Raw genomic sequence first — 144,179 nt, forward strand, 5'->3', positions numbered from 1 at the left:
TGAATCCCTTTTTTCAGCAAAATTTCACCCGTGACAGCCACCTGTTCTTGAAAGTCCTTGAAAAACTTCTCCTCATGCATTGCCTTTTTGTAGAATTCACAATTTTAAGAGCAACATTGTCTGGAACCATAACTGTGTCAAGCAGGTAAGTGATACTCCATGACTCTAAGAATCCCCATAAGGAACAACATGGGGATTGGTCTTAAGGCCCATCCCTGACCAGGAACTCGTTTTGTCTTTTCCCTTCTCTAACATGACTGTGATCTGCCAGTCCAGGGAAACTATCTCTAGTCTGTCATTTATCTTGGTTCCTCAACTCATCTAAACAGATGTCAAGAAAGCAAGCTGTGCAAAGAATTGGGATCCAGACCCTCTGGGCCAAACAGTTCATGGCAGCTGTAAGCAACAAAGTTGCGCCTAATATTTTCCCACTTTTCGAAGTGCAATTTTGAAACACGCTCATTACTGAGACATGGTGTCGATTGTCTTATTTTTAAATATATCTCTTTCTCTCCCTGTTTGATGTTGCAAAACAAATAATCTCTAATGTTACCATGGAAAGTTCCAGGTGCTGTAACAGACTAAAAAGAAAAAGGAGAGGAGAGCCCAATATTTAATTTACAGTTTAACAGAGTTGAAAGGGACCTTGTAGGTCATCTAGTCCAACCCCCTGCCCAAGCAGGAGACCCTACATCATTTCTGACAAATGGCAGTCCTATCTCTTCTTGAAAGCTTCCAGTGATGAAGCTCCCACAACTTCTGAAGGCAAGCTGTTCCATTGGTTGATTGTTCTCAGTCAGAACATTTCTTCTTACTTCTACGTTGAATCTCACCTTGATCAGCTTCCATCCATTATTCCTTGTCTGGGCTTTGGGTGCCTTGGAAAATAGCTTGTGGCAGCCCTTCAACTGCTGGAACACTGCTATCATGTGTCCATTGGTTATATTAGATATTATAATATCACATATTAGTGGCGTGTCTTCTAAAAATTGGGTGGTAACCCAAGCTGCAAAATTGTGTAAGAAATAGCCATTTTTTTCAGCGTTTGCATTTTTATATATAGTCATGAAGATGGGAGAGAAGAGATAAATACTGCAGTACAGATACTTAATCTCTATCTGAAGCATTTTAATAATTTGGAACTTAGAAAAAAATCAGAGCACATCAATTGGTTCTAACCAACTCTTGTTTATCTTCACCTCTGTCGGTGTTTGATGGATGTTGTTCATGCTCTTTGGTTTACAGTAACAAACAGGTTTTTAATTTTTCTAAACCCCATCTCTCTAGTGCCATTCTGTGATGGATGATGTGACAAAAGGTTCCTCCATAAAGTCTGAATACTAAATAAATTAGCAGTTTTAAAATAGCACATCATTCATCCCTGGCTGCCTTACTGCTACTTTCTTCCATCTTTACTTGTTTAATCTCCAGTGGTACAACTCTTTACTCAGCACAGGACTGAAGCTCTGTAACAGATGGCATGTACAGCGAGTAGTGCATTACAGCGGGCATCCAAAGAGCAAGGAAGAACTAATCCGACTGATTTTCCATATGCTCACATTCTCACCAAAATTTTGATGAACTAAACACAAAACATAAGGGCGTGGAACCACCCCTAACTTGACCAAGTCTTATTGAAAATTACTTCATCCAATGATGGAAAAAAAAAAGGTGTTTGGACTCCAAAATATATTAGGTTTAATGGCTCTTGAAATCAGTTGGGAAACTATCAATTTCAGCAGGAGCAAAGTTCAACTAAATGAGTCCGGATCCAAATCGTTACATGTGACTCTGGGGTTACCTTCAAGTTGACAGAGATTTGGCAGTATATACCTAACTCTGGAGACAGAAACAGTACGGTTTTTTTCCCCCCAAATATTCTTCACTAAATTGGACATAGGATCTGATGCTGCACTGGTGATTATGGGTAAGCAGACAAAATCTTATGCAGCTATCATTACAAAACATTGGTTATAAACTTGCTGAAAGCAAGGGTGAAAAGGGGTAAAAATATTCTACTGCTATTATCAGATAAAAAAACCCAACGCATTTGGACCATGGACAGTCTGTTTTTCATGTTGCAAATACAGTAATCGTGGCAGGTGGCATCTCTCTGGTCTTTGAATAATAGCCTTTGCAGCACATGGAAGAAATGATAAGATAAAAAAAAAAAACCTGAAGTGTGACCCTTTAAAGTACAATATACACAGGACATAGAAAAAACTGATTTGTGAAAGGTAATCGTAAACTTTTACAAAACAGAAATCTTTACTAAAGGATATTGGTTCAAAAACAGGCTGCTTTTTAAATCTGTCAGCTGCCACCTCACACTTGCACTTCACAATCATTCAGTATCAGCTGCCATAAAATCTAGGGAGGCTAGGTGGGAAGTGGGGGATGCTTCGAGGGAAATAGAAGATTCACTGTATGTCTCTGAGATGGGCTTCAAGATCAACCGGCTGGGAACGGAACACAGCTGGATACCAAACATCTGAACTGACTGTTCTGAAAACATCTTGTTTGAATTTGATTGGATGGGGGTGGGTGGGGGGAGGTCAGTGATGGCAGGTAACTAAGGGAGGGAAAAGTTAGACTTGGGAATTTTGGTACATGGTTTTCAGTTCTGGCTTTGCACTATTGTAATTCATTTGACTTCTAGTAAACTATACCTTTCTCAACAAATGGAGCTAAGGATGGTTCTTAATTAGAGATTCAAGTTGAGGCAGGCCTGACATTTTTCCTTCTTGATGTAATGGCAGATTTCAGGAGTTTCTAAAGCACTGAACAAGTAGTCATGTCAAGTTGTAATATGAATTAGGCTCAGCCCAAACCCATCCACAGAAATATTTATATGATAATAAACTGGGCCAACTACAAAAGATAAAGAGAGTTCAAAGGTTCAAACTGCCAAATTGGCCATTATGTGCTAGAAAATAGAATAGTTTGCAGCTCTTTGCTGTCATCTAGTTCTATTTAGTTCATAGCTCCAATCAAACCTTTTGCGGTCATTTTTTTCCCCATGCTATATTGTTTAGAGCTACAAATTAACTAAAACTAGATGACAGAAAAGAGGCCCAAAATGTTCTGTTCGCTGGCATAAAATGGCTAACTCAATGTTTGCAACTCAAAATGGTAGTCCTATTTTGGTTACATTACAGAATGGACACTTTATTCCTACTTACGCCCACAGATTTCCTAATATACTATTTGTTGCAAATTCTATAGGTGCCTTATTCAAGTCTGCTGGGTTCTCCTTGTGGTGTGAATACAAGAATAATATTGTGCTAATTTTTCCCATATTATTTTCTCAACCTTCTCATTTAAATTTTGTAGAAAACAAATTGCTGTTGAATTATTATTTTTCCAAAGAAAAAAGGTATTTTAATCTAATTTCAAGAGGTGAGGAGCTTTACAGTTCTACATAATTTTGTTGAACAAGTAATCAACAGATATGACCCTTTCCAGTCATATCCAACTCTAGGGGGCAGTGCTCATCTTTATTTCTTAGTGTTGTCAAAAGACACTTCTATAGTTGTATGGCCAGCATGACTATATGCTGAGGTGCATGGAATGCTGTTGCCTTACCACTGAAATGGTACCTATTTATCTACTCGCATTCTATATGCTTTCAAACTGCTAGGTTGGTAGGAGCTGAGGCCAGTAACAGGGACTCACCTCGTCACATGGCACTTGGGTCTTGAACCTGGGCTGTTAGCTTTCCAGATGATATGTTCAGCATCTTTAACTGCTAAACCATCACTTTGTTGTAACTTTGTTGTAAAGTATGCAAAGAATGTGGGTGATTGTCCTAGCTTTCACTATACAATCCTCTTTCCATGTATGTTTGTGTCTTTGCATATCCATGAGTCTGTGTATACCAAACAAAAACAAATTCAGGGAAATTTTTAGGTAGATTACAGTACAAATGCAATGTTGTGTATTTATTAAAATACATAAACTTATCTTTTCCATAAAGCTTGAACCTTTCTATTGTACCAAGGGACTCAATTATTCTTGATGTATAGATTCTTAAGTTGCCTAATTTTTACTTACTTTCTTATATCACAGGGCTGAGCACAAGTTAAAAAAAAAATTCTCGTATTTCAATTCTTCCCTGTATTTTTAATCAGTCTTCCAGTCCAAAATGTGGCCAATAAATAATAAAGAAGTCATTAGATATGTGAGTGGGTGTGTGTAAAAATAGAATTCCCTTCAATAGCATTAATCCTTTAATTTTTAGAGATCATAATGATGAGAAATGGCAGATGACGAGTACATACAATAGAATTTTCTATAGACGCTAACTAGTAGAAATACATTTGAACTATTTAAGTGTTCAGGCTATCAGAACTAAGCTTATTTGTGATAAATCCACAATCAAGCTGTTCTTGCAAAATACTATAAAACATTGGCTTTTGAAGCTGAATTTCTGATCTCTTAATAACCCTGTTGTATTAGTTGTGTGATCTAGCCATGTTAATCTGCACTTTTAAAGCAAATTTGAGGATACTTTGGGGGTTAATCTTGTTTTGTTTTTTTAAAGGAAATAGATGTTCTTCTATTTTTAAAGAAATCAATGCTGTCAAGGAAAATAAAATGGAAAACCCTGGACAGTATGTTGTCTTTCTCTTATCTATTGAAAACATAATTTCACAGAAAATTTGAAAGCTATGGGAGAAGAGGAAGAAGGATGATCCTGAGAGTGACAATGTCACTCAATTAAATCTGAATCAACCTTACTCAGCTTTAAAATGGCAGATTGTTGGCACTAGAAGCAGTAAAAACATGGCAGGAAAATTGCAGGCAAGTTTCACATTACGCATCCTTTTAGTTCCATTTCCATCTCTACAATGGAGAAAGACGGGAATAAATTCAGAAGGGAATGATTGTAAATGGAACCCTTTGAGATACAGGAATGAAAAATCTACTTTAAAGAAATGAGTATTTCCAAATGTCCTCTTTCACAAATGTATGATTTGTTCCCTATATATTTGGCTTTGCATTATTCATATTCCATTTGCAGTCAAATACACGAAAATTCTGAGATATGTACCACTAAATTTGATTCCAAGTCACTTCACTTTTTCCTCACTTCCATTTTGCCTTGGGGAGGAGATAGCAATAGCAATAGCACTTAGACTTATGTACCGCTTCATAGTGCTTTTACAGCCTTCTCTAAGCGGTTTACAGAGTCAGCATCTTGCCCCAACAATCTGAGTCCTCATTTTACCAACCTTGGAAGGATGGAAGGCTAAATCAACCTTGAGCCGGTGAGATTTGAACTGCCAAATTGCAGCTAGCAGTCAGCTCAAGTAGCCTGCAGTACTGCACTCTAACCACTGCACAACCTCAGCTCTGTATCATGTGAAATTTAGGGAAAATCAGGCTCTCTTGAAGCAGGAAGCAACAGATTGGATCTAGTGCATTTGGTCAGCAGACTTGGATCCGTAAAGTCAGTTTCAGAGTCTGTTTTATTTAATTGACCAAGTTCTGAGTTCTATAAATTTGTTTTACTATATACATTTGTGAGATATATGAGAGCATTTCCAACCCAAGGGTTAATGATATTTGAATTCAAGCATGTTTCGAGCATGTTTTCCTACTATTCTGACATGGGAAATACTATATAATCTCCTCCTCCCCTTATTTTATACCTCTCCTTCCCTTTTCACTTTACAAACGTATCTTCCCTTTTTCCTGAAATCTAAAAGAATTCTCCCCTCCAGAAAACCTAATATATATGGTATGCAGTGGTGAAATTCTTTTTTTTTTTTTTTACTACCGGTTCTGTAGGGCAAGGTGTGGCTTGGTGGGCATGGAAGGATACTGCAAAATCTCCATTTCTATCCCACTCCAGGGAAAGGATACTGCAAAATCCCCATTCCCTCCCCACTCCTGGGGGAAGGATACTGCAAAATCTCCATTCTCACCCCACTCTGAGACCAGCCAGAGGAGGTATTTGTCAGTTCTTCGAACTATTCAAAATTTCTGCTACCAGTTCTCCAGGACCTTCAGAACCTGCTAGATTTCACTCCTAATGGTATGTGAACCTAATACTAATCTCATCGTTTGTGCTCTTCCCAATATACTAACTGTTGGTATTGACAGTCATAAAGTTAACTGCCCAACACAGCAACCATAAAATTCAATTTAGCAATAGAAAAGTACTCTAGCTACATAGTGCTCCTGTAAAATCACATGCTGTTTGCCTTGAGCAACTAGTTACTATGTGGGTTTTAATTTGCATAGCAGAAAAATCTATTTCAAGCTTTCTACATAACACAATCTATTCTGTCTACTGTACTATTTTATCTGCTAGTTAGTATCACAAAATTAAATATTTCAATTTTTAGACTAGTTTTGAGATAGAATTTTGACATATAATTTATAACTACTAGCTGCTTTTCTATCTTGATCACTTTTTACTTGTTGAAATCATTATTATGGATTCCTTAAAGAAGTACATATTCAGCAGAATGTTTTCTTCTCTTTTTCAATTTCCTGTTCAGTTGATACAGATCCAACACCAAATCTTTGATTGGTGCTACAAGAAAGGAGAAGTTGCTCCTTAATTCCAGTATCTCATAAAACCACAGTTTGCTGGACTGTAACTCTGCACAACTATGACACCTTATTTCATTTCTAAGGAATATTAAAATAGTCCCCATTTAAACTAATATTTAACATTATCTTCCTTAATACATTCCTCTAGGATTCCGATACATGTTCCATGAAGTGGATGAATTGATTCTTTAGAATATATTGATATTTCTCACTGAACAAAATCTATCTACCATAGATTTTTGCAGCAAACATGTTGATAAGAAATTAACTTGAAATAGTTGCAGTGGGACACAAAGATATATAAAGCTTTCTTCTGAGGATGGAGAAATGCACGATCATCTTGGAAATATATATGAATAGTTCCTCAAATCAATTTTTTTCTTGATTGCCTTTAAGTATTTTCAATCTAAAATTTTCAGAATTTCCAGCTACCATGTCTATGGCCATACAGAAAGGAATTCTGGGAGTTGTAGTATTCAGGTTTCCATGGCTGCAAGTTGGGAAATACTTGTTGGATGTAACATCAGGTCATATCACATCATTTTCTCCCTGTCCTTTTATATCCTAAAGTCATTTTCCTTTTCCCCTATTTTGACATCTCTCTCTGTCTCTGTCTCCAACAAACTAGAATTTAATACATGCCTTGATGGAAATCAGTTTAGATCACCATCATAAACTCTTGTTTTTAATCTAAATGAGCAGTTTTCTCACTACTGGTCACAAAGAAACATTTGAACAGATTATAGGAAGGAAAATATGTTTCTTTTAAAAAATGAAAGACACCATTTATTTAATAAGTTTTTTTATATTGCCATATACAAGATTCAGAATGGTGATAACAATAGCACTCGTAGATAAATGCATAGCGAGATGGAAAATGATGTTCCACTGATTCATTCTTTTCAGTGTCAGGAAATGCCTCTTTATTTTCAGGTTGGATCTCCCTCTCACAAGCTATCCTGTCCTCAGTTGCTATGGAGAATAAATAGAAACCCCCTTCCCCCTGAGAGCCCTTCAAATATTGGAAGACTACTTAATATGTCTCCCCTAAGTCTTATCTTCATTAGACTAAACTTACCTAGTTCCCTTTGCAATTCATTGTGCAATTTAACCTCCAGACCAGTGGTGAAATTAAAAAATTTCTCCTACCGGTTCTGCTTGTTTGGGGGGGGGAGGTCATGTGACTGGGTGGGTGTGGCCAATTTGACATCACTCACATCGAGGGGCTCCTCACTGGCCCCTCCCCTCCCAGCCACTCCTTGTCGTGAATGGCAGGAAAATGGGGAGGGGAATATTCCTGCCTACCATCCTTCCCTCAGTCTGTGCTGAGTTTGAGGAATGGATGACAGGTAGGAAAATCCCCTTCCCCATTTTCTGCCTTTCACGAAAACGGCTCCATTCCAGCTGCTCCCCCCCCCATCCCACTCCCTTCTGGGGACTACCTTAAAGGGACAGGCTGCAGCAGCTCCATTCTGAATGGAGGGAGAAAAGTTAGCATTCTCTCTGCTGCATTTAACATTGAATTCTGTGGAATATCGAGCGGCCAGAAGACGTGACTGGCCAGGCGTGGGTGGGGCCAATGAGGGGTGATTATTACCGGTTCAGCGAACTGATGCCAATAATCCCTAGCGGTTCACCTGAACTGGTCCAAACTGGTAGGATTTCACCCCTGTTCCAGACCCTTTATCATCTCTGTTGCACTTCTCTGCACTCTTTCTAGGGCCTCAGCATTTTTTGAGTTTTGTAGTGATCAGAATTGGATGCAGTATTCCAAGTGTGATCTTACTAGTGAAGCATAGAGCAGTACTGTCATTTCCTGCGATCTTGATAATATCCTTCTGTTGATGCAACCTAGAACTGTGTTGGCCTTTTGACAGCTGCAGTATAGTGCTAACTTATTCTTAAGTAATGATTCACCAGGACACCTAGATCCCTCTCACAGGCACTACTGTTTAATCAGCTGCTGCCTATCTTGTTCCTGTGCATTTGATTTTTCCTGCTTAAGTGCAGAACCTTACTTTTCTTACTACTGAATTGCATCTTTCTGGATAGGGCCCAATGCTCAAGTATGTCAAGATTCTTCTGAATCTTGAGTCTATCTTCCAAAGTCTTAGCAATTCCCCCCAACTTTATGTCATCTATAAATCTGATAGGTGCCCCTTCAGTCTCCTCATCTAAGTCATTTATGAGAATGTTGAAGAGCACTAGATCTAAAACAGAATGTTGGGGTCCCCACAGCTTCCCTCCATGTAGATATAATTCCATTAAGGACATACACTGAGTGCAGCTGTTCAGCCAACTACAAATACAATTGGTGGTGATACTATCATCCCCTCATTGTTTTACCCTACTAAGAAGTAAGCTGTGGTCTACTTCATCAAATGCCTTACTGAATTTTAAGGATATTATATCAACATCATTTCCTTGATTCACTAATTTAGTTACTTTATCAAAGAAGGCAATAAGGTTTGTTTGGCATTATCTGTTTTTAACAAACCCATGCTGACTTCTAGTAATCACCTTGTTCATTTGTAGGCACTCACAAATCCGCTGCTTGATTATCTTTTCAAGAATTTTCTCAAGTATTGATGTTAAGCTAGTCTGTGGTTTCTAGTTTTGTACCACATCATTGCTATAATTGAGTCAATCTAACTTGTTGCTGGTCATTCTCACCTTCTTTCATCTTTCCCAGCATTATAGACTTATTAAGGCAGCTGAGTCTTCACAATATAATAATTTGAGATTAGTCATCTGTATCTCCAGTCACAACTCTGGACTGATTTGTTCTGCACCTATTTATTTGTTTTCTTGGCTATTTATAGCATTCTGTTCTGATGCAAGTTGTTACATTTAGCTATTACTCTGATAAAAAAAAAGATGCTTTGATTATTGCATCAAGTGGAGAAGAAGACTGATAGGTAGGACTTAATATCTGTATGAGAGTGTGTGGATACAAGCCTTTTTAGTCACCTTATTTTTTTCAATCATAACAGTAGTTTTGAAGCTGCTGGAAAAAATCTAGAGAGTTAATGGAGTCTAGCATTTGGCACTTGAGTTGTTGCTTGGAAAATATGTGGGACTATATTATGTGGAATATAATTGGCTTCAACAAAAATAGAATTCGGTAAAGAATGGTTGTTCTGTGTGAACTCAGAGGAGGCAGTGGGGGAAAGGAAAGAAACTAGTAATGGGAAATGATGGGGTAAATGAGTCAAAGGTTCTGGAAGAATTCAAGGGGAGGTTCAGCTCAGGAAATTATTCATAGCTGTTAGCTTAGTTAATATACTCCATTAACATTCAATGTTGGGTTCTGTTTTGTTTTGGGTCTTTTGAGCAGATGGCACCAGCCAAACAAGGGATTTTATATTCTGATATATTTTAGGGAAATTGAATATTAAATATTATTATATTATAGGACTGCAATAAGGATATTAATGAAACACATTAATACTAATTTCTCTATCTAATCAACTTGCAAGTAAGGATGTGGAACTAAGAAGAGATATGTAAGGCAAAAAAACCCCTATTTCTTTTTTTTTTAATTAGGCAATGTATTTCAGCAGCCAGATTCTTTTTTCTTCATAATAAAGGAAAACTTTATTAAGAGAAGTTTTCTTCTTTGTGTATATCCCATCCCTATCTACATTGCTAATGATTGGTTAGTATTAGGAAAGGAGTATCAGAATTCATGTAGTTCTTTGAATTAGGATTATTGGAAGCCTTTGTGCTATTGTACAGTAATCTTCCATCATGGTTAACTTTCAAGACTCTCTCCTCTGCAGGTACTTCTTCCATTGAAAGTCTTCCATTGAAAGTTTGCCATACAAGTTTAGTTCTCGATTTTCAAGAATTCATTCTGTGACAGTTTGAAGTTACAATGGCACTGAGAAAAGTAATTTATAACTTGACTCATGATAATTGCAGCTTCCCCATGGTCACATGATCAGAATTTGAGCACTTGACAACCCACGTATAGTTACAATGCATGCAGCATCCTGCGATCACATGATCACCATTCACAACCTCCCCAGATGACTTCCAACAAGCAAACTCAACGGGGAAAGCTGGATTCATTTAACGACCCTATGATTTACTTAACAACTGCTTAACAACTGCTATGATTCACTTAATAATGATAGCAAAAGAAGGTTGTAAAAGTGGGCATGACTCACTTAACAAATCCCTTGCTTAATAAGAGAAATTCTAGTTCCAAATCTGGTCATAGGTCAGGACTATCTGTATCATTATAAGCAGTGGTGGGATTCAGCTGGTTCTGTCTGGTTCAGGCGAATCCATAGTGCCAATTGAGGTCAGTCCTGCCCATCTGCCTGGATGTAATGACGTCCTATTTAGCCATGTTTTGGAGGCTGTGCGCCTGTGAGGAAGGCACGCATGCAAGAAAACAGAATGCACGGAAGGATGACCATGCGTGTAAGGTGGCATGTGTGAGCGAAGCGTGCTCTCGCTCATGCTCACATTTGTGAACCGGTAGGGAAGGTAAGTGAATTTCACCTCTGATTATAAGGCTTCTCTGGGAAAACATTGATCAACCAGAAGACTTATGATACACATACTTTCTTCGACACTGTCCATTACATTGAGTGCTGTTTTCTACTTCTTTTAACAAAGAAATCTCTGAAAAGCTATCCCAGTGAAGGCAGTCAATAAAGGTAATGCAGGCGTCTCCAATTTGAGTCCAGCTTGATTATGTCATTTGCTTTTCTAAAGAGATGATAAGTGATTTTGAAATGAAACCTCACAGCTCTGAGGCAAAGATTACAAGGCCTATCACTTTCTAGAATGATGTTGGGATTTTGCAGAGGGTGATAATGAAAACTGAACAGGTCTTAAATTAGGTAGCAGCTAGAGTTTTGAAAAATGCTTTAATGTTATAGGGAGATTAACATAATTGGAATGAGGTGGCTAGAACTTTGCCCTGTGTGTTTTTATAGTTACAAAACATTGCTGTCATTTATACCAATATTGGAAGTTCTTTGCCTCTTTCATTTGACTTTTTCATCAAATGTCCATAGGAAAAATGCTCTAAAGGAGGCACAGGGGTGGGGTGGGAGGAAGGGAGGATATATAAGAAAAATAGTGAATGAATGAGCTTGGGGAAGAAAAACGGAAGAAAGAAAGAATATCTTTGTTAAATTACTGTATTTTTTGCTCCATAAGACACCCTTTTTTTGCCAGTCCTTTGGTAAAGGTCCTTTGGTGAATAGCAGCCATGCCGTGACGGTGGGGTCCTTTTACAGTGCTGAACCCCTCCTCTTCTGTCTTTGTCATTGCCCGCCTCATCTGTCTCTTTTCCACAGTGCAGGAGTCAATAGTCAGAACTGGCACATGAGAGGACACCTATCTATGGTCCTCTCAGGCTACACCTGATTTTTTTTTCTTGTTTTCCTCCTCTAAACCTAGGTGCGTCTTATGGTCAGGTATGTCTTATAGTGCAAAAAATACGGTATATAAATGAAGATATAAACTGATTCCCATATAATGTGGCTTCATTAAAAGCAAAAATAATTTTCTTCCTTTTTTCAAGATAAAGGTTCCCCCAAAAGACACAGCTATTTTGACTCCTTTATTAAACTAACACTTTAGGATAAATCAGGTGTCACACAGGCAATCCATAATCAGGAATATATTTTTTTTTAAAAAAAAATCAAAGTGCTTTCATACAGGGATATTTTTGTCTTCATTAAATTAACAGCAACTTTCAAAGAAGGAAGATTAGATCAAAGAACTGTGCTGAAGAGTTAAAAACTTCCTCTACTACTACTGTATTTTCAATTAAATTAGCAACTGGCTGCAGTTGCTTTGAAATGAATGGTGGGGGAGAGAGAGCTGGAATGCTAGAACTTCTGAAGGTAAGGGGAATATATGCAAAAATATTCCTTGCATGTTCAAATAATGGGTGTTTATAACAGAATGTTCAAAGTATTATAAACTATAAATATCAGCAAGTAGTGGTGAAGGCTCCAGAACATAAAAATATCTGTCAGCCAAAAATGCAAAGGAGCTAATTGTATTCCTTTAAAAAAAAAAAAAGATGATAGTTTGATGTCTCTGTAGGAGTATATCAGTCATGTAATAGTCAGTGGCAATAGATTGGCTCGGCTTGCTTCATTCCCTTGGGTAAAATGTACCTGATTCAATTTATAACAAAGGACTCTTTAAAAAGTGTCTAATTCTCTTTCTACCCTTCTTTCTTCCCTTCCCCCTTTTAAAACTAAACTTTGTTACTGGAATAAAGAGTTACTAGTAGAGGTTATTCATATGAATGAGCTGCCTGGCTTGAAAAGTGAAACTCCATCCAAGTTATGGCATAAGTTTTTCAGCGGAAAAAGTCTAAATATAAAAATTATTGCTTCCCTTGTGGAAGGCAATCTTTCTGAACATAATATCGCTATTTCTCTAAAGAAAATCTGACTTTGACGTATAGATTATATACTCATTGTTGCCTGTAGCAGGTAGCAACTAGGTAGGTTTGTTAACTGTGCACATGTGATCCTTCAAATGAAAGGCTTCTCGGTTTAGTGAATTGATGCCAGCAAAGAAAAAGAATGCCGAACATCAATATAAGACGAAACTCTACAAAGCTGTCGAATGGCTGCACGTTGGTATATATTTTCCAGGGAGAGACTATATTTTTTTTCCTTGTAATGACAACGAACCTATGTGATGCCTTGGATCACAGTGCAAAATGCATTTTCATGAGCAATATACATCAAACTGTTGGACTGCTGATTGACAAAGACAATATGTTATATGTGTCTTAGGCTGAGCTTGTGCTGTAACAGGCTGAAAATTCAGGGCATCAAGTTTGTTATGGCTTTTTATTATTATTATTATGGAACGGGTGAATGACAAAGGGCAATCTTATAGTCCTGGCATTTGCAACTGGTCTGGTTTAGAGAAGGAGAGAAATTCTTCTCCTTCACCCTTCATCCCTGCTAATGATTTGAATTGCTCCAATTTGTCCTAGTAATGGGCGCCAGATGTCAGAGCACAAAAGGAAATGGGGCCTGGTGAAAAGATTGCCATTTTGACCTTCTATTGAATTCCAGAGCTTTGCCCTTTTTTGTTTTTGTTTTGTTTTTCCATTCTCTCCAACCAAATCAAGCATTCACAAGCACATTGCACATTGAATGGCATGGAGGGTGGGGGGAGAGAACAGCTTGACTCTGGAGAAAGAACCCACAAACAGACGTAGATGGCCATTTGCCACTTTTCCTATCCAGGGTGACATCTGCCATTGTTTGCTGAGATGCCTTTGGTAGGGGAGGAGGAAAATAAATAAAAAGATTTCCCGCAGCAGGGCTGTTTTTCTCTTTATAATTATTTCTTTCTATTCCGAAAGGTTTTCATTTTGGCCTAAGTTTATCCTCCAGGAATGAGGGAGGGAGTTTATATGTGCAGAAGTTTTTTTTTCTTTTTTTCTGTTCCTCCCAGTTTCCTTCTGCTGGGGCTAGAGCCTTAACCTAATTCCTCTTGGATACAATGAGCGCTTAGTTTATTACATTTACCACTCCATTCGTCTTGCCAAAGCATGTTTACATCTGTAAAAATGTTCAGCAGAGGAAATAAAAGAGAATACCGGTAGATACTTGCTAGCCTTGATAACAACTTTGTTTTACGATAATGTCAATCAACTTGTACACAATTTACATCTTCTAGACTTTGTCTATCTTTTGGATAATGGATCTCTCATGAGGACAGAAAAAGATCTATGGAGCATTTTTTTTTCCTGTTAGCAGAATGAGATAAGGATAAGAGCTAAATGAATTATTATGAATTGCTTTTTACTATTGTTTTATTACACTTGAGCACAAACTAGTCTCCCTCTCCCCCTTCTCTCCATCTCCCCTTCTCTCTCCCCCCACTCTCTCTCTATGTGTGTGTGTGTGTGTCTGTCTCTGTGTGTGTGTGTGTGTGTGTGTGTATTTCACTGCTCTCTCTCTCTCTCTCTCTCTCTCTCTCTCTCTAGAGAGAGAGAGAGAGAGAGAGAGAGAGAGAGAGAGAGAGAGAGAGAGAGAGAAACTGTTCAACCTTATACCAGACTAATTTTATCCCTAGCCAATAGCCTTCTTCAGCAGTTCATACTCAAAATAGGCTAAGTTGATATTTGGATAAGGATCTCTAGCATCTCAGAGGCCTTTAGAAGAGAGTAGTGGATCAATATTGCTGTTGTTTAGCTAAAGAATAGGATGATATGAGATATGCCATTATAAATATAGATGAAAGACAACATCTTATCCAAGGAGAGAGCATAGTTTATAGACAGTCATTTTATGCACCTTTTAATGTTAATCTTCTAATAGTCTTATACTTGCATGCTTTACAAACTAATTTATGTAATGCTATTATTAAAACTATGTTCTGTTTCATTCTTTTAAATTATATCTGTCCTTTTTTTCTTGCTGTGCACATACTGGCTATCTGTCAGCTAATTCTCAATACTTCTCCACAATATTGAATATTCAGATAGCCACCTAGAGGCTTTATTTAAGGTCTACATGCTTTTTAGATCCATGCGCCGCCAAAATCTCTTCCAATCCTATGATTCTATCATTTCTAATCACTTGCGTTAAGAAACCAGCAATGGTTATTATTATTATTTTTTTTAAAAAAAGAGGCATTGACCTCAAAATATTCTTATGATTTGAATTCTCCAGTAAATTGTTATGAAACTTACTTAGGAATTATGAGACTCAATGCAGGTAGTCCTCACTTAATGTCCATTCGTTCAACAACCATTCAAAGTTATGACAGTGCTGAAGGAAGGCGCTTATGACCAGTGGTGAAATCCAATTTTTTTTACTACTGGTTCTGTGGGCGTGGCTTGGTGGGCATGGTGTGACTTGGTGAGCATGGCTTGGTGGGCGTGGCAGGAGAAGTATATTACAAAATCTCCATTTTCATCCCACTCCTGGGGGAAGGATATTCCAAAATCTCCATTCCCACCCCACTCTGGGGCCAGCCAAGGTGGTATTTGCCGATTCTCCAAACTACCCAAAATTTCCACTACCGGTTCTCTGAATTTCCACTACCAGTTTCCAGAACCTGTCAGAACCTGCTGGATTTCACCCCTGCTTATGACTAATCCTCAACAGTTAGGCCATTGCAGTGCCACCATGGGCATGTAAAGAAAATTAGGGCTCAGTCAACCTACCCTTGAGACTACCCACTTACCTGTGCCTTCAGCTGTCTCTGGCACCCAGCCCAGCCTCTTATGGCTATATCTACTGCACTATGCATGACTGTTGTACCGGCTGAGGCCTTCTTTTGTGCCATCTCTGTTTTCATCACCCAGGGCTTCTCTTTTGCACCAGGAAGGCCCTCCATTTGTGCATTGTTGGAAGAAAAATCCAGGTCCAGTTCCAATCCGAGAATAAAATGGAGGCTGATTGGAAAGAAAATTGGTTTCTTGGTGAACAGAACCAACACACACACAGTGTGTAGTTCTGGGACAGCTGACAAAATGGAGTTGAGAATAGGGTGGGTTTTTATACCTTTTTTTTTATTTGTATGGGGTCATGTAGGGGTCATGGCTGGCTCTAGGGCAAAAGGGGAAATGTAAATCCTAGCTGTTTGTCTGAACTAATCTTGTTTTATCTAATTGCTTATCTGGAGTTTCTGTCTGACCCAGTCTTTCTGAATAGATTAACAAATCTGCATTTCTAAAAGCTGGCCTCCTTAGTTTCTGCTTGGGGCAGAGAGACTGGTGCTGGTTTCTGCCACCCTTAAGATTTTTTCCCATCCTGCCTTTTTAAGATTCCCCAAAATATTTCATTCTCTAGAAGGGTGGGTGGGTGCTGACTTTCACTCTTAGGCAGGGCCTTTCTTTATACCCTGCTGGTATGCAAAAGGTGGCCTCTGCTAGCACCAGTCTGAAAGAATAATCAGTCTAGAAGGGCCCTTATTTCACGTGGGTGCACCTGGGGCTTTCTTTCATGTGCTGGGATTTTTTCATGAAAAAATGAGCAGGACATTCATGGGCAGGACATGATTGGAAACCCTGACTGGCATGTGAATGGAAGAATTGGCTAGTGTGTGAAAAGAGGCCTTGGGAGCAGCATCAAATCAAATGGCATGAAAGAAGGCACTAGTGGATATATTGGTCAGCAGTGTGGTCAGCAGAGTAGAGGTAAGCAGGACTGGTAGTCAGGAATAGTTGGTGGCAGTGGGTAGACACAGTGGTGGGATGCTGCCAGTTTAACAATGGTTCGGTGAGTGCGCGCTTCACAGTTTTACAAATACTAACCTTCTGTGTTACCACTTGGGAATAACACAGCTGAGGCATGGCAATCCACTTTGCAGCATCAATCAAATGAGAAGATAAAGGTAAATAAAGTGCAGGGGCAGGTGGGCGGGCTGTCCTGATTGTTGGAGTGAACCGATTCGCTCCCAGCTGATTGTCGGAGCTACCGTTTCGCCCAGACCTGACCGAACCGGTAGAATCCACCACTGGGTAGGCAGGTGGCCAAAAGGGCAAAGACAGAGGGCAGAGATAACTGGTGAAGAGAGTTCAAGAGAAGGCAGAGGAGACAGTCTGGTATCTTATCAAATGCATGTTTGAGAATCTTATTTGTGTGGATGTGAGGGCAGATGTGCTGTCAAGTTAATATTGACTCCTGACAACCACCTGGATTACTCCTTGCAGTTTTCTTGGCAAGATTTCAGAAATGGTTTGTCATTGAGTACTGTATGGTATTTTTAAAAAAGCAATGAAATCCCACTCTCAAGGAGAGGAAGAGAAAGAAATTTATCAACTTTACTTCACAACAATTAACCTGACAGAAAAATACAGCAGGAAGAGGTAAAAAAAGCTTACTCATTAAAAATAACCTATTAAATCTTCATGAAGATGTGTTGGAGGAAGAGTCATATATCTTGGGATTTGACATAAAAAATAATCAAATGTGATGCACAAATTTGCTCAGATGGTAATTTTTTCCCTGGATGTAGTACTTTAGAATAGTCAATAAATGGCACTGAGATATTAATCTAACTCAAATATGTAAAAGATGGGGGAAGTTGGCAAGGTTTCTCATTCAGAACCAATGAATCCACACTTTACATTTCATTTAGGTGCTGAATATTCTTTTTTTAAAAAATAAAATAAAAAAAACCCAGATATTTTATGCAAGTGCTCTCATGTTTACACCTTTAAGGGAATTCTTAATTGTAAATAAATCTTTTCTTTTGCTGTTTTCCTCCCAATCATCATGTTCTACAGTAAAATCTATGCAGATGCAATGATGTATCGTTACCATCTGACACATCATGTAGATCTTCAACACATTCTGAATATATCTGCATTTAGGCAGAAAGAAATTGGAGTCTGATGAAGTTATTAGGGGTCAGTGTTTGGTTGCGGAGCAAACTAAAAGTGTAATGATGCAAGAATTGGCATGCTGAATCAGATCAAAGAACTCCTGACACTCTTTCCTCTAGCAGCAATCAGCTAGATACCCAGGCAATGATTGCCATTAATAGCAAGAATGACACAATCATGGATATAATAAATGGCAACAGGAGATGTCCCACATTTGATCAGAGCTTTGCTGTTTCTTGCTAGTGGTTGTCCATCAAAAACTTTTCTCAAATTTATTTTAAAAAGTAGAACTGTGTGTGTGTGTGTGTAAAAGAAAAAAAAAAGAAAACTCTTATTTTCTTTAAAAAAGAAAATAGCAATAGAGAACTTTCTAAACATATATAAAGAAAGTTCCTTTTTCAGCACATTTTTGCTGCTGCTCTGAATATGAGGAAACATTTGAGTGATGAAAAATCAGTTCTAACTTCATATGAAAGCCTTTGGAAGAAATACTTTAATCTAACATGGACAATAATATCTGGCTTATGAAATTGTTCTTTAATCTTGTGCTTTATTTATATGCTTGTTTTTATATTTTATAATTTTTGAGATAATGGCTGGAGATTTTTATGATGTTCCTTACTTTAGGTAATGACATTAGTAACAATTCTTGTTGAGCCTGCCTTCCCTCCTTCCTTCCTTCCTTCCTTCCTTCCTTCCTTCCTTCCTTCCTTCCTTCCTTTCTTCCTTCCACAATTATTCCAAACCTTCTTCCACTGGGAAAAATAGTATTTTCCTCCCAGTGGAAAAGGAATCATGCTCTTCAAATTCTCTGTTGATCATTCCTTAGAAAATATTACTTGTGGCCAGCCTCAGTTCCAGTTTATGTCATAGATGTTGTTGTTAAAGGGAAAAGGAGGAGGAGGGAGTGTTCCTAAATTTCTGTACCAAAGGTGTAAGAAATCCTATAAATATTGTGTTTATAATCATTAAGGTATATATTCTTGTTTGAGGCTGTCAATAAATACCCAATAAAAATTTCATTTTGAACCTACATAGGGCAGGAACCAAAACAATTGTTTATTCTGAGAATAACCCAGAGAGAAATTCATGCACGGAATTTAAACAAAAACAAAACATTTCACCATCATAGGAAATATGCAATTGGCAATGATATAAACTGACAAGGTAAATTTCACTATGGAAAAGTTAACGATTATAGCTTGTTACACTAATGTTTGAAAGCAAAGATAATAATTGAGAGAATGTAGCGCTTTTAAATGATAGGAAGTTACAGCAACTGATGGGCACAGAGCTTAAGATCATTAAAACAAAATCTAATTAAAGAAGTAATTATGGAATACAGTATCTTGTGAACTGTTCCTACTCATGGGAAGAAAGGGAGAACAATATTTGTCAGATTGTCATTATTTAGCTTTGAAAGGAGCCAAGATTCTTATTTATCATCATTGCTTTCACCTTTCTACAATTCTGCTGTACTTTTGGCAATTGTTGGATTCTGGCAAGAGCCTTTCAGGAGCATTACATTGATCCAACTTTGCATCAGGAAGTGGCAGAAGCTTGTTCTCTGAGCAGTATTGATTCTGCTGAATGTCTACCTGCTATTTTGGGGAAAGAAAAGGTGCAGAGGGACTCGGAGTTATATCATAAATACAGGCCCCACTAGTTCAGTGCCATTAGTTTGAATCAACCAGGCAAATTTCTGGCATTTGAACCAGCTTATGAACATGATGAATCAGATCAGCAGTGTGATATGTCTGGTTCCACATTACTGCAGCACCCAAAATGGCACCTGGATCATTGCCAATTAAGAAGGACCAAGAAACAAGTAGGAAGTCAGATTTGTGTGCATTTTGGGGATATTATTACAAAAATGTTAAGATGGTAGTTACAAAGTCTCAAAGTCCCATTCATTGTTTCTTTTTTAAACATGGGTACATTTGTGCCTGTACTTTTCCTATTCTTGCTAATAAGCAAATATGGAGAGTCTTCTAAAGCTAGTTTTGTACCTATGCAAAATAAGATATCTTACAATGGCTCTGTTTATGTAACTCCACATTCTTCTACAATCTGTTTTAGGCAGGGGTGAAATGCTCCCGGTTCGGACTGGATCGCCTGATCCGGTAGCGATGCAGCAGGTGGTTCAGAGAACTGGTAGCAAAAATCCCTGCCACCCCCCTATGCCCAGCTGAGCCATGCGAGGGTTTTTTTTTTTTTACTTTTAAAAGCATGTTTTCTTCGGCTGAAAAAAATGCTTTTAAAAGTAAAGGAAAAAAGCCTCTGATGATCACGTGGCTCAGCTGGAATCGTCAGAGCGTTTTAAAAGCATTTTTTTACAACCTCTTCGGCCGAAGATGTTGAAGAAAAAATGCTTTTAAAAGTTAAACAAACAAAAAAAAAAGTTGGCCATACCTACCCAGTCACATTACCCCCCACCAAGCCATGCCCACAGAACAAATTTTAGTAACAAATTTTACATTTTAGGTCAAAATCACCTCTTAAATGAATTCCAAATGGTTAGTAAAATATAGCCTGTGTTTAAAACTCTCTTTCTCTCTCTCCTTTTCCTGTTGCTATGAATGTGGTGGCTGAATTTTCTCTTGCTTAAATTAGGCCGCATTGTACCTATTATTTATAAATATATTTTATTTCCTATAATGAAGTTTGTGAAATAGCTCATTAGCAGCACAGACATTTTAAAGTGTTCACAGCTAATCAGTCTTAATTATCTGTATATCATAATAATGTGTGGGTATTTTAAAAGGGTTCTTTCATTCTACAGAAAAATAATGCCACTGTATACTGGATCACAAAATTATGTTCACCTAAATAATTGCACAGGGAGAAAAAATCGGCTTTATTGTTCACTTCAATCATATTGATAAAATAATTCCAATAATTTATTCTGTCATTCTCATAATCTTTCATTCTGAACTCCACGTCCTCTCGGTATTTCATATTTTCCACTTAACTCTCATTAAAGGTGATAATATTACAGGGAAGGCTGTTACTCCTCCATGCATTTTTTAAACTAATGAAATTATAATGAAACCAAAGTACTTCCTCTCTTATTTAATTCAGGTTGCAATATTTATCTTTTCTTTCATTGTGTAGAGTGATAAAATCATATTCATTTCTTCTCATATAGGCTTTAAAATTGAACTAGAATCCACCTTTTTGTTTTCCTTCATTCCTATTTATTGTTCAACACTTTGGTGCCATTTGTGTAACTCTTCATTGTTAAATTTAACACTTTAATTATGGTACATAGCTTTAACTTAATTGAAATTCTGATCCACAGTTTCATGGAATTATGCTCCACTGGTTTCACTGGCAGTAAAAATGCTACACTCAATTTGCCAGCAAATTTGGAAAACTCAACAGTGGCCACCGGATTGGAAAAGGTCAGTTTACATTCCAATTCCAAAGAAGGGCAATGCCAAAGAATGTTCGAACTACTGCACCATTGCACTCATTTCACATGCTAGCAAAGTTATGCTCAAAATCCTACAAGCTAGGTTCCAGCAGTTTGTGGGCTGAGAATTACCAGAAGTACAGGCAGGATTTTGAAGAGGCAGAGGAACTAGAGATCAAATTGCCAACATATGCTAGATCATGGAGAAAGCTAGGGAGTTCCAGAAAAACATCTATTTCTGCTTCACTGAATATGCTAAAGCCTTTGATTGTGTGGATCACAAAAAATTGTGGCAAGTTCTTAAAGAGATGGGAGTACCAGACCAACTTATTTGTCTCTTGAGAAACCTATATGCGGGTCAAGAAGCAACAGTGAGAACTGGACATGGAATCACTGATTGGTTCAAAATTGGGAAAGGAGTTCAGCAAGGCTGTATACCATTGCCTGCCTATTTAACTTATATGCAGAGCACATCATGAGAAAGGCAGGGCTAAATGAATCACAAGTTGGAATTAAGATTAAATTAAAATATCAACAACCTCAGATATGCAGATGATACCACTCTAATGGCAGAAAGTGAAGAGGAACTAAAGAGCCTCTTGATGTGGGTGAAGGAGGTGAGTGCAAAAGTTGGCTTAAAATGCAACATTAAGAAAACTCATGGCATCTGGCCCTCTCAATTCCTGGCAAATAAATGGGGAAGAAATGGAAGGAGTGACAGATTTTATTTTCCTGGGCTCCAAGAGCACCGCAGATGGGGACTACAGCCAAGAAATTAAAAGATGTTTGCTCTTGGGGAGGAAAGCAATGGCAAATCTAGACCACATACTAAAAAACAGAGACATCACCCTGCCAACAAAAGTACATATAGTCAAGGCTATGGTTTTCCCTGTTGCAATATATGGTTGTGAAAGTTGGACCATAGGGAAGGCTGAGAGCCAAAGAATTGAGGCCTTTGAACTATGGTGCTGGAGAAGACTCCTGCGAGTCCCTTGGGCTGCAAGGCGATCAAACTGGTCAGTCCTAGAGAAGATCACTGCTCCTTAGAAAGCCAGATCCTGAAGATGAAACTCAAATACTTTGACCACTTAATGAGGAGGAAGAACTCATGGAGAAGAGCCTAATGATGGGAAAGATTGAGGGCAAAAGAAGAAGGGGATGACAGAGAACGAGGTGGCTGGATGGAGTCACTGAAGCAGTAGGCATGAGATTAAATGGACTCTGGGGATGGTAGAGGAGAGGAAGGCCTGGAGGAAAATTGTTCATGGGGTCGCAATGGATCAGACATGACTTCACGACTAACAACAACAATACAATAAATAAATTTAAGAATATCAACATTTTTAAATACATACTAAGTGAATTTACTGTCTAAGTAAATTCTAAGTTTTCTAATATATTCTTCCTGTCTGCTAATATCAATGAACTAATATATCATTATTCATTATGCCTTTCTTTCATAATATCAGCCTTCATAAAGGAAGAAATGCCTTTGTCACAGAGGAAATAGACTGCGTTTATTTATTAGTTTGAATTAAATCTTCTTTTATAAGTTTTGAGAGAGAAGATAGAATTGAATAACATGGAACTCTCTATATATTACTGCTCTTGTGTCTGTCTGTAACTTCAGTTGGTGAAATGATCCATCATCAGGCAATAATTTTTGAACCAAGATAATTTACATAATGCCGGGATCCATTACCATTATGGAAATGAAATCTGGGAAAGATGTGACCACTTCAGATACTGCTGCTGGGTCAGCACTGCCGTGCTGCTACAATCATGTGATCTTAATTTCTAATGTTTCATGCCAGCTTCCCACAAGCAAAGTGACACCTCTCATGCACCCTTTCTGACCACTGTGTGCCCACTCCAACCTCATCACCTCTCTCATGAACCCCCATGGACACTTACTGACCCATGCTGCACCCACACACACCCTCCCTGACCTACATGACACCTCTCATGAAACTCTATGCACACCTCCCAACCTGTGAAACATGCCCTCCCTTCCCGATCCATACCATACCATACCATACTTCTCATGCAACTCCATGCACTACTATGCACCCTTCCCAACACATGCTGTACCCCCCCCCATTAGGAAAGGTATACAGGGGTGCATGGATGGGTGCAAAAGATATCAGGTTGCTTGGGAAGGGGTGCAGAGGGGTGGGAAGGAATAAATAAGATGTGTTATGCAGGTTGGGACGGTGCACAAAGATGCACAAAATATGCCTTGTGACTCACGGATATTGCATGGGGGTATGACGCAGATTGGGGAGGGTGTCTGGGGATGTGAGGGATCTCAAACATATTTCAAAAGCATAACAAGTGTTGGCGAGGATGCATAGGAGTGTGAGTGTTAAATAAGGGAAAATCTCTGAAACAATGACCAACAGATCACAGTTGTCTAATTATTTCCTATCATTATAAAAGTTGACTTCTTTTAACACAGCCTAAAACCGCCCTTGACTTTCTTGTTAAGAAGATACTTAGGGATGATTCACACCCTGGCCGGTGTCTCTTTTCACTTTTACCATCTGGCAGAAGATACCGAAGTATAGCTAGCCAGACAAACAGGTTTAAAAACAGCTTCTACCTGTGGGCTGTCAGAGTCGTAAACACAATCACAATCACTCCACATACATGTTGAAATGTATGACTAGTTTTTTTTCTTCCCAAATACTTGTATAAGGATTATTCTCTATACTATTCATGTTGTCTCGTATTTTTTTGTTATGGATTGAACCAGTGGGGGCTAAACCAATTTTATTGTATACATTATGTACAATGACAATAAAGGCTATTGAACTATTGTGTCCACATTGTACTGTCAATTTATATTTGGTTTTTAATCTACTAGGATTCTAAGATACTTTTTTCAAGCCAGGTATTTTCCATTCTATAATGTATTTTTATTCCCTATGGGAAAGAGAGAGGGGGAGAAAAGGGAGAGAGGGAGGGGGAGAGAGAGAGAGAGAGAGAGAGAGAGAGAGAGAGAGAGAGAGAGAGAGAGAGAGAGAGAGAGAGAGAGAGAGAGAGAATGGGTATAAAGATAAAGATTCAGGGTATCCCAATAATTGCTTTGGAGAAGGAATAAATGGGAGACCAAGGCTGACTGGAATGTCTTAGCCTCAGACAAGACAGAATTGAGCATACCAAACTGAAACATTTTGTTCCTTTTTTGTTGAAAATTTCTTCCCAAATAAAACAAGTTGGCATGTGCTTTGAACTGCTTCAAGGAATCTGATTCCTATGAACTGCTTCACAGGAATCTCTGTGCTATGTGTACCTAATTACAATGATCATCTTCCAAACCTTAGGCTGATTAAATTATAATGATAATCTTTCTTACCTTACCATTTTAAAGCTTTCCTTCCCTTTAAAAACAGGTTTTGTTTTTTTTCCTGAACTTTTTGCTCAATTATCAAGCTGATCTAGAGATTGCCCAGCTAGGCTCATAAATGAATGCTATTTTCCATCTGGCTAGTAGAGAGCTGTCTCCAGAGAAACTGGACCTTACCATTTATCTTGCCAGCCCTTGAACTAACTGGGATGCTTTGCACCTAGGATTATTCTTGTTTTCTGTATTTGCTCGATAAACTAGTTTGATAATTTGGCTGCCTGCAAATGTGTAATCCTTTGTAGCTTTTCCATCTGGTTTACTTTTAGAAGTATTGACTGCTGTTGATGGTTCATTACAACTTTATCCCTCTCACCTCTGATTCCATATATCTTCCATCAACCGTGCATCTCCATACTCCTTTCCTAACTTCTGATATAGCTTTCTGTGTTTCGCACCAGTACCTTTCAGTGTTGTTTTAATCTTTACGGCCATTCCTTCCTGATTCATTCAGTTTGTATTCCTTTATTTCCATTAAAGACCTACTTAGTGTACAGAGGAAGTGCATCTATATTATAAGGTGCTTAAGAAACCTTTTCAACCTGGCAGGCATTATTATTATTATTATTATTATTATTATTATTATTATTATTATTATTACTATTATTACTATTATTACTATTATTATTATTATTATTATTATTATTATTATTATTATTATTATTATTATTATCTCACACTCAACACCACAAAAACTAAAGAACTTATAATTGACTTCAGGAGGAAGAGAAATGTACATCTACCATTGTACATAAATGGTGAGGAGGTGGAGAGGGTGGGTAGTTTTAAATTTCTGGGCATTTATATTTCGAAGGACCTCTCATGGACTATGAATGCTAACATGCTTGTGAAGAAGGCACAGAAGAAGCTGTACTTTCTGAGAATGCTCAGGAAGATAAATCTATCTCAGCATCTACTTCTGTCCGACTATCGCAGCACCATTGAGAGTGTCCTGACATACAGCATGCTTGCATGGTATGGGAGCAGCTCTGTAGCAGATAAAAAAGCTCTACAGAGAATCATTAAAACTGCCGAGAATATCATTGGGCTCCAGCTACCAGCCCTGGATGACATCTTCAAAACTTTGAGAAAGTTGCATAACATTCTCAGAGACTCTTCCCATCCTGCTTACAATCTTTTTAGACTGTTGCCTTCTGGCAGAAGATACAGAACAATTAAAACTCGGACTACAACTTTTCTGAATAGTTTTTATCCCAGAGCTATAATTACACTCAACAATGAACTAAAGGGCCACCATCAGTGAGCTGTTGCACAGTATTACTTGGTCTATTGTGCTGGGTGGGAGTGTGTTTGGGGATAGTTATGTGTGTTGGACCTGGTCTTTGGGTCTTTGGGTGTTAAGTGAATTTCATTGTATGGGTATACTGTGTATACACGTACAATGACAATAAAAGTTGTTGTTGTTGTTGTTGTTGTTGTTGTTGTTGTTATTGTTATTGTTGTTGTTGTTGTTGTTGTTATTATTATTATTATTATTATTATTATTATTATTATTATTTAATCTTTAGTGAGATTCACAGCCTTTGAGGCTGGTTAATAGCTCAGCAGCTCGAGTCCTAACCAAGGACCTAGGAACTGTTAAAGTATCGTCGGAGGATGTAAGCTGTTCCAAGTAAGGTGGTTTTTTGTAGAATCAAAATGTTCAAGTCCGGCAAATTTAGAATTTCTAAATAGCGGGGTAGCCCTTTGGGTATTGCTCCAAGGACTCCAATTACAATTGGGGCAACACATGATTTCTTTTTCCACAGTCGCTCATCTTCAATTTGCAAGTCCCAGTACTTTGTGATTTTTTCTTGCTGCTTATCTTCAATCCGTGCATCACCAGATATTGCAATGTCAATGAACAATACTTTTTTCTTTTCAGCTATTGTTATGTCAGGTGTGTTGTGGACCAAGTGCCTGTCAGTCTGAATCCTAAAGTCCCACAAGATCTTGAGTTTCTCATTCTCTAAAACTTTCTCAACCTGATGTTCCAAACTTCTGGCACAATTTCCAGTGAATGATCTTAGCAACACGGTCATGGCATTGTAGGTAGTCAGTTTGTGAAATTTTGCTGCACCCACTGATCAGGTGGTCGACTGTCTCATCTTTCTCATTGCAGAGGCGGCATTTGCTGTTGGTGGTAACATGTTGAATATTATTATTATTATTATTATTATTATTATTATTATTATTACTGTTGCTACATCTATATTAATTGTACCAATATATTTCATATTGTGTATGCTGACCTAAGTATTTTTAGTTTTTTTTCCCCCTTTCAAAATACCTAGGGCAAATACAGTATAATCATAATCTTATGCATCTAATGACCAAGAGTAATAGCGAAGAAGACTGTTCAGTTAAAGTTTTATCAATGAAACAGAAGCATTTATAATAGTGATGACAGTAAAAGATACAATAATTTCACAATTTTTTTAAAAAAATTGCACATTGAAAACTATTAAAATAAAGGTGGGGAAACAGGAAAGAGATAACAAGGAGTTATCCTTAAGTTAAAAACTCCATCTGGCACAAGTTGAACCATTTTTTTTTCTCCTGGTAATCTTATCTGCTGAACTGAGAATTACTGCCATTGATTTTCAAAGCTTCACCGGGAAGTCTTTTCATTAGTTATTAAATACAAATGAGAGGAATGTCTTTGGTTCAGAACTACAGAGCTTGAAAAGAGATGAACAAAGTAAAACTTGTACTGTGCACAGTTACATAGCAAGAACTGGATCTTGGAGCAGGCTCAAGATGCTGGAATGGAGGGATTCTACAAATGAGCACCAAGTTAGTGGCAGAAAAGACAGGTTTAATTATTGGCTCAATAGTCCAAATAGGCTTGTTAAGATCTTCCAGATTTGAAGCTTCTTACCACAATATTTTTTTCTCCTTATTTTGTATGCATCCTACAGCAAAGGTTTTCAACCTTTTTCATGACAAACATTTCCTAGGTGAGTCTTTCAGGTTCTGAAACCAGAAGTCATGTGACATCACAGGTTGCTGGCACCAGGAAGGAGAAATGGAGGCTGTTCAAATCAGGTGAAGTCACGGAAGTGAGGTTCTGCTTGATGTAGCATGCCTTCAAACCATTTGTGGCACATCACAAGAGATTGGTGGAGGGAGATTTGTGCTGCTCCAGATACACATCTGAACTAAGATTAAGTTAGCAGAGATATAGAGGAGATAACATTATTTTTTGACACATTGTTTTCTAGGAAAGCAATAAAAACTAGGAAATTTAAGAGTGAAAAAAGTTTTCACCTTAGGTGAGACATGAATGAATCACAGTATTTATATTTAATTCATTATAAGTGATGTAAGGTAATTTCACAAAACGTTTACACTTTGTCTTTTAAAACACTCAGTTTGTAAGTAATTACATTATGCTGTGATACAGGTAATAGTTCCTCTCTCTAAATGTATTGGAAAACTCTTCAACTCATCCCCAAAGAAATGAAGTGTTACAGCTTTACTAACTGATAGACAACACTAATCAAAGTCTATCAAGTATGATACATCTGCTGTTTCCAATTTTCTATATGTGGTAGAACAGACTCTCAAATAAAGTGAAAATTATTATATTTCCAAGAAACACTTTTTATTGTTCTTTGTTGCTTGTCCTACATTAGCAGGGTGGAACTACAAGAAAAAGGTAAGTATGTTTTATGAATTCTACTTCTTGGCTGCAATGACTTAATAAGGGGAAGGGATACCTTTGCAAATCAATAAATGACAGGCCCAGCTTCAAGTCAGAAGGAACCTTTTTAAGGGTTGGTTTACCTGGATTATTCGTTTCAATAACGTTTGAAGGACTGGGAGATGGTCTTTGGGGGGATTTAGAGGATTGGTTTTCTTTTTTGGAGAATGTTTTCATAGTTACATTTTATTTATTTTATTTGTCAAACACGTGTAAGATAACAGATATATGTATAAATATGATTATGAATACGGGATAAGGATATGGCTAAATGGGGACAGTAGGACAGGGATGGTACGTTGGTGTGCTTATGCACTGCCCTTACAGACCTCTTAGGAAAGGGGTGGGGTCAACAGTAGACAGTCTAAGGTTAAAGTTATGGGGGTTTGGGAAAGTTATACATCTTGTATAACAGCTGCAAGCATTCCTGAAACATGAGTTCCTTCTCTATTATTCACACTGGTGGTCAACTTTCACTTGGATTATTGTAATGAACTCTTCATGGGCTATTTTTGAAGAACATTCAGAAGGTACAGTTGAAATAGGATGTGCTGCCAGGTAGTGATAAGTGCATCCTAGTATACTATGGAGATCCCACTGTTTCAAGACCCACACAGATTGCCATCAGTTTATGGGTGAAATTAATGGTGTTGGTTGTCATCTATAAAATACAGTTTAAGACCTTGGTTATGAGAGGGATTAACTTTCTTCATGTTTAACTCCCTGTCCTATTAAAAAGGCTCAACTTCTTAATGGTAGACATCTGATGCAGCCTTAAAAGTAGTATTTTTCAATAGAAATTCTCACATTTTGGAAATTCATTTGAGTTGATAACAAGCCAGCTATATTCCTGAAAATGCTTGTTCTATCCAGTGCAGAATAGGAAGATATGGTTGTGATCCAACTGAAAGATTGCTGAATTTTGCTGGTTTTTTAATTTTATTATTTTAGTTATACCTTTATGTATTTTGTGTCTTTTTCTTCTTATTTATCAATGTTTTATTTTACATGAAGATAGTCATTGTGAGCCTTCTGGGATTTGAAGTAGAATACAATAAAATAATAAAAACCCCAAAGAAATCCATCTGCTTGAAATTTTACCATAGTTATTTCTCAGTGTTTAGATCAATCCACTTTTCCTGTGAACTTCACCTCATGCTTGTTAAAAGTAAAATAGTTGTTGATACTTAAAAGAAAATCAGATTTTAAAGACGTATATATCAATATCTGTCTCTTCTCTAATTTTGTTTATTCTACATACAATATTTGATCTAGATTCTTTACTTCTAGCTGCAGAATAACTCAGTTTATTTGCGAGCTAAGGATGAAATTAAATTTGGGGGCTGAGATTTTTGCAGTGAAATAATGAATAATATAAAAATAATGAATTGATGCACTGCTGGAGTTATGTAAAAAAAACCCTACAATGTAAAGAAGGACATAGGGGAAAGAAAAAAGAAGAGTAATGAAAATATTTCTGTTGGGTTTGAATTGGGTTTGAATTACTAACCGTCTATTTAAAAGGTCAGAGTTGTAGCCACTATGCTATTACAGCATTCATGGAAAAGATAGCTCTAAGAGACAGATTCATGTCTTCCTTCCTTCCTTCCTTCCTTCCTTCCTTCCTTCCTTCCTTCCTTCCTTCCTTCCTTTCTTTCTTTCAAATAGTGACCCATTTCAAACAAATGTTCATGAGTGATGAACAATTCATGGTGATGAATAATCATAAAATCAATTAAACCAGTTAAAACAGAATACACATAGAAGCCATGATACATTATAACCTTTAGATATGAACAGTGCCAGGAAATGAGACCCTTTGCATTCTTAGGACCCAAATCTAGGCACATAAGTAGATCTTTAAGGCCTTCCCAAAACAGAATGTGACAATTTGTCTCAGCCATCTTGCCATGCCATCTTAAGGTCAAGAACTGCAGCCATCTTACCGTGGCCATTTTGCCATGGCCAACTTGCCATGGGACAACTAGCCATGGGACAACTCCATGCAGGATCTTAGTGTGATAAAGCTTATCTGCCACTTTTTCTTCTACATTATTCCCATTGACAAAAATGGAAATAATATCAAAGAAACAATGGAGGATAACATTTATTGTGTTGACAGCTAAATGAATTAATTTCATATCTTCTTATGTTCAAATAGATATATTTAGCTTGAGAATGTGCTGGTCTTTGGCTATAATAAAGGTTTGATTTGATTTGATAGCCTCTCACCGACCAGTACGCTCCCATATAGAGGGGCTTCTCAGGGTGCCGTCGGCCAAACAGTGTTGACTGGCAGCCCCCAGGGGGAGAGCCTTCTCTGTGGGGGCACCTGCCATCTGGAACGAGCTCCCCCCGGAGATACGGAGGATCCTGGATCTGTGCACGTTTCGTCGTGCTCTCAAAACTTTTTTTATTTCAGCAGGTTGGCCTGGCCTAACTCTCCTCTTTTAAATTTTTAACTTGTTTGATTTTATAAATTGGGTGTTTTAATCTGTGTTTCGGCCAAAATATTTAATAATTTTAAGGGACTTTTAATATTTGAATTATCTGTATTTTATCTTGGCTGTTCACTGCCCTGAGTCCTCCGGGAGTAGGGCGGTATAGAAATTTGATTAATAATAAATAAATTGCATTAATGTAAGAAGAGTCATTCCTGTATTTCATTTCATTGATCCAACTTGATAATTTGTTTTCGTCACTAATTTATAAATGATGTCTGTGTCCCAATCATATATAAACAGTCGTATGAAAAATGTATTACATTTTTACCACTCATGTACTTGAAATTAAATCCTTTCCATATTGAAAGAGAGAGGGGGGGGAGAGGGAGAGAGAAGGAGAATTCTTGTGTTTTGTTCACAAACACTATCTTGCTGTATTTTAACTATGGGTTCAACCTCAACATCAGAGAAGCATTATGATGCTTTACACAAAAGAGCCAGTGTTTTATGAGGAACACCCAAAATAGAAAGCAGTAACCAGTGACATACTGTGAGTTTTCAAACCCAAAAACATAAGTGCCTTTTACTGGCAGGAAATTGTTGCTTCTCAAAGCTCTCAAAAGCCCCAAACTCAAAAGGACTTCTATTTCCCTTTATCAGATATTTATTAACAATTTTTGTATTCATTTTTTTTCCTAAAGCTAGAAGGTTTGGTGCCACAGGTAAGTTTTATTTATTTATTTTTCCACAGGGGAAAAAATAATGTTCATGCCTTTAATTAAAAAGAAAATCAAAATTCAGCCAGCTTTAAATGAAATTTCAAGACCAATTCCTTGTTTCTAAAAACATGCTTGTTTACAAGTAATATGTAATTATTTAGAATGTGACTTTAAAATCCAAAAAATGTATTTGGGCTTAGAATATAAATGGGTTGTGTTTTCCAATGCCATTTTCAAGGTATAAAATATTGTACTTTACCTTCCTTGTAAGAAACTCAGAAAATAAGTCTGTTTTCCACAAGTACTATGTTATCTATTTATGTATATAACTCCGTGGTTGATGATGGGATGATGAATACATAATTCTGCTAGAAAGAGGTTTAAATGTACAGATGTAATTTGGTTATGTAAATTCTGAATATCAATTCCACAGCTCTGATTGCAGACCTTTACACCTTAATTGTGAAATTACAATGCTAATTTACTAGATAAGGAATTCCACCTTTATTTCTATCATAGATTTTTTTCAAGTATAAGAGAACAAACATTAATTAAGAGTATCAGAATTAAAGTAGCAATAGTTTTGAATGTATTCATAAAATCATATTTTGGCTAGGAGGAGGTTGAATAACAACAATAATTCTCAATATGTATGCAGTATGGCTGAAAACGTATAACAGGTATAAATATAAACTAGACCAGTTGCCTTTGTTTTCACTGCATATACATTTTGAATAAAAATCCAGTTTCAGTTACATTCAAAACACAATTCTGTAAGTTACCTAGCCTGTAATATTATGCAGTAAACTCTTTTGAGTGGAAATATCTTCAAAGTAGATGTCCATAGAATTTTGCTTTACAAACAAACAAACTGTAATATATTCTCAGCGCAACTGCCTCTGAAAGTTGTAAACCGTTCATTGACAACAAAGCTATAATTGGGAAAAAACGGTTACACAGATTCATTGTTTTCATGGCAGGTATAGAAATTCTGATCATTGTGTGCAATAAACAAACAAACAGAAGTATGTTTCACTGTATATGTGACAAACAGAACAAGAAATCTACAGAAGAGTCAATCTGTTTTCTTTAAATATTTTTTTCTCTCCTAATCTAATACACCATACATTTCAAGCACATACTTTAATGATAAAACAGTGTTATAACACATCTGGAACAACCTCATTGTTCTTTTGTTTGGTGGTTTTTTGGTTGAATTGCAATGGCAAAACTTAACTTCAGTGTTTCATATTTTCCAAAATTCATCCAATGCCCAATCCTAAATAATTTAGCTGGAAAATATTTTACTGTTTTTCATTGAGAAGATGTCTGGAGTCTATCATTTTTGTTTTTATCCAGTTTATATGAGTATAAAACTAAACCAGGGGGGAGAGCAACAGTATGTTTTGTGATTTCCTTCTTATGTTTTATGTTTTATGTTTTATTTGATTTGTATACCGCCCTACTCCCGAAGGACTCAGGGCGGTGAACAGCCAAACAATAAAATAACATAGATACAAAAAATTTAAAAAACCAGATAAAATCAGATTAAATCATTTTGGCCCAGACAAATTTAAAACACCCCAATAATTTAAAAACAGATTAAAATTTACATGTTTAAAAAGGGAAGAGATTAGGCCAAGCCCGCCTGATGGAATAAAAAGGTCTTCACAGCGTGGCGGAAGGTGCGCAGATCCGGGATCCTCCGTATCTCTGGGGGGAGCTCATTCCAGATGGTAGGTGCCCCCACAGAGAAGGCTCTCCCCCTAGGGGTCACCAGCCGACATTGTTTGGCTGACGGCACCCGGAGGAGTCCCTCTCTATGAGAGCGTACTGGCCGGTGGGAGGCTATTGGTGGTAGTAGGCGGTCCCGTAGATAACCAGGTCCTAAGCCATGGAGCGCTTTAAAGGTGGTAACCAAAACCTTGAAGCGCACCCGGAAGACCACCGGGAGCCAGTGCAGCTCGCGCAGGAGAGGTGTCACATGGGAGCGCCATGTCGCTCCCATTACCACCCGCGCGGCCGCACTCTGCGCCAGTTGGAGCCTCCGGGTGCTCCTCAAGGGGAGCCCCATGTAGAGAGCATTATAATAGTCCAGGCGGGAGGTGACGAGGGCATGAGTGACCGTGCGTAACGAGTCCCGATCCAGAAAGGGACGCAACTGGCGAATCAGGCGAACCTGATGAAAAATCCTCCTGGTCATGGCCGTCAAGTGCTCTTCTAAAGACAGCCGTGAATCCAGGAGGACACCCAAGTTGCGAGCCCTCTCCGTGGGGGCCAATGATTCGCCCCCAATAGTCAGTGATGGCATCAACTGACTATATCGGGATGTCGGAAACCACAGCCACTCGGTCTTCTTCTTACATCTTCTTACAGGATATTTGTCTGTTGTTGTTTTTGTTGTTGTTGTTTGATTTTTGAGATGGAGGAAATAGATGGGAAATAGAAATTTGTTTCTGAAGTAGTATAAAGTGTTAGAATCAGACCTTGAGCAGTTAGAAATAAATTGTTTTTCCTGTCACACAACACACAACACACATACACACACACGTACACAAATGCACACAGAGAGATAGACTGCTATTATTTATTATCATTTATTATGTCTTATTTATTGTAAGAAAGTATTATATGCATTTAGTTGAAGTATCATGTACAATACTTGATAAATGGCTTTATAAATTCCAAGACCGAGCAAGGAAAGATCTCTCCTGATAATGAGTCTGTTGTGCTCTTTGTTGAAAGATATTTCACACATGAATGAACAATTTGCTTTTTCCTCATTTGATGACACATATCTAACCTCCCAAATGCTTATTTACCACTTGGTTATTACACATTAAGTGATGATTTACCCAATTACCCATATGAGGAATAAAATGGTCACCAATTTAGACAATAAATATATTCATGAAGGATGAGGTTGTTTGACTGTAAATCTTCCTGGTTTAAATAACACCAGAATCAATGACAGCATCCTATAGCTGCTTGTTACTTTGATCTTTTGCTTTACTACAAATTTCTAGGATGCATCTGCTTTGATATATCATGAAACAAAACCCTGGATTAGATAGGCATTAATTTGATCCAGGAGGACTCTTTCTTTCAATGTAGATCCCAGAAAATTGAGGGCAGTAATTTGGGTTACAATACGAAGAAGTGCCAGGGAAATGTGTAGTGTAGGTATGTGTCAACCTTCAAGGTAATTGAGACCATGAAACCAAAACCATGAATGCAAATATACTTTTGCTGTAAGGTTACAATAACACAGTGGTGGGATTCAACCAGTTCAGGCTGGTTTGGGAGAACCAATAGTTAAATTTCTTGGTGGCCCCTCCCCTCCCTGCCCCTTCCAGAAGTCCCCACATGCCTCAGTTTGGCTCCCAGGTAAGTGCAGGGAGGCCTACTAGGCACAAAATGGGGCATGGGGAGCCCCCCCCCCACGCAGCCCGTTTTCACTTTCAGGAGGCTTCAGAAGGCCTACTAGGCCTACAACGGGGCACAGGAGGCATGTCCCCCCCACAGCCCATTTTTGCTCTCAGGGGGGTACAGGAGGCCAAGTACTGCCTGTCACACCCCTGACCACACCCACCATGACCACACCCACCCATCTGGTCATTAGGGCAGAGAACCAGTTGTTAAATTATTTGAATCCCACCACTACAATAACACAATTTTGCAAGTCTGAAAGCTCTTCACTCTTCCTCTGCCTTTGATTTCCAGAAAAGTAGGGAGGTTCTTCTCAAATGCTTTCTCCCCTCCCTTTTCTTTTGGACTCAGATTTCATGTGTCTAGGATGCGGATCTTCTTCCTGTCTCCCAAGGTTATACTCACAGTTTATTACAGTATGATCTTACATCACAATAAGCAAGAATCACTTGAACTTTGTGATATTTTTGTGATATTACCCCAAATAAATCCAAAGTATGCTTACAATAAAGGAAATTCCACTCTAAGTAGCAAGTTTAATTTATTAATTTTTTATGCCACCCATCTCCTCTACAAGATGACTCTGGGTGGCTTACAAATATTATTGAATTATAATTTATTCATGATTCCTAATATACTAGGATTGCAGTTTTGGCCATCACCAGCAAAACATTGTGGCATTTTTAATTTGGCTAATCTTTAAAGAGTTTTACTTCACAATCTTTGTCTAATCTGACTTAATCTTTACATGGGATGTGTTGTTTATCTGTACTATCACTTTCCTCACTCCAAAGGCATCTATTTTCTTTACAAATAGGAAATGGAGCAATCAGCAGAGTTTATTTCTGCATGACATTTTACGAAATGATCAGGTATGCCAGCTGTTAATGATAATCTGGCATTTGAATGCAAATCTATTGTTACATTAAATGTGATGGGAGGAAGTAGAATAGCTTGCTATACTATTACCTGGATCTAAATTTGATTGGATGTGTCTTTCTTTCTTTCTTTCTTTCTTTCTTTCTTTCTTTCTTTCTTTCTTTCTTTCTTTCTTTCTTTCTTTCTTTCCTTCCTTCCTTCCTTCCTTCCTTCCTTCCTTCCTTCTTTCTTTCTTTCTTTCTTTCTTTCTTTCTTTCTTTCTTTCTTTCTTTCTCTATAGCATATCAGTCATTTAAGACTTTGTTCCATATCCCATTTGATCAAAGCAACAGAAAACTCAAAAATATGAAGGGAGGGAATGAAATCTTTTTTCTCCTCTTATTGGACATCATGGAAAGAGATGCTATGTTGGGCCTGCCATTGTGAGGAACTCCTAGAGATGTAAATACTTTGACAGTTGTTTGAAAACAGATGATTATATTTGACAGAAGAAATAGACAGGGACAAACAGAAAGGAGCAGGATTTTTAACTGAAATGGGTCTCAAACTCAAGATAGCTGAATTATTGGATTGTATTTACTTAAAAGTATCCTCATGAAGTTTTGGTTCTTTTGGTGTCTTCTTTGAAGTCCTGTTGCATAAGAATGCATAATTGCCCATGAGTCCCAGTGCTTTATTTTCCCTCTCTTTTTGCTTTCAGTTCTAAATTCCTTTTCCAAATAGGTTATAAATAGATAAATCAAAATTCAAAATACCATGTATCTGCAGGTGGGTATGTCTCTATCTTTGTAATAGCAGAGGGAGTTAAAATATATATGTGGGGGAGGGGGGAATGTGCTTCTGGAAAGGAGGAAAAAACAGGCAAAGTTGTGTATGTCATAATATGCTTGCTTACTTATAACAAAAGTAGAGGCAGAGATCCATCATAGTGCTTTGGCCAGAACCACAAGGACAACATATCCTAGAAAACAGTAAAATGGTTCACTGATTTATCCAGAATATCAGAGTGAAAGACTTTATTTAATTCACAATAATCAAAAGAACACAGATTTTATTTACAAGGATTAGGAAGGCTAACCAGCATGAATTCTACACTCTGCATAATGGTGATGTAGGCGTGAACAGCAGAGAAAAGGCTTCCCTTAAAAATGTTATTAGATAAAACAAAGTTTCTAGACAGCATGTAAAAGGGACATAAATATAAACTCTTCTATAAATTTAGTGAGTAGACATCTAACATTATTCTTTAAGCTGAAGGTGTGTTTTAATTAAAAAAAAATACTGGTCATCACTATCCTGCCTTCCCATAAATATGGAGCAATCACTGAAATAGCATTTTCCCTATGCCTGTCAATTTAACAATTACATTTAATAAATCTCTAATCAGAGCTTGATCATAATGCTTGAGGATCCTGAAATGAACTTAAGTGGTCTTTGATCCCAAATGATGGAAAGTTGTAAATATATTGAGATCAACAGCTTCAAATGAAAGCAGACCGCCACTGTAGCTGATGTGAAATAGCTAGTTTATGATCCAGAAGCTTGGTCATAATCTGGCTCCATGCACTCTGCACCCACTACAACTCCACCAATGAAGCTTACCAGTCATTTGAAAAGAGTAAATAAAAGTAGGTCAGTTCTACTACCGTTTCCATGTACTTAGTTCTTTGAGGCTCTTTTATTCGGATCTATTAATGTTCATCGAAGAGGAACTTCCCTCTTCCTTTTAATCTCTTTGCCAATGACAATTCATTATTTTTCTTTGTTTGTTTATTCTGAAGGGGAATAAACTTCCCTTTCTTAGTCAACAGCCTGAACTATACTTTAGAGATCTTTCCCTTTCTTTCTTCCTTCCCTTTCCAGACAATAATGCCTATTTCTATTTATTCTTCATCAAAGAGGTTACTTGCTCTTCTAAATCTGTTTCTACTTTTCACATCCCCACAAGTTATGCCCAAGGAGTCACTAGTGAATGGAGAGAAAATGCATCATTTCTATTCATTTTGATTCCTTTCAACTAGCATAATATAGATGACTCTGAATCATGCTCATTTCAACATAGAAGCATAACATGCTTTTAAAAATGGCAGATTTCATGGGGCACTGATGTGGTTTTCCACAGATTTTCCACTCTGTCATATCCTTACTTGTTTATTTGGTTTCCCAAACTGATATTTGCAAACTGAAGCTGAGTGAAGTGACACGTCTCTTTAGTTTTAAAGTGAATGGAAGCTATTCCATTGTAACCTTGTTTTATTCTTGCTTTTCAGCTCTTTTTCACAATTCCCAAAAGTGAGCATATCTTCTGGTTGGATATTCTTGGGGAAAGAATTGGTTAATTACTAAGCACAAAGCAATAACAAGTGAAAAAGCACACTAGCATTTTCCAACCTGTCAGAAGAAAATAATAATAGCCATAAACAATCTTATAATTGTCCATTTTGACATTTTTCTTGAAAATTTGTCAAACATGAACTAGTATGTGAGCCAAACAAAAACAAATCAAAATGTTAACCTTTTTGAAGTCTGAAATGTCTTTAGGATATAATAATTCCATAATCTTATATGTTGTACACATGTATCTAGTAGAATCCAATCCTTTTAAAAATCACTACATTGGGGAAGGGAAATTGAGAATAATGTTGGAAACAAAACTATACAATAAACTGTAATCCTTTTGACTATTAAGATAAGTAACTGATTAATACTTGGCTGGAAATTAATGAACGAGCTGACTAGAGTGATATATGTTAAAGCTGTTTTTAAAAGGAAGATATGTAAAAAAAGATAAAGATATATCCATATTCATGATCACATCAGTGGTGGGTTGCCCCCTGTTTGCACCGGATTTATAGAACCGGTAGTAAAACCGGCAGGGGGCTCCTCCCACTGACCCTGATGTCATCAAAGTGCTTCTGTGCATGCGCAGAAGAGCACGCGTGCGGCCCCGTTGCGAACCGGTAGTAAAGATAAGTAGAACCCATCCCTGAATCAGATGGATAAAATCAATCTTCCTCTAGCTGTAGTTTAATTGCTGTTTAGACAAAATATCTCAAAACACTAATCCTATATAAACACCCCTATCTGGAAGTAAATCCACTGAATTCAATTGAACTGGCATGTGTACAGCTGATTCATAAACAGGATTTTTATACATTCAGTTTAGTGTTAGTTTCTGACTCAGCTTTATTAGAATAATAATAGCTGTTCCCAAAGGACTTTTTTTCTGAAAATAGATTGGGTCTCAGAATAGAGACTGGTCATGAGTGATCTCATCTTAATTCATAATTTGTTCACTGCATTTTTTATCTAGTGCCATAACACCTGGCAAAAGGTCTTTATTGTCACACAATTGGGTGCATCTGGTATGAGTGATATGATTCTCTACATGTATTATGATGTCACATATCCCAATTGATCCCTCCATCAATTTTGGTTTGTATTATGAAATACTAGATTAGTTGGGAGGAAAGTGCAAAAGTTGGCTTGAAACTCAACATTAAGAAAACTAAGATCATGGCATCCAGCCCTCTCAATTCCTGGCAAATAGATGAGGAAGAAATGGAGGTAGTGACAGATTTTATTTTCCTGGGCTTCCAGATTTTATCGCAGATGGGGACTACAGCCAAGAAATTAAAAGATGCTTGCTTCTGGGAGGAAAGTCTAGACAGCATACTAAAAAGCAGAGACATCACCCTGCCAACAAAAGTGCATGTAGTCAAGGCTATGGTTTTCCCAGTTGCAATATATGGCTGTGAAAGTTGGACCATATGGAAGGCTGAGAGCCAAAGAATCGAGGCCTTTGAACTATGGTGCTGGCCTGTGAGTCCCTTGGACTGCAAGGCAATCAAACCAGTCAGTCCTAGAGGAGATCAACCCTGACTTCTCTTTAGAAGGCCAGATCTTGAAGATGAAACTCAAATACTTTGGCCACCTAATGAGAAGGAAGGACTCACTGGAGAAGAGCCTAATGCTGGAAACGATTGAGGGCAAAAGAAGAAGAGGACGACAGAGAATGAGATGACTGGATGGAGTCACTGAAGCAGTGGCTGTGAGTTTAAATAGACTCTGGGAGATGGTAGAGGACAGGAAGGCCTGGAGGAACATTGTCCATGGGGTCATGATGGGTTGAATATGACTTCGTGACAAGATTAGTTGAATCACACTAAAATAACTTAATTTTAAAAAGATTTACACAAATTTACTCCCATTTCTGACAATATGAAAATACATAAAGTATTTTTGAAATAATTAGTAAAAGTGGCTTGGCCTGTCAGTAGCAGCTTCAGATGGCTTCTTCTCCAGATGCAAACCATACCCAAATTCACTGAGCTTTCACCAAGTGTCCATTTTTAGTCTTCACCTTCAGGGGTGGGTTCCACTTACCTTTACTACCGGTTCGCAATGGGAGTGTGCAGCATGCGCAGATCACCGATGATGACATCATGGTGGGTGGGCGGAGCCTCCCGCCAGTTTTACTACCAGTTCTATAGAACCGGACCGAACCGGGAGCAACCCATCACTGTTCACCTTACAATATTTTATGAATAACCATAATGAGGTCATGCTACATGAATCTTCCAGTTCCTACCTACCTACCTTTCCTTGCATTTCTTTCTTGTAAATAAATTGAATTCAGGAAATAAACTGAATTCAGGAAAAGATTTTTTTTTTTTTCTTGAACACAAAGATAGTTTCATTAAATCTGGTCTGATCCCAATTTCTTTCAATCTTTCCATATTTTTTCGCTATAAATAGAGTAAATATAAATGGGTAATTCCTTATTCATAATATGAAATGACAGAAAAACATTCAGACGGCAACACTGTGCACTTCTGAATAATCTTAGTTGAAAATTTTCATGGTAGGAAACAATTTTAATAGCAAGCATATAATGCATGTATAAGTAAATCTGAATAAGGATGTAAACCATATTCAGTATCCTGATTAAATCATGAATAATGATGAAGTAGTACAAAGATACAATTGAATTTTGGCTTTCTTCCAGCATTTAATAACTGTATTAGTACTCGGGAGAGGTCTGTGTTGCTAAAACTTCCTGAAGTAAAATGCCTTGATTTGGAACTAACACAATTATAACTGACATTAAAAAAATTCGTAATCACCAACTTGGTATAAAAATTTGTCCAGCTTAAAAACTTCAGCTGTGTTGCGGGAATTATTTGCTTAGGAAATGTACTGAGGGTACTATTATATGAACATATTATACTAAGTTAATTACCATAAATGCTTTTACTATGCTTATGTTACTTTTAATACCTTATAGTCAAGCTGATAGCCTTCCATTAGGGGTTAAAAACATAGCTTTTCTTGAAGGCTTTGGGCTAGGAAATTCTAAGTCTGCTTTGGAGGCTGTTGATATCTGTGTGTGTGTGTGTGTGTGTGTGTGTGCTGTTGTTGTTCCTAAATCCTAAAATCAAGCAGCCTTTACAGAAGGTACTGTATACGGGCCCAACACCACAAGACCAGAATCAGCAACACCATAGGATCAGAAACAGCAGTCCACTTTCACCTAGAAGAAAAAGGATACTATTCTGTGGATCATAATGTTCACCTTTTGGACACCAAAGATAGATGGTCGAGGACAGGAATTTATTTATGTTAAAGAGGAAAATCCTTAGAGTGGTGTGATGGCCTAGACGTGGAGTGCTTGCCTCACAATCAGGAGGCTGTGAGTTCAATCCTAGGTAGAGACAGATTTCTCTCTCTCTTTCTGGGCATGATGAGATTATATCTGCTGAACATAACTCCGCATTGGCTATAGGAAGGGCATCCGGCCAGTAAACACTCAGCTCCATTCAGTTGCCCAGACTCCATCCCACAAGGGATTATGGGGTTGTTAAAAGATGATGATGATGAAAGAGGAAAATCCTTCCATCAATAGAGGTGCAGCAGTGATGGTTTGGACCAGTTCACAAGAACCAGTAGTAAAACCGGTGGGAGGCCCCGCCCACCATCCTGGATGTCATCATCAATGATCTGCACATGCGCAGAAGCATGCGTGTGCGTGATCCCATTGTGAACCGGTAGTAAAAGTAAGTAGAACCCGCCCCTGAGGTGGAGGCCTCAGACACAACTTGTCTCCCATTTTTTTATGCTGCCCTTGCATCAATCCCCAGAAAGATCGAGACCACTTCAAAAGTCCACCAGGGAGGTTACACTTAATGAACCCAAGGGGCCTAACAAGCTTATATAAGCAAGGAAATTAAATTACCCTAGAGGACATATACGAGATCCCTCTAATCAACTTGGTCAAACTGAAGAAGCTATTTGGATAAGCAGCAAAACATTTCAAACCAAAAAGAATATAGACTCCACTTGCCATGACTCAACATCCAGAGCTACTTGAATGGTTCATTAGAAGCAAATGACGGGTGCAGGTGATTTCCTGACTGTGCTTGGAGACTTTTTTAGTGACCTGGAAGGCACTGCTAGCACAAAATTGCTCCTGGGTGCTTTTTTTCCCCAGTTGCTTATCCTAAAATAGAGGCAGTCCTTGATTTCCAACAGTCAAGGTTCAAAGTTACAACAGCACTGAAAAAAGTGACTTATGATGATTTTTTTCACACTTACAACTATTGTAGCATCTCTATGGTCAGGTGATCACTGTTTGCCACGTTCTGACAAGCAAAGTCGATGGGGAAACCAGATTCACTTAACAATGGTGATGCAGCTTTTTAAAGAATAACTCATTTCCTTTTCAGTAGCCATACCAAGGACAATGCTTGGAGGAGCTGTTATGGCATGTTTGTGAAATTGTTTGCATATATAAAGTTTCCTGTTCATTTAGATACCAGTTGGACAAATTTAATGTGATAATGCAGTTGCCTCTGGTAATGTTATCTGACCTTGATGAACTGAATAAGACACTCAGTTCCATAAACTCAATCACTCGTGGGCCCTCCTATTCCTTCAGGCAATTAGAAAGAGTGTGAATGGATGGATCTGAGATCTTTTTTGAGGGAGATTGAGGTCAAACTCTTTTTTTGAAAAAGACATCTCTCATTCCAGCCATCTTCTGCTCTATCTGTAACTGTCATTTTCTGGGAAAAGTTGTTGATAAAGTGGTGATGATGGCATTGATCACAAAGATTCCTAAAGGAAGTAAATTATCTGGATGCCTTCCCATCACCCAATCCATCCATCCATTCTGTCATCAATCAATCATAAGCAATCAAAAATAAAATGACGTTTTAAAAAAATGTAAAGAAACCCATATGTACATATCCTTCAGTAGAATTCAAGGTCGTTTGTTTATGGGTAATGACAGCTGCTATGCAAAATTTTATCAAATTATGTCTAATAAACATTTTTGTGTGGATAAACGAATATTACCATAAAATTCATCAGGCTGAGCTGGGTCATGTAATAATGAAAGAAAGATGAAATTCTGCCTGTCATTATAAATCATGTGAAGTATCACATAAAGAATGGGCTCAACAGGATCAGAATCACAGGGACAAGTTTGTCAAATCATGGTCTTTACTAAATTTCCCCCACCAAATTACTGAATATTAAACCTAACTCTAAAGAGCAAAAGTTAGAATGGGAAAGTAAATGAAGTAAAATTAGATAGCTAGCCAGTTGATATCTATGATGTTTTAGTTGTTCTCTGATGTGCTTGAAGTTCAGATATCTAAAAACTTTTCTCTGATATTTTCTTAATCCAGATAAATTCTAAAACATACATAAAATCCATAGATACATTTTATAATAGGCCATATTATGAGAGTTTAGCAAAATTGCTTAAGACCATGGTGACTGAAATTGACTGAATAGGGCAAGAAGATTTAGCCTTATGGGGAAATAATACATTTAAGCCAATAATTAAATATTAAAAGACACACTTTTCCCTCAGTCTTTGCTTGTCTAATCCATACTATTTCTTTAAATGTGTGAAACTGATTTTAGGAACTTGGTGTGTATTTCCTTCCCCCCACCCCATTTACTTGTAATTAGGGCTGGGGAAGAACCCTAGAGCAGCTGAGCTACGGTAGCAAATTATTTCAGAAATGTAGGGATGTGTTTTCTGTCTTTCCAACAGAATAATTTTACAATTATTGGAAAGTTTCTTTGAGCACTAGAACCAGAAATTTAATGTGTCTTTTTGATGACAGTGAATCCTGATATATTATTCTAAGGCATTTAAAATTCTTCATCTGCAGCAGACTCTTGCCCTTCTCTTATCCAGTTCAGCTTCTTTCATTTATTGGCCAAAGCCATCATTCTGAGGATTAATATTACCAGCTAGTTTCCCTGCATTATTGTACTAAGTTTCTGAGGGCTTGTTTAAGATCAACCAGAGTGAACTGCATAATATCTGTATCATCTCCCTGAAACAAAGGGAAATATTCACATCTGCTATGTTTGGAAAGTGGAGGTTTGAATCGGGGTGGGTTCTAAATTTTTTTACTACCGGTTCTGTGGGCGTGGGTTATTTTGTGGGCGTGGTTTAATGGTCATGTGACAATTCTTTAGGATTTAGCAGAGGTACTGGTCTACCAGGCTTTTAACTGCTTGCAGAGCTGTACCGGTCTACCCATTTGTTCTTGGAGGCACCAGTCTACCCATTTGTTTTTGGAGGCACCGGTCTACCTGTTAAATACCTGTTAAACACTACCACTACACTGCCTTTTAACACTGATCAGCTGTAGGGCGGCCCTTTGAAGCCCCGCGGCAAGAGTTTAAACAGTTTTTTTCCTTCTAGTCGATCAGCTGGGACTCAGAAGGCAGTGAATAGATTGGGGACGGGCCAAATAAAAGGTAAGAATAATGTGGGGGGGCCCAGCTCATGAACAAAGAGAACCGGTTCAGTGACATCATATCGTCACCGTTATCGGCTCGGCCGAACTTGGCCGAACCGGGAGGAACCCACCACTGGTTTGAATCTAAAAACAATTGCAAGAAGGTTTATATATGCTTTGAGTAGGGAAGAAACAAAATGCAACTCTAAGGCCATAATATACATTTGATAAGATGATTTTTATGGGATACAGTTTTATATAGCTTTTTTTCCCCCAAGAACAGATTTGAAATTAAGGCAAACATTGATTTAAAAACAGAAAGCCATGTATATAGACAATTTAAGATTTACCACTGTACAGATAATGAGTGTACATGAAAGCAACAGATTATTCTGGAAAAAGACCTTTGTTGGCATTTCTGGTATAGGTGTACATTTTTTTTCTTTGTGGTGGGGACTCTTAGATATCTCAGAAACTTTTGAGTTAATCAACCATGGTATCTCACTGGACAATCAGCAGAATTTATGGTAGTTCCACCCCTATTTTGGTGGATATTTCTAATACGTAGTTAGGAGAAGAGATATAGTCAAATCCACAAGATTTAGCCTTTTCTCTCTGCTATTTAGCATTAACATAAAATTGCTAGGAGAGTTTGTTTATTTCATTTCATTTCATTGTTTGTTTGTTTACATAGCTACCCATCACATATATGTGACCCTGGGTGGCTCATGATTATTCTTTGGTTTTTGCAGTAGATATCACTAGCATGCTGTCCTATGCCAAGCCAAAGATGCTCTGAAAACCCTAACCTGATATCTGAGTGTATGAGAGTCTGAATAGGTAGAAACAAACTCAAGTATAATCCTAGAAATGTGGAACTGCTATTTGTACAGCAATTTATTGGTTTAGAGATGGTTCTATAATAAATTTTAAATGATAAGGACCTTTCTCTTGAAACAGCAAGTCCACAGCTGAAGTTTCTCCTGGAACAACCTGTATGTAGGTGGTCTTTACCCTGTTGTCACTGGTGCATCCATTGCAGCCTTATCTGAACTCAAAGCCCAATATAACTCTTACCTTCATCACTACACAATTAAATTATTCTACAATATTCTACATGGAGTAGTGTGACCCAGAAACTTCAGTTGGTACAAAATGCATGGGCCTGGTTACTAGCAGGTACAAACCTATACCACAGTGGAATATATATTATCTGATTCCTACATTGATTTCTAATAAGATTCCAAGTCCAGTTTAAAATGCCAGTTTTCACTTATGTTACCTGGCTCCAAGGTATTTCAGATTTCATCCCTCCAAGTACCCAGCCCATGTGGGCATGTATAGAGAATAGCATAGAGCCTTTTCCCTGCATCAAATCATATTAGCCCCCATTTTGTAGAACATCCACCGTCTTGAGCTTTACTGGTATTTTGCATGGTAGTAAAGATCATTTTATTTAACCAGCCATTTGGCAGGCTTTTTTTGTGATTTCTATTGACTTTGGTATTGAATACCTTATTTATTTATATAAATAAAATTAATTATTTATTTATATTTATATTACTAAGTTTGGAGATAAGTGATTTCTGTATTTTTAATGTTATTATTGCAAACTACATCCCAAAAATTGTATGAGCTGGGAAATAGCAGGTGTTGTAAACTAAGGAGATAAATAATATACAACTTGATGAATAAGTCAATAACTGTCTGGGTGCACATAGAATGCTAGATGGTAAACCAGTGTTTACAAACTAAAGGATATTCCCACCAGATCTTACTTGGCTGGCAGATATAAGTGGGAAAAGAGGTATCAGATATTTGAATCTTAAACTGAATGTGGCTTTTTTTTGCCACTATTCCTATTCAGAAATAGGTGAATCAGCTGGAAAAAAACTACCATTCATGAGTCCTCCAATTCTGTTTTTTTATTAGTTTATAATATAAAATACAAAAATACAAAAGGAAATAGGGGGAAGTAAGGGAGGAAAAAGGGAAGGGAAAAGTATAGGGCAAAGGGGAAAAAGAAAGAAAGGGAATTGACATCTTATTTCCTTTGGTGCAGTAGAATGAGATAATAGCATCAAATCTCTCTCTCTCTCTTTTTTTTTTTTTACTTTTACATGGTAATATAAACTAGCCTTTTCTATAATAACAAACTTTGACAAAATACATATCATTTTGTGTAATTTTGTTTCAGTGCTGGCCAAAGACAAAAGGCAAGCCTACCTCTCTCACTCTGATTCAGATTCTGACCATCAATCTCTTTTTCTTTTTATGTCTAGTCTTAAGTCCAATTTCTGAAAAAATAAAGCTTGAACTGATTATGACTTAAGGTAGACTAAGGTAGACTAAACATCCCATAAAGTTACTGTTTTACAGAATTATTTCCCAAAACATACAGCAAAAGTCCTAAATTCCAAATTCAATTGGTCCCTTAATTCATTTTTTAAATTAAAGTCTTATTTAGTTTTTTGGCATTTATTTCAAATTCTTAAGCTTTTAGTTATTTTTTCTTTTATACCGGAATAAAGATAAACTCACCGGATGGTTTCCAAACCTGGTGTTTTGATGATCTCTATTAATCTTGAGATAGATAAACAAATGATTTCTGAAACCAATTGGAAAGTGAGGTTAGTGAAAGTGTTCTTTGAAATGCTCCACCATGATTTCGACTATGATGGTTTCCCTTCATCTCCCAGTGCTCAAACCAGGGGTGAAATGCTCCCGGTTCGGACCGGCTTGGGCGAGTAGATAGCGATGGCGGCGGGCAGTTCGGAGAACTGGTAGCAAAAATCCCTGCCCCCGCCCCCCATGCCCAGCTGAGCCGCGCAATCATCAGAGCCTTTTTTTCCTTTAAAATGGCTCTGAGGAACCAAGCTCTGACGATCCCAGCTCAGTTGCCTGTTAATCAGGCAACTCAGCTTGGATCGCCAGAGCCATGTAAAAGAAAAAAACTTTTTTCCTTTTAAATGGCTCTGATGATCTGCTAATCGGTAGCAAAAATCCCTCCCCCTCCACCCCTCAGCTTGCTTACCTTAGCTACTGGTCGCAACGCCTTGCTGTAATCCCTGCAATCTATTGCATCAGCAAGCAACTGAATCTCCCTGCCTGCAATCAAGCAGGCAGGGAGTTGTGGACTTCAACTCCCAGAATTCCTCAGCCAGCAAAGCAAAGCTGGCTGAGGAATTCTGGGAGTTGAAGTCTATAAGTCTTAAAGCTGCCAAGGTTGGAGACCCCTGTTCTATTGGGTAAGTTTTTTCCTCCTTTGGGAGCTTTAAAAAATAGTTAATTGGGGTTTTTGTTAGTTGTTCTTTTTTTAGACCTAGCCATTTAAAGTTTAGGAAGTTTTAAATTTAGCTGATTTTATATAAAAATAAAAATAAATAAAAATAAAATAATATTTGTGCAGCTTTGTGAGATTTAGTGTGTTTCTGTAGTGTTTCACTCTAACTACGCAAACACACAAAATCTCACAAAGCTGTATGTGGAATTTTGTGTGTGTAAAGTGTGAAAGTTGGTTTTTGGGGCTTTTTGTGGCTGTGTAAGGTTCCTGCTTGTTGCAGGGGCCATTTTGGGTCTAGCACAGCTGCTTTTACATTGTGGGTGAGCCAGTTGTGTTGTGTTGTGTTGTGTGTGTGTAAAGTGTGAAAGTTGTTTTTTTGGGCTTTTTGTGGCTGTGTGAGGTTGCAAGGGCCATTTTGGGTCTAGCACAGCTGCTTTTATATTGTGGATGAGCCAGTTGTGTTGTGTTGTGTTTGTAGGTTTAAAAAGGGCAAAGAAGTGACCTTGACTTGGCCACGCCCACCTGACCAACAAGCCACGCCCTCCCAGTCACCTTACCACCAAGCCCTGCCCACTAATTAAGCCACGCCCACAGAACTGGCTCAAACCCATAGGAAACCATTGTGCTGCTGTTTCTTCTTAGGAGCAGTCATCTGGAGCATAAGTGGCCATAGCCCATCCTCTCCTTATCTAGTGAGGTTCTATGGGATTGGTCTATTTACCAGTCTTTTGATCATGGTCACAGCATCATCTTCTCTCATTCAGAAATGTACTATCTCACCATTCCTTACCTGGAATAGTATTAAAAGTTCTTACATGTATGTACGTATGTACGTATGTACACATGTACACATGTATGTACGTATGTATGTATTTATGTATTTATATTTTTATCTCCTACTTATTATTTTTATACATAGCTGAAGGTGGCAAACATAGCTAGTACTCATTCTTCTTCCTTATTTTCCCCACAACAAATCTGAAGTGGATTGGGCTGAGAGAGAATGACTGCTCCAAAGTTACTCAACTGGCTTTCATGCCTAAAGGAAGAGCTAGAACTCATGATGTCCCAGTTTCTTTGTGTTCAAATATTTGAATGAAACAAATTAAGTTTTATTAAATAATTAAAATATAAGTACATTTTCACTAGAACCTATTTTGTATGAAAACTGCAAATATACACTCTCAGCTTTACTGGCTGAGGAATTCTGGGAGTTGAAGTCCACAAGTCTTAAAGTTACCAAGGTTGGAGACCCCTGGTGTAGAGGAATAAACACTCCCTAATCAGAAACAAGCTCCCTTCTGAGACTGGGATCTTTGCTACCAAAAACTAGCATAAACTTAGAATTGTTGGGTTCTGACCATTTTTCCAGACATAGGATCTATAAACAAGGTCCTCCTTTTTTTTCACTCTACTTTCTTGAGGAATACCAATCATGGCAATGATTTCACCAGCAAATACCTGTAAGAATTTCAGCCCTTTAAAGCTGTCATTGAATGATAAATCAAATTATTTTACTGAGGAATTCTTGTTAATAACAATCAGTTTGTGTGTCTGTGCAAAGATGAACGGGCAATTCTATATTTAGGACACCATGAGGACAATTAACCATTGGAATAGCTTGCCACTAGAAGTTATAGGGGCTTCATCCCTGGAGTTTTTTTTTTTTTTACAAAAGACTGGATAGTCACTTGTCTGAAATAGTATAGGGTCTCCTGCTTCAGCAGGGGGTTGGACTAGACCACCTCTAAGGTCCTTTCCAGCTCTAGTCTGATTGATTGAAATAATCTCAAATCTCAGAGGTATCTGTAGAATTAGCTATACTTGTGAACTTTTCAGATGATCTGAGTTATTTAATGTGCAATAAGCTTTTTCTACTATATCTATGGCGTCCAGGACATCATACTTTAAGAAGATTTGGCAGCATTTTGATTTTAATCGCCTTGAAAAGGTAATATTTATAATAGGGTAAACTGAGTTTTAAAATGTATTATTTTTGGAGATGTTACACAAATATTTATCCATCAAGTATTTATCTGATATTTGCATTTAAAAATGGTATATAAGATAGTTAACAATGAAGATAAAATAAAATTAAGAGTGGAACTCGTCAGTTAAAAAATGTAATTTGTCTAACAGACAAATTAGTTTAAAATTCAATATCTTGTGGGGCACTGGGGCAAGACAAATGAGACTGGGCCAGCTGCTGTGATGGAGCAGGAATAGAGTTAGATTTGTTTCCTGTATTTGCTTTAGAATTGTCCTTCTGATAGTGATGGAATATTTAAAAATGACTTTTCCCAGACATCCCCAGGCAGCTGCATATGGGAGAAAATCAGTTCGATCCAACAATCTGATTTTTTTTTCAGGTCATAACCAAAGGTTTAATTATGCTCAAAGATGGGATGAAAGCCAATGAAGCTATTGTCACATAAAACATCTCTATAAGATGATCAAACAACTGTTCTGTGAATATTCAGCATGCATTTATTCATTGGTTTATTTATTTGCCTCAGTCATCAAACTCACTTTAGGCAGCTTACATACTAGAGTTAAAATATCAGCATAAAGACAATAAAAGAAGAACATTAACCAAATAGAAAAAAATAAATAGAGAGCATCACAAGGATGAAACTCACTTAACTGTAATAATAATAATAAAAAAAAAAACTAGCTCTTTTATGTGTGAAAAATGATCCTTTAATAATTACTGATTAGCATGAAGCATGCTCGGGGTGTATGTTGGTGACAGGTTGAGATATGTTTGTTTAGTTCTCCAATTCCTCAGTGTGCAATGAAAGAATCTGTTTGAATTCTTAACATGAAGTAGGCTATGCATATTCATATTCGGCAACAAATAAAATTCATGGAAATCTGTCAGAAAAACAAATATAGGTAACTGAATTTCTGAAAATACTTTTTGGGGAGGTAAACAAAATAATTTCCATATGTTACAACCTAGAATCTTATAGTGGGTGATTTAATTTCCAAGATTAGTTTGCACAGTACATGTTCCTAGTCACAAGTCAAAATAATCCACTCAGGGTAGCTAGTAAGAAGTATAACTGTATGTTTGTTTATAGCTCTATGTTTATGAACATCAGGAAACTTCACAATCAGGTGAAACCCAGGCAAAGGCAGGGAGAACAATGAAGAACAGGCAACAAATTATATTATCTCTATATAAAGGAACACAGAACTTTCCAGAAGCATTGAAATTAATACTGTGGATAATTAACAAGGACAGTTACTTTAGTTGTTCCACCTTTAAGTATTTTTTTGTACAGTATGTAATGGTGGCAGAACATATGTAGAAAGTAGAACACAGGCAGGGGTGAAATCTAGCAGGTTCTGACAGGTTCTGGAAAATCGGTAGCAGAAATTTTGAGCAGTTCGGAAAACCAGTAGCAAAAATTTTGAGTAGTTTGGAGAACTGGCAAATATCACCTCTGGCCCCAGAGTGGGGTGGGAATGGAGATTTTGCAGTATCCTTCTGTTGGCGTGGGGTGGGAATGGTATCCTTCCCCTCCATGCCCATCAAGCCACGCCCACCAAGCCACACCCACAGAATCAGTAGTAAAAAAAAAATTGGATTTCACCACTGAACAGGTAATCCTCTATCATCAATCTTACACCATTAAAATAGCAATATATCTCCCTTGGTAGGAAAGAAGATATAGCCAGAAAAATTATAATTTCTTTTGTTTAGGCCCTTTCCTAAATTTGCCTGAATTAATTTCTTGACAGGCCATGGACTGCATGCTTCTGTATCTAATAGCAATTAAAATTCGTGAAAATCTGTTGAATACAGCAACCTAACTTTTTGAAATACACTTTCATATAGCAAACCTACTTCCATGTCTAATAACAAAGGAGTTTAAGTGTGCTGAAAACCACTGGGACCACCATGTTGCAATGTTTTTAGGATCAGACTCAATAAAGATAATAAAGATTATAGGTATATATATATTTCTCTTTAATCATAACAGGCATTCTATATTCACTGAATATTCACAGATAGAAGCAAGGAAAATGGTGAGGGTGGCTCCTTATATATACAAAGGGCGGAGTCAAGGATGGGAGTGGTGAATTATGAATACATTAGGAAACAAAGAATAAGTTAACCCCCGATATCCCATATATACATTATTTACACATTAGGGAATAAGCATTTACATCTGACAAATCCCCCTCTAAATGCCGGTTCGCTATACAACACCAATTACATTCAGATTCAGGACAATATAAGACATATAATTTTGAAGTTAAATATTTGTGCTGTTTAGAAGGTAAAGGCTTCGTTAATATGTCAGCTAATTGTTCAGAGGTATCACAATGCACTGCTTTGATAAATCCATCTTGAGACAATTGTCTCACATGTTTAAACTTTATATCTATATGCCTGGATCTTTGTCCAATGGCATCGGATCTGGATATTTCAATGGCTGCTTTATTATCTTCATGCATAACAAAAGGTAAAGCAGGTTTTTTCCAGACATCTGAAATCAAATCATTAAACCATACAAGGTTATTTGCAGCTTTGGATAAACAAACATATTCCGCTTCTGTGGTTGAAGTGGCTACCAGTTCTTGTTTACCAGTGTACCAGTAAACTGGACAGTTATTTAATAGAAAAATATAACCAGAAGTGCTCTTTCTGCATGATATATCTCCAGCCCAATCCGCATCTGCGTAACAAGTAAGTTTTGGTTCTTTGTCATTATTAGGTTCTAATACTAAACAAAAGTCTAATGTATTTTTTAGATATCTTAGAATTCTTTTGACAGCTTCCCAATGATACATAGTTGGTTTACTAACATGTCTGGACAATAAATTGAGAGGTAATGCAATATCTGGCCTGGTCCAATTAGATATATAAAGAAGTGAACCTATGACTGATCTATAAAATGTATTATCTTTGAATTCAGGGGAAGACTCATCAGTGTTTCTAAGGAAATCAGTTTGCATAGGAGTGTCACATGGTTTAGCATTGTTTAAATTGCATTTGTTTAGAAGTTCAATAATCTTATCTTTCTGAGTAAGTTTGAATCCCCTTCTAGTTTTGTTAATTTGTACACCAAGGTATTTGTTTACTTTACCTAGAGATTTCAACGAAAAATGTTCGTTTAGCTTATTTACAAAGGTTTCTCTTCTCTCCTTGTGTTTTCCTATATATAAAATATCATCTACATAAATTAACACGAATTCAATGTGATCATCACTTTTTTTTACAAAGAAACAGTTATCAGCGGTGGTAGCGTTAAAATCCATGGTCTTAAGTACTTTTACCAAACAATCATACCATCTTTTGCCAGATTGTTTTAACCCGTATAGACTCTTGTTCAATAGCCAGATTTCATTCTTATTAGTGTATTGACTGTGTGGTGCCCTTACATATATTTCCTTATCTAGTTTTGCGTGTAAGTACGCAGTCTGTATGTCATATTGAAATACATCAAGATTGAGTGCAGATGCCACTACCAGAGCTGTTTTAACACTCTCTGTTCTCACTGTGGGGGAGTATGTGTCAGTATAGTCCTCCGGATACTTTTGTGCATAACCTTGTGCAACTAACCTGGCTTTGTATAGAGTATTGCCTCCTTCTAGATTCTTAATTTTATAAATCCACCTAGTACCTATGATTGTTTTATCTTTAGGTGCAGTTGCAGGTGTGAATACATTTAATCCTTGCAAACTTTCCATCTCTTTTTTCATAGCTAGTTCCCATTTTTCCTTTTCTTCATAAGGGAGTTTTAATACTTCCTCATATGTATTAGGTGTTATTTGTTCACCATCCATATGCATTATGTAATCTCTGTATTTACCTGGTATTTGATTTCTATTGTTTCTAATAGCTCTTTCAGGTTTGCTATGGTTGTCATGCAAATATCTTGCTTCCTTTTTTGTTAATGTGTCTGTCTTTATTTTGTGCTGACTATTTGTCCAAGTTCTGGTTTTGTTTGTACTTTTGTAGATATTTTGATTTTCTATTGTTCCTTCCTCACAAGATTTTGTATCTTTGCATTTATCTGGAAATATTTCATTAAGATGTAATTTAGACCAATTGGCTTGTTCATGGAACACAGCTGTTCTGGAGACTATAAATTTGTTACTATTATCAATAAATCTGTACCCTTTGGTGCCAGTTTCATATCCCATAAATCTTAATCTTCTGGATACGTTTTCTCCCTTTCTTCTCAACTGTTTAGGTATGTGTACGTCTGCAGTGACTCCAAATATGTGCATGTGTGCTATTTTGGGTTTCCTATTATACATCACCTCATATGGTGTTTTATTCACAATACTGGACCAGGTTCTATTTTGAGTGTAATTTGAATAATGTAAGGCTTCTGACCAAAATTGTTTGCCTAAACCAGCATCCTCTAATGTGCACCTAATCATGGTTTGTAGTGTGGAATTCTTTCTCTCTGCAATCCCATTTTGGAATGCAGAAAATGGACTAGACGTGAAATGTAGCATCCCTCTATCCTTTAACCATTGGGAGAATTCTTTAGACATGAATTCACATCCCCTGTCTGTCATAATTTGTTTTATTCTGATATTATGTTGTGTTTCTATGCGTTTGTAGAATTCCTTAAATTTCTGAAAGGTTTCATCCTTGTGTTTTAATGTGTAAACAAAACCATAGCGACTGTAGTCATCTACTATTGTTAGGAAGTAACGTTTTCTATAAGTGATTGATGGAGTTAATGGACCAACTAAGTCCATATGTACTAAGTCAAAAATTTTGTTAGTTGATCTGTTGGATTTTTTTGGCCTGGGACTAGTTTTTAGTTTAGTGGATTTACATACTGAGCATTCCAAATAATTTTCACAATTTTTTATTTTGACACCTTCTGCGTGTTCAGTCATTTTTTGTACTACAGGAAAACTTGCATGTCCTAACTTCCTATGTAAGATGTGAGCACACTCATCATGAATTGGTTTACCTATTCTTGGTTTCTTCTCTTTGTGTGTATTTGTGTGATCATGAGATATTTTACATTCATCATTGTCACTGTTACTAACATTTTCATCATCTGCCTCAATACAATCTTCCATATTTGAATCAATGTTATGTAACCATCTTTCTTTTGTTACCAGATATGGTAGGCCTCCTTTAATCATCACAGTGCCTACATTTGTTTTGTCCTTCTCTAAAGTTGCTTTCCCCTTTGAGAAAACTATATTGATGTCAGAATCTCTACTTAGTTTTATGACACTTAGTATGTTATGAGGTATTTCAGGAATTAACAATACCCCCTCTATTCTTCCTAGACCAGGCAATGTTATGTTTCCTCTGCCTAATACTTGAACCTTTTCTTGATTAGCTACCTTTATTACAAACTTATCTTCTGTAAATGAAGACAGAATATTTTTGTTATTAGTGGTGTGATTGGTTGCCCCAGAATCGATAAGCCAATTATTGTTCTCATTTTGTTGTGTTTTAGTGCTGTCTTGTTTATTTAGTCCATTCAGTGAACCAGATTTTCTCTCTTTTGAATTTTCTCTACCCCCTCTACTTTCTCTGTAATTTGGTGGGCTTCTATATTTATATTTATCTGTGGAAGACTGTCTATAATTGTATCTGCTTCTATATTCTGGCCTATGTCTCTCCTTTGATATTTTGGGACAGTCTCTTCTATTGTGTTCCCTGGACCCACAATTATGGCATTTAAAAGCTTCGTTGTATTTTTCTTGGAAAGCTACCTTCCTAAAAGATTTGTGTTCTGTGTGATTGCTAGAACGATTTTTTCTTAAATTGTCTTCTGCTATCAATTTGTTAGATAGACTTTCTATGGATAAATATCCTAGATTGATGGTGTCTAAGTGTGACATAAAATTATCCCATGATGAATCAAGTGAATTGATAATAACACTTTTCATTGTTTGATCTGAAATCACTTCCCCCCTCAGATGCAGCTCAGCTCTTATTTTGTTTAGAGATATCAAATGCTCACTTATGGAAACCCCTGGTTTTACTCTGGAAGAAAAGAAATCCTTAGACATTCTTGTAGTGGTAGCTACACTGTCGCTGTGAAACAGATTAAACATGCATTGAATTATTTCTGAAACAGTTAGGTTTGGTTTGATACTATGATACATTGCAGGAGATACGCTAGATATTATTAAGAAGAATGCTCTATGGTGTAAACAATCTATTTTTAAAGTCCAAGGTCTTCTTGGAGGACTAGTGATAAAGAATAGTAAATTTTCTTTCATAAAGACAACCTGGAGCTGTTGATACCACTCTTGCAAATTAATGCCATCAACTCTAAGTTTTGGGAAGTCACTGGGTAAGTTTCCCACATTATTTTGTCCATTACTTACAACCTGAGGTAGTCCGTGATCTCGCAAGTGCAGGAAATTGCAAAACGGCATGGGGATGCTCGCAACGAGTCTGCGCGGTTCTCTGGCCAGTTCAAGTCTTTCCGGACCGTCTACGTGGTTTCGCACATGCGCGTTGCTCATTTCTTCTTTGGCATCGTCGTGGAAGATTCTCTCCATTTCAGCTCGTTCGCTCTGCTCCTCTTCAGACGAGTCGGTCTCTGGCTCGGTTTTAGGAGTCCTGATGGCGGCGACTGTTCTTCTCTTTCTCTTGTGTGCGTTGGTATTTGATCCGGTCTGCGGCGTGGGGCGGAATCGGCATGGCTCTCTGGGCTCGGGCGTCGTCGCTCTCGAAGTCAGGATGGGAGCGTGTAGGTCTTGAGGTATCAGCTTGTTCTCTTGCTTCTTCGTTGGCGCTTTGGAAATTTTTAATTTTGGCCCAAATGCAGCAAAAAGCGTCTTCATTGCTGATTTTATTTGGGATTTGGTTAAATCGTCTTCGCTTTCCGATTCGGGTTCTTCTGGAGAATTCGAATCTTCCTTTTCACTTTCGTTGTCTGATAACGTTTTTCGCGCCAGAAATTTTGAACTGGACATTTTGATTGGCTCTGCTTCGCTCCCTTTGGAGGCTCGTTGAAACCAAGATGGCTGCCATTCAAAATTTCGCGCGGCATCACATCTTTTCTTTTTCATAATGACTTTCTCTGTAGTCATATCACTCACAGTTTTTTGGTCTTTCGGTTTCTCCTTGACAATGTTTTTCTCTCTCGCTGCTCCGCTGTTTTTCAGCATTTCTTGGAGATTCGCGATGAGACTTTCATCATTCTTCTGGCTTTTTAATAGCTTCAATATTTCTGACCTGAGTTCGTTATTTTCTATTTCGATTTCCTCCTGGTCATTATTTTCATTTATTAGTTCTTCTTCTTCTGTGGTGTACTCTTCGGATTCTCTCGAAATCGCGTTTGTGGATTCGTTGATTATTTCTTGTTCAGTTTCTATTTCTTTGCTGTAGGCCCTGGTGTTGGGCCTATCTTTCTTAGACATTTTTAAGTATTTATTGAGTCAATTAACCATCCTCTGCTACCAGCTTGTTGCAATGTTTTTAGGATCAGACTCAATAAAGATAATAAAGATTATAGGTATATATATATTTCTCTTTAATCATAACAGGCATTCTATATTCACTGAATATTCACAGATAGAAGCAAGGAAAATGGTGAGGGTGGCTCCTTATATATACAAAGGGCGGAGTCAAGGATGGGAGTGGTGAATTATGAATACATTAGGAAACAAAGAATAAGTTAACCCCCGATATCCCATATATACATTATTTACACATTAGGGAATAAGGCATTTACATCTGACACACCATGTCCAGTTTATGCCCGTAATCTTTCGATTTTGATTTTCAGATGTTGATACTTATGATCTTCTCCAATTCTTTGCCTTTTATTCTACTGTCTCCTGATATATTGCCATATCAAATTGTCACCATTTCTTCTTTTTCAACCACAGTTATATCTGGGGTGTTATGGGCCAATACTTTATCAATCTGACAATAAAGTGAGATGCTTATTATAGAAAGGGGACATAACTTCTATAGACTTATTAAACTGATAGATATATCAGTAGAATGTGTCATCAATGCATTAACAAGCTTCTCTTTATAACATTCTGTTCTATACATAGTAAGATAACAATTGAAATGCATTAGGCAAAAGAACTGTTGTCAGAAATGGAAGATTAATTTACAGCTGAAAAGTAATATATATATATACTGTATATATCTTTATCAAACCGGAACTGATTTTTTAAGCGTGACACCTGTCTAATTTGCTGAGAAAAAATGAAGTTATTTCATTTGTGAAGTAGGTGAAAATGATGATATATTGAATGGTGCTTGTTAGTCAGGTCTGATAATGTTTCTTTTATTACTGAGTTCAGTGAAAGTTGAACTATATGGCATTTGGATAATAGGGAATATAGAAAGTGTCTCAGACAAATAATTTATCATCCTATGTAAAGTGGTGTACAAAATTTGGGGAGGAAGTCTGTAATTCTAGCCATCCTAAAATCTCAATAAAAAAAATGTCCTTACCTATTTTTCAGATGAATAACGTGCATGTTAATAGAGGCTCCAGTGGAAAATTCCATTATCATCCAGTATGTGTTCTGAAACTGGTTTCTATTGTTGTATATAAAACTCTGGGTCTGTTAGTTGCAGAGTTTAGAGGCTAGGATTTTTTTTAAGGATCTGGACCTCCATGCATCTCTTGATAGACAGTCCTTTATTCAGTGGTGGGTTTCAAATTTTTTTACTACTGGTTCTATGGGTGTGGCTTGGTGGGTGTGGCATGGCTTGGTGGGCGTGGTTTGGTGGGCGTGGCAGGGGAAGGATACTGAAAAATCTCCATTCCCACCCCAATCCAGGGGAAGGTTACTGCAAAATCCCCATTTCTTCCTGATCAGCTGGGACTTGGGAGGCAGAGAATAGATGGGGGCCGGGCCGGTCAGAATTTTTACTACCGATTCTCCAAACTACTCAAAATTTCCGCTATCGGTTCTCTAGAACTGGTCAGAACCTGCTGAAACCCACCTCTGCTTTTATTTCAGAAAACTGTCCTTTAGATGTATTTATTTTTCAAAAACTCACTTTTGTCCTTTATTTTGGTGATTTAACATTTATTGTGTAAACTTAATGCACAGTTTTTCACATTGGTGAAGAAATATTGTTATAGAATTGTCTTTTTAAAAATAAAAGTTTTTTTTTTAAAAAAAATCTAGATATTTTTATTAGAATATGCATTTTTGTAAAAAAATTCTTGGTTTTAGTTTAGGCCTAGGATCCAAGCAGGGGGATAGATGGAGAAAGTTACTTTTTAAATTATGATTTAAGCATTTAGAAGTCCTTGCCCAAACTATAGCAACATTCTATTGCTATAAGAGAAAATTCTCTTAAAGAAAGGGCTGTAAACTTCTTAACCATGATTCTTTATATTTAACAGGTAAATGTATTAGCTAATCTAGAACATAGTTTTAATAAAGTGAATGTGATAGTTTTGTATGCACTCAAACATTAAAGCTTAACCCTAACTCTTTACTGAAAAATTGTATATAAAAATGAAAGAAGAAATGCAAAATAAAGTACAGCTTTTTCTTACTAAAAAAACAAGAGAAAAAGACTAGTATTGACCTACCTGTTGCAACAAGAAAGATTAGAATGTCATTTCTGTGGAAGTACTTTATACTTTGCTAGGCTGCCTTTTGGCATTGCATACAATGTCTAGGAAATATGTGAAATATTAAAGGTTTCATATTTTGATGACCCATTTTGGCATTCTGTAGATTGCCTAGGCCTGTGATGGCAGAGGTGGCACATGGAGCCATATTGGTGGGCATGTGAGCTCAGCTCCGGCGCGCACTGATTTTCAGGCCTTGGGCCTACCAGAAGTAGGGAAACAGGCTGTTTCCTGCCTCCAGAGGGCCCAGGGGGTGGGGAAGGCCCATTTTTTGCTCTCCCCAGGCTCCTAGCAAAAAACGGGCCTACCGGTCCCACTGGGCCATTGCCTGCCAAAAGCAGGGGGAGCACAGGGGGGGTCATGCATGCATACGTGGGGTCGGGGCACATATAATTATGGGTGTGGGCACCCATGTGTATGACCCTTCCCATGCTCTGCCCACTTTTGGCACGCAATGGCAAAAAGATTAGCCATCACTGGCCTAGGCATTTTATAAAATGCCTAATTTCATATATTAATGATAAAATATATAAATAAACATTTAAAGCTGTATCATTCATCTTCATAAAATAAAACCCATTAAAATCTATTAGGAAAAAAACATATATATATTTCTTGTGATTGAATGAGCCAATAATCTTTCTTTCTGCTTTTAAAAGTCTTGATGGTTATTCATTTTAATTAATGTCCCAAAAGCTGGTTGGTTGGTTTTTATTTTTTCTTTATTTTTTCTGGAATTCTTTTACAATTGTAACATATCTCTTCTGTAAGTCGAAGGTAAAAAAAAAAGTCCAAGTCACTCTTCTGAGTTGAAATCCACATATCCAAGTCATTCCTCATTCCTCATTCCTCATTCCTTCAGGGGTGTCAAACTCGTGGTGTCTCATTGGTGTCATGTGACATATTATGACTTTTCCCCCCTTCGTTAAACTAGTGTGGGCGTGGCCAGCATGTGATGCATCCAGCCCGTGGGCCACAAGTTTGATACCCCTGCTCTACCTTAATATCTTTGTGTCCCTTGTAGCTATTAAAATATCACCTGGTTTCATTTGTAAGTCCTGTGTAACATCTTTGTCCATATCATTCCTGTAGTCTGTCATTTTTAAATCCTTATCCAAAACAGTCTGATTCTCAGATATATTGTCATCCACCTTTTCTTCTAAAGACACTTTTATAGTAGTAGACAGTCTTTAAAGAAAGTTCTAAGTACAGTACATTGTTGCCAAATAGTCTTGAATTCTTCCAGAGTTAAAATACTTTTCTCCATTCTGTATCAATATACTATTTTGTCTTTAATTGTAATTTTTAATTCTTTCTGGTTACCTCTGGTGACCAGCCTTCAGGTCTCCTCTTATCATTTTTTTTCTTCCTAATCCACCACTTTTTCCCATGGAAAGATTTCTTGCAATTAAATTCAAAAGCTTCATATATTTTAATGAAATGTTAAATAACCCACAGGAAGGAGTTTCATAATTAGTTTCAAAGTCTTATTTCTATTTGCAACTTTCCAAACCCAACATTTTTGTCCTCCTTTTGGTTTTTTATATCAAAATAAAATATGTTTCTTTACGTTCTTAAATTTACACGAAACTTCGTTCACTGAGGATTGAAGGAGAATAACGTGGTGTAATGAAACCTGTCTTTCTGAAGGTTCTTAATATCTAAAAAGTAGCTAACAAGCCATTTCCACAATTGATTAAGTGAGCAACTGCGCAAACCCAGTGTCCATTTGATGGAGCCAAACTACAGCTTAGAGAAGATGATTTTCTCATAGATCCCAGAGCTCTGAAACTCACTAGAAGCCACTCTTTTTATGATCTTTTTGTGGGGATTTTTGTAAGGAGCACCTGTGAGAAATCTGGTCCACTTCTTGATCCAGACAGTTCAAGGAGCCAAGCCACTTTCCGACTCTTCTCTTCGCTGAAGCTGTCAGCTCCATACACTACAGAGCTATCTTCAGTCTGCCATTGTTTCCCTCGATGTCTGCTAGGATAGTGTTTCTCAACCTTTGCAATTTTAAGAAGTAAAGATTTCAAGTTTGAGAATTACCCAGACAGCATGTTTGGAGTTGGGAATCGATGCATCTTAAAGTTACCAAGGCTGGAAAACCTTTCACTAAGAGAAAACAAACAGAGCTACAAGTTCATATATACTATTGTAGGATTGATTAAAACTGACAAGAAAGAAAGAAAGAAAGAAAGAAAGAAAGAAAGAAAGAAAGAAAGAAAGAAAGAAAGAAAGAAAGAAAGAAAGAAAGAAAGAAAGAAAAGGAAAAGAAATAGAAAAAAAAGACTTGTTGTTTTCTCCTTTAGGTGCTTATACCATATGGCTGAATATTTTTTTAGAATTGTTGTTAGGTTCCATAACAATAATGTTGAAGCTTAATTGGTCAGCTATGATAAAGATGATTTTCCTGTCTCTATCCTGTTTGTGGGTTTACATGTTTCTGAAAAACAAACATGGAATCAAAGATACTTTTTTTCAAAGGTGGCTTTTATCCGTTTGACACAGAAACAAGGTTTCTGCTCTAAGAGTTACCTTTTTCTTTCTTTCTTTCTGCAGATCCATATTGATTGAAAAGGATTTATCAGCATGTATTGCCAGAAATGGATTTCTTTTGCTTTGGCCCTCGTTCACGTGGGGCCATGTCTTCCCTGCATGCACAATTGTAATACTAAGAACATGGAACAAGGTTTGATGAGATCTCAGAGTGTGAAACATAGCCATGTTCGGAGCTTGCTGGTTGCACAGGAAGAAATGATGTCAACACTTCCTTTGAAATCAGGCCAGGTATGGTAACTCTTCTGAAAGGAGATTAGCAAGAGACCAAGGTGTTGATTGGTATCTGGCTGCTTGACTAAGCTTTCCTTTAATCCGGTCTGGTGAGAAAGAATTTTTCTTGAAACTTTCTTGTGTTATACGGTATATGTAGCAATATACAATGATCTATAAAAGACATAGAAGCACAGAAGCATTCACTACTATTTTCCTAAAGGTTCTCATTTAAATGAATCAGGAGAAGTTCTGTATCTGCTTTTATTTAGGCATAGGAATCTGGTGGAGTGGGACATCAGGCAGCAAAACCAATTAGATTATCTAATGCAGAGGTCTTCAAATTTGGCAGCTTTAAGACTTGTGGACTTTAACTCCCAGAATTCTCCAGCCAGCTATGCTGCCAAGTTTGAAGACCTCTGATCTAATGTGGCACTGACAGTATCACATTGAGTGATACTGTCAGTGATATCACCTGACTAGCAAGAGAACAACTCCTGTATGACTGAATATCCATAAGGTAGTAATAGTTTTACTATTTATATTTTGATTTTTTTTAAAAAAATAAATAAAATAAAAGATGCTATCCTTCTGTAGAGATTCACCAACCAGTTACTGGCATTTTCTCATTGCTGCCAGTCCCTTGTGGTTATTTGGACTTCTCTTGAATTATAGAGCCCCAGCAATTTGGGGAATGTGAACTCCAATACCACTAGTAGGTGTCTTGGAAAACCTACTTCAAGTGTTAGTATTCCTGGTCGGTAAGACAAATTTGTGGAACTGACCAACCCTTTTTGTTTTCCAAAAATAATTTTAAAAAGTTGATTCATTATCAACATCTGGCCATTGATTTTGACCCTTGTTACCCTTGTTATTCAGTTTTGGTTCTTCATTGGAGTAGACACATAGCACAAGGAATGAGTTACCAGTATTTTAGCTGGATATTTTATTATGTTAAGTAATGGCTAATTTACTCATCATTAATTTTTAATGAAGCAGATTAATACTAAATCCTTTTACCAGTAAGACAGCTCTAGGGCCCTGCATGGTTCATTACTTTAATGTGGCTTTGCCACAAGGAGCAATTATTTTTTATCCTTCTTAAAATATAGACACTGGTTGCATATTTACTAATTTTTACTCCAAATTTTTCCTCCTCTTCTCCTCTTTTGCTCCTCCTCTCATCTTTTGTGTCCTTCTCCTCTACTGCTGGAAAAAGCAAGACCAAACATGTAAACAAAAACACACCTAAATCCACTTTTTGATACTTAGATCTTGCAACCTTTTCTGTAAGGCAACTTTCAAGTTGAATGAATGGCAAAAAGTTTAACCACTAATTAACTGGCGCTAAAATTTAATTGGGCCCAAAGGGTGAAGTACTCAAAATCCATTAATTACTTTTCACAGCTTTTTCAAAGCAACCATGGTGGAAGAATGATGACTTATTTCAGAAAGGGCAAAGAGAGACATACATTAAAATGCATGTATCCATAAACGTGGTATCCTTTTAGAATGTACTCATACTATCCAACGGTTTGCTTTTTAAAAAAATCAACAAAAGAGTAAGGAAATTCAAATATGGATTTTTAATCTGAATGCCAAAAAAAAAGTGACTTCAGAACATTTGACCCACATAAAGGATAGTGTACATAGAAAACGAAGAGTGGCTTTTTCAGTGAATTTCTACAGTGCATTTATAACAATTCTTGATAATAGACTAATCCTAACATATCAAACCAATGTTCTATTTATTCTGACAACCTGGTTGGGAGGGGAGGGGAGACTTAGCTCTGTATGCAATGTGATTATTATTCACTATGGCACTTGTATGCCTACTAAGAAAAGACAAGTTCCATACTTGGAATGATTAGAAATGAACTCAAAAATAAAAGTATTCCAAATATACAACTCTAATAAGACTGCATATTGAATGCTGTATACATTTCTGGTCATACACTTCAGAAAGCATATGATAGAACTGGAAGAGATTTTTTTTTTCTTTAAAGCAACAAAAATATTAGGAAATAGAACAACTCCGTTATACAAAAGATTACAGCTTTGGGTGCTTCTTAACTTAGAGTCAAGCAAAATAATGGAGACAAGGTGAAGATATATAAAATCAAGGCTTGTACAGAATATGCAAATCTAGAGTTTTTCTACAGTTACAACTTTCACACGATGAAACAAAATGTAAGAAAGGATCATGTGAAATGTTAATACCATTTAATAATGCCTTGGTAAGGCCACACTTGGAATACTGCATTCAGTTTTGGTCACCATGATGTAAAAAAGAGGTTGAGACTCTAGAAAGAGTGCAGAGAAGAGCAACAACGGTGATTAGGGGACTGGAGGCTAAAACATATGAATAACAGTTGCAGGAACTGTGTATGTCTAGTTTAATGAAAAGAAGGACTAGGGGAGACATGATAGCAGTGTTCCAATATCTCAGGGGTTGCCACAAAGAAGAGGGAGTCAAACTATTCTTCAAAGCACCTGCGGGTAGAACAAGAAGCAATAGGTGAAAACTAATCAAGGAGAGGAGCAACTTAGAACTAAGGAGAAATGTCCTGACAGTTAGAACAATTAATCAGTGGAACAACTTACCTGCAGAAGTCGTGAATGCTCCAACACTGGAAGTTTTTAAGAAGATGTTGGATAACCATTTGTCTGAAGTGGTGTCGGGTTTCCTGCCTAAGCAAGGGTTTGGACTAGAAGACCTCCAAGGTCCCTTCCAATTCTGTTATTCTATTCTAAAATACAATATTACACAAAACAAAGTTAAACTGTGGGGTATGTTGCCATCATATTTGGTATTAGCCACCAATCTGGAATGTTTAAACGGGAGCTAAATAAATTCATAGAGGGTAACTCCAGGTGTGGTTGACTGTATAATACCTCCTTGAATCACTGGTAATAAATTTTAAACACCCAAGGTAGAGGAGACCTATTAAACAGATCTTTGGTTTGGTCCAGGAACGTTCTTTGCTCTTCTGCTTCAAAAATCCAGAAGTAGGATCAAGAGCTGGACATATGTGCAGAGGCCATGTATGGAAAATTAAAATTAAATTATAGGGTCATGCTTGGAGATATTTAGTTCTTTCAATCCAGAATTTCTGAGATTTGTTGGAAATAGATCAGAAGCAATGTGAGAGTAGAACATGTATCATTTTGCAATGTCCAGGCATTGGGACAGAAGTAAAACAGCTTCACTTGGCTAGACAGTGACATAGATGTATAACTGGATATCATCAATGATATATAGTGTCACCCATTGGCTTCAGGGAAATATTGAAAAAGAAGGGAGAGACAGTAAAACCCTGGATCGTCTTGTTTGTTGTTGTTTGACCTATCATCTCTTGGACTTAGCATTTTTTAATATTTGTCAGCCCAAATGTCATATTCTACAACTGTTTGTTTTTAAGAATTTCTTTCCTGAATCAGAAACAAACAAACAAACAAGTTTGGGCAGACAACCAATGCATCAGTTCACCTGCTTTTTGCGTGTTAATATTTCTGTTAATATGAATCTCAACCTAAAAAGTATTGCTGACCGTGTCCGTCTTTCTCTCTTCTTTTACTTCATTTTGAAAACAATGAGCTTTACTTGAATGATATTTGCAGATCAGCTTAATACTCTTTTTTTTCCAGCTGAAGTCTGACTTAGACAAGCAAGATAATTCTCTGAATGGTCCACAATTCTTGAATGGGCCTTATGAAGCTACAGTTCCTGAAATGTCTCCAGAAGGTATGGCATTTTGTACTTAGCTCTTTTATTGATGCTGTTTGGGTACTGATAAAATAACTATTGCAGTTGCTACAGGAATGTGGTTTTTTCTCCCAAGTACCAAGACTTCACAAGGATTCTTTACTTTAAAGATCCTGTACATTCCATTATATCCTGAGGTTGGATTTTCTGGACACACCATTTTTGGACTTCTACTTTCTGGAGATTTCTGCTTCTTTAAAATAAGCATTCAAGAATATGCTTTGCTGATTTGGTCCAATAAGAATCAGTGAGTGAGTGGCCTTCTAGGATCTCCTCCCCCAACAACCCCCGTCCCCAAATCAAACCCTTTAACTTAAATTCCCAGGGCTTGCATCCAGAAAACCCTATATTTTCTGATACCCTCGGCCTGAAAAAGTTACAGTTTTAGAGACTTGTACTCTTTAGAGACTTGTAATCTGGTTTACTTAGCTGAACAAATATTGATAAGAATATAGAGTTAAAAAACCTAGTCTATTTCATCTAGCTTGAGGAGTCTTACTAAAAATGACACCTAGCAGTAATTTGGATGAGTGTTGCAGTTGTTGTTGTTGTTGTTGTTGTTGTTGCCTTTCCAATTTGCACTAGATTCAATTTATAGCTCCATCTTTCTGACCGTGTCTTCTCTCTGTTTAATTTTTGCTTCTTAGAATTGGCATGGTATTTGGGTACTGTAGATATATCTGGGCAGTTTTATGAGGCCTTGATCCAGTATAGATCACTCAGTTTCTGACAATTTTCAAAATAATTGATGCTGTAATGAAGAGGAAGGAGAATGAAAAGCAGCATCTTATACCTAAAGTGCATTCAAATTCATTTCAGTTCTTTTTCAGATGCTGTTACACCTACAACACATATAATCTATTTAGTTCCAGGAGATGTTAATTTATTTCTTGCTCAGATTTCTATGCCAAGAAACAATTACAATAGTTTTTTTTCTGAAATTAATTAAATTAATTGGGGGGGGAATCAAGGTAATAACAGAAAGCAAGCCATACCAGATAACTAACAAAAGCACAATAGAATATGAGCATTTAACTACCTTCTGAAAGCTCTGCATGGAAATTGTTAATCTAGCCTCAGAGGTAAAGCTGCTTCTTGACGAAAAGCCCATGATATAAAAGATTTAAAATATAGAATAGAACAAATTTATTAGCCAAGTGTTGTTAGACACACAAGGAATTTATCTCCAGTGCAAAAGATACTAATGTACAATATGGTTCGGAGATATTGTAAATATCTCCATATCTATATCCCATAATCTTATCCAGGAGAGGAACCAGAAGCATCTCTTCTCAAAAAGAACAAAAGGACAGGAAGATTTTCTTTGGAAGAAACAGTCTCAAAGGTAGTTCAAGGACAAGGCATGTGATCTCCAGCATTTTTAACTAAGTACCAATTGGCAACCACAAGTAGCAAAGGTGTTACTCTGCTATTGTTTTGGCACTGTAGTTTCTGAATGGTCTTCAAAGGTAGCCCTAAAAGACTGTGTTGTAGTAGTCTAACCTAGAGGTAAAACCATAGATCACCATCACAAGGATCTCTGGTTACAAAAAGGGCTACAATTGGCATATCAGTCAAAGATGGGTGCTAAATCCGAACAAACTCAGCATGAGGCGACTATATGAACCAACGGAACTGTTTATTACTTCAGAATACACAACGGGGAATGGAACACCTCAGCCGGTGTTTGACAGCTCTTATATAGGGAGAGCCCGGCTGCGCTAACCAATCAGAGGAGGGGAATCTCCCACGTGTATGACTTAATGCGGAAGAGGCAACAGTAACAACAACAACAACTCATTAACCCTTGCCAGACAGAACACCCTCCCCCCTTGGATCGCACAAGCGTAATCATTTAGGTACTCCGGGCGCCTTCGCTCTCGCTCGGATTGCCTTAATACGGGACTGGCCACTGGCAGGCTTGGTTTAGGTATTGGTGGAGGAGTGGCTGGCTCAACAGGTGGAGTGTGTTCTGGAATGGACCCCCGGGCATCTATGTCAGGTAAGTCGGGAGACTGCTGCATTTCTTCAGGGCGTCACTGTAATCTCTCAGTCGTATGTGGGCTTGGAGTTGGATGAAATACGGGGGTTGGTTGCCCACCAGATGACGGTCTGTCCACCCCCGCTGGAACCAGAACTAACTAGTGTCTCCGTAACTGGTCCACATGGCGCCGCCACATTCTGCCGTCAACGAGCAGGACCCTGTAAGAGCAGGGGCCCGTTACTTGTAAAATCTGTCCTGGTAACCACCGAGGGTCACCCCCATAGTTTCGAGCAAAAACCAGGTCCCCCTCAGTAAACACCCTGGGTGGCAAGCAGCCTGTCATGGGCCGTTCCGGTGCGTACGAGGGGTGCAGACGGTCTAACATGGTGTGTAATCGGCGGCCCATCAGCATCTCGGCTGGGCTTCAGTTAGTACTCATGCAAGGCGACGTATGTTGAGACAGTAAGTAGGTAGACACCCTTTCCTGCCAACCCCTTGGCCCAAGCCTGGCCAGCGCCTCTTTAGCTGACCTCACGGCCCTTTCCGCTAAACCATTACTGGATGGACAATAAGGGGCTACCTGGGCATGGCGGATACCTAGGCTGGCCAAGAATGCCTGGAATGGGGCGGACGTCAGTTGTGGGGCGTTATCGGACACCAAGGCGTCCGGAAGGCCATGTGTAGCAAACAACTTATTCAATACCCATATAACGGCCTCCGAGTTAGTGGATGGCATTATTTCCACCTTGACTCATCGCGAATAGGCATCCACCACAATAAGAAATTGGCGACCCATAAAAGGACCCGCAAAATCTAAATGAACTCGTGACCATGGAGTCTTCGGAAATTCCCACTCCCGGAGGGGGGGGGCAGATGGTGCCACTGGCCTTGAGAGTTGGCACGTATGGCATTTACCAACCCACTTGGTTATATCTTGATCAATTCCAGGCCACCACACATAATTTCTACCCAGTCCTTTCATCCTAACAATCCCTGGATGGGCTTTGTGTAGACATTCTAATATAGATGTACGTAAGCTGGGGGGAATGACCACTCTATGCCCCCACAAGAGACAAGCCCGGTGGACAGACAGTTCATGTTGCCAGAGCCTGAACGGCTTGAACTGTTCGGGCACACATCCCAATGGCCACCCCCTACCCACCCAGTCAAGCACCTGAGCCAGGACTGGGTCATCAGCTGAGTGGGCCGCAACGTCAGTTGCGGTCAAGGGAAGTGGCAGGTCCTCCACAAGGAGTACCGAGGATGCTGGCGCAGGGTCCACGACGGACAATGGTAGGGGACAACGACTTAGTGCATCAGCGTGCGCTATTTGCTTACCCGGCCTGTAGACCAGGGTATAGTTATAAGCTGCTAAAAATCCAGTCCAACATGACATTCTAGGGGAGAGTATCAAAGGTGTTTGGTGGTCCCCTGCTAAAAGTCCTAGAAGGGGTTTATGGTCGGTAACCAGTTCGAAATGGCGGCCATAAATATAATCATGGAATTTCTTGACAGAGGCCACAGTGGCCAGTGCCTCTCTGTCCAATTGGCTATACCTACATTCCACAGAAGAAAGAGTGCATGAATAGTACGCAATAGGTGCTTCCAAACCGTTTGGAAAACGATGACTAAGGACAGCACCAATGCCAAAAGGGGATGCATCAGCCATTAGAACTAATGGCAAGTGGGAGCTGTACTGTACCAGGACAGCAGAGGATGTTAATAAATCCTGGACAGCTCGGAAAGAGCGGGATTCCGCCTCCCCCCAAGACCAGGGTATGTTTTTTCCTAGAAGGCGGTGAAGGGGTTCAGCAACAGTAGCCTTATGGGGTAAAAATACACTATAAAAATTGAGGAGCCCCAGAAAAGCTTGTAGGTCAGCCTTGCACATGGGAATGGCAGCGTGTTTTATAGCTGCCACCTTGGAAGGAATGGGGTGAATACCCATGGCATCAATTAAGTACCCTAAAAATTCAACCTGTGGCACTCCAATTTGACATTTAGGTTTTTTCAACTTGAGGCCAGCCTTCATAAACCGAATTAGGACAGCCCTAACGTGGCTGACGAGCTCACTCCGCGAAGAAGCGGAGATGAGCATGTCATCAAAATAGGGCACAACCCCAGGGAGTCTATGCAGGAGCCGTTCCATTAAGTTTTGGAACAACCCCGGGGCAAAACTGATACCGAATTGCAAGCACTTGCATCTAAACGCCCCCCGGTGGGTTACAATTGTCTGAGCCTCGGCCGAGGCATCATCCACCGGGAGCTGCTGATAAGCTTGGGCTAAATCTAACTTAGCGAAAATGGAGCCAGCACCCAGGGAGTGGAGCAGGTGTTGAACCACTGGAACCAGATAGGGGTTGGCTTGTAACGCCCTATTTAAGGTACTCTTAAAGTCAGCACAGATTCGGACCGAGCCGTCTGGCTTGATAGGAATGACAATTGGTGTTTCCCACCTGGAATGGTCAGTGGGTTCTAATACTCCCTGGGTGATAAGCTTATCCAGCTCTGCCTCAACTTTAGGACGGAGTGCTAGAGGAACTCTCCAGGGTTTGAGCCTAATGGGGGCAACGTTGGGGTCTAAATTTAGTGAAATTGGGGAGCCCACATATTTACCCATGGTATTGTCGAAAACGTCTCCGAATTCACGGGTTAACACATCAAACTCGCTTTCAGACGTTGTAGAATGAATACCTGAAATAGCAAGCCCCAGGGAACTAAACCAGTCTAAACCTAACAAACTGGGGAGAGAACCGTCCACCACAATTAAAGGGAGGCGACCAGTAAAATTATCTTTTTCCACTAGGAAATGACCCTGCCCGATAATTGGAATCCTATTGACTTGATAGTCTCGAAGTTTAACTGGGCAGGGGCGTATCAGGTTCTTCTGCAGACTAGACAACATTTCTTTGAGGGTGGTCCAAGAAACGATAGATTTAGATGAGCCGGTGTTGACTTCCATCCAACACGGAACGCCTTCGATCTTCACAGTCAGGAACAGCTTGCTCAATCGCACAGTGGAGCCATGGTGGGTGGTCACTTCCGTGACCCGCCGGCCTTGGAAAATCGCAAAACAGTCTTCACTGCTGTTGACCGCTGCGCCCCTGGGTCTAAAAGTGGGTGGCTTCTGGTGTCCTGAACGGCAAACCTTTGCAAGGTGGCCCAGTTTTCCGCAACGTCGGCAGGTCACAGAACGGAATCGGCACGTTGCTCTGGGGTGTTTCTCGCCGCAACTTAAACAGGAGGATGGAGGGTTTTTTTCTCGGCTGACTGCTTCCCCTTTCCAGCGAATGCCTTAAGGTGACTGACCTCCGACTCCTCTGGCTCGTCCTCAGAAATCACCTCCTCAGAATGGACAGCCCCAGCTTGGCTAACAGGGGCTTGGAACTTCCGAATTTCCACAGCAGATTTGTCTGACATTTCTGCCGCTTGAGCCTCCTCGATGGCAGTTTGAAGATCTAAGGTTTTCTTTGCTAATAAACGCCTCTGCAACTCTATGTCACACACCCCACAAACCAGCTGCTCAACCAAGGCATTGTCTAGATCCCGAAATTCACAGTCCAGGGCGGCTGCTCGCAATCTGGCAACGTACCGGTTAACAGGCTCACCTTCCTCCTGCAGGATTTGCCTCAAGTTAAACCTACGTGCTATTCGTGAAGGGGTCGGGCATAGTGAGCCCTCAGTTTTCCCTTTAGAACATCCAGGGTGTAGTATGTACAGGCTGTGGAGTGACTAATGCTCTGGCGGTGGCAAACACCTCAGGTCCACAAGCATTCAAAAAATGAGCCCTTTTCTTACTGCTAGAGAGGTCTGTAAAATCGTTAGCCTCTAAAAAGCATTCAAGCCGCTCCTCATACGCATCCCAAGTTTCGGCGACAGCATTGTATGGGGCGAAAGTTGGAGGAGCCATCCTTACTTCAGCGGCTTGTGTGTGTGTGTGTCTGACCGTTATATACTCGATGGGCGCCTCAGAAACATCCCATCCTAGTCGCCAGTGTTAAATCCGAACGAACTCAGCATGAGGTGACTAGATGAACCAACGGAACTGTTTATTACTTCAGAATACACAACGGGGAACAGAACACCTCAGCCGGTGTTTGACAGCTCTTATATAGGGAGAGCCCGGCTGCGCTAACCAATCAGAGGAGGGGAATCTCCCCCGCGTGTGACTTAATGCGGAAGAGGCAACAGTAACAACAACAACAACAACTCATTAACCCTTGCCAGACAGAACACCGGGCAAAATTGTTCAAGAATCAATATTTTAATATGAAATTATGAATGGACATTTGTTTCAAGATTCAGCACACTATCTGGCAGCTTCCTCCTCCTCCTCCATATACATTTCATTAGTCTCAAGGAAACCATAACAGTGAATCATGTCTTTTGCAAATGGAACTGTATAGTATTCCCTTAGGCATTTTCCCAAAACACAGTTCATTTATGTAGCTGAAATGTCAACAAACATGTATATGAGCATGATTAGAATACACCATATGTATTAGGCATTTTGGTGGACTAGAAGTTTTATTTAAAAAGCATTTTTAAAACTGTTCCCATAATTCTCCTTTAACTTCCATGATATTCATACTTAGTGTTTTTAATAATGCTTTCAAAAGTTTAGAAGCTGATTAGGAAAAACACGACATGAATGTGACACCTCTCTGTCACAAAACAGTCACAAGTTCTCAAACTGAAAAAAAAATGTGGCTGCTTTAAGAAGTCCACTCATTTAAAAAACATGCAGCTGTTAAAGCTCCAAAAGATTCCATCTCCCCCCCCAAAGGATTACAGGGAAGCTTGAAAAAAACCATTATTTTTAATGATCGCTTCAGAGGAACCTCCATTCTATTTTGTCTTGACTGTCTATTTTGTCTTGACTTTTAACTGTCTTGACTGTTAAAATGATTTTATTCAAAATGGCACACTGATTTTCAAAATCAAGTCACTGGGCCTCAGTGAAGCTGACATGAACACAATTCAGCTGCTGCTTTCCTTCGGCAGGGGTCTGCATATGTAAAGGACATGCTCCTTGCATCTAGAATGAGGCTGCATGCCTCTACTGATCTAATGCTTTGAAGAGGGAGAAAAATATTTCAGTCTGGAGTGCCATTCACTGGCACATTCCAATTAAAGCTTCATCAAATTGGAGTGCATCCTCCAATTAACATCACTAATTAACTAGGTATCCCAGTGATTAAAGCTGAATGAAGAGTTTACATGTTCTTCTAATAAAATGCCACACACCTAGCATGACATTTGTTTATTTTTATTATTACATTTATATCCTGTTGCAATCATGAAAGAATCCCAAGATTTGCGACTCACGAGATATATAGTAACAAAACATTCAACAGTAAAGGAAAAGGCATACAATAAATGCAGACCAGCACTTAGCAAAGCAGCCATAAAGAACTCAGAAAATGCTGTGATGTGTGTATATGTGCAAAGGGAAGAGTCATGTAAGCCATGGTGTTCCCCCTGATATTCTGTGGAAATGAAAATTGGACTTTGAAGAAACAAGATAAGAAGATTATTGATACTTTTGGATTTTGATGTTGGTGATGACTCCTGAGAATACTATGGACAAAGCCAACAAAACAAACAAATAAATCACTGAATTAATCAACCCAGAGTTCTCACTCAAAACACAAATGACCAGGCTCAAATTATTCTATGAACTAAATGTTATGGGAACACCTAATCCTCTGAAGAAGGCTTTAATATTGGAAAAGGCAGAAGGAAAGTGAAGAAGAGTAGCAAAGTGAATGGACTCAGTTACAGTGGCTATGAGTACACAATTGGAAGACCCAAAAGATCAAGTTAAAGACAGGTTGTTATGGAGAAAAATCTATATATGTGGTTTTTTAAGAGTCAATGGTGACTTGATGGTACCCAATCAATCCATTAAAACATCAATAGTTAGGTTAAAATTAGAAACATATGCATATATAAAACATAAGCAACCCCAGTAGTCAACTATGTACGTATGTATGTATGTATGTATGTATGTATGTATGTATGTATGTATGTATTTGTAAAATTTATGGCTGCCCATCTTGCCTCAAGATAACTCTGGGTGGCTTACAATCCAGAAACTCATGTCCATTTTTCAGCTGTTCATTTTATTTATTTATTAATCAAATTTATATAGCACCCATCTCATGAAAGTGACTCTGGGCAGCATGCAACAGTCCAATAAAACATTAAACACATCTAAATTACCTAAATTAATTACCTAAAACTATTATATAGTAATGATTATTTTAAAAGCATTAAAAACTAAAAGCAGAACTAAAATATGAAAAGAAATTATAGGTGGAGGGATGTTAATAATAGCGGAGCCACCTCATGAATTCACCCATCCCTGGGAATGCCAGGCCTGCTGATATAGGTGGATCTTAAGACACCTTTGAAATGATGACATTGTAAACTGCTCAGAGAGCACTGTAAAGCATTATGGAGTGGTACAGAAGTCTGAGTGCAAAAAACCCAACACAGTCCTAGGCTGCATAAACAGAGGGATAGAATCAACATCACATGAAGTGTTAATACCACTTTATAATGCCTTGGCCACACTTGGAATACTATATTCAGTTTTTGTCACCACAATGTAAAAAAAGAGGTTGAGACTCTAGAAAAAGTGCAGAGAAGAGCAACAAAGATGATTAGGGGACTGGAGGCTAAAACATGAAGAACGGTTGCAGGAACTGTGTATGTCTAGTTTAATGAAAAGAAGGACTAGGGAAGATGTGATAGCAGTGTTCCAATATCTCAGGGGCTGCCACAAAGAAGAGGGAGTCAAACTATTCTCCAACGCACCTGAGGGTACGACAAGAAGCAATGGGTGGAAACTAATCAAGGAGAGAAGCAACCTAGAACTAAGGAGAAATGTCCTGACCGTTAGAACAATTAATCAGTGGAACAACTTGCCTCCAGAAGTTTTGAATGCTCCAACACTGGAAGTTTTTAAGAAGATGTTGGATAACCATTTGTCTGAAGTGGTGTAGGGTTTCCTGCCTAAGCAGGGGGTTGGACTAGAAGACCTCCAAGGTCCCTTCCAACTCTATTATTCTATTCTATTCTATTCAAATCATAAAGGGCTTTATGGGTTAAACACTTTAAATTAAGCCCAGAATGTAAGCAATGTGGGCTCTGTAGCACGGGTTGTCTGTAACACATTATGGAAGTTGTTATTTTAAAGAATGCTTGGGGATTTTCTAATGGTTTAACAACAATCACTTTCCCTATCAACTTTTTTTTACAGATAATATCTTAGTTTTTCTAACCAGAAAATAAAAATCCTTTGGGGCTCTCCAGATAAATTTATAGGTAAAACATCCAGTAACAAATGGAAGAATGTGATACTCCAAGCCTTAACAAATGCTGTAGGTCTTCTTTTATCTGACAGGGAGGTTGATTTGTATTTAAATTTAAAACCTGGGTGAGAAATGATTTGGATATGAGTTTTTTTCATAGCAATCTGAGAAAAAAAGAGAGAATGCTTGGGAATATTTTCCCATGGGTGTAATCTCCCCAAAGGTCCTTGGGATAGTATCAGATTTAGGTCCAGAAGAGAGACAATTCCCAAGTAGAAATGAAATTGTCTTCAGTAGATGGATTGTAGTATCTGTTCTTCAGTAGAAAATGTTCATTCCAGACCTCAAGGATATGAAAAGCTATCAGAATCCTGTTGAGGATCATAGCTGCATTACTTGTTTGGAGTTTCTTTCTTTATTTCAATCCATACCAAAGGCATTACATTAGGAATTGATACACTGCAATTGCTTTTTTTTCTTCCTGACCAGAATCTTCTATTATTATCTTTTCACTCTACTGCAACTGGAAAATTAAAAGAATAGAGCAGCTCACATGCTTACATGTGAACATGTATACTTTCAAAAGCAGAAAGTATATACAGTATATAAAAAGAAGAGTGACCATTAATGGATAAATAATATAGGGGAGGAAGGGGAAAAGTATGCCTTAGCAGCTTGACCATTTTGTATCCATTTTTTCTTCATTTTACTGATTTATTAAATGTATAGACATTCAGGCTGGAGTGCAATAAAACATAATTTTAAACAAGCCAAAATTAAGGAACGATAGGGATAGCCAATAAATGTTAATAGCAGTATTAAAATTACTGACAACATCAGTTTAAGTTGTTTAACCTGAATTCCGTCAGGTTTACTACTTCCGTGGAGAATAATAGTAAATCTGAATGTAATTCAAGTATCTTTGCTAATTTATTTATTGCAAAGGGTCTCCAATGATAGATATATTCAGCTTTCCCATTTATGATTAATTGTCATATTCTATTATTATTCTTAAATTAAAACCTGGCTCATAAGGAGATGTGTTCTCATTAAGCTTTCATTAAAAATAATTTCCCCACCATGTAGATAAAATAATATAATTTAGGCAAATGTGAGTAGGACTAGACCAGAGCTGTCCAACCTTAGCAACTTTAAAACTTGTAGACTTCAACTCCCAGAATTCCTCAGACAACCATGCTGGAAGTTAAGTTCCCAACTCTTAAAATTGCCAAGTTTAGACTGTACTGTATTGTACTGTTTAAGATAGTGACATCAAAGGCATGAAAGTAGGATATAGCATAGATAGGGAAGCAGAATCCATCAGGAATTCCTTCTCAAACATGTCCCTTGAAAAAGGCTTAACTGGAACTGGTGTCTTATATTCAGTTATCTGAAAAAGCTGTTCTGCCCTCTTATAGATACTGTAATAATTCATCCTTTATAATAAAGGGCAGATCTTTATTTCAGAAAACTGTCCTTTAGATTTCTTTATTTTTCAAACAGTCACTTTTGACCTTGGCAAGTGTTTTGGTCATTTAACTTTTACTGTACAATGGTACACTTAGTGCCCAGTCTTCTACATTAATGTGGGGAAAAAGGGGAAATTGGATTGTCTTTTTAACATAAAGTTACGTTTACTGTTTCATTTTAGGTATTTTTATCAGAAAATGTTTTTCTTCTAAAGTTTTTTTTAAAATTTTGCTCTTAAATTTTATTTGTAAAGCAAGCTCATAAATATAAAAAGAATTATTATAAACAGTAAGCAACATGTTTATCGTCATGAATATCTTTCAGATTTGCCCCCTTTTCAGGTTCATCCTTTATATTTTCCAAGAAAATATGATCACTGTATCTGTAGGGATGCTTCTAAATGGATTTATTTATCTGCCCAGGTGCGGATGGCACAGCTTTGCCTCAGTCCACCAAATGTTATGAACATCTTCAGTGTGTTTTATGTCTCCTCAAAGCTCCCAAGAGACTCATGCACCAAAGTGTAGTCCAGCTTCTTTCCATATCTTATTGGAAGCTTCTTCTGGCTACTGGATTTGTCAGAGAAGACAGAGCAAATGTCATGAAGCGGCACATTATTTTACTTGTAGAACCAAGGGTGGCACATTGATTTGTGAAGCAGCTTTAAAGCTTGTTATATTCCAACTATCATTGCATTCCCAACATTGTTCAGTTTTTATGACCATAATAGCCCTCATTCCTGACAGAAAAGCAAAAATACAGAACATTATAAAGAAACTCCATCTTACCGTCATGGACAAGCAAAATCAGCTTCCTTATCCATTCAGAATGTGAAATTCAGTAAAGGGCCGGAGTTATAACATTTGTACATCACTAAGCAAATGGATGAAATTAAGGCAGCACTTACTTTCAAATAAAGAAAGATTCTACTTCCTCATCACTCATGAAATAGGGACCGCCACCAAGGATTTAAACAAGTGACTGCCACGTTTGCAGAGCATATTTCGTGTTGTAAAGGAATTTTACATCTTTAGAACTAAGACCGTGATCTTAGTGACATCATCATCATCATCATCATCATCATCATCATCATCATTATTATTATTATTATTATTATTATTATTATTATTATTTTAAAAAAGGGGTGTGTGTGGGGGGGTATTGGCCTTTTCTCACTTTGGCCTAAAAAAGCCTTTAAAGGATTAATGCTATAGAATAAATAGAAATGTAACAGAATATCATAACTGAGGGGAGCATGTCTCTATCCAAAAATCAATATTGTCACAACAGCTGGATTTTTCATCCAATGTTTTCTCAGGTACCTCAGTCATTCAGGTGACGGCAACATACCCAACAGGTGTTCGTCTGATTTACAGTATTCTTCCAGAACAGCCCTATTTTTCTGTGGAACCAACTTCAGGTATTGTTTCTTTTCTAAATTAAGTATCACCAATAAATCACTTAAGTATATTGTACTTTATAATTTTTATTAGATTCATTTTTATGATTATTTCAAAGAGCAAATAAATGAGATTTAATTCAGTAAGATTATAATTTATTTATTATTTATTTATTTGAGTTATATACCACCTATCCTATCTCATTTAGAAAACTGGAAAGCCACATGTACAGTATTATTTACTGAATCAAGGGCTTGAGCTATCGTGATCTAGTTTCAATCTAACAATCTTCCTTTGGTAAACAAATGTTGACTTTCCTCCCTTATTTAATAAATTATAAGACTGAATATAAATTATATGATTTTTTTTTCTCCATGCAGAAATGTAAGTTTGTTATAAAACAAAATATCCTATACTATAAGTTCAAAATTTGGTTTCTAACAGAGAGTGAGGTTGATAAATATCATCCAGATCTTTTTAAAATGCAAGAGTATTTGGAATGCTATGTGACCATGACATTTCAAAATAATAGTGTAGAATGCAAATGAGAGCTAGCAAGATATTGAGGTGCTGGAGAATTTACATTTGTGGAAAGAGTATAAGGTTTGGAACTCTGCATCTTAGAAGCTAAATGAGGACAGAGCTGTAAAAAAACAAAGTGAATATGCCAGGTTTTTCTTCTTTATTTAGTATTAGAATTCAGGTAAACTGCAATGAAATTCAATGGGAGAAATTCAGGTCATACAGAAAGGGAAAAAAATTCAGGTAGCACACAGTTAACTAAAATGTCAAAAAATATGGCAATTATTTGGATAAAGCTATTGAGAATAACACTATTAATAATGATCATTATCATAGCGATTGATTGATTGATCATTTTAAATTTATGTATAAAATTAACATAGCCACCTATGTTTGACTATATTTACTATTTGCTTTTACATCACATCTGGTTGACCACTGGAAAGAAGCAAATTATAGTAGTTGTATTTTTGGTTTAATCCACAATGACTAGTCTCTCTTTTTACCAATAATAATAATAATTTTATTAAAGATTATAATTCCAGTAGTAAAAACTGATGCAAACCAAAATAAAGAAGAGTAGAGAGAAAATGAAAAGTGCAAAGAAAAAAAAGAAGAAAAAAATGTTCATAGTAAAGAAAAAATATATATAAAGAAGTAATTCCCACAAGAAGTATAAACAATATTAATAACATTTTACTTCCTTTTAATGTATAAACAATAATATCTTCATCCCATGACCCATCTCTTATTTATAAACAAATTCATACAATATTGTCATTTCAGCAAAAGTATTACAGGTGTTCAGGAAAAAAAGAATAATATATTTTAACCTTGGTCAAATGATCTAACTTTCTATTCTTCCTTTTTAATTCTAACAGTTTTAATCTTTAGTCCATTAAAATAATGTCAGAGAATTTGATTTATTTTTATTTCTTTTTTATTCCTTCTCACAAAATTCATCCAAGTTTTGACAAATTTCTTTTGTAAATCCAGTATAAAAGAATTATCCAGATCATGCCCTTGGTTTATTGTTTGTCACAAAATGGCTGTTCTCTGCTCCTTCTATATTTTATAGGTGTGGTTAGAACGGCCTATCCAGGCGACAGAGAAACCCAAGATAAGTATTTTGTTGTTATCAAAGCTACAGTTGAACAAATTGGTGGACCTTCAGGTACAACAACAGTGACTATTAATCTGTCTGATGTTAATGACAATCCTCCTCGTTTTCAGCATAGTAAGTTGAATGTATTTTCATTATTCTTTAGCATTTGAATACCTATGCATAAATATTGTATTCCTAGTATGTTAACAGTAATTGAAAGCTAGTATTACACTGTGTCTACATTTAATAATTATTATGTATGAGCTTGATTACCCTCATCAAGGAACCTTAAGCAAATTTGTTTTGCCATTGAATTCTTAGTACTGATATATAAATACTATGTAACAATAATTTCTGGAATAAGTTTTAATATAATAAATATAATCATAGCATACCCAGGAACTGTGTATGTCTAGTTTAATGAAAAGAAGGACTAGGGGTGACGTGATAGCAGTATTCCAATATCTCAGGGACTGCCACAAAGAAGAGGGAGTCAAGCTATTCTCCAAAGCACCTGAGGGTAGGAAAAATAGCAATGGGTGGACACTAATCAAGGAGAGAAGCAACTTAGAACTAAGGAGAAATTTCCTGACAGTTAGAACAATTAATCAGTAGAACAACTTGCCTCCAGAAGTTGTAAATGCTCCAACACTGGAAGTTTTTAAGAAGATGTTGGATAACCATTTGTCTGAAGTTATGTAAGTTTTCCTGCCTAAGCAGGGGGTTGGACTAGAAGACCTCCAAGGTCCCTTCCAACTCTGTTATTCTATTCTATTCTATTCTATTCTATTCTATTCTATTCTATTCTATTCTATTCTATTCTAAAATATTCTAAAATATTCTAAAATATTCTAAAATATTCCATTCTAAAATATTCTATCTCCATAATCATTTGTCTTCAAGCAAGAACTGATGGGTAGTTAGACCAAATAATAGAAAATGAAGAAGTTAAAGTGCGCTGGGACTTTAAAATTCAAACAGACAAGCACTTGCCACATAACCCCAGACTTAACAATTGTCAATAAGAAAGACAAAAAAGATGAGATGGACAAGCTCACAGAAGAAATACAAGAAAAGGAGGAAACAGAATACTACATGGTATGGGAGAAATGGTATGAATGGTTAGAAGAGAGGTATAAAGGGCAAGGAAAGAGTAAATGAGGAAGATATAAGAGTTGAAATGTAGTAACAAACAAGTGGAAATGGAACAGACACAGAATGTATGATTGAAATCAAGTACACTGTTATATTTATGTATATAAATCAATATTAGAACCATATGTATAAATGGTAAATTAAGTAAGGGAGAAAAATGGATATGTAAGAAATGTTTACTGGTGCATAAATGTTGAAAAGAAGAAAATTGTAAAAAAATCTTTTTTGTTTTTTAAAAAAACCAAATTTTAAAAGAACCAAATTAAAAGTTTTTGTTTTTAATAAAAAATATTTTTAAAAATAAATAAATAAAAAGATTGCATTTAAAAAAAAAAGAAAGACAAAAAAGTCTGGTTATTGGACATGGCAGTATCTGGACAAAGCAGAATAGTGAGATAGAGTTCAAGAAAATAATAGAATACAAAGGCCTGAAAATACAGGTAGATATAAACATTTGTAGCAAAAGAAAGCGAAGATAGTTGTAATAGTGATAGTGCCTTGGGTACAATCCTAAAACATCTGGAGCCTCATCTGAACACCATTACCATTGACAATATCACCATCAGTGAATTGCAAAAGGCAGCTTTCTTGGAACAGCTTACATCCTGCAACAGTACTTTGACACCATCAAACAACAGCATCTGCCTATTCCAGGTCCTTGGGAAGAATTTGATAGGTAGATAAAAATGCCAAATCTAGTCTAAACATCTGGCTGACTGTGCAACCAACCATAATAATAATAAGTGGATAAGGAAGTTAGGAAGATTTTTTTTTTCATCCTTGCCTAGGACAAGCAGAGCTGTCACTAATTTAATACAGCTGTCATTGTATCCATAGGCATTGTCAGTGCTGCATTTTTTATTTATGTACTGGAATATGTTTAAAAATGAAACCTTTAAATTATAATCATATTTCAAATGAGTCAATATAATCAATACAAACTATAAATACTAAACATTGCCATTAAAACCAATAGTAAATCAGAATTTACTATTGGTTTATTATTAAGAATACAGTTTAAGGAAAAACAAGCAGATTTAGAGATTTTTCTGATGAGAAAAATGACCTGAAGATGCTTCTAAGATCAATACATATTGGATACATATTGGATAATATATAAATGTCCTTCCATACATTTCCTAAGCTTGTACTTGCCAATCTCTCTCTTACAATAACTGAGAAGGATCTCTACCGGCAACTAAGCTTACTACAAGTGAAAGTACCTCACCAACATTTCAAGTTTAAATTAGCACTGGGATTGAGAAAGCAGCTGTATGTTGTTCTACCTGAAATTTCTTAATCATTTTTAGAAGAAGTTGTTATAAAGTAGATCATGGTAGTCCACTCTAACACTTACCAGAATATAAATAAAATGGAGAGACAATGTGTCTTTCCCAGGTAGCATCCACATAATGTACCAGCCTTGTTAAATCTATCACCTGAGTTTTCCGCACTTCATACAAAATACACTGGTTCCATAGAAGGGACCCAAGATTGATTGACTGATTATTTATTTTAAAAATATTTATATGGCTATGCATCTTAAGCAAATCTGGAGGGCTCACAACAATAACCAGTTACCAATTGCTGGTAATAAAACCAACAAATAAAACAATCATGAAACTGTAAAAACAGTAAAACAATAAAAGAGAATAGATTGTAGTAAAAGGACCCAGATTGTTGGGGGCAATGCCGACTCTGTAAACCATTTATTTATTTATTTATTTATTTTATTATTCAAATTTCTATACCGCCCTTCTCCTTTCGCCCTTCTCCTTTCGGATTTAGTGAGGACTGTAAAGCACTATGAAGTGGTATATAAATCTAAGTGCTATTGCTATTTGTTTGCCATCATCTATCTCTAAAACCATTAAAAACTCCATTGGAGCTGAGCATATAGTAAATTTAAATAAATAAAGCATAACAATCTGCCTCTAACTTTAATTTACTAAATGTCGGTTATTTTATGCTAATGTTGCAGCAAGTTGTCATGTATAAAAAGTTTGGAAGCTCAGAATTTTTCTAAAATAGTAATTATTATGCTACCGGAAGGAATTATTTTCCTCTCTGCTTCATCTTTAAAGCTATCTCCTTTTCTGTCTTCCTTTATTAAACGATTACCACACAACTACTGTACTCAGGTTTGGCTATACGATATACACAATATAAGTTGAAGAGCTAAAATAAGAGTTATCTAAGGACAAAAATCCTAGGAAGATGAAGTAGTGATAAACCAATATGGGATAACATGGAAAGCAAAGTAGTTCATAGCAATCCAACAGATTTTTTAATTTAAGAAAATGAAAACATCCCTTCGCTTAAAACAGAGATAGGATCTCAAATTTGTAGTGTTAGTTTCCAAGACATCTCAGGAGAGTTCCCATAACTTCTTTAGACATGAGTGTGAGTAACAAGAACAGTCATGTTACATAAAATTCTTTAAACGGTGGCTCCCAGTTATCCACAAAATTCCATTTTGAAATTAAGTTAAAAAAATAGGCAACAAAATCAAATAATGCTACATAACAAAGTAACTAACTAAAGGGTGGTGGGGTAGAGCCTCTGTTCTTAATTTGTTATGAGTAAATTTATAAGGTAATTTGAATAAAACAGTTCAGAAGAATCTTGATTTGCATATGTAAGAGCAGAAGACTTTTATGTGATGAAACCTTACTGTAGTTGCTTTAATGTATTTGTTTTTTATTTTTATTTTAATACATATATTGGATTTTGCGGTTGTTATTTATGTATTTATTATTGGTTGCTCTGAATAAAGGAGGCACATCAGAAGACCAGGACTTTCATTTCCCAATTAGGAAAAGAAAATAGAGAAAAAAGAATCAGATAAAAGCAAGGGGAGAAAAGGCTTTTGAGGGCATCTCATGCTCTGGTAGCAGAAGCATAACTAATGTGATTGATATATGAAAATAGCTTCCAGGGGATGGGGGAGGAGAGGAGACAGCAATCTCTTGATATGAGTCAATAAAAAAGGTGACAATAATATGGATATAACAGGAAAAAGTTGGTTGAATTTTCTTTATTTTATCTGCTTTGGGAAATGGATTTTCGAATTGATCAGTATTTAAATTAAGAACTTTGATATATTTTGAAGTTCTACTGTTCGCTGGTGTTATTCTAATTATAAACAAGGTTATAAATGTGTCAAGTTAAAAGGAAAAACTTCAGGCACAAGAGATTTAGCAGTTCTATATTGCAATACTTAAAAAAAAAACCCTCTATGCAGCTACTTCTTTTGAAATTCAAGAATAGTTAAATTAAACAGTCAAAAGCTATTAAAGACAATGAGCTAATAGCCCAAACAAAGAAATATTTGTTACAACAATTCTTTACATAACAATGCGATTCTCAGAAAGGATCACGATTTACATTTTGTTGCTGTCAAATGAACAATGAACATTTAATCAGGCTTGTACTGATAATCGCCTTTTCTTTAAGAGCGCTATGAAATGAATGTATCAGAGGCAGCTCCTGTGGGCACCATCCTTGGCAAAATCATGGCAAATGACAGTGACATAGGAGACAATGCAGCTATGGATTATATAATAGAAGAAGATAACCCTCATATCATTTGTATCATTACTAATAATGACACCCAGGAAGGAATTGTCATATTAAACAAGGTGAGATGTGATCTGTTACATTACAAACAGGGAAACAGGCAAAATCAAACAGCTTTACTCATTATAAGTTCATATGGGAAGAAGTTGTAATAAATCTAAAAGCTGTTCCATCTTCTTTTCCAAGATTTCATCCTACATTAGCATGATCAATATAATGTATTCATAAAATGGGCAGTTTATTTGTGGCATATCTAGGAACAAACAGTGTTAATCACTCTTGACTGAGAAAGTTAAATATTCTGTGCTAAACTCTGCTGGCTTCAGATTGTCTCAAGAAATGTGTTCTCTTGTCTTAACTCTTTTGAGCAATCCTTATTAAGTCTAATTTTGCACTGCAGGCTAAACTACTTACTTCCCATGTTGCTTTTAAAATTCCAGTCTGGTTTGTAGTGGTTTGGCAATGAAGCTGGATTGGTGCTCAGACTATGACTTTTTCAAGCTATGATCAGTTTGTCCCTGTATTTCAGCCTTCTGATCTGTATAAGAAAGGCAAGGCTTAACACAGTGGTGGGATTCAAGTAATTTAATAACCGGTTCTCTTCCCTAATCAGTGGTGGGTTGCTCTCGATTGAGTCTGGTTCTATAGAACCAGTAGTAAAACCGGCGGGAGGCTCTGCCCACCCACCATGACATCATCATTGGTGATCTGCGCATGCACAGATCCCACTGCGAACCGGTAGTAAAGGTAAGTGGAACCCACCCCTGGCCCTAATGATTTTTTCCAACAACCAGTTTGCCAAAGTGCTCAGAAAGTTAACAACCGGTTCTCCCGAAGTAGTGTGAACTGGCTGAATCCCACCACTGCCTTAACGGATGGCCTCTATTGAGCGGATCTCCCAAGGTCTACCTTTTTTTTTTCTTTTAGGAACTGTTTTCTTCTCAATAGCCCCCATTCTTTTCCTTTGCTTTCCAAAATGTTTCCACACATGCATACTTTTACACTCCCTTCATATATTCTCTAGTGTTCCCACTCATTACTCACCTTATTGTATCAATCCAAAAGACACAGATTATTCCTTCATTCCACTGTAGGCCCATAGAAACTTTGGGGAAACAGAGAACTGATGGTCCAGATTCTTAGAAGTAAAGGAATAGCATTCATTGCAATTGTACAACTTCCTTCCGAACTGCCTGTGTTGCTACTGAAGTACTTAAAAAGGTTGCGGTACAGTGGACACAGAATGGGTGGAAATCAAATGGATGCCAGGTAGGAAGTTCAAGGATGGGCAAAGATACGCTGGAGAAAAAGAGTAAGAAACAATGACCAAGAGTACCAAGAGTAATTTTTACAGACCACCATTAGATCAACTGGAAGAAAGGTAAATGAAATCAGCACAGAACATAATGACCCAATCCAGCAGCCCAGGATGAAATGGCAGTAAAGGGAAGCAACCAATGCTGCTTCTGTTTTTATGGAGTAATCATACCTGTTCATTGCAAAGACTATGTGTTCTGCTGTCTCCCCCCAGAAGGGGTCTAGGATAACTCACTGTGATCATCTCACCATGGCCAACTTGCTGTGGCCAACTCACTGTGGCTAACTTGCCACAGGAAAATCCACATAGCACAACTCAATGCAATAAATGTTATCTGCCACTGTTTCTTCTACATTATTTCCATTTTTTGTCAATGGAAATAATGTTGAAGAATCAGTGGCAGACAACATTTATTGTGCTGAGTTATCCTGCATGGAATTGTCCCACAGCAAGTTATCTACAGTGCGTTGGCTGTGGCGAGATGGTCACATTGAGATAGCCATATTGGGTTGGCCACAGAGAGATGGCCACAGTGAGTTGGCTGTGGCAAGATGGTGTCTGAAAGTTGGCCATGGCAAGATGGATGTGGCTGTTGCATTCCATTCCAGACTCAACCTCTCTCCACAATTCTGCTTCTTCCTTATCTCCCCATGCTTCCTGGCTGGGAAACATTGGAGGGATTTGTTCATGATGATTCTATTTCCCTTGGATTGGAAACCCAGGGAAGATGTCAGATCACTGGACAGGATGAAACACCACACAATAACTTATACTACCAAAAACCAACTAGTAAGTAAGGTAACTGTAAAAAGTATGCACATGAGGATTACACTAACATTTTCTTCCCCTCAAGAGAGAAAAATGAAATAGATAACATGCCTATTTTGAAAACATTCCCTGTGAAACTGAAGCAATGTTTCTCAATTACCTGCTTATTGTTGTCAATTTCTCAGTATCAGATTTTTCTTCTTCTTTTTTTTTTATAGACAGTTGATTATGAAAGCCAAAGGGCATACAAAATAAATGTGAAAGGCATTAACCGGCATGTTGAAAAGCGCTTCCTTGAAAACGACGCTAAGTTTGAAGATGAAACTATTCTCAGGATCATAGTGAAGGATGCTGATGAACCTCCAGTTTTTGTATTAGAGGAATTCTTCATGGAGGTTGCTGAAGACAACTTGAATGGCTCATTTGTGGGATCTGTGAGTGCCAGAGATCCAGATGATATTGATAGTCCAATCAGGTACACCACAAATCCTAAGATATGCCTGGATATAGATAGGACTGAAAATAATAGTATTATATGGTTTTTAATGCCATTGAAGATTACTCCCCAAGATCGTTGCCGTAGGTCTTTGGGTGCGGTATATCTGATATATGAGACATGTAGTTATTTTATTAGAATGGAGATTATAGATAAATCTCCTGCTTGCACTGTATCCCTTGCTTCATTGGGATTCAGAAAAAGGAAACTTTCATAAAGTTTTCTGCTCTGAGAAGGTAGGGAAGGAAGGAAAGCTAAACTAAGCAAAATAAATGGGTCACTAAGTCTATGAAAATAAATCTATCGTTTTGTTCTCCCTGTTCCAAGGGTTTTCTATCCTTTATGTTTAATGGAAGTGGTAGTTGTTCTTTTGCCTTTCTCCTCTTAGTATTTTTTCCCTTTGACATTGTTTCAAAGCAGCCACAATAAAAATGCACTGCTGTAGCCCAACTTAGTTGCCAGTGTGAGTCACTTCACAAGTGGCACTTCACTGTCTCTTTTTAATCGAGTCCTTCACCTGCTGGGAGCCTGTCTGTGAAAGAAGAATGAATAATGCATTTTAGATTTGCTTCAGTCTAATACAGGTATGAACATATTTCAGCGCATAAAAAGAGGGGCTTTGATCTTGGCAGCAGTGAATTTTAAATGTTTATCACTGTTCATTTTTCATGATTTCTGAATAGCCAAAGCACACATATCCATATTCATGGCTACACAATTCTGTTTCCTTCACTGACAATAGTTTATACATCCTTCTTTATGAAGAAATTTTTATATTCCAGGTCTCAGAAACTCACTCTTCCTCTTTCTTCTCTTTTCCCCCTTCTCTTTCGTGTGTAGATATTCTATTGCCCATCGCAAGTATTTAAAGACGTTTTTCAGTATTAATGCCCACAATGGAACAATTAGTATAACTGGACCTCTGGACCGAGAGAAACAGATTTGGCACAATCTAACTGTTACTGCCATAGAATCAAGTGAGTAGGAGATTTAAGGTACTTGTCCCAAATGTGCATCATGCAGGGGCATCTGCAGGAAAGGATGTCAAAAAGTCAAGATGGCAGCTCTGATGGTGAAATCCAAACCCACCTTACTATGATGCTTGTAAAAAAGGACTAGAACTTGGCTCATGCATTTACCATCATCAACTTGACTTACTTAACTACCCCTGCAGAGATCTCTGATGCCAATATCTTTTTATAGTAATTATTTTCCAAAGGGTTCATCTTTTGCGGTTGAGAATTTCCTGTTTCTTTGTTGCTTGTTTCAAAAGGTAACACTAAGAAAAGGGATGTGTTTGTTAGGGTTAAATCTAAAATTTTCTTTTCTTCGATCAAAATAGCACATTTAAAAGGGAAAAAAAATGTAATACAGTTAGTCCTTGATGTACAACCACAATTGAGCCCAGAATTTAGGTTGCTAAGTGGGAATTTGTTAAGTGAGTTTTGCCCCATTTTATGACTTTTCTTGCCACATTTGTTAAGTGAATTGCTGCAGTTGTTAAATTAGTAACACAATTGTTAAGTGAATCTGGCTTCCCCATTGACTTTGCTTGTCAGAAGGTCACAAAAGATGATCACATGACCTCAGGACACTGCAACCGCCATAACCAGTTGTCAAGCAGTTGTCGTATGTAAATCACGTGACCAAGTGCATGCTGCAACAGTCATTAGTGTGAAAAATGGTCAGAAGTCATTTTTTTTCAATGACATTGTAACTTCAAATGGTCACTAAATAAACTGTTGTAAGTCAAGGACTACCTGTATAATGGAAATAATTAACATTTTAAGGCACATTGCAGGATATGAAATTGTCCTCTTGATACAAGAGCTTATATTATATTAGACTGTGGTTAATTTCACAGACTTTTTTATTAGTTTATGAATTAATAAAGTTAATTTCACTTTATTCTTTATTAGTGGTATGAAATTACCCAGCATTTAACTGAACTCCAGTCAGAAAATTAATTCTGAAACTGAGGGCACATTCCCTCAGTTAGACTTATAGCTCCATCCCTTTTGATATTCTGAAAGTTCTTAAGAATTGGTTATGTGACCAGGTTTGGGCCTCCTATGAACTGGAGATATGTCTAGATAGCATTGTTGTCGAGAGAGGTATTTTTATATTCTTCAATTATGGGTTGCATTTTTGTTAGGATATCTATAGGTTTTTATAGTTGTATTTTCTTTTTTTTATTTTCTTGCTATTTATCTATTGTTATGCACTGACCAGAGTCTCCTTGGGTGAGATGAGTGGCTATGTAAATTTGATTAACAAATAAATATAGTTGGAATTGAAAAGCATTGGCTATATATAGTTATTCTGTTGGTGTTACCTTAAATTCCAATGCAAATTACAAGTTGCCTAATCTATGCATTTCTTTGTAAGTCACCTTGCCTTTCAGATGTTATTTCTTGCTTGTTTTTTTTTTTAAATACTTAGAACTAGAATTAGAATTAGAACTAAACAGCCTCTGCTAAATTCTTAGTTCCTCATAATAAAAAGGTAAAATGCAAATCATAAAGGGACAGTTTTATCTATCTTAAGATTGGTTCTTCACTAGGACAAGCTGTATGGTTTTCATTAAAAGGATAACACAAACACTTCAGCCAAATAAAAGGAGAAATCATTTCCATTATTTTTTTTCAGAATCCCAGCTGAGTGGATACAGCATTTTAAATGTGCTAAAATAGTGGATTTTATATGCACAACATCAAGGCATTATGTGACTATTTTCATTCATATTCTTAGATTTTTTGCTTTTTTTTAAATCACAAAAACATAGCAAAAGAACTTTAATCATAAAATATTCTTAATAATTATAAAAAAGTCAAAACTATCTAACTATAATTCTACTAATTATTTATTTAAATAAGCACTTTTATCTTTCTATGCTGATGAATGTGCACTGTTCCAAAGAGGTAAACAATTAAGATAATTGAAAAAAAACTATTTAAAAAAAAAAAAGAAAATAAGACAAAAGTAATCCCAAAAGTGCTTTTTTAAAAATGGCAACTGGACTTTGTTTTTGGTTTGAAGACATTTCATTTCTTATCGAAGAAATTTCTTCAATTTTGAACCAAAGAAGCTTCTTGGATAAGAAGCGAAACGTCTTCAAGCCAAAAATTAAGTCCAGTTGCCATTTGAAAAAAGCACCTTTGGGACAACCATGACCTGGATGACCGAGAATCTCCATAGATGAGACAAAAGTAAGTGAATTGAATGACAGCCAGTAAATCCAGCAGCTAAAATTAAAATAAAATATTCCTGTAGAATGAATATAAAGACATAGTCTGTTGTTGTTAGTTTACCTGATGCTGGTACAGTGGGAAGAAATACACATTTCCATTTATTAGCACATGTATGATGCTTACTTCATATGAGTACTTTTGAAAGGGATTACATATTGTGAAAATGTGAAAATCAAATATCAGAATCAGTTTGATCAAAGAATGACCTAAAATTAATTCAGAGGTTCTAGTTTAGAATTATGGCATTTTTGGATCACATTATGATATGTAAACCTAAACCAGAGGTGAAATCCAGCAGGTTCTGACAGGTTCTGGAGAATCGGTAGCGGAAATTTTGAGCAGTTCGGAGAACCAGCAGTGGAAATTTTGAGTAGTTCAGAGAACCGGTGAGAATGGAGATTTTGCAGTATCCTTCCCCTGCCACACCCACCAAGCTAAACCAGACCCATCAAGCCACGCCCACAGAATCGGTAGTTTGAATTATCTATTCAAAATTCCAAGTATACATGCTGAAAACAAAATTACAATACGTTTGCCCCAAACAAATGTCCTTATGCTTATAAGTATCCGTGTATTAACTGAGTTGCTTAATCATCTGGGAAGTAAATTTTTTCAAGTGAGAAAAATAATTGCTATAATTGTACCAGACTTTGTCTTTATCTATATATTATAAATTAACTGTATTACTTATATTTGATTGTAAATCAACTTTAACTGAAAAGAAAGAAAGAAAAACAAAAATGCAAATGTAAAACATAACTTTGGTGGGATGGGTAGGGGAGGAATAAACATATATTCAAATATTCATATTTGGAAATTGCATTTCATACCTCTTTATTGCAGAGATTTACCAATAAAAGGTGAATTAATTTTAGTAATCCTATATTCCAGTTCTTAAAAATAAATCAGATTAATTGCATATTAGTTGCCTTACCAACCAGTGACAGAATAAGAAATGCTGTAACAAATACCCTAAAATATTTTGTTTAAAACAATATCAGATTTACTACACAATCCTTCTGCATGATATCACATTAGCTTCATGTTATGCTACATAAATAGTCAAAAGAAATTATTTATCCAAATTTCTGATAATATTGTATGGATTTATAGCACGTTGGCACAATGGAAAATTCTCACAGACAGCTGTTGAAATTATTTCCAGAAACTCTTTCACCTTTCTTTTTAGTGAATAATCAAATCTTTTACTTTACTATTTATTTAATCGTTCTCTAATAGAAAGGTGTCTTAGAAAGTAGAAGGTAACGGCTGCAATTTTTGAATACTTTCTTGCAATAAGAAAGGCCTACTTTCTAGCTCCACTGAATTCAGTTGAGTATATAACAGAGAAAATTGTACCATATTGTGCTTTAATTCACTTAAGTAATTAAGGAAAAAGTGTGGTTTTACACATTTGTCTAGCTTACAGCTCACAAATCATCTTGATAATTAAGCTAATTTAAATATAGGGCAATTCACTGTTATATAGTGCTTTTCTGAATGCCTTAAGCAAAGACCCATCTGTGCAAAAGTATTTGAATTTAACATATATTCACTCAATTATTTACAAAACCAACCAACTTCCTTCCTTCCTTCCTTCCTTCCTTCCTTCCTTCCTTCCTTCCTTCCTTCCTTCCTTCCTTCCCTCCCTCAATTTTTGAACTCATGAAGGAATATGAACTTTTTTATTTGCTGTTTAATTTCTATAAGATATATTATAGCAATAATCTAAAACAGAATATTCCTGAATTAATATTTGTGGTTGCCAAGGTCGTATTAGATCATTTATGAATCATTTCTTATATTATCATTATTGAAGACTTTTTTATAACATGATACACAAAAGATAACATGCAAAACTCTTTATTGTTTTATTATGATTTTATTGTGTCATATATTAATGTGGAATATAATCTTGTATATAATACTTTTTATTAAAATCTAAACTGAACCTCACAATGTTCCTTAGAAAGGATTTTTGAAGAGGTAGAGAAAGAGAGAGAACTTATAACAGTAAAGAAAAAGCTGTTGACTTTCCATTCTGTTTTGGTTTTTTATTTTTGTTTTCTTGTGATTTAGCAAACCCAAAACAAATGTCAGAAGTAAATGTTTATATTAAAGTTCTTGATGCAAATGAATATGCACCAGAATTTGCAGAATACTATGAGACGTATGTGTGTGAGAATTCAAGAGCTGGACAGGTAAGACTAACATTATTTCATAAAAAGTATTAAAATTCTCCTGAGATCTGCCAATGTTTCTTTCTTCTACTTATAGGAAATCTTGTAAGACTTTTTTGTTCATGCATGCATCTGAAGTAAACTCTTCCAGCTGTCACTGATGACTTATCTAGTTATAATATTATTCTTTTTTCTTCTACATCAGAAATGCAAAGAGCGGCCTTGTTCTGACCTCAGGTTACTTGTATCTTGATAGCCGTATATTGTTCTGTTTGTCTTTACAGAATGGTTGTATGCTAGGATTAAAAATGAAGTGTTACCTACAAAAAATAAGTGATTTTTATCCCCTGCTTAGTTTTCCTTTACCTCTCTCTATGTTTTATCCTTCACTGTTATAAAGTTGGCATAGACCTGAAAATAAAATAAAACAGTATTGAGGAGTCCCAAGAGATGTCCTGATCTACATTGTCCTCTATCTCCAATTTAGGGTTACTGAATCATTTCCTGCCATTTAATCAAATCGGATCAAATGTATGTGCAGAATAATCTCAATTTCATTTAGTTTTAGTTTTCATTTCCTGGCCAAAACTGAGCACCAACTGGCTAAGGCATCTATCATCACTTATGGCCAGAATTTGATTGGTTCTTGGTTCTACACAAGACTAATAAACCTGCACAGTAGAGGTATTCTTAGAATCTTAATACTTTTAAGAATCAAAACAATGCATCATTCCCTACTCCACTTGAAATATTAAATTACATTACTTGGGCAATAGAAATCCTCACTCTTTGATGTACTGTTGCCTTCATCAAAGCTTTATTTCTGTGTATCTGTGTCTTCAGTTGATACAATCATAGCATCATTTATTTATTTTTGTCTTTTAATGATCCCGTTATCCCTTGCATTGGGGTGGAGTCGGGGCAACTGAATGGAGCTGAGTGTTTACTGGCCAGATGCCCTTCCTGTCACTAATGCAGAGTTCACAGCAGATAGTTACTCATTGTGCCCAGAGAGAAAAATATCTGCCGCTACCTAGGATCAGACTCACAGCCTCCTGATTGTGAGGCAAGAGCTCTACCTCTAGGCCACTGCACCACTCACAATCATGGCATCATATGATTAAGAAAAATTAATTCATTTTTTAAAAAAACTGGGTTTACCTGGGAGGGTCTGATAGCATCAAAACAAGAATATGTGTATCATCATACCATTCAATAAATTATATGATAATGCAACTGCACCATGATGTCTGACATATGAATCATGATTATCATGAAAATATGATCAACACATGTTGATCTCTGCATTGTGCATTAGTTATAAGCAGGCAATGCCATTGTCTAATGGGAGCATACTAACTATGAGGGAAGATTCTCTTGCTATTTTAGATTCCTTCAAAAAAAAAGAAAGAAAGAAATAGTTAAGAAGCCAGTAACTGTATGCATAGTTTAGCAACTGAGCAAGAATATCATTTGTTTTGTGTGAATAGATCAATCTCCCCATGAGTCCATAATTTTAGTTTTACAGATTCCTGTTTAGATCTTCAAAATAGGATGGGACAATATGGGACAATATATGTGTTGTATATATACATGTATGACTGACATTAGCAAGAACAGAGCCAAAAAGGCTAAGAAGATTGCTATAACAATATGAGCAAAACAACACCTCTTTTGTGTATGCATGTTACGGTATCTTGATCAATGTGCAAAGTGCTAGACTTTCAGTGGTTTTGACAAAACTGCTAAATTGCCTTTTACTTTCTACTGCTGTTCTATTGCATGAATTGATGAAAAATGGTCAAGGGGAGTAAACAACTATACATTTTCTTCCTACAATTTTCTTGCCCCGTGTTTAAGGTCAAAGGAGAAGATAGGAGATCAGTATTCTAACTCATTTTCTACATTTTGGTCACTGTCCTGGAAGATACAGAACTCTAGCAAAGTGTTTCTCAACTTTAGCAAGTTTTAGATGTGGGGACTTCAACTCCCAGAATTCCCCAGCCAGACATCTTAATATTTCCAAGATTCAGAAACATTATTCTATTGCCGTGATGGCGAACCTATTGCCGTGATGGCGAACCACAGGTGGCGCACATAGCCATATCAGTGGGCATGCCAGCTCAGCTCTGGCATGAGCTGATTTTCGGGTCTTCTGGGCCCATCAGAAGTAGGAAAACAGGCTGTTTCCTGCCTCCGGAGGGCCTGGGGTAGGGGCATGGGGAAGGCCCATTTTTCTTTCTTACCTGGCTCCAGATCCTCTCTATGCATCTGCGGAGGGCGAAAACAGCCTTTCTCACTCCCTCGGAGGCCCTCCAAAGGCCTGAAATGGCTCATTTCCCAACTCCCGGTGGGACAGGAAGTGATGTTTTTTGCTGTCCCCAGCCTCCAGAGATTCCTAGAGAGGCCCCACTGGGAGTTGGGAAATGGGCTGTTTTCGTCCTTTCCAGATAAATAGAGAGGATCTGGAACCAGGTAAGAAGAAAAATGGGCCTACCGGGCCATTGAGTGCCAGGAGCGGGGGGGGAGGTTGCACACGCATGCACAGGGCAAGGCGCATAGAATTATCGGTGTGGTCCTCCGTGCGTGTGGACTTCCCCCGCCTCCCCTCTCCTGGCACACAATGGCAAAAAGGTTAGAGATCACTGCTCTAGTGCATCAAAAAAACCCAAACAAACTCATGAACATAATTTGTGGCAAAGTACCATCTACGGGGCTGGCGGGGGGAGTCACAGAACAGATTGTCCATTACATTGATAATGTATCAAAACTCACCTGTAGGGTTGCCAGGTCTGCTTCCAAAAAATAGCGGACAAGCGGGGGGCGGGGGGGGGTTAACTGGTAAAAAAATAAAAAAAAATTACAATTAAATTATATATTTTCTTACAAACAATTTACAGTAGGCCGTCATATTTGTTCTGTCGGTTTCGTTGTTGGTAATCCATGCAAAAGTAGCTTCCCAGTCTTTGGTGTATTTGCACACTCCTCTCTTTCATTTTAAAGAATTCGAAATCTTGCCGCTGTCACTCTCATCACTCGATGCTATTTTAGATCAGTCGACACAAGCTACAATACGTTTTAAAAATGTGAACTGTACATAATTTTATAATATATTTTTATTTTAATCTCATCATTAATTTTTTCGGAGAATCGAGTTCAATGGATATTCGATCTTTGTCTCATTCTAACTTATGAAAAAAAAGACAAAATGCGATTCTCCTATCCTTATTCTCTTAGACTGTACAGCTTTAGATTATGTACCATTTCATCATAAAGCTTTTGAATAAAAAAAATGCCCACTATTTTGTGAAAAAGAATAGTGGGCATTTTTTTTATTCAAAAGCTTTATGATGAAATGGTACGTAAGCTAAAGCTGTACTATTTTGTGAAAAAAAATAGTGAACATAATGTGAAAAAAGCGGACTGTCCGCTCAAATAGTGGACACCTGGCAACTCTACGACCTGGGATTAAAAGAATTTTATAGATGCACTAAATTGATTAATGATAGCTCTGCATTGAAGGCATAAATCTTTTGCTGTCAGTGGTAGGTGGCCAAGCACTAGCTACACTAATTAAACTTTGCAATTGCCCTTGATTTTTTGTTCCTTGTATCAAAAAGAAGAAAAGTTAATATATTTCTGTTAAAGGAGATGGAAAGATGCCCTTTGGATGTCATAGCATGAGGAACATGAAGCACCAAGCAGTCACACTTCTTATTCCGCTGCTTAATGTCACACCTGAAATAGTAGGGCAGGTAGGTCACCACATCTACAGAAGGGCTTCAGTTTGCAGATAAATTCTATTGCCTTCAAAAATGCTTCCTTTCCAACAAGTATGCCAGAATGGCAGCAATTTATCAAACAATATAAAAGGGGACCAAATTGGTCTAAGGTATTACAAAGGAAAGAATTGGACTGTGTTAGAATTATGATGACCTGGAACTATAGAGAAAAAAGGATTGGAATGTTCTGCTTCAAATCTCTCAGTAGAAAAATAATGTGAAAAGAAAAAGCTTGAAAATATTTCCTGTTTAGCTATTGTAACAGGAAGAAGTACTTTACAATTGACCTTACTATAAGGGGATAGGGCACATTGCAATTTTTATTTTTTTATATTAATATTGCTTCCAATTTTGTTCCTGCTCATAATAGAATTAGGATATACAAATCACTATAAAACTAGCCCATGTTAGTTTTACATTATTTATTTCCAGTAAATTGCTTAAAAAATGAAAAATTTACAAAATGTATTTTACATTGACATATGTTTACCCAATATATATTATTTTGTACATATTTTTGTACAAAAAAAATCATATTTACCCATCATTTGTGCATTTTCTACAGAAATGGGAAAACTGTTTTCCCAAATCACTTTGAAAACATTCTGGTGACTAATGTTATGCCTTGCAGATATGATTTTTGTTTGTTCAAACGCAAGAATCAGATCCAGCTGAACACAAAACATTGAATTTATCTGTGTCTTTCCACATTTGTACATATTTATTTTGACACAAATCCCTGTAATTTGAGGATCATATGTGGATTGAATTTAATATGGCAATTTACTCAATTTAATGTATTGTAAAGTGGGTGAAAGTGTGCACTTTCAGTTAGAAATGGTAAAACAACACTTATTTACCTAGCACTTAACATAAATCAGCAATTATAATAAAAACAAGGCCTGTTGACTTGACATAAGCTCCTTTTCAAAAAATATCCTAAATATTATAAACAATAACAGTTTAAGTCTAGGTCAACTGGTGAGATTCCATTATCCTACCTTGCCGAATCAAGTGTCCACACAGATTTATTTATTTTGGAAGTAAAAATAGAACATTCTTTCTTTTCTGGCAATTAAAAATGATTCTGATCACATATTTTTAAAATGTGGCTCTTTCATCATTCTCCTAAGTATCTGCATGATGCATCTATTTGCTTTTTGCCATAGTAGATATTAAAGATAGGCCAATCATCCTGTCCAAACTCTTTTCCAAATCTGTGGGAAAAGATATTGGGGGGACAATTTCTCCAAATTTGTCTGAGAATATCATTACTGAAACAGCCTAATCATTGCTCTTCCACCATGATAACTTCCTTTAGGATTTACTGGAAATGTGAGAAGAATAGAGGCTGATGTAAATTGATGAAGATACAAGGACAAAATAAAGGACAACAGATACAGAGCCATCTCCTTGCTAAATCAGTGCAAAATTCTACTCTAACCATAAAGTGTTTCCAAATTTCTCTACTCTCTCAAAACAATGTTGAATGCAAATTGCCTTTTATCAGATTGAATGACAACATGTAGAAATAAATGCGGGAAAATGTGTCTAGCCGGCATCAGTAGGAATAGCTTTCCCAGAGTGTTAAATTACTATTGCAAACACATAGTCCATTTAAGCAAATGTTAGGCAGGTACCCAGTTGTCTTTTTCACTGCCTTGTAGATAATTTCAGTTTTCAGATTAATGAGGCTTGTTACAACACAGTTCTTAGCAATTAGATTACAATCAATAACCAACTGCAGATGCTGGATTTCCAAAATATAGTCTAACTATATTACTTTTTCATTCTAAACCTTGATTCAAACATAATTAGTGGACTACGGTTGTTTTTTAAAATTCAGTCTATGGAAAATCCAATCATTTGCTACATTTAAGTAATTAATCTAAGACCAAACTGAACACAATGTGGAATATCCAAGACTATAGACCAGTTCAGTCTGCAAAATGGGGAATTAACCTTCTTTCATCACCAATTTCCCGACTCAAACCCAGTGGTGTCATTATTTATTCAGTATCATTAGCTACTTTGAATTAGAAAATAGACACTTTTCTTTTTCTTCTTATATTGCTAATAGAAGCTTTAAATCTGGGGAAAAATGCAAGGAAATCCAGCTGTTTACTAAGCAATTCCCTCCTCCTTTGGCTGTTAGATGCCAAATTAGGAGCATGGAAAGCTGCCAATGGTCCATCTAATCCTAGGTAGTTAATGGCTGGCAGCTGTTCTCCAAGGTTGCTGGGAAGAGATTTTTTTTTTCCCCCAGCTCAGTTTGGAGATGCCAGAAATTGAATCTGGGGTATTTTGAATGGAAATTATATATTCATCCAGTAAACTATGGCTCTACTTTTGCTTTAAAAAACTAAGAAAGTGCCAAAAATATCTTACTATGTACTTCTCTAGATTATTTTTCCACTTTTAATTCAGCCACAACATCAGAATTCATATTTTTAGTAACCTATTGATTTTGCTGGATTCTGCCCCAAATGTTTTATCTATACACACACATACCAAATAGACAAATAAATACTTGATGCATGTTTTAATTTAATTGTATCTTGCTTTATGAGATGAAGCTTTCCTAGGATTAGTTAAAATATAGGAGACAAAACAGTTGAATGCCTGACATTTATTGTCTATAGCTATCTATATGTTCATAGGTAAAACACTAAGAAAATGTGAGCACATAGAAAAGATTAGCACATCTACATCATCATTATTTAACCCTGAGAAATTGGTGTTTGTTTCTCAGTGTATGAGGTAGGTTACTTGCTGGTATAGGAATATATCAAAAGAAGAAAAAGTATGGAAAACATGCAGCAACCATAAAACCTATATTGTGTGTAAAATGTTTCTTTTTTCACATCTTTAAAGTAGAGTAATGGATGGAAACTAATCAAGGAGAGAAACAACCTGGAACTTAGGAGAATTTTCCTGACAGTTAAAACATAAGATTTTTGAACCCTGAAATAAGCACTTGGCCTTATTGCCATGCACTCAAAAGCCCAATTGGGCTTATTATCAGGGGATGTCTTATTTTGGGGAAAACAGGGTAATATTTGGAATGACTTGCCTCCCGAAGTTGTGGTGCTCCAACACTGGACATTTTTAAGAAGAGTTTAGACAACCATTTATCTGAAGTGGTATAGAGTTGGACTAGAAGACCTCCAAAGTCCCTTCCAACTCTGTTATTCATGCAACTATAGCAACAGGAAATGCTCCCTAGAAAGTCCATAAGAGGAATGCTGAGACAGGAAAGCCGGACTGCCACCTATTGCAATCCTGTTAAGCTGAATCAACAATTTCATTCATATAGTAGTCAAATTGAAAGTTGTTGATTCAGCCCCAAGGCACAATATAACATACTAATACTTAAATGCCTGGCTTTCCAAAATATGCTATTCCAAAGCACATTTTTCCATGAGTGATGGGTGAATTAAATGTGTTACTGATGCAATCATAATATTTCTTTTATATTAGGCATAACAAGAAATGTGCACTTCTTAAATATTATAGGACATGATAACAAAGTCAAGGTATTGCTTCTTTTTAAGGAAAATTGAGAAAACAATTTTAAAACCTTAATGGAAATATGCATACATTATCTGGTTTTAGTCAAATTAGATTTTCTAATGCCAACTGGTTAATTATTAAGGGGTACTTTATAAAATTGAATTGAAATGGGAAATAAAGAGTGTTTTCAAAATAGTATGTGAGGTGGTAAACAACTTCTACTGACAATAGTAGCAGATTTTTTTTTCTGCAATGGAAATGATGGGTTATTATGGCATTTGTAACATGACTTATGAGATGTGAAATTGATCCCTTTTTTAATGAAAACATGCTAATTTTTACTTTTTCTTACAAATGGCAATTTAGTTTGATATGTTTGTCAATGGGGATTATTTTCCTTCTTTGAAAGCATAACTGAGTGTTCCCATATTCAATCTGTTACAATCTCAAAGAATCAACAATTCAGCACATGAACCTGTCACAATCTTTGGGTCACAACTACCATAATACATCATTTAAGTGATGCCAATGAGGTTTGTGTGCAGGAAGAAAATAGGTATTGAAGGATTGTTCAAACATAGAAAGTTATACTTTTCATCTTAAAAAACAAAGGGTAGAATACTTTACTCATTTCCTTTTCCTGTCCCTCTTTGTTGCTTATGGAAAGTTTAGTTAACCTTTGCATTGCTATTCTAAAAGTAATTTGCATTACTTCAAGAATTTAGTGCTTATCTCCTTCCAATCAATAGAAAATCAAGTGGCATAATTGTAGGGCATTTAAAAAAAAATCAACACCCTTAAAAAAGATTGAATTAAATAATGTCAGTTTGTAGCAGCAGTTTAAAACATTCTCTGTCTTTTGGAGATAAACCCAATTGTAACTTTGTTAATTGAATAGAATATATTGCCTGCAGTTGTGACCCATTGCATTAAAAGCCAAGCAATAATGTTTGGCACTAAACACATTGTTTATTGATTTTTGTTTCCAGCTCATCCAAACAATCAGTGCAGTAGATAAAGATGATGCTATGGAAAACCATAATTTTTCATTCTATTTGATGGAAGAGAGCAAAAACGGTTCCAGTTTTGAACTTGAAGATAATGAAAGTAGGTATTAAATGTGTTTTTGAGATATTTTAATTCATTTCTTTTTCATTATTAGACTAGAAACAGAACTTTCATATCAAAGGAGTGTTTACTTACTTGCTTACTTTGCTTACTTTGAAAAATGGCTTCCAAGGGCACCACTACTCTGGGTTCTCCCCTCTGTTCACATCAGCAGCTGCCATGGCTCAGAATCACAGCCAGAGATACATCTCCTCAAAGGAAAAAAAAAAGTCCAATTGCCTTTTGGAAAATACCTTTGGGATGACCATCATCTTTTCACTGAGAATGTCCATAGACTCCTGAGGGCTATTAAAGATCCCTTCTCCATGCACTTTGAAAACTTCTCTTTGCTGTGTGCCAATTGCAGGAATTGTCACTGAGTAGTTTCTCTTGGCTACTTGGCAGCCTCTCTTTCCCATTTACTTGGTCATCCTGAACACTGTTATAGTCCTGCTCTTGTTCCTCAGCTGTATTCCCTGCTGGGTGGCATGGCAACACTCAGCTAAGTACCCTACCCACCTGTTTCCAAGGGGCTAGCTTCCATTTCCTCTGTGCCTGCTTCATTGCATGTAATATGTGGGCCTAATTCATCTCCAGATTATGAGGCCTGACAACTGACAGCCACTCTTCCTCTTTGTCTTTGGAGGTCACTATTGCCATGCATGTGTCCTTGGCAGTGACACTGCTGCTGGTTGTGGACATCTTTATATGGACATCCTTATCTTGAACACTGTTTTGCCCCACAGTGGGTATGACTGTTGTGGTAGTCCATATGAGATGTGGGATGTCTTAGTGGGCATCTTTTGTTAATAATGGTAATAATGGTGGATCTTTTGCTAATAAACCTCAATGTTTAAATGAGACATTTAAAAATGGCCTTCGAGAGTCCAGTGATCTATTTTCTCACTACCAAAAATAATTATCCAGAGGCTAGAAGGTCATCAGAGGTGCTATGGATTGACAAGCTGATTTGAGTTATTCGAAGAGCTTTGGTTGTAAAATGTTGTGAAGTGTGATTGATAACAAAAACAGACAACCATAGAAGAAATTATCCAGGGAAGAATTAGAGGTGACAAGAGAAAGTACCAGATCTCCCAATAATTTTCCTCTGGTTTGTTATAACCAGCATGCTATTTTTTATTCCCTAAATTTATTTCCACTATTTTCTCTAAGCTCTAGGTCATCTCTACTATAAAGTCATAAACTCTGTTCAGTTTTGTTATCCATTGCTTTAAAGTATAAGATTGTAATCCCTTGAGGAATTCCTAGCTAAGAAATATTATCTGTTCTGTCTTGTGTTGTTGGGATTTTTTTTTACCAGAGGCCAAGTCTTTGTGACTGGGTCATATATGACTTAAGATACTGGTCAAGCTGGGTACATGATCTCTGGCTTCTAAACAGCATTTATTATTAGGCTTATTTTTTTAGTAGGCAAGGGTGCAGATAAGTCAGTGATAGTAAGTTTAGAGATATAGTTTTCCTGCATAAAGAAGCTTACATTAGCCATGAGCTGAAGTAATAACCGCTAGTATAAATACTTGATCTGAAGCCAACTATAGGCCCCGAAAAATCATTTTTGTGGTCCTTTGTACTTTCCTCTGTATAGACATAATCCTTTTATTCATCCTTCCTTTTTTAATTTCTCTGTCCTCTGGCATTGCCTCTTTTTCTGCTTGCTCTCCTTGAGAGATAGCTTTCCCCCAGGGTTAAGGAATGCTTTCTGAAAAGGAAATAGGTATTGGTGAATCAGACTACTGATTTACAAGATATGAATATTATTTTCATGATCTTTGATATGATGTATATGAGCAGCAGACAGAAAATGTAACTCTCTTCATTATTATATTTTTGATTATTAAATCTATCCTCTATAAAATACCCTATTAACTTATTTGCCTATGACAACTCAATATTGTCTGTTATATCAAATATAAAGGAAAAAGAGTTGTGGTCTGTTACATTTACTTTCTTTTTATGGAAAAAAAAATCTACACAAGAATGGCTGAAAATAGGGTGCTTGGTAGGACCTCCAATAAGTTATTGAGATATACTTGGCATCATTGAAAAGTATAATCGATTAGGCTCTTATTTTAAGAATTTTAAGAGCTATTTTATAAATCTGTAAATCAGGTTCTTCTTTTTAAAAAATGCACAAACCAGTGGTGAAATCCCCCCCCCAGTTCTATCCAGCTCACCGAACCAGTAGCACCGGTGACAGGAGGCTCCACCCAGCCACCAGGACGTCATTATATCCCATTTTTTACCATCTGTGCATGCACAGAAGGTTCTGCGCATGTGCAGAAGGAGTGCACGCATGCATAGCGCGTGCACACTCCCACATGTTCCCGTTCCCGAACTGGTAGCGAAGATAAGTGGATTTCACCGCTGATACAAACCTATTTGATAGTTTCATAGTTGCTTTCTAAATATGGCAAAGTTTCATAGGAAGATCTTTCTATTATTTGGTAAAGCTGCCAAGTGCTGAGTGGTACTAGAAAAGCATATAGAAAAGCAAAGTGATTTAAAATGAAGCAAAGGTGTAATATTAATAAATGCTTAAACTACATTTGCTAAAATGAAATGAAGTAGAAAGAAATGAAATTCATAATTATATAACTTTTTTTTTAGTTCTTTCTACTGATGTCATGGTGGGGATGACTTTTCTGTGCTGTGGTGATATGCAGCATTCATATGGATCCTGAAAACTGAGAAAGAATAATGTAGGGGATACCAATTTAAAAAAAAAAAAATCTGAGGGGAAAATCTAAGTTGAACAGCTGATAAAAATTGCAGCAAAAAAGATCACTAAAGGTAGCCTGCAGAGAAGAAGAGCTATTTCTAATTCAGCCAAAGCATACATTGCTCATATTTACTTTGCTAATTATATAAATGTTCTGGCTAACTGAATAAATCAAGAAAGTTAACTTCTGGAAAGTTCATGGTGGTATAAATAAGAAGTGACTTGTTCACTTTTGGACTTGATTAAAATGTCCCATAACAAAATATGGTGTCCTGAATCCCACACCATCATATTTAAGTACAATTTCCTAAAGGACTATTGATATTATATGGGTAAAATGTGTATTTTGTAATTTATATCTGGCCCTGATTTGGGCTTTAAGTTAATATATACCTCAGAAATTAGCACACCAGTAAATCCTCTAAGTTCAGAAGTTAGTATTCCATGATTAACTGTCAATGATAGCACCCTACATAAAGGCATTTCATTACTCATAACCTATGTATAGTACATGCCCAAATATCGCTTCACAGTGGTGCAGCAATAGTATGATTTATCAAGGCACTTCATGTTGTTTTGGGGCCTCCTCCATCATGTCTAGAAGCCAAATGAGGCAGACAAAGTTATGGAAAAGGAACAGAAGATTCACTTTGTTCTTTAGAAGCAGAACACAATTGTGTTCTTCAACAAAGCAGCTTTGAAGGAGTATTTTGCTCTAAGCACTGTCTTTGAAAATCTTCACAGCTTTATTAGTGTTATTCCATTTTATAAGTTACCCCAGCTACTAATAAATAAATATAATATTCAAGTCCAGTTTAAAGCATTTTCCAAAGCACATTTTTAAAATAGTAATAAAACAAAATATTTTAAGCTCAGGAGTTCAGTCTAAGCAAAGATATCATCTGTTTAAAAATGTCTGTGTGAAATTTTATGTATTCATCAAAAACAATGGGGACACCAATGACAGTGTCAGGAATTGTGGAAAATGATGCAATAGTGGCAAAAAGAAATATTTTATACAACTCCCTCTTTCCAGAGAAAGTGAAGATACTGCAGAACTGAAAGTCAGGTTTTTGTTATACTGTAAAGGTAAAGTTCCCCTTGCACATATGTGCTAGTCGTTCCTGATCTAGGGGGCGGTGCTCATCTCCGTTTCAAAGCCGAAGAGCCAGCACTGTCCAAAGATGTCTCCGTGGTCATGTGGCTGGCATGACTAAACACCAAAGGTGCACAGGAATGTGTTACCATCCCACCAAAGGTGGTCCCTATTTTTCTACTTGCATTTTTTTACGTGCTTTCGAACTGCTAGGTTGGCAGAAGTAACGGGAGCTCACCCTGTTATGCGGCACTAGAGATTTGAACCACTGAACTGCCGACCTTTCGATCGACAAGCTCAGCATTTTAGCCACTGAGCCACCACATCCCTCTTGTTATAATGTACATTTTAATTTTTTTTTACTATTGTTATATTGGTAGAATTTACAAGAATACAAATTTGCATCTTTTAAATTCAGTTTGAGAATTTTGCACTGAAATTGATTTGTCCATAAATAGTTTTTTTTTTAAATTATTATTTTACAGATAACACTGCCAGGATCCTTACTACAAGAAGTCGATTCCATCATTCTGAACAATTTCTTTATCCCTTGCCCATACTAATTGTGGACAATGGAATCCCTGCTCTCACTGGAACCAGCACTTTAACGGTCACTGTGTGTGATTGTAATGAAGAAGTTAGCCTTTTGTCCTGTAGATATGGATCATTCCTGATTTCAATGGGGATTAGCATACAAGCTTTAGTTGCTATTGTGGCTTGCCTACTCATAATATTAGGTAATTTTTTTTCTTCTGTTTTATGCAAAACACATCTCTGCTACTTTTTCATTGATTAGACCAGGGGTGTCAAACTGAAGGCCTTAAATCTGCTTAAATCTGGCCCATGGGGCCGGCCTGGAAGTAGCAAAGGACCAGCCCGCAGTGCCTCTGGCAGCCAAAATGGGGTGCATTTTTGGCTGGATGGCCTTCTGCAGCACTTTGCCAGCCACAACAGGGCACCGGGGTGGGGGGTGGGGTGGGCTTCAGGAGGACATCCAAGCCAAAAATGGGGCACAGGGGCTGTGTGCAGGTCCCCCATGTCCCTTTTGGCCAGCAGGGTGCTGCAGGAGGTGTCCTTCTCATCTCCACCCCCCCAGGCCAGCCCCCAGGGGAGAACTGCAATGCTGATCCAGCCCTCAAAGAAATCCCGTTTTGACACCCCTGGATTAGACCATGCTGCTTATTTTGGTAGATGACAACATTATGGCTTGGATCCAGAACATGATAAGATGAATGAAACATCTGAGCTCTTCTGCCCTTTTTTCTTACCAGCCTCCAGTGATCCCCTCCCAACTCCCAACCCCCAACCTGTGGCAAATAACTTGGTGGCTGTGGCACTGGAATGAAGAGAGAAGGGAAAAAATGTTGAAAACTGGTGGAGAAAGATAGATTTTGTCCAAAACACTCCACAATGACTTTGGTTTGATTTTTTTCAATGTGACCTCTTTGCTCATCTCTTCCCCAAGCTAACTCATAATATTCACCACTGTCCACAGTTCATTAAAGCTCATTTCAGTGGACGCTGGAGGCTGGTCAGAAGGGGAAAAAAGAAACGGAAAGTCAATTTTAACCTCCTCTGTTCTACAGAAGGATATCTAGCTCCAACATAATGTATCAATTATGTTTAGACATTTTCATCAGTCACACTATTTAATCTAAACATCTGTTTGCACATTACTTAGATTATCAGTTGACACCTAAAAATATGACCTCATTCCATCACAGACACAATTTAACTAACCACATAGTTGGCTAGGATTTGCATGTTTGTTCTTTGCAGACTTCTCAAATATTTGCTAATCTTTTTTTTCCTGTTTTGTTTGCTTGCTTGCCAGTATTTGTTTTAGCAGTTGTGGCTTTGAAGCACCAAACAAAGCCAGCAGCATTTCACGAGAAAGGAGAAATATTCAGAGAGAATATTTTCAAGTATGATGATGAAGGAGGCGGAGAACAGGACACTGAGGCTTTTGATATTTCTGCACTGAGACCACAAACTGTTCTGCGACAACACAAGCCACGAAGAAATATTACAACAGAAATCCAGAGCCTTTACAGGCAATCTCTCCAAGTTGGTCCTGAAAGTGCAATATTCCGGGAATTCATTCATCAAAAGCTAGAAGAAGCTAATTGTGATCCAGATGTTCCTCCTTATGATTCTCTCCAGATTTTTGCTTTTGAAGGAACTGGTTCATTGGCTGGATCCCTTAGTTCATTGGAATCAAACTCAGTGGGATCACTTATGGATGACCATTTTGATTACATTGTTGAACTAAGACCTCAAGTCAAAAGTTCAGGAAGCATGAATAACCACACTTCAGCAGAATGGTGAAGTGTTAAGAAGTGCTAATATCAAAAGAGTGGGAAAGAATTGGAAGGGTGATTAGGATAATCTGAAGACAGATTAATTGATGGCTCTGCCAAGCACTGTTAAACTCAGCACAAATCTTATTGCTGACACATCCTTTTCTAATACACACTATCACAACTGGAAAAAATATGTCAACACATGGGAATAAGAGATCAGCCACACACATTCTTAAAAAGAAGATTCTGAAATAAATAACAAATTGCGCTACTCTCAGATTATCTTTTGGGTCTTAGTAGGCACGGGGATATTTTATTTTGCAAAAGTCATATTAAAATCATGAACAGAAAAAGTATTTTCTAAGAAAGTTTTCAGAAAGACATTAGAGTGCAGAATTTTAATTTTTGAACTATTTACAAAACTGTAGCTATATTGATTACAGTTTAATTATCATCATAGTAAACTAATATATGCACACACACTTTGTTTTAAAAGATAAATGCAATTATATGGAATTATATATGAATGAATTTAGAAACATGAAAAATAACGTGGGTGAACTGGAAACCTGGAGGAAGATCAAAATAATATGTGTTTTACATTATCAGGTATAGGTAAATCCCCAGATCAAACCTCCTATATTTTCCTACAGTTGTCTTAAGTCTTACAGCTTTTTTCCCCCCAGATAAATTAACCAGTTTGCTATTACACAAAACTTAGCATTTGATTGTTGCTTATGTCTCTACATATTCTTTAGAATATAAATTATTTTATTTTTCTAAAACACTCTAGAATAAAAGCACGGTTTGTTAATAAATTTTGTGGAATCACTGTACTGGAATTAGAGATTGAACAGTTGCAAGATATTATTTGAATTTGTGATTCAAGGATCAGATAAAAGTTATTCAAGTTTCAATATTTAATTACATTTTAAAACATTGATCATGGAGTATTATGGGAAAATATTAACATGTTTGTGACTGCTACTCTTGGGAAAATGGAATGAAAATAGCAAAAATCTATATAGGATATTAAAACCAAAGTGTTACATAGCTTCAAGAATTCCACCACAATCAAATTTTAAAATATTCTATGTATCTCTTTTAAAGCAGCAATCGGTTTAGACAAAAAAGACTAAAGCAGTCTTTAGATTGTTAGCAAATAGCCTACATAGAACTGTACTGAACCACTGCAGAAAATGAAAGGAAGGGAAGGGAAGGGAAGGGAAGGGAAGGGAAGGGAAGGGAAGGGAAGGGAAGGGAAGGGAAGGAAGGAAGGAAGGAAGGAAAGAAGGAAGGAAGGAAGGAAGGAAAGAAAGAGAAGAAAGAGAGAGAGAAAGAAAGAAAGAAGGAAGAAAGAAAGAGAAAGAAAGAAAGAAAGAAAGAAAGAAAGAAAGAAAGAAAGAAAGAAAGAAAGAAAGAAAGAAAGAAAGAAAGAAAGAAAGCTTTTGTTAAAGATTAAAGAGTTTACCATCTGGACTTAGAACCTACAAGCTTATTGGTGCCTTATTGTCAAGGTTAGCCACACTTGTTTATGGAACAATTTAAAAGCATGCGTGAGAAGCAAGTGCATCAAGACTTCTTTGTACATGATACAATATTATATAAAGGAATACTCTTATTATACGCAATAGACTAAAAACCAAGCACTTTATCTAAGAGTCATTTATTTGCTGAAAATACTCACTCTCAGGCAAAAAGAAAAGCAGGCTTTTTCTCCTGTTTAATATTTTGAAGGGATGGTGGAGAGAATGCAAAACAATATTAGGAAAACTGAGATATTGTCTTACTATTCAGTTATTTGGTAGTTAATGAATGATATGAATTTGAGGAAGAGGCGATAAGAGAGAGAGAGAGAGAGAGAGAGAGAGAGAGAGAGAGAGAGAGAGAGAGAGAGAGAGAGAGAGAGAGCGCAAACCAAGCAAAATAAACTCAAAGCTGTCCCTTCTTTTGTCCTTCCAGGCAGACCTACATTTTAAAAAATGTAACTGAAAAGTAAGAAACAAATAACAAAATAATATTCCCCCAAGTATTTTGATAAGCAGTGTTGATGAAGGAGATAAACCTCAATGGCTCATATCAATATTGGATCCCATGACATCATTCAGATCCCATGAGGTCATTCTGCAACAATGTTTAAACATGGAACATATGCTGATTCCCAAATCTTCTTTGAATTCTGAAACAATTAAAATCATCTGATTCAGTTCAATGTCTCAGAGAGATTTGATTTGAAGGCAAAATCTGATGGAATCTCATGAACTTGAAGATCCTTTCAAAGCTTTGCAAAACCTTCATAGTCAACTTGTATTCATAATTGCTAGTTTTCAAAATTCATTTAGAAATTTATTGATTTCTCACTGGCAGAAATCTGAAAAAGTTAAAATTGAGCAATTTCTAAAACAAAGCAGTATTCACTTTAATTTCACTAACCAGCTTGTGTTACAGTATATATAAAAACAAAGGCTATTCACATCTACTGTAGCTCTTCCCTTCTTAAAAAATGATTGATTTCCCAGTCAATTATTTTATTTTTATTATAGAATATAAAATTAGCTTCAGCAATCATTTTTATTATCAGAATATTTTAAAAAAAACCTTTTAAAAATGCTGACATAAAATTTTATGTATAAAATTAGTTAATATGCTAATACAAGGCATTAATGTTAATCTAGCTCTTTAGGAAAGGATCCCATCCATTAAATCTCTCCAAAATTAAATTAAACATTCCTATTGTATTGTTTGTATGCACAGTCTCTAGACAGAATAAAATTGGCCTCAAACTATTGTTCTCTGTTATTACATCTATAATTTAGATTGGGAAATTGAAAAAGTTCCTAAATCTGTAATGGTTTTTCCATTTTTTAATGGATGATTAACACAGAATGTGTCAACCCAATTTTAAGTTAACACAATTTAAAAAACCATCCAGTGCATTCAAACAAATCCAGTGAGAAAAGGCTTGTACATCTTTATTTACCTTGTTTTTATTCAGTGTTTGTTTCATAGCCACAGCATCGTATAATAAATGGAGCAACTCCAAACTCTAAAACCGTCATTGTAATAAGGAAAGTCAACCAACATTTTTTTTCCTTCCTCCAATTAAAAGGAAAGTGATGCAACAATGGAAAAGCAAATGTACAATTCTCCTGATCCTGTTGGATGTCTCAAATGGCTTCAATCATGGAATTCTTCTGGACTGGCAGGAGAATTGGTTGGGAAGCATTATACTGCTCTTTCCCACGTGGTCAGTTCCAGTTGGTGGGGAAGGGCAAGATTAAACACTTGGACATTTTGTTTGGGTTATTGCAGGGCTCAGGCCTTTCCATCTTACACAGAGCCGCTAAAAAAGATCACCCATTACCTTCCAATAAGATATTTTTAATATTGTACATCTACATACCTGGTTGTACAGATGATGTGGTCCTAGCTCAGCACAAGAGCTGTTAGGGATTGGATGTGGAAAAACAGATTTAATCCCAGAAAGTTGGAGTTGCTGAAAACTTGGAAGCCTTCTGATTCTAGAAATCATCTTGCTCTGATTGGGTTATATTCTGCAAATGTAGCTAGCGTGCAATCTTGGGTTTCTGTAGAGCTCATGGCATTGGTTTAAAAGCAAGGGAATAATATGGGGCAAAAAACTATTTTCACAATTACACTTTTCCCCCCTGTTACTTGTGACCAAGAGTCTTTACTCGTGATCATTCATTCCTTTGTCATTTTATATCTGGATTATTGAATGATCTACATGGGTATAGGTAATGAGTCATAAGTCAGTCATGTATATGAGATGTCATAGAAAATTGATAAATAAATTTGAAAGCTGGTTCAGCAGGCAACAGTTGAAGTACAATAGCACCCCTTGGTTCATTTAATGGAAGTTGGATGGTTGTTGTCAGCATCTTGGTGCAATTCAAGACAATGACCATCATCTTAAAAAAAATAATGGATAACTCTGAATTTGCCTTTTCTGGCATGAATCTGCACATCCAGCAAGATCGGGGAGAAAAGGTGTATATAGGATCTCACCACTGTAGGATCATCTGCAAGGTTCCTGGAACTGATTCTTCTCAGTAATGCCTCCCACATCTGGAACCAAGAATTCAGGATATTCAGCTCAAACCCCCTTCTTAAGTTAAAATATGGCTCTTTATGAGGTTATTTGGGGTTGAAATGGATTACACTACCATCAAGGCATAACAACATTGGGCTGATTGTTATTGTTGATCTGTGATGTTTTAGTTCTCATTCTGTATTTGTTTTTCTGAGCCACTCAAAGTCTCTAGACTGCAGAGCATAAAATCCAATGTAAGTAAACAAACGTTGTTACACACAAAAACAATATCTAAGAGAAATCACAGTTTTATTGAAAACCTCCATATTGTTATATCCAATATTTATCCAATGATTTAGTGTTCTGGGTTCACCTGTACATTACACATTTAGAAACCACCAATTACTTTTGTCCAAATCCCTAAAGCATTTCTCAGGGCACTTTGACTTTTTTCAATTATTTATCTTATAAAGCTTCTGTGATAAATAAAAGGGAGTCCTTCTACTAGCACTATATAGCTCTCTATAGCTTTTAATAGCTCTGAAAAGAAAATGTCTATGTGGATTGTGGCATAGTGGAAAACAATTAGATTTCCCTTGCCTGTATCATACCTCTGATCTCACTTTTTCTTTCACCTTACAAGGACATATCTACTTAAGGATTTCAATCAAATAGAATATAACTGGAAGGGACCTTGGAGGTTTTCTAGTCCAACCCTCTGCTCAAACCGGAGACCCTATACCATTTCAGACAAGTGGCTGTCCAGTCTTTTCTTAAAAACCTCCAGTGATGAAGCATCTACAACTTCTGAAAGCAAGCTGATCCACTGGTTGGTTGTTCTCACTGTTAGGAGGTTTCTCCTTAATTCCAGGTTGCTTCTCTCCTTGATGAGTTTCCATCCATTGTTTCTTAACCTGCATTCTGGTGCTTTAGAAAATAAGTTGACCCCCGTCTTCTTTGTGGCAGCCCCTCAAATACTTAAATACTGCTATCATGTCACCCCAGTCCTTCTTTTCTTTATATGTTTTAGTCTTCAGACCTTTAATCATCCTAGTTGCTCTTCTCTGCAAATCTCCTTTGGTACTTAGACAAAAAGTTTCCAATCATCAAAGTCACTATTGCTTAATACCTGTATTAAGATACTTGGAAGGCTGAATCAACAAGCCCTTTGCATATATGGATCACCCGCCCACTCTCTCTCTGGTCTGTGTCACATACTGTATGTTTGTATATTTATAATTATGTTTTCTGTCCTGTTTCTGTTAAACATGTATTTTTTAAAAAATGTATAGTATTAAAAATGGATTTTTTCATACAGAAGTTATTAATAAAGAAATTTCTAAGAAAAAATCATGAAGATCAGACTTGTAGCTAAGCAAGCACTTGCTGATTTTATCTATCTTGTTCTAGAACCTTTATTAACATAGGATCCCACAATATCAGCTTGAAATAATATTGTCAATTGGCAAGATGAAAAGTAACTACAGATTGCAAAGGAAATTAACTGGATTTCAATAAGAGCAAATTAAAGGTGATCACAATAGTCTGATTCTGGAAATGTGAGATAAATGTGAGGAAAATTCGGGTGACCCGCGGCGATATGGCGTTGAGTGAGTAACTGCTGCTCCTCAATACCATCAGTCACCGTGTTTTGGGGACCCCCTGAGGGGCGTGGAGCCCGGAGAGCCCCACGGATGAGAGAGCGAGCCGGGTGAGCGTGAAAGCGGGCGCAAAACGCTGATCGCAAGACCGGGCGGCTCTGTCTAACCCAGCACGCGTGAGTCGGCCAAACTAATGGCTGACGCGAAGCTGTGGTAACCAGCAACCAGATGGAAGCAAGGGAGATCGGATGCTGCAGTGTGGATCGATACACACCTTTCCTGCATTGAGGAGAGAGGACATCAGGAAAGGGGTCGGCGAAATCGGGCGGGAGAGCCTTACAGATGAGAAAAGCGGCGATTGAAAGCTTCCTGTGTATTCCGGCAGAGAGAGAGCCCGACAAGCCGGCATCGAAATAAGAAAGAAAATTGTACTGACAGTGTGCGTGCCAGAGAGGATCGGTGAGAAAATTTAAGACCAGCACTTATTTCCTTTTTTTACTGTGAACACAAGCAGACCCAGCGGAGGCTGAAATTGGGTGGATCGAGTTTGGCTTTCTTTTTTGCACTGAACAGGAAGCTCAGCCATTAGAGTGACTTGACGGAGGAATAGCCTGCCCAGTGGTGGACAGTTTGGCAGCAAGAATATGATAGAGTGCTGAACCTGGAGGACTTATAGAAGATCAGAGACTGGGCAAAAAAGACTATATCCCAAAAAGGAATAATAAGTATATATATATATATATAAAAAAAAAAAAATTAAAATTAAATTAACAACAACACTTGAACCTTTAGATAATTTGTCTTCAGTATCCTGATTATTAGATCTGTAAATACTTTGATAAATTGACTTCTTTTTTTTTTCTTCTTGACTAGATAATATAATACACTCTTAAGTTTTGATATTTTAAATCTTTCTATATATATATTTAATTGTTTAGCATTTATAGTATTTACCAGTATTTTTATAGTATCTAAAATTATAATTATATAATTATAATCGTATTTAAAATTAAGTATTCAAAATTTCTATTTATAGTATTTATAGTATTTTAAGTATTTAAAAAGTATAATATTGAGTCAAATTAATTGCTTTATTGATATATTGATTGTGAACTGCTGATTAATTGATATTTTGATTTGTATAGTACTGAACTGTCTAACTTATATTTACTAAGCCAATTTAACATCAAATATATTTAAATAACATTCTGAGTACAAGATATTGTGAGGAAGAGATTAGAATCATCGTATAGATATTGATATTGACTGCCCACCGGAAAACTAGCTATACCTGTTTACAAATTTAGAAGGGAAAATTAGATATAGTAATATAGATATATAAATATATATTTATATATATATATATATAAAAAAAAAAAAGATAATAGAGGCGCCAAGTGGCGAATGAGAATTTGGAGTAACATCGACAGGATAATTAAAGAGCAAAAGAAAATCTTAAAAGAAATGACAAGCATGGCATCCACTGTGGGGAAAACAGGAAAAAAGACTCCCTCTAACCCCACTATAGCGACAACCTCTCCGGCGACACAAAAATCAACAGAAAGCCTGGCAATGCAAACTCTGCAAGCATCATTAACCCTAATTCAAGAAACAATGATGGCAATGCAGGAAAAATTATTAAATAACCATGTCGAATTAAAATCAGATATACATGCATTGGACCAGAAAATGAATGATATCCAAACATCAATAGTTAATAATGAACTACGAATCCAAAAAGCCGAAACAAGAATAGACCAAACTGAAAAGAAATTAGACATTGTGGATCAAGCACTAACCAGTCAAAATAAAGAGATAGAAGATACAATAATCCAATTGGAGATGGACCGGGCTTCCTTTTATTTGCGATTTCAGAATGTTGTTGAGGACAAAGAGGAAGACCTAGGAGAAAAAATGGCGGAGCTGATAGCTGATGCACTTCACCAAGACAAACAGGCAATAATTAGGGAGCTGGACGACGTATATAGGGTCCAGACTAACTATGCAAGAAGGAACAAGCTTCCTAGAGAAGTTCATATCCGCTTCGCACGGAAAAAAGTTAAAGATACTCTTTATAATATGGCAAGAGACGAACAGATTACATATCGAGGAAAAGAAATAATAATCCTAAAACAGATACCAAGAAGAGTCCGGGAGATGAGGAAGGGATATAGATTTTTGGCTATACAGTTGAACAAAAGAAAGATACTATTCAGGTGGCTTCTCCCAGAAGGGATGCTAATAACCTGGCAAGGAAGAAAAATTAAAATAGAAAATCTGAGTACAGCACAAGACTTCCTTGACCAGCTAAGAGGCGCGGAAGAAGAGCAGGGGAGTAAGGAAGATCTAGAAATAGCAGCAGTGGAGGAGGAAGCCCTACATCAACAGAACACGAACGAGGCAACTGTAGAGGAGAAGACAGAAGAAGAAGGAGAAGCCAAAGAGAAGAAAGCGAGACCAGTAAGGGCCGTAAGAAATAAACAAGAACCAGTAATCAGATAGGGGTTTAGAGATGAATGGCTTGAAGTTAATATCCGTAAATGTCAATGGACTAAATGATTATAAAAAGAGGAAAAGAATATTAACAAAACTAGGTAAACAAAATGTTGATATAATGTGTTTACAAGAGGTGCACATAAAAAAAGAAGAAAGTAAATGTTTAGAATATAAAAAATTTGGTCAAACATTTGATTCGCTGGCAGAGAAAAAGAAGAGGGGGGTGGCTATCTACGTAAAAAAAGGAATTGAAGCAGAATTGAAATTTAAAGATACAAAGGGTAGGATCCTTATGATTGAAGTTAAGAGAGGGAATTCCAAGGTATTATTAGTGGGCATTTATGCCCCGAATAAAAAACAGGGAGAATTCTTTAAGAAACTGCATGAACAATTAGTGAAAATGGCATATACTGAAATCTGTATGATAGGGGATTTTAACGGCATTGTAGATCCGGAGAAGGACCATAAGAGCAATAAAGTTAAAAAAAATAAAAGGACAAACTTACCGAGAGCATTTTTTGAGTTAGTCGATGAATTAGATCTAATTGATATTTGGCGTACCCTGCACCCAAATGACAGGCAATATACCTTCTTTTCAAATGCACAAAAGTCGTGGTCCAGAATTGACATGGCATGGGCCAGTAGAAATTTGGGGTTGGAAATTGAAACTGCAGTAATTAACCCAAACGATTGGGCTGATCATAATCCATTAGAAATCAGATGGAAGTCTCTCCAGAGAAAATACCAACGGAGGTGGAGGTTTAATGCTAAATTACTGGGCGACAAAGACTGTATACAAAAATTTAAAGAAGAAATAAATTTCTTTTTCAAGGAAAATGAAAATAAAGGCACATCCCGCGCAATAGTTTGGGACACAATGAAGGCCTATCTGAGAGGAGTCGTGATTTCATATATTGCACATAAAAATAAAGAAGAAAGGAAGATCCTGGAAGAGTACTTAAATCATATAGGAGAATCAGAAAGAAAACTCCAAGATAATCCAGAAGATGAAGCAGCCAAAGAAAATTGGATGATGTGGAAGCATAAAGTAAACAGCATGGAGCAAGAAGAGTTGGCACAAAGAATGAAAAGAACGAAACAATATCTTTTTGAGAATACCAACAAATCGGGGAGGTGGTTGGCCTATAAATTAAAAAAGGAAAATGAAAGGGGAATAATTCATACTTTAGTAGACTCTAAGGGCAAATTATTGATTACCGAGGAAGAAAAACGGGATAGGGTGAGAGAATATTACGAATCCCTATATAAAGAAGAGGAGATATCGGATGACAAAATAGAACAATACTTGATAAAAGCAGAGCTCCCACAAATAACTGATGATGAGAAAGAAATGCTTAACAGAAAGATCACAATTGAAGAAATAAAAATAGCCCTTTCCAAATTGAAAAATAATAAAGCGCCAGGACCTGACGGATTTCCAGGGGAAATATATAAAAAATTAGAAGAAATACTCCAACCGAAATTAGTAGAAATTTTTAATGATGCACTGTTAGACCACAAAATTCCAGAGTCATGGAAAGAGGCGCATGTCACACTTGTGCCGAAAGAAGGTGCCGACCCAAAACAAATTCAAAATTACAGACCAATCTCGCTCCTAAATACGGACTACAAATTATTCATGGGCATAATGGCCGAAAGAATGAAAAAGATTTTAAATAATTGGATATATAAAGACCAGAATGGATTTTTACCGGGGAGACAAATTAGGGATAATATGAGAATTGTACTAGACACGCTAGAGTATTATGAGGAACACCCTGGAAAACAGATGGCTCTGATTTTTGTCGATGCTCAAAAGGCATTTGACAATCTAAATTGGAAATTCATGAATAAACAAATTGAGATGATGAAATTTGGAACAAATTTTGAAATGATGATTAAATCCATTTATAATAACCAAAAGGCGAGTATCTTGGTGAATGGGGATAGGACTAAAACATTCCAAATTAGTAAGGGAGTAAGGCAAGGTTGTCCCCTATCCCCTTTATTGTTCATTCTGGCCCTAGAAGTTCTTCTAAGGAAAATTAGATTTAACGATGAAATAAAAGGATTGCAGATCAGAAAGGAGATTTACAAGACGCAAGCATTTGCGGATGATGTAGCCCTAATCCTTGAAGACCCTATAGAATCGGGACCTAAAGTATTGGAGGAATTAAGTAAATATGGAGAGGTGGCAGGCTTCATACTGAACAAAACCAAAACCAAAGTATTGATCAAGAACACAACTGAGAGCCAGAAAAACGAGATAGAAGAAGTACTAGGATTACAGGTTGCCAAAAAAATTAAATACCTAGGAATTTGGATTACATCAAGATGTTCGACCTTGAAAGACGATAATTATATTCCCCTAATCAGGAAAATAAAACAAGACCTAGATTGCTGGAAAAAAATAAGACTATCACTTTTGGGCAAGATAGCCACAATTAAGATGAACATCCTCCCCAGAATATTATTTCTATTTCAAAATATACCCATAAATTTAGATAAAAAATTCTTTTTAGAACTAGACAAAATTATTAGAGAATTCATATGGGAGGGGAAAAAACCGAGATTTTCCATTAAAATTTTAAGGGGCAAAAGAGACATAGGTGGATTTGGACTCCCGGACTGGGAAACATACTACAGGTCAGCCAAGCTAGTATGGATAAAAGATTGGATCACCCTGGAAAATAAGAGAATTCTTACCTTAGAAGGCCATGACCTGCAAAAAGGCTGGCACGCCCACATCTGGGAAACGGAGAAGAAAAGGAAGACACATTTTCATAGACACAAAATTAGAGATTCCCTGATACAAACATGGACCCAGATTAGGCAAAAATATTACAAAAAAATCCCAAATTGGCTCTCAACGATGGAGGCCCTGACCCACCCAAATAGGTGGGAGAGGGAGAAAATGGGCAGATATAAAGATATCCTAGACGAAAGAGGGTGGCTTAAACCAAATGATATTTTACGAGAGCAAGGAATAACTTTAGATTGGTGGACTTATGCACAAGTAAAATCCAGATATCAGAAAGACAAAGAACAATATGGTTTAGAACTGGGATCAAACGGACTGGATAAAGTCTTGATGGGAACAAACAAAAAGATTCTGGCAAAATTATACAATTATATATTAAACGGTGACAAGTTCGAAGATGTCACGAAGAATCAAATAATTGCATGGGAGAAAAATATAGGGCGCAATATAAATTTTGGGGAATGGGAGGAGGCATGGAACAGAAATCTTAAATTGACTAGAGCGGTGACATATAAGGAAAACCATTACAAAATGTTTCATAGATGGTACTTAGCCCCGGCCAGACTAGCGAAGATATATCCCAATATATATCCCAATTGTTGGAAATGTGGCCACGGTCAAGGCACCTTCTTTCACATGTGGTGGACATGCCCGGAAGCAAAAGGATACTGGAATAAAATTAGGAGATGGTTATATGAAATAACTGATGAAGATATTGCATTAACACCAGAGATTTTCCTCCTGGGAATAATAAAGAAGCCATATAGAAAGGAAATGATGCATTTAATGATCCATATAATTACAGCCGCTAGATTGGCATACGCACAGTATTGGAAAGAGAAAATTCAACCACCAGAAGAGCTTACAATTAAGAAAATACTTGAGTGCGCAGAGATGTCTAAATTAACCTATGAATTAAATGATGAAAAGTCAGCTTACTATATGGTGTGGGAAAGGTGGTACAAGTGGTTGCATGATAGAATGAAAGAAAGATCTAAAGGTGTATTAAATAATGGTTAAAAGTGAGTTAAAATGTCACCAAGTATTATTTATGGAAATAGTTAAAACACTGCACATCCGATACAAATTGAAAAGCTATATTATGTATATGTTGTTTCATGTTATTGTTTGAATGTTTGTTTGTTTTTTCCTCTTATTTCTCTTTTGTTTTTGTCCTTTGTTTTTTGTTTGTTTTTTTTAAAAGAAAATCTCAATAAAGTTTAATTAAAAAAAAAAAATGTGAGGAAAATTCTTCTTAGTTTATTGACTGAACTGGAGCCAGTTAGAGATACCATACATCTCATAGGTTAAGATCAGTGGTGGGTTCCTCCCAGTTCGGTCCGGTCCGGCCGAGCCGGTAGCGGTGATGATATGACGTCACCGAACCGGTTCTCCCCACCCCGCCCTCCCACCCCCCCACTCCCCCACATTATTCTTACCTTTTATTTGGTCCCACCCCCAATCTATTGCTGCCTCCTGAGTCCCAGCTGATGACTAGAGGGAAAAAAACTGTTTAAACTCTTGCCACAGGGCTTCAAAGGGCCGTCCTACAGCTGATCAGTGTTAAAAGCAAACAAATGAGTCGGGTCGTAAGTGCGAGGACTGGTCGTAAGTGTGAGGACCTTCCAGAAATGACTCTGACCAGCTAGCCACACCCACCTAGTCACATGACCTCCAAGCCACACCCACAAAATAAGCCATGCTCACAGAACCGGTAGTAAAAAAATTTAGAACCCACCCCTGGTTAAGATTCAGTGGAGGTTGCAGCATCATGACAATGCTACAAATTACTTTTGTAAATTTAATGACTAGATGGACATTTGCATTTCCCCTGAGGTTTTTGTTAATTCAACCAAGAATGATAGGTAGACAGAACAGATAGACAAAATATATTATTTCTTGCTCCATTTAAGGTTTTCTCCCACTCTTAGCATATTTCAAGTGTCTTGCAATTACTGGCTTCTGTAGAAACAATAGATAGGTTTGCCATGCTGCCAAAATAATGTCATTCAAAAATGCAAAACCCAAACTCTAGATGCACAAAAAGCTACAAGAACTTGATTTCTTTAGAGTAACATCAACTTGGCAGATCAATATGATCCTTTCCTGCCACAAAAGTAGCTTTTCTGGCCCAAGGACATCTGGTGGGAAAGTGAAGTCCTACCCTTAATAATAATCTCCATTAAAAATTGCAGAACAATAAACATAAGAATGACTGTAATGCAAGGTCTTCAATTATGAAAAAAGTATGCAGCCGCCTGTCTTATTATATATAGTTTGACTTTTGAATATCAATTGTTCCATAGATACAAAGGAAAAAGTAGCCTTTGACAAACTCTAGCAACGCAAAACAGAATTCACATTTTTTTTTCAACTATAATAATGTTCTGAACAAAGAAATCAACAGTATTTTAATATTACTTAGTGAAAAGAATATGTTACAATGCCTTGGACAGAAGAGAAAAGTTATAAAATGTAATATGAATGCTAGACTGAATATATAGAAAGCCAAAATTCTCTTGGAGAAGTATATATTTCTTTAAACAATCCCTACAATTATGTGTCCATGTGCAAGAAAAAAAAGAGTGAATCTTTAGATTCAACAACAATAAAAATCAAAAAGTTCTATAAACGAGCCTTGATAGTACAGTGGTTTAAAGCACCCTGTTATTAACACAGCTGCCTGCAATTACAACAGGTTCGAATCTTACCAGCCTCAAGGTTGACTCAGCCTTCCATCCTTTCTAAGGTAGGTTAAATGAGGACCCAGTTTGTGGGGGCAATAAGCTGACTTTGTATAAATATACAAAAGTATGAAGGCTATTGCTTAACGCATTGTAGGCCGCCCTGAGTCTCCGGAGAAGGGCGGCATATAAATCAAATTAAAAAAAAAAACTCATAAAATTATAGGATTAAAAATTTGTGAAAGGTTGTTAATGGTTCTATGCCATTTGTCGTCTTTGGGACTAGACATCAAGTATACCATGCCATATAAATCAATTGGTTAACATCACATAATCACAGTAGGTATTAATAGTAGCCAGTCTTAATCTCTCAAAACTAAGCAGTGACTTGATTAGAACTTGGATGGGAAGCTAGTTTATCTGATAATACATGTAATAACAGCTGCAAGGATTGTCTATGCACAAAATTGGAAAGCGGAGAAGAAGAAGTAATAAAAAAAATCTTAGATTGTGCAGAAATGAATAGATTAACTCTGATGATTAAAGATAGAGAAGACTCAGAATATTTTAAAATATGGAATGATTTTTATTATTGGTTGGAGAAGATATATAAATGATTAATTATATAAGTATGTAAAAATATGTGATGAGTTGAATATTATGTTAGTGATGAATTGATATTGTGGACTGGATAAGGATCAAGATAGAAGTAATGACATCTATACAGAAGAAGAAAGGACTTTGGAAGATAACACCGAGATGTTATAGGGAAGAGAAAACTGATGTATTAAATGTTTGTTTATCTAAAAAATAAAAAAACTTTTTTTAAAAAAAGAACTTGGATGGGAAGCTATCCAATAATCCCAGAGCGCTACATTAGACTGGATTTTTTAAGATCCTAAAAGATGCAGTGGCATACTTCTGCCCTATGGCCAAGAAAACAACACAGACTTCAAATTAGAGGATTCTGGAAAAAGCATTTTAGATCCTTTCCAGTCAAGATTGAAACTGGTCATGGGAAAGAAACAACACTGACTGTTCTGTTAGGTGATCTTTCTTGGGACCTTTCTTGGGGAAAAGGTCACTTATTATGATCCTCTTAGATCTTTGAATGGCATTTGGTACACCGACCATGGTATTCTTCTGCCAATCTACAGTGCTTGGAAATTGGATTCATCATTTTTTAAAACCCTCAGTGGGTAGGTCCAGCTAATGGTCCTTGAGGTGTTAGTACTCTGAGCTTGGTTGCCTTGCAGGCATTTCATTACCCAAACTGGATACCATCATCACTGATGATGTTAGAGATGTCAGAGAGCACCAAGGACCCTTCATTCCAATGCTGAGCTACAAATATTCCCCTTTATTAGTAGTGGCAATTGAGCCCTTGGTAACTTCACCCTAGAAGCATATCAACTTTTGATAATATATAGTGAGACTTTTAAGTTTGTAAGACTGAGGAAGAAATTGAATGACAAAGAGCAATTCAATAACTCCTATTATAAATAGTAACAAGATCCACCCCCAAATGAGTGATAGCAAATTGCCCAAAATGAAAAATAGTGTCTATCGCTGATGTTGGATGAGTCAGATCATATATGAGTTACAAAACATCTTGGTTAAGGGACTAGGAACATTTAGTTCTTTCTGAGAATACCAAAAGAAGCTTGTGATATCCAGCCACAAATCATTACCACAGAACAAGCTGCAATTTCTTGAACACTGGATGGACTGTTTTATTTTTCAAGCAAAAAAAAAAAAGTCAACTGAATGTAAGTTAAGTCTAGATAATCCTGGGAAATTGATATGGAGTGTTGTAAGTGCTAGCTGGCAACCTGTGGTTTTCCAATTGTTCTGAAATCGAACCCAACAGGGCTGGTGATCGAAGATAATCCTGTCATTCAATGACATGTGGAGGTTGCCCACTGCTGTGCATTGCGGAAAAACCTACTTATATTAGATCTCAAAGATGATTGCTCGTATATCCTCCCAATTGAAGTCAATTTATCAGTTGTGTGTGTGAAAGAACAACCTCAACATTACTGGGACAGAAATGTTATACAGAAAGAGAAATCTAGAGAAGGCTCCAAAGCAGGCATCTGACTTTTGCAACATATTATGCAGTGACCTAATTTTTAGTTCCCAATTGATGTTCAATTTAGCACCTTTATATTATTTTATAGTTAAGGTTACGTCTGAAATATCCTGATGATGTACTCAGATATCCAAATACATTCCAAAAAAGACGTTTTGAAGGAGAAATGTATTTAAGAATGCATATCCCAAAAGCATATACACATACATATATCTCTACGCACACACACACATATATGTATATGTGTGTGTGTGTGTGTGTGTATACATACATATCTCTACATATCTCTCTACAGAGAGAGAGAGATATGTATATATGCATACAGTGGTGCAACCCACCACTGATACTTACATACATATAAACATACATACATACATACATACATACATACGTATGTACGTACGTACGTACGTATGTATGTATGTATGTATGTATGTATGTATGTAAGTATCAGTGGGGGGTTGCCCCTGGTTCGGACTGGTTCACAAAAACCGGTAGTAAAACTGGCGGGAGGCTCCGCCCAGTGCCCCGGATGTCATCACCGGTGATCTGCGCATGCAGAGAAGCTTTTGTTGTGAACAGGTAGTAAAGGTAAGTAGAACCCACCCCTTGTATGTATGTATGTGTGTGTGTGTGCGTATGGGTGTGTGTGTGTGTGTGTGTGTGTGTGTGATTTCATTTACATTTCAAGTCAATATGTGTTTTAATTACATCAGTTGGAAAAAAATCCAGTTGTTTTACTACATTTTTAAATTTAAAAAGTAGCAAAAGTGATATTGATAAAAAGGGACATTGTACCAGAAAAGGCAATATAGTATATATTACTGTGATTTAACATCACTAAAGGAAGCACAACCTCTGCTCTGGGATTCAATGAGAAATGCTTCAATACCATTAAATATTGATTCTAAAGAGTAACTGAAGAAGTATAATGGTGCAGCAAGGAATAAAGCTTCCCCCCCAACACACTTTTTTTTTTTTACATTTAAAGAATGAAAAAAAGGATGGGAAAAAATCTGTAATCCACAAATTGGTTCTAGTAATTATTTTTAGTAGTAATATGTATACTTATCCAATTGCATCCCCCTCATCTACCTAGGTTCTGTAGATGGATAAATAATGAATTTCTGCAGAATAACTTAATTGTAGACTGAACTGCCAAAGACAGCACAAAGATTTCCTTTTAGAATGCATTTTGTATGTGAGGTTGTTAAAGCATGGTGAGTGCAGGACCTTTGTAGACTGAGAGCTGAGGAGCTGACTAGTAAATTGCAGAATACTCTCCAATACTAGTACTTTCCAAAAGAACCTGCTGAAGTTTATTTCCCCTATTTCCTTTAGTATCCAGGAATTTAAAAACAACATTATCCAGGGATTTAAAAACAAAACATTCTTTGGAGGCTAAGCAGTTCATACCAAGAAATCAAACTAATGTTTAAAAGAAAACATCTGACCAAAGAAGTTAATTGTTCTGACAGTAGCAATGTGAAGCTTGGTCTTCTTCTTTGTCACCAAAAGTCTCAGGAAGCCTTCAGTCCCAGCTGTTGCATTGTGTAGCTTGTGCAGTCTCTGGCTTCCTTTCTTTCCAGCTTGAGGAGTTAGTTCTACTTTAAGCCTGGACATTGTGTTGAGTCAAGATCAGGCAGCAAAGAAGAGTGGTGGATTTGTTTGTATAGGTCCGTGATGGCGAACCTATGGCAAGCATGACACAGGTGGCATGCGTAGCCATATCAGAGGGCACGCCAGCTCAGCACTGGCACGCATGTGCATGCCGGCCAGCTGATTTTCGGGCCTTCTGGACCCACCAGAAGTAGGGAAACAGACTGTTTCCTGTCTCCGGCGGGTCTGGTGATGGGAGGCCCATTTTTCTTTCTCACCTGGCTCCAGATCCTCTCTATGCATCTGGGGAGGGCGAAAACAGCCTTTCCCACTCCCTCGGAGGCCCTCCAGAGCCTGAAAGGGCCCATTTCCCAACTCCCAGTGGGACAGGAAGTGACGTTTTTTGCTGTCCCCAGCTTCCAGAGACTCCTAGAGAGGTGATAGCCATCACTGGTATAGGTGATAAAGTTGTCCCAAAGGTGCTTTTTCAAAAGGCAACTGAACTTTCTTGGTGTTTTTCCCCTTGAAAACATTTTGCTTCTCATTCAAGAGCGCATAAGGGTGTGGAACCTTCTTGGAATTATTGAAAGGACTGAAGTCCCAAGAAAGTGCCACACCTTTTTGGATTCTGATTCAGATGACTGAAGGTACAGGTAAACCCCCAAGTAGCCTCAAGGACTTTCAGAGAGCTAACAATCAGATGACTACAAACAATATAAATTCTTCCATTCCCCACCATTCAGTTAGGACTGAAGAAGCTTCTTGGATAAGAAGTGAAACATTTTCAAGGAAAAAAAAAAACCAAGAAAGTCCAGTTGCCTGTTGGGAAAGCATCTTTGGCACAACCATGATCTGGACGGTTGAGAATTGTCATAGATGCCTGATAAAGTTGATCTTCCAGCAATAGCAAAAGCAATAGCACTTAGACTTATATACCGCTTCACAATGTTTTACAGCCCTCTCTAAGTGGTTTACAGAGTCAGCCTATTGCCCCCAACAATCTGGGTCCTCATTTTACCCATCTCAGAAGGATGGAAGGCTAAGTCAACCTTGAGCCTGGTGAGATTTGAACTGCCAGATTGCAGGCAGCAGGCAGGCAGCAGAAGTAGCCTGTAGTACTGCACTCTAACCACTGGACCACTGTGGCTCAGGTTCCTTTTCTCTAGATTTCTCTTTGTTACCTTCTGCTGTCTCCCTCAGCCTTCCTCTCCAACCCCAACCTGCAGCGGCACATTCTAGGTATAGTTATTCTGGGGGACTTGCTTCCAAATATTTATTACAATGTTCAGGTGAGAATCAAAGAGAATCAATTATCAGCTACATAAGAGTCCTCGGAGGAAGCAACACATACATTAATATAGCTAATATATTGTAACACAATGTACAATAATGTAAAAGATAAACAGTGAACTATTTTTTGTTTGCTGGTTTTTGGGGGAAAACAAAGATCCATTTCTATGTATATATGGTAGCACTGAGACTCCTGCTGAGAGATGGAGATGAAACTTGGCTGCATCTGCAGAGCTTTGCAGAACTTTTCTTGAAGCTGCTTTTACCTTATGGTTGGCAAACTTAGTAACTCAAACTACTAAAGCAATTTAACATAAGAGAAATGGCTTCTGGTTAGGATAACTCTTGTCTTTTCTGCAAAAATAATGCTTTTTTAGCAGCATAGCCAGAGAAAACCCACACAGTGACGGAAGGGTTCCACTGCATTTTGTATTTTGTAAGTTGTAAACAAGTTCTTGGAAACAGAACTGTTAGTTTTATATATTTTACAAAAGTACTCTTCCCTCCAGAAAGTTTAATAAATAACTTTTAGAAAAGAGAGTTCTGCGAAGCAACTTTATAAAGCTGAAGACAAGTGAGTTATGCAATGTGTGGTCTGTGACAGCTAATTTGCCTGGGTAACATATGTGCTAACAATTTATAACAGCTATCACAAGAATTGGAAAGCATCAAGATACTTCAGGAAGACAGAGAAGAAGGAAGATTTCACCTAAATAAATCAGAACAAGCTTAGCAGATCTTGATAAACTTATTTCTATAAATTTTCTTTTTATTTTAGATACAGTATGCTGAGTGCTCTGAATGAAATATAAAACCTACTTATTTCATTATTAGCTATAATATTAGTTATAGAAATCACAGAAAATGATGGATAGTTGGAAGATACATAATAATATGATGTTTTCTTTCAGCGATTTACTAATATTCATATTAAAACAATCTATAAATTCATATATCTCCCTTTTAATTCCAACTCATCTTATCTTACACATCCAAACAGTTGTCCAACAAAATATCTCTATATTTCACTGGTAGTACTTGAATTAATATGTATTTCTGTTATGTTTGGATTATAAATTACTATCTATTTAAAAGTGAATAATATGCACCTTTCAAATGAGACAATTAATACTGCACCATTAATTAAGAAAAAGAAGAGGTTAGTGAGACAAGCTAAACTTAAGATCTGGCAGTTGGTTTCGTAAATCAACTGTGACAATTAATTAGACAATTAGAAAGCATATACCTCTATTCACTCCACCACAATTTTCCAGAAATCCATTGATTTAGTGTAAATCAACTGCACAAAAAAGATTGAATGATGATAAATCATGTGCCTGCTGTAATTTTAGTTGCTGACAAGGATACTTTTGCAATCTGTTTAAGCACTACTTTACTAAGGATATTAGGAACGGGTGCTTAGTGAGAATTACTACATAAGCTGCTTTTACTATATGCAGATCCTTTCATGTTCTTACATTAGGTTAAATGCTGATTACTAAAGTTTTTCTTTTGAGCTTTTTGTGGGTCCTGGTCTTAGTTTGTAAAGTGCCTTCTTTTTAGATTAGCACCTACTAGGCAAAATCCTGATATCCAGTTACTACTACATATTCTGATTAACTTTTCAGTAGCGGTTACATAGGGCTTTTCATTAAAAAAAAAAAAAAAGGTTTTAACCAAATTATGTCTTTGAGGAATCCTTCAGCTGAAAAGATTGTGATTTCTGGATTTTCCTCAAAATGGATTCATATTTTTCTGAATGCCAATATATTTGCTACCTTAAAATAATAATAAGAAAAAAACCCTACTTAATGCAGATTGACCATAATTCTAGGCAATATTTGCAAATACTTTCATAAAGTTTTCCAAGGACAGTTTCTGTTTTCTAGTACTTGATAAGCCATTACCTTATTAATATTGCTGTTCTAAACTTCTTTAATTTCTACATAGATTACTTTTTTAACTAATGCAATCATTAGTAATATTACATAGCATAAACTAATTAAATTCATTGCTGTGAATTTAAATCTACAGTCTTATATTCTATAATGGGGATGAGAACTCTCTAGATGCTATTGCATTATAATTTTAATCAGTGCTAGTTAGTGTAGTATGATAATGTAATATACTGAGGGAGAGTCATGGTTAACTGAAGTTGTTAGCCAGTGTTATATCCACATACTTGGGAATGAAACTCCTTTAACTAGAAGGAAGGAAGGAAGGAAGGAAGGAAGGAGGGAGGGAAGGAAGGAAGAAAGGAAGGAAGGAAGGAAGGAAGGAAGGAAGGAAGGAAGGAAGGAAGGAAGGAAGGAAGGAAATAATAAAATATACTGCTTCAAAGTGTTTGACTCGACTCTCTAGGTGGTTTACAGAGTCAGCATATTGCTCCCAACAATCTGGCTCTTCATTTTACCGATCTTGGAAAGATGGAAGGCTGAATCAACCTTGAGCTGGTCAGGATTGAACTGGCAGTGGGCAGAATTAGCCTGCAATACTGCATTCTAACCACTGTACCACCACAGCTCTTCAATAGGTATAGTTAACATGCTGACCTCATAGGAAGGATTAAATAATAATGTCACACAGTTGGGTTTATCAAAAATGTTCTAACGTCATGCTGTAATTTCTGCTATGACCGACTTTTTCATTTTCTTGTCTTGAAATGTAATAGACAAATAGTTACATAAATGGTGGTTTTGCTGCCAATGCTTTGCTGGGAGCTCAGTATATGTGTTGTGGCCCATTAGCTGCCAGCAGAGCTAGCTGCAGAGTCAGATGAGGAGGATGTGGATATGGAGGGAGAGCCTGGGCCAGCTTCAGAGCCTTTGGAAGGCTCTGTTAAGAAAACAGCATCAGAGACAGAGGCAGAGCTGGGGTCTTCCATCCTCCCACAGGTGGAGAGGCAACTGTCTTCGGGGCCTGAGCTGAGTGAGGGAGAGGAACAGATGGGACCCATCCCTGTGCATCCCATCCCATGCACAGAAAGGAAAAGAGAGGAGAACAAAGGAAAACAATAAGATGGGTCTCAGGGAGAGGCAGACACAGATGATAGCGAGCCCCTCCCTGCCTGGAAAATAAATAGGAGGGGTTTGGGAGTCACCGGTTCTCACAGACAACCATTCGTTTCTAGTATACAGCAAGCAATTCAACTTTCTTGGCTAAACCCAGGTTTGTTGGGACTAATTAGGTTTGATTTTTTGTTTATCCATGTGAATAAAAGACTGTTACTGCCTGGTTATGAAAAGGGAGTTGTTTTACTTGCGAGTAAATGTCTTATCACATTTACTTGTGAAGGCTGGGTCAGAACAGTACGCTCATTCTTGTTTGCATGCTAAATAAATTTATGTTGTATTTTCAAACAAATTTTGTTGTTTTAACCGAGCCAGGTTTTGGCCGGAGCAAAATATTAATAAACTGCATTTTTAAGCTTATGGTTAATGTTCATAATCTATATGTACCTTATACATAGAATTTTATATATATGTATGTGTGTGTGTGTGTGTGTGTGTGTGTGTGTGTGTGTGTGTGTGTGTATGTATATATATATATATATATATATATATATATATATATATATATATATATATATATATATATATATAATATTGTATGCTTAACTAGAATTCTTAGCTTTACTTTGGAAATCTATCATGCAAGTACAGCAAAAATCAAGGAAACGAACAACATAGATAGATAAATTCATTTTAAAAGAGCTAGGACCAAATTAAAAAAGGTGGATTCATTGCATCAAAGCCCATTATCAGAAACATTTTTGAGTTTTCATAAGCTAGCTGTATTTTAGGAAATCATCAATCATTTCTGTCTTCTTGAGGGGAAAAAACAGGAAAATTTGTTTTCAGCACTGAGACAGCAAAGCCAAACATTTTCAAGGTTAAATGGTATATAGAATGTAAATCTTGAGCAGAAGTTTTCTGGCACTTTTATGCATTAGTTGCAATGACTGCTGAATGTTAAATGGGCTGCACAAAGAAGAATATGCCATGATTCCATAACATAAAGATATTGAAACATCAAATATAGGAGGCATTTTATAAGTGTCATGATGTAGATGACTAAAGTACATTGCAGACATAATTAAAATCTTTTTTCCCCAGTCCTTTCTTACTACATATTTGTTTCTCAGGGGTTTTTTGACCCACGTTAACCCTCTCTGTTACAATACTATAGTAAGTTAAATTCATTCTTTTTACTCACACTTTTCTGGATCCAAACCCAGCAGGCGATTGCTTTGTATTATTATTTTTATCCCTCCTTCCTCCTTCTCCTTTTGCTTTTTTTTAAAAAAAAATAAAGGCAGCTCCATCATTTCATTGATCTTCCAATCATCTGAAGTAGAAGATATCTCTTCAGTTCCAAGTATTCCAAACAACTATGGGCCTTTAGGGCCGTGGGGTGAAAGCTTTACCTGAATGAAATCTCAGATAAATAAAATAGTGTGAAATGGTAGAACAGAACTATCAGCAGTTCAAGCTTCATTGAAAGAGTTTTCAGCATGGCATTTACCTAAAAAGGAGTCATCCTTCTGGGATGCAGAAAAGCTTCAAAGATATTTTGAGACAATGGCCTCAAACTCCAGATTGTTTAGTACTGTGAAAACTTTAGTCCTAGAAGCACATTGGATAAATCTGGGACAGATTCTCACTACATTTAGTCTTCAACATATGACCACAACTGAGCCCAAAATTTATGTTGTTAAGTGAGAAATTTGTTAAGTGAGTCTTGTCTCATTTTAGTTCCAAAGGTGCTTTTTCAAGAGGCAACTGGACTTTCTGTTTTTTTTTTTTCTTTGAAGACATTTCAGCTCAACAAGAAGCTTCTTAGATGAGAAGCGAAATGTCTTCAAAGAAAAACCAGGAAGTCCAGTTGCCTCTTGAAAAAGCATTTTTGGGACAACCATGACTGGATGACCAAGAATCTCCATAGACATTTGTCCCATGTTACAACTTTTCTTGCCACATTTGTTAAATGAATCACTGCAGTTGTTAAAATAGTAACATGGTTAAGTGAATCTGATTTCCCCATTGACTTTGCTTGTCTGAAGTTTGCAAAAGGTGATTGTATGACCCCAAGACATTGCAACCATCATAAATGTGGGTGGTAATATAAATCATATGACCAAAGGGGTGCTGCAATGGTCATAAGTGTGAAAAATGGTTGTAAGTCACTTTTTTCAGTTCCATTGTAACTTCAAATGATCACTAAGCAAACTGTTGAGGACTGTATAACCCAACCTAGTCTACAAAGTTTGGAGAAAAAAAAATAGAAGGATAGGAAAAAAAACAAACAATCAAATGCCAGTGTGTCGGCACTATCCTGAGTTATAGTGGTCTTTGAATATTAACTTCCCCATGCCTCTTAAGTATTATGACATGAAGTCATTTCCCTTTGGCTGTTCTCTTTCTGTTTTTGTTGTTTTTAAAAGCATCCATTCTTGTTGATTAACTGTAAGTATGCATATATAACCTTGAACATTCTTTTCAAATGCTTGGCTCTATTTATTCTTAATTTGCTGCAGTAGCAATCTTGATACCTTTGAAACAACCTACATTTCTTGCATGCAGCTCCATTTCTCTTACATTTTTTCCTATTGCAGCCATTTACTTGGATAAAATTGCCAGCGGATTAATTAACGATATATGTACCTATATCTAATATAGATACATATATAGTGGCAGCATACAAGCTTAATAAAATTATTATTGCAATTGATGACACAATTAGCAGATGTTTAGATAGGACTTGTCTTTTTATTTACCCATCAAGTCCTTCCCAAGGACCTTGAATAGACAGATGTTGTTTGAAGTTGCTAAAGGTATCATTGCAAGAAGTAAGCTTTTCCAAATAAAACTGTCCTCTGCAATTGACGGGTGCTGATTTTGTTGATATATTATTATTGGTACTATGTTTTCTTCGACTTCTATCACAGTTCTTCGTATTTTGTGATTTTCTCGAGTTCTTTCTCCTGTCCTCTGCTGTCTCCAGGTACTGCAATGTCCATTATCCATTTTTTTTTGTCTTATCAACAGTTGTTAAGTCTTAAGTTGTTGTGTGGCAGAGGCTTGAATTCTAAACTCCCAGAGCACTTTGACGTCTTCATTTTCTATTACTTTGCCTTTTTTGTGGTCCTACCAGGTTTTGCTTGCAGGCAAATGGTATTTCTTGCAGCTATTCCAATGCAGCTTTGCTGCTAATTTTGCCATGCTGTTATTTGTAATCAGTCTGTGCAGTTTTCTTACAGCAGCTAACTAGGTGGCTCATTGTTTCTTCAATTACTTTGCAAAAGTGGTATTTGAAAAGGTGGCATTATTATTATTAAGACAATGGTCACTGCTAGCGCTTTGGGGAAAAGATCATAAACTCCTCGTTCCTGTTTGATACAAGTATGTAAGTTGCAGAACTTGTGCAATGATGTCATCACATACATGCTATTATTTCACATACATCATAGATGTCTATCATATAGTATTAAGCATTGTACTGTGAATGCTAAAATGCTATTTATCAATTTGCACTTAAAAATATGTGTAGCTCTGCTGTGGAAATGTTAGCTAATATGCCAAACTATATAGTGCAGGTAATTCTGAAAAATACAGTTCTCAATTGCTTCCTCCAGTGGGAGAAGTGTGGTTAATAATGGGGAAAATAGGAAGCAAGTAGATAGCCTTGAATGCTTAGTAGCTTATGAGTTGACACTACTACTTTAGTCCTAAACTGGTCAGAATTGGTTCTTATTTAAAGACAATGGCAGGATGTCCATATAGAATGCAGGTGCTACAAATCTGCTAGAAGAACAATGTGTAACCAGTGTTAATCATCAAGACAAAATGTAACCTGTATGATTTACTTGGCAAGATCAGCATCAATCTTGCAAGTCTCAAATTACAGTTTTTCCTATATCTCCTTTACAGTTCTTGCACTGATGGAAAAAGAACGATAAAAATGGTTCCTTTTAATCTGTAAGAAGATGTGTACAATGATATGATTTGATTTGAAACAGTAAAAAGAAAAGCTATGAAGAACATTTGAAGTCAGAGTTCACAGAATGTATTGGTGCAAACTAAATACCCCTCCTTCATCAGGTTCTCTGGAAGGGTTAGCCCAGTTGCTCTGAAGTCTACAAATACACATGTACTGTATACACTTCACTTTTCTAGCAGTCCCAGCAAATCTCTGCCTCTCTACACATTTAGAAGCACAGAGATCTCTGGGAAATTCTAGTAGCAGTCATACAGAGGATAGCTGTTTCAATGCCCCTTTTAAGGAGGGGCATTTTGCTTGCAACAACACTCAGTGAAAGGCAACCCTTCAAATAGTGTGTTAGTCTTTCTAAAAAGGGGGGGGAGGCTTTATTGCCCCCAAAGTCAGTAATTGAATTTTCAGCAACAGAGCTAGGAATTCACTTTGCGAATAGCACTACATGTGCAAAAGCATTAAATATAAGAAAAAAAGTTCCCATCTGCTTAAGTTCATAGTTAGGATTTCTCCAGATACAATGGGAAAAGTGATCCAGATCTCAAAATATTCTTTTTATATTTAGTTTTCATTGCTTGCTTTTACTTTTGTGATCCACATTTTCTCTAGGTTTTTAAAGAAAATAGTAATCAATTTAATTTATTACATTTTCATAGCTGCCCATCTCATTTGATTCTGGGCAGGTTATAAAATCCAGAAAACAAGAAAACCAATTAAAACAATTACATGTTCATAGTGGTAACAGTTCTACCACAATTTTTTTTCTGTATCCACAGAGTACTAGACTGGTCTGAGAATTTAAAACAGAAGTTGAATCTATCCAGCCTTAATTGAAAACCTGAACATTGTTCAACATTAACTCTCAATGGTTTTATACTGGTTTATACCCTTTCATCTCTCAGTTAAGCAAACTCTGATAGTGGCTATTTTATTTGTATTTGCTTGTCACTTGTCCTCTCCATCAATGAAGTATTCATTCCAATCTAAAATCATTTTGGAGTTTCTCACCTGTTATTACATAACATAATGTTAAATTTCTTATATACCACTGATCTAAAGTGGAAGAGGAGGAGGAGGAGGAGGAAGGTCTACATAAAAGATAGCTGATATGACTGCTGAAAATTCATCATTTTTAAAATGCTATAATTGTCACAGCAAAAGCTCTTGCTAAATGTGAATGTCTTCCAATTTATTATGCTTTCTTTCTGAACTGGCGCTACCAACACATATTAGTTAACGCCAGGTAATTTACTGGTTCTTTGTCATTTTTTATTTTTGTCAAACATCATGTCTTTACTTTTCCCTTTATCAAAAGCAGGCCTGTGTTAATTTCTTCCCTGTTCTTTCTCTCTTTTTCTCATTCCTCCACTTTGGATTTCTGCTTCTCTTCCCAGTTAGAATGATTAAGCCAAAACATTTATATTATATGTATAACTCAAGCTCACATAATAATATTTTTCTCTAAATTGATCTCTGTTGCATATTAATTGCCACTTAAGGAATGAAAAAATATGTCATAGAAATTCATTTTCCTTGCTTCTTTTATATAAGAGAACAGCTTTTGCTTTGCTCTGCGACACTGTATTGCAAGAAGTTATAGTGTAAACTTCCCATTATGCAAGTTATTTTTCAATAGTGACAGAGAAAATGTAATTTGGGTTACAGAGAATTCTTGTAGAATCAGGATGCTAGTTTCCTTTTATAATATACCAGAAAAATATCACTCAGATATGTAGTCCAGAGGTTCTGTTCCTGCCTTTAGTTTAGTTTAGTTTAGTTTAGTTTAGTTTAGTTTAGTTTAGTTTAGTTTAGTTTAGTTTAGTTTAGTTTAGTTTAGTTTAGTTTAGTTTATTTGTATACCACCCTACTCCCAAAGGACTCAGGGCAGTGAACAGCCATAGGATAAAAACACATAAATACAAAATTTAAAACTGAATAAAACCGAATTAAACAATTTGTCCGAAGACAGATTTAAAACACCCTGATATTAAGAATGAATTAAAATTTGCGTTTTAAAAAGGGAAAAACGGGAAAAATTAGGCCAGGCCAGCCTGATGGAATAAAAAGGTCTTGAGAGTGCGGCGGAAGGTGCGTAGATCCGGGATCCCCCAAATCTCTGGGGGGAGCTCATTCCAGATAGTAGGTGCCCCCACAGGGAAGGTTATCCCCCTGGGGGCCACCAGTTGACATTGAGCGCTCTAAAGGTGGTAACCAAGACCTTGAAGCGCACACGGAAGACCACCAGGAGCCAGTGCAGCTTGCGCAAGAGAGGTGTTACATGGGAGCGCCATGTCGCTCCCATAACCACCCGCGCGGCCACACTCTGTGCCAGTTGGAGCCTCCGGGTGCTCCTCAAGGGGAGCCCCATGTAGAGAGCATTGCAGTAGTCCAGGCAGGAAGTGACGAGGGCATGAGTGACCGTGCGTAAGGAGTCCCGATCCAGAAAGGGACGCAAGTGGCAAATCAGGCGAACCTGATGAAAAATCCTCCCGGTCACGGCCATCAAATGCTCTTCTAAAGACAGCCGTGAATCCAGGAGGATGCCCAAGTTGCGAGCCCTCTCCATGGGGGCCAGCGATTCGCCCCCAATAGTCAGTGATGGCATCAACTGACTATATCGGGACGTTGGAAACCACAGCCACTCGGTCTTGGATGGGTTGAGCCTGAGCCTGTTTCTCCCCATCCAGATCCTCATGGCCTCTAGGCACCAGGACATCACTTCAAGGGCATCGTTGCGCTGCTCCGGGGTGGAGATATACAGCTGAGTATCATCAGCGTACTGATGGTACTTCAACCCGAAACCACAGATGATCTTGCCCAGCGGCTTTACATAAATGTTGAACAGAAGGGGCGAGAGGACCGACCCTTGTGGCACCCCACATATGAGGCGCCTCGAGGTCGACCTCTGCCCCCCTGCCAACACAGATTGCAACCGGTCGAAGAGAAAGGAGGAGAACCACTGCAACACAGTGCCCCCCACCCCTAACTCTTCCAACCGATGCAGCATGATACCATGGTCGATGGTATCAAAAGCCTCTGAGAGATCTAATAGGACCAGGACAGAGGAGCAACCTCTGTCCCGAGCCCTCCAGAGATCATCAACCAGCATGACCAATGCCGTTTCCATGCTGTACCCAGGCCTGAAGCACGACTGGTAAGAATCCAGATACACCGTTTCATCCAGGTACTGGGGGAGCTGTCGTGCAACCACACTCTCAACAATCTTCGCCACAAAATGAAGGTTGGAGACTGGACGATAATTAGACAACACTGCCGGGTCCAGGGAAGGCTTCTTGAGGAGAGGACCTCACCACCGCCTCTTTCAAGGTGGCGGGGAAGTCACCCTCACTCAATGAAGCATTTATAATTCCCTGGAGCCAGCCTCACGTCACCTCCCAAGAAGCCAGCACTAACCAGGAGGGACACGGGTTCAACAAACATGTGGTCGCGTTCAGTCTACCCAGAATCCTGTCCATGTCGTCAGGAGTCACAGGATCAAACTCATCCCAGATAACATTCTCAAGACCTGCCTCAGTCATCCCCCCTGAAACTACCCAGTCGGAGTCCAGACCTTCCCGAATCTGAGTGATTTTGTCATGCAGATACTGTACAAAGTCCTTGGCTCTACCCTCCAAGGGGTCCTCCCGCACTCCCTGGTGGAGCAAGGAATGGGTCACCCTAAACAGGGTGGCCAGGCAGTTCTCTGATGACACAATAAGAGCAGCAAAATAATTACACTTTGCTGCTTTTATCGCCACTAGGTAATTCTTAATATGAGATCTTACCAGTGTTTGGTCGGATTCAGAAAGACTGGCCCTCCAACTGCTCTCCAGGCATCTTTTTCGGTGCTCCATCTCCTTCAGCTCTTCAGTGAACCAAGGGGCCAAGTGAGACCAGCGACAGGTCAGAGGCAGCAAAGGCATGACCTGATCCAAAGCTCCAGTGGCCGCCCTGTCCCAGGTGGCCACTAGGTCTCCAGTCGGGGCGTGAGCCAGAGCCTCAGGGAATGACCCAAGCTCCATCTGGAACCTATCAGGCTCCATCAGGTGCCTGGGGCAGAACCATCTTACCGGCTCTGCCTCCCTGCAGCAAGGTGCAGCGGTTCGAAGGTCAAGGTGAAGGAGAGAGTGATCCGACCATGACAAGGGCTCAGTGACTATATCCCCTATCTCGAGATCACTCAACCACTGTCCAGAGACAAAAACCAAGTCCAGCATGTTTCCCCCCGTGTAGGTAGGGCCATGAATTAGTTGGGTCAGGTCCATAGCTGTCATGGAAGCCATGAACTCCTGAGCCACCTCAGACATCTCACCCACGGATGGCAAGTTAAAATCCCCCATGACCATAAGCCTGGGGGTGTCAACTGCCACCGTGGCTATAACGTTGAGTAGCTCAGGCAGGGCTGCTGCCATGTGGCAGGAAGCCAGGAACATGATCAGCAAACCCATCTGTACCCCATGACCCCACTTCACAAGGAGGGACTCACATCCGGCAGTCTGAGGAACGGTGGCCTCCCTTGGCCTAAGACCTTCTTTAATGACAACCGCTACCTCCCTGCCCCTCTCTTGTGACCTCGGCTGATGGAATGCACGGAAACCTGGTGGGCACATTTCAACGAGGGGGACCCCCCTTCCTGGCCCAACCAGGTCTCCGTAATACCCACCAGGTCTGCTCCCCCCTCCTGAACAAGATCACAGATGAGGGGGGGCTTTATTTACAACAGACCTGGCATTGCACAACATCAGCCAAAGGCCTGGGCCCTGAGGATCTGTGCAACCTGGGGAGCGAGTAGAGCATTGGGGCCGGAGCGCACACTGCTCGAACACAGCAAGTGCGTGCTCCCGTGATACGATATGGACCCCTGCTCCTGCCATGCCTGTCCCTCCCACCCACAGTACTGATGGCAAAAACATCTTCTGGATAAGCTCTAACCCCCTCCTTGACCACAGGACCCCCACCCCCTATGCTCCGCCTCGCAACCAGACTGGCTCTCTCCTAGGTGGGTTATCCCCATACCCACAGCCCTAATTCTAATCCGACCCTCCCCCTCCCTGGAACCCCTTAAAAGTATAGCTAAAAATTTATGTAAAAAACCCCTCAACCCCCTCTTCGCTGCATGCCACCTCTCTGGGCTCCAAAGCCCGTCATCAAGGTAGGCCCTTGATAACATGGAGGGCCACACCTGCGAGAGGGGGGAGTCTCGCAGCACAAGAAGTTCGGCAGCCGAGTGCATCCAAAAGACCAGAAAAGGTGGAAATGTCATCTGGCCAGGGTTCCATAGAGTAGTCTAAAACGTCCTGGAAACGGAGAAATTCCATGAATGGCTAAAATGAAAATAACACAGTTTCTTAAAAGAAATTGGGAGCAGAACAAGTTACATTCAGCACAAATAGACAACCTGGTTCAAAGTGAATCAGGAATTTCACAGAGAAAGATGCCAACAGCAGTGGTAGGTTGCTACCGGTTCAGTCTGGAGCTTGCAAACTGGTAATAACGGTGGTGGGAGGCTCTGCCCACCCACCCGGATGTCATCATGGACACTCTGTGCATGTGCAAAAGCTTCTGCACATGCGCAGAACCGCCATGCGCATACGGTCCCATTGCGAACCGGTAGCAAAAGTAAGTGGAATCTACCCCAGTCAAAAATATTGAGTGGCTGCTCCATTGGTGAATCTATGTTTATTCTTTAGTCATCTTTCCAAATGAGTTCTAGAGCAAAACGTCTTTAGCTGAGTCCCTATGTCATTGCTTTCATCATCAGCCCACAAGTGATATAGCTAAGTCATTTTCAACTACTCTGGTTTTAAAGTGTTTTTTTTTTTTCTTTATTTGGCTTTAATGAGAGTATAAAATGACATGTTTTGCCATCGGTTCAGCTGATGGGACACTCAATTGACCCTAGATGATACAGGGAGCCTGAGGTTTATTGGCTATTTCAGACTACTGCAGTTATGTCTTCCCTTCCTGGGGTCCTAGGACTTTACTTACAGGTGGAAAAGGCAGGACATAGATAACTGCTCAAAGCCTGCCAAACAAGCTGACCATAAACTGGGGGAGCAACACTGCCAAACAGGAGACCCAGTTCCACCCAAAATCTAAATTAGCAAAACGGATTCCTCTTTATCTTTTATTCATAATGTTAATCTATTCATTTCTGCACAATCTAAAATCTTCTTTATTACTTCACCTTTTGACGGGATTTTTTTCTACCTTCCAATTTTGTGCAAATACAATTCTTGCTGCTGTTATTATGTGTATAATTAAATACTTATCTTCTTTACTATATCTCTCTGGTAAAATACCCAATTAAAAAGTCTCTGGTTTTAATTCTATAAGCTGGTGTAACATTTCCTCTAACCATGTCTGTATTCTAATCCAATAGTTTTTTGCTTCTGTACATGACTACCACATATGATAATATGATCCCAGCAAGTGCAAACATTTCCAACATTTAGCTGATTTATCCTTAAACATTTTTGCTAACCTTTCTGGTGACATATGCCATCTATAAACCATTTTATATAGATTTTCATTGTTAATTTATAATTCCTTTCCCATAATTGTTGTCATCTCTCTAATTCTATTGTATAACCAAAGTTTTTTGCTCATGATATCATTGTCTCTTTTACCTCTTCATCAAACAAAGCAATTAATTCTGTGCTTTCACAAACCTACTGGCCTTAACTGGTTACACCCACAGTCTGCATGCCTTGAAGGATAGTATTTTGACAAATTGCTAAATATGTGATTAAGTGCTACAGATGGTTTCCTAATAGCTAGTGAGCAAAACTCGAAGGTTTAACCAATGGCTTCATTTAATATATCTTACTCCAAAACAGAATAGCAATTTCTGGTAGGATAGGGATCAACAGTGGGTTCTGGAATTTTGAGTTTGGTAGGGTTTTTTTTATCAGCAAAGGCAATCAGTAAAAATAATTATAATTGAGCCCTGGGAAACATCCTGAATGAATTCAGGATGGAAATGCCAGATAGAGGGAGAGAGCGAAAGAGGGAGAAGGAGAGAGATATCAAGGTTGAATAGATAAAGCACCTGTATCATATCACCTGTATGTATTATTTTCATGTGCATTTGAAATACCTTGTAAGTCAAAGATGACAAATTCAAATGTTGAGCACTCCAGATATTAGTGGTTGACTTGCTGGGACTGATACAGTATTTCAGTAGCATCTGGAGGGCCACAAGTTTCTGTCTCACAAGTAGGACAGCCAACTTTTGACAAAATTGCAGGATAGTGATATGGAACAATTAATCTTGAACTGGAACTGCTATCACTGTTAAGAATTCTTGTTGTAGCAGACAGGTCTGAATATTGCTTGAGAGATAATTTCTACCTTTGAGAAAGAGAGATGAAATGGGAGGTGGATACAGAAAGAATTTTAGTAATGTCACCTTACCCCATCCCGATGACTCTTGGTTTCCCGTACTGTAAAATAAAAAGTAAAGCCTATAGCAATGTTAAGTCACTCTGAATCATTAAAAAAAAAAAATCAAAATTATTTTTAGCTTGCCACTCTGGACATAGGAACATGCCGCATTTATTTTAGGAGGCATAATTAGGAAAAGTGCAGTCAAATGACAGAGGGAAGTTGCCAGATGCTAGAAATAGAAGATTGTGCAGTTCTTATTACATTGGTTTTTTTTTTTTTAATGAAATGATACTGTGGGGACCATAGAAAATTATCTCGTTTCTTTTTTAAATAAATATTATCTCACTTCTCTCTTTTCTTGTGTGTGTTAAGTGTCAGTGTTAACTTTTCCAAAAGGTTATTCTTTTTCTATCTGCACATAATTAGAGTCAGTGTGTGGGAATTTGGCAATTTCAGTATCACTTAGCTTCTGTTTCCAAGTTTAGGTTCATTCTATCTTGTTCCTGCCTCACTGTAAGAACATTGTTACTATGCATTTAATGGGCATTTCTCATCATATACACATTTCTGACATCTTTTTGGGACTTATAAATTCATTTAACCATAACATCTTTTTAACACATTTCATTATTGGGCAGCATTATGCAACAAATAAATGAATAAAGGAAGCACGTGTAAGATTATGCTGCCTGAGAACTTCTGAAATAAGAAATGAGAAATAAGGATTCTTCATTTATAAGCATTAATGTCATTCATTTATTATTATTATTTAAATAGACATGATGTTTATTTATTAATTTGTCAAATTTATACCGTGTTTCTCCACAAAGATGACCCACCTTGAAAAGAAGCCCTATCATGTTTTTGAGCGCATACAATCAAATTAAGCCCCACCCACAAAATTAGCCCTAATTAAGACCTGTCCACCTCGGCGTGCAGGGAGTGGGGTGAGGCACACAGGTAAAAAAATAAGCTAGGGTGGGGATGGGGGTGGTGGAACTGCCTTCCTTACCAGGCCTTGCACACCCTGACGCCTGCCTCACCTTCTGCATCTGCTTTTTCTGTGGCCACTTGCCGCCACTTGCACAAATCACCCTGGCCTCCATTTCACCTTCAGATGCCTGCTGGAAGGCATCTGCAGCTGATAACAGAGCTCTGGATCAATCCGGAACTCTGTTATCAGCTACAGATGCGTTCTGGCATGCATCTGAAGGCAAAACGGAGGCCGGGGCAATATGTGCGAGTGGCGGCAAGGGGCCACAGAAGGAGTGGGCCAGCAGCAGGCTTCTGCTGGGTGGAGCTGTTGGTGCCACCGCCACGAGGTGAGTCAATAATTAGAACCCTCCAAAAAGAAGGCCTAGCCATTTTTTCAGGGGTCAAAAGAAAATAAGACCCGACTTTCTTTTTGGAGAAACATGATATGTTCCTATGTATGGCCCATATATAAATGAAGGAGAAGGAACAGCAGTAAGAAAAGTTTAAATCCCACAATACAATATATCTGCTCATTACTATAATTCATATATTGTGTAGTAACAAATCATTACATGGTTTGGGTAGGACAAATCTAAGGACATTTACTCAGAAATGAGCTCCACTTATTTATAGCAACTTCTTTTCTATATGTATATAGCATTATGTCAGCATTTTGTTTGTTACTCTCTGGAGAACAGTTTAATAATAGCATCTCTTTAAAATGTTAAATAAGTAATAGGAATTGGAGTTTGGGAAGTCTTTGATGTCTTACTACTAATTATCCAGCGCTTTGGCCATAGGCATTTATTTCAGCCTCGAAAAGGACAAAGTATGCATTGTGATGCCACAATACAGCTTGGAAAGTTAGTGGATTCTGTAAAACTTGGCAGAAGCTTCACGTAGCTATTGTGACTAGCTTTGGGGTTATCCTGCAGATGAATCTTAGCTTGACAAGAACTTTTAAGGCCTAAATAATTGGCTCTTTATCTTAATTTTCTTTTTTATACAGTTCTACACATTGCAATGTACCATCTGTTTTTATATCCAGTACAGAAATTTTGGCACTTTGCTGCATGGCAAATTTGTTCCGTTTTGTAAGCTAGTCTTTTTTTTTTATTTTTAGCAATCAGAATAATGCTATTATTTTCTTCCCCAAAATCCTGCATGTACTACTTTTTCTGAATATGAAGTACTTTTCCATCATATCAGAGCACTAAAAATATAGAGAGGATTATATTCCTTAGCCTATTGAAAGTTTATTATCAGTTGGTGTCCTATTGTTTCCGTTGATAGAAATTTCAGATTTCAAAGCAGAAAATGAATAAACAGTATTCCACACCCAGCTCACCCTGGCCAGTGTAGCAATCTGTCAATTATAAAGAGTAATCCAAAATATTTTGGTCTGCCAACTTGATTTGATTTGATTCTTTCATGAGAGAACCAATATGTGGCCATACTAAGGCAAATGTGGATGAGTGTGCCAGATACCTATGGACATTTTATGTGAGTGTGCATCTGCTTTCACTTGAAAAATTATCCTCCCTGTGTTCAATGCAAAACAAGCATATGTGACACATTTTTAATGTTGCAATTACTCAGACAATAATAGCTGATCTCTCATATTCAGTAATGTAGTACATGAATTTTTCCCCATGTGAAAAATGAAGTGTTTTTTTCTTTATATAATGGGACAAAATATGAGGACATTTGAAAATTGGATTTCCAGTATCTAAAGGCCATCTTTCACTTACATGAACTGTGTAAGCTGAATTTAATAAAACATCTCTCTGCTATTTCTATTTATTTATGGAATTTGGCTCTCAAGGTAGCCATTTCTGAGTATCTCCGCACGTGTTCAACTTGTTACTTCACTATATTACATATTGACCTTCTGCAGGAGAGAAGTGCTATGTGAATTTACTTACTTATTATATTTATGTACCATCGCACTCAGAGGGACCAGGGCAGCGTGCAGTCAAAACCAAAACTTGCTATAATACCAATAATAAATAATATTCCTTACAATGGTTAAACCTTTCATAAATCTTTATAACCAACAGTAATAAGAGGCATGCAGATGACATACATATCCTTCTGAACAGTTCATTTTTGAAGGGTTTTCTTAGGCTCAGAACCATCCAGATTTCTGATGAGAAAGTTTCATAGGATGGGTGCCATTGCTGAGAAGTAGAAACCCCATTAGACTTCACATAGAGAAGAAACCATCAGCATCTGGATCTGATATGTGTATGGTTGATGGGTAGGATCCACCAGTAAGAACCCAGATGACAAATAATATTATGCTCTAAAGATTAAATCAGCACTTTGAATTGTAATTCAAAGCCTATTGGAAGCGGATGTGGGCTCCACAGCATCAATATTAAGTACATGTAGAAGCTTTCACCTGTCAGTAAGCATTTTGACTGACTGCAGCTTCTGAAGAGTGTTCACGGCTAGCTTCTTGTAGACCACATTGTGGTAATCTCACCAGGAGATAATATGAGTATGGGTCATGACTCCTTTTTTCAGAATTAACTTAATCTTTTTTCTGAAACATTGTAAAAGACAACATTAATAGAATTCCCTGGACTGGCTAACTTTAAGCTAATTTAAGATCTCTATCCCCTGTGGGCACACCAGTCACAGAAGAGAACAGATTGCATTTCAACAGCTACATAGATTTATTAATTCAAATTTCCAATAATTTCCTTCTTAATATATTTCTCAATTCTAGCCAAACTACTTGGAGATTTTCACAGCTGTTCAACACTGCCTTCTTACTAAGATAAACAGAGTTTCTATTACTTACATAGTAACCAAAAAGATGTCCTACTGCTCCTTAATCCCAGATACATTTACACAATCAAATCATTAGAGGAAAACAGAAAGCTATAGAAATAAAGCCAAACAAAACTGAATCAAATTGAACTAAACAAAAACTGAATTAACTAGTCAATTTCTTTCCCTTTTATTATACTACTGAGCATAATAATACACTGAATGAACAAATATGGGAATGTTTATTATTTTATATCCTTTTGGGAGAGAGTGAGTGGAAAATATTTTCTCCTGGTCTTTGGAACATTCTCTTCAAATACTGG

At 37.3% G+C, this 144,179-nt stretch overlaps 1 protein-coding gene across 1 annotated transcript; it reads left to right on the plus strand.

Moving 5' to 3' along the window:
* Positions 1-31,194: 31,194 nt before the first annotated feature.
* Positions 31,195-107,986, plus strand: LOC117672606 (cadherin-19-like). Its single transcript, XM_034429385.2, has 12 exons — positions 31,195-31,598; positions 62,081-62,308; positions 65,939-66,035; positions 78,148-78,249; positions 79,830-79,988; positions 84,468-84,652; positions 86,895-87,151; positions 88,013-88,149; positions 92,503-92,624; positions 100,888-101,005; positions 105,327-105,578; positions 106,676-107,986. The coding sequence occupies exons 2-12, from the start codon at positions 62,111-62,113 to the stop codon at positions 107,167-107,169; spliced, it is 2,121 nt and encodes a 706-aa protein (XP_034285276.2). The 5' UTR covers positions 31,195-31,598; positions 62,081-62,110; the 3' UTR covers positions 107,170-107,986.
* The last annotated feature ends 36,193 nt before the right edge of the window (positions 107,987-144,179 follow it).

This window comes from Pantherophis guttatus, chromosome 3 (genome assembly GCF_059756535.1).
Source record: "Pantherophis guttatus breed Tessera chromosome 3, ASM5975653v1, whole genome shotgun sequence".
Classification (NCBI taxonomy): Eukaryota; Metazoa; Chordata; class Lepidosauria; order Squamata; family Colubridae; genus Pantherophis; species Pantherophis guttatus.

What these genes read in the sequence shown, in the direction of transcription:
- LOC117672606 (XM_034429385.2), top strand. Translation starts at nt 62,111, where the DNA reads ATGTATTGCCAGAAATGGATTTCTTTTGCTTTGGCCCTCGTTCACGTG. An exon ending in TTCCTTTGAAATCAGGCCAG is followed by an intron (nt 62,309 to 65,938) that starts GTATGGTAACTC and finishes TTTTTTTTCCAG; the next exon opens with CTGAAGTCTGACTTAGACAA. An exon ending in GATATTGATAGTCCAATCAG is followed by an intron (nt 87,152 to 88,012) that starts GTACACCACAAA and finishes TTTCGTGTGTAG; the next exon opens with ATATTCTATTGCCCATCGCA.